Source organism: Gigantopelta aegis, chromosome 3 (genome assembly GCF_016097555.1).
Source record: "Gigantopelta aegis isolate Gae_Host chromosome 3, Gae_host_genome, whole genome shotgun sequence".
Taxonomy (NCBI): domain Eukaryota; kingdom Metazoa; phylum Mollusca; class Gastropoda; order Neomphalida; family Peltospiridae; genus Gigantopelta; species Gigantopelta aegis.
In genome coordinates, this window is record NC_054701.1 from 65,404,129 (window position 1) to 65,545,356 (window position 141,228).

The window sequence follows — 141,228 nt, forward strand, 5'->3', positions numbered from 1 at the left end:
TCAAAAGAGAAAGATCAGGAGCTAACATAGGTTTTGATTTTAGCGAGTCGAGAGTAGCTCGTTAATTAGACATATTTGATGTTGGGGTGTCTCCCTAGGTTGCCCATAGGGCCCTTAGAAAGGGCCTGACCGCTTCTGGTCGTGCCGTTACAACCCAGGGGAGACTCGTGCAATTGTGTATATACCGGTAGGTAAGGCGCCGTGATGTTGTCCCGGGTTTTTTGTTGATCTTGTCGTCTTGAAGGCGTCCTCCTCTTCAGTGTCACCAAGTGTCCAAGTAGTCCACCAGCAGCAAGTATTTAGGATTGGGTTAGGGGAGGCCGGTATTCTTTTGTCCATCTTCCCATAGGTGCATTGCAATTGTGTACTCGGAGCCGGTTTTCTTTTGTCCGGCACCTTATTAGAGTACGTGCTGGGCCATTAATTGTGTGCATTGTTATCATTAGTCAATGCACCCTATGTACTGTTGCGGTTGTGCGTGCAGTCTGTTTGTAAAACCCTAGTTTGGTATTAAGGTTGTTCCTAATGTCCTAAGTCCCTACTCTGGTGTACACCAACGGCTAATCAAGGCCATCCATCCCCCCTATCCTTGGATTATAATGAAATACAAGGGGGGGGGGGGCTAATTATACTAGCCTAGCTATCTAATTTGAAGGGTGTTCCCTTATAGTGTAGGTTTTGGTTAAAAAGCCTAGTGCTTCACATATCTTATTGGTAGCAGAAACAATGGTCTATTAGGAAATGAGGTAGGTAACTGACGCTAAGGAAAGTATATGTAAGCAATTGTACATGTCGTGACTAGTAGGAGGTTTCCCGCTCCCTCTCAAGATCTCCCTAACTAAGGTTTCAAAACTCGTGTGAGATAAGATTACATGGCTGGTTAATATCTAATAGGTTAAACTTACTTTATTTCTATCTGGTTTTCTAATTTTCTTAACTGTATCTTCGTCTGGAACCCTAAATAACTCAACTTATTTTGCTGTAATAGAGCATGAATCTACTAATACATGGTGCAGGTGCAGAAAACAAAGTCGTGAAGGTTATGCATTGCGGTGTTCAGTTAGGGGATTAACCACAGCAAACAAATTCCTAGAAAAGAAAATAATTAATGCATTTATAAGTGTATACAAATTATAACAACTATCTATAATTAAACGGTGATAGGGTATAGTCGTTCGTCAATTAATAATAACCTGTTGACCCCACTACCGTTGGTTCCCCAGGATGGAGTGCATAATCGAAGGTCGAGTGCATAGGGTTGCTGCTCCATCCGAGGAACGTACAGCCGGGGGGGGGGGGGGGGGGGGGGTTGGATAGAGTGAGAGAAAAAAAAATTGTAGCAATAGTCATTCGTCACTAATTTGATTGTTTTGTTAACCATCCCACCGTTGGTCCCCCAGAGTGGAGTGCATAATCGAGATCGAGTGCTTAGGGTCGCTGCTCCATCCAAGGGGCGTACAGGCAGCGTGCTGTTATAAGCAATACATAGTTGGTCCAGGACCCTGCATCTATTCCCCACTCCGCAAGAGGGTCATTAGAGCGGGGTGTCGATTAAAGCGCCTAGGCAATTCTTAATTTGGTTATTGTGTCTTGCGCTACGAAGACTTATTCTAAGTTACTTTAAGGTGTCAAGAGCCCATCGAGGTTGCTACCGTTCCCCCATCCCGCCCGCAATCAACCGAGTTAGACTGCATATTTAAATGTAGGGTCACTGCTCCGTGTCAGTTGAACGCTAGCAGAACGAGGTGTTGGTAGCATCTAAAGTTTAGGTTTGGTAGACTGGACGAAGTGGAATATACCTTTTAAAAGTTCATGTTTATGATGTTTATCTGGATTAAGTAGTGAGTTAGGGGTAATTATAGTGGCAGGGTTGACTTTAGTTAGTGATTCTAACATTATTTTTCAATGATTGTGGTGCAGCATGCAATCCAGAAGGTAATGTTTCATATTTTCTGGAGTGCCTGTCACGGGGATCCTATAATACCCGTAACTGAATGAAACACGATTGTCCAAATATCTCTCCTAACTGTATATCTATTAGATCTCTCTGTAACGGGCAGTTATACCCGCGTGTGGCTCATCTAGGTATGATCAGAGATACGATCTTATATAAAGTATATGTAATAAATCACGCTTAGTTCACTAGAAAACACAACAAAAACACAATACACTCTGGAATCTGTATTAACCTACGCTGACAAATGTACTGCCGCAGTAGTTAATTAACAACAACAAATAATAACAACCCAGAACTGATCACTTAATTAGTTAATCTCTAGGTGTCTAGTTTACACAATATCGTAATCACTTCACCGTGACACAACACCCACACGTGTGATAATTGAGAAACGCTTCCAGGGGAACTTAATTAATAAAGGAATTACAACTCTGTTCCTAACTGGTTAATTTTTAATTAACCCTTAACTACTCACTCAGTAACGTGTGATAATTGAGAAACGATGCCAGGGGAACTTAATTAATAAAGGAATTACAACTTTATTCCTAACTGGTTAATTTTTAATTAACCCTTAACTACTCATTCAGTAACCTTGTAACACAGAATTAACACTGGTACCTATCACAATAAAGACAATAACCTACAGTTTACCTAGGTCCTCTAGGATGACTGGTTAAGCTTTATATATATAGAACTGTGAGCCTACAGTTTACTGCGTCAGATGACCGGCAGCACCGTCTAAGTAATATTTGTATAATACAGTATTAAAATATTTAAAGTCACATCAATCACATCAAGGTTATACACAGAGCAGAAAAATATATTTACCACGCCCGGACTGAACTTATATATTTCGTTCAGTGGACGACGTCCGTTTCCCCTGCAGCCTTCCTATGTTTCTCTCCGATATCTCTAAAACCCTAGCTATTTATCATAAACCGAATATCGCCTGGGGGTACATCGCGGTCCTTCCCCTATCAAGTGATATTTCCACAGCGACCACGCCGGCATATTTTTCTTAGATCGCCAGACTTGCTGACGCCTAGTCCGCCCGCAATACCCCGAACGTACCGAAATAGCGGAGGTATTACGTAACTACTGGCCACATGGCCTCCGCATCTGGTCTGGGTGTGTGTATTAGAAAGAGCTCGACGACCGTCGCGCAGAGGTATTACGTAACAAAGTGCCCACCTGGGCTTAAGTGCATATTGGAACTGCACACGGCCCTCTAAAACAATTAATATCGCCACAGGCGAAAACAAAATTAAGAGCATGTTCCGTCACAGTGCCACACTCACAGTTAGTACTTTTATTAGTTATTATGAAAGAACAGCTATTAAGTTGCATTGATTTTCCTATTCGAAGTTTAGTAATAGTTTTATCAATATGGGAGGTTAAATGTTTAGGTCTTAAAGAGTTAACTATTGGTTTAATATTATAATGCCATGTATTAGGTGTTTGGTCTCAATTTTCTTGCCATTTGTTAATGCAGTGTTTCCTTGCTTTGGACATGAGTTCAGTGATGCCTAGTGGTAGTGCTTTAATGCTGTTAGTGCTGGTCATTGATAGTGCTGTTTTGGATCCATAGTCTGCTACTCCATTGCCAATTATTCCTACGTGAGCTGGGACCCATTCGAAGACTACATTAAGTTTAAGTTTGTTTATTTTATTGAGTACATTATGGATAGCTGCTATTATGTCTGTCCTAGTAGATTTATTTGTTTGAAGTGACTGTATAGAGCTAAGACTGTCAGAGAAAATTACGCTTTTAATATATTTTTTAGATTTAATCCAAATGAGAGCTTCATGGATGTCTGTCAGTTCTGCTGTATATACTGATAAGTTATCTGAAAGCCTTGCATTTTTAACTAGTTTAGAATGTCTGGACAGTTTTTCTTCTACTACCGTTATCTGGATTTTTAGAGCCATCCGTATAAATGTGGATGTGCTCGGGATAATTTTCATTGGCTGCGGCTTCGAACAGGATTTTTTTTAAAGGTGGAAATGGAATAGCATCGGTAGCTTTTTTAATTAGATAAGGTGTGTGGCAATCTACTGACTGACTGACATGGTATAATGCCACTGGTGTGTTATCTATTCCTACTTCTATTTCTATTTTGCTAGCTTTAGTGGCGAAAGCGTCATTAAGGTTACGGTTAGTTTTAAATACCTGCCCTGGTTTAGCTATTGTAGGTGTGAGTTCCTGAACTGGGTGGTCTAGTTTAAGAGAATGAATTTTGAGATGGTAGTTAAGATGTTGAAGGTTACGGCGATATTTCAGTGGCATAATATTGAACTCGTCTTCTAAGCTTTGTCCACTTGTGTTTGATGGAACTTTAGCTATTATTCTAAGGGCTTGATTTTGGATGACATCTAATTTATGTAACAGCTTGGGGGCGGCGCAACTGTAAACTTGGTCTCCATAATCTATTCTGGAGAGTATCCATGCTTTGTAAACCATAAGCATTGCCTCTGTTTGTGCTCCCCAACTGTTCTCTGAGATGGCTTTTAACAAGTTTAGGGTTGTTTTTTTTTAGAGAGGTTGTTTTACTATGCCATTGATATGATCACTGAATGTTAATTTTGAGTCAAAGGTTACTCCAAGGAATTAAAAAAATTTAACTCGTAGGATTATTTTGTCACCTGATTTCAGTTGGTGGTTATCTGGTTTATTGGTTTTATTAAAGAACATATAGACAGTTTTAGTTTCTGAGAGTTTAACGCCCCAGTCCAGGGCCCATTTATTCAGTCTTTTCATATCGGCCTGCATTTTGGTAAATAAAGCTGAGGTTATATTGCCTGTGCGCCAGATGGCGCAGTCATCGGCGAATAATGCTGTGTTTAGTGGAGAAGCCTTCCCTACTTTTTCGTTGGCGTTGAGTGCTTTAATTATCTCATTAATAAAAATGTTAAATAAGGTTGGTGAGAGGACCGAACCTTGTGGAATACAATTTATTATTTCTGTTCTATCCGAGTAGTGGACGTTAACTCTTAACTGGAATTGATCTGTTGTGAATGAAGTTATTAATAAAATTAAACATGTTTGATTCCGTTACTTTGGAGTTTATTTAACAGACCTTGGCGCCATACTGTGTCGAAGGCCTTTTCGATATCTATGAAGATTGCTAAAACTTTATGAGATTTTCTAAACGCATCATTAATACTATTTTGTAATCTAACTATTTGATCTATGGTAGAATGTTTAGTTTGTACATTGCTTTGTACATTAGTTTTTAAGTTATTTTTAAGTAAGAAATTATTGAGTCGTTTATTGATAAGTGCTCTACTAGCATGGGTTTTTTTTCCTAATGCCTGAAAATTATTTTTTAGTTCAATCTCTGGGTGAACGTCGTTCACCAAGTCAATCACCTCGTCCTCATCTGAGCTGATTTCTAGGTATCTTTTACTAGCGCTTTTGGGAGTGTTAGGTTTCCCTACCTCCGAAGATTTAAGAGCCAATTAATAGTTAAGTCGACTGCTCGCAATTTGGGGAAGGTGGGGACAAACTCTACGTCCGGGTGAATGTTGTGGTCAGTACCCGCACCGACGGAGTACGCTTCCACGTTGGTGACCCGTTGTGTGGTAGTCGTGGCCTTAGTCCTGGGTGTGGGTGGAGGGGTGGGGGACCTAGGTGAGTCCGTCACTACAATAATTTCCGGAACCTGCTGGGGTATTTTGGGGCCTAGGCTAACTGTGGGATTAATGGAAATGGCTTCCATTTTTTATTTTTAAGATGTTTATGAAATGACTACAGAGATTTAGGGTGTTGGAGAATTGGAGGCACTCTAAAATAACTATGCAGCCTAACACTAAAAAATTAGTATCCAAAAATGACCGAAAACTACAATAATTTACGTCTATTCTTAAAATATGAACACAAAATTTCAAAATGAAAAAGCTAACAAGAATTAAATTCACTTACCTTGGTCCAAAGTTCAAGAACAGCTCCAAAGTCTATCTGTTTCAAGTCCCAAGTCGAGAGTGCAAATATACAAAGAGCTAGGTATAGCTGGGTAGGGAAGTGAAAAATATTCAGCCAAAACAAAGAAGAAAGAAAGAAAATAATTAAACAAACAAATAAACAAACAAACAAAAAGCTATACACATAAAATAGTACGAACGACAGTGATATATACATATTTTCGTGCTGGGGTGTCGTTAAACATTCTATCATTCATACTCCCCCTCTGTGTATGTGTGTCTGCCTCTGTGTCTGCCTCTCTGCCTCTCTCTCTCTCTCTCTCTCTCTCTCTCTCTCTCTCTCTCTCTCTCTGTAGGATGGTGACATAAAAACATCCCTTGCTGCTAATCGAAAAGAGTAGCCCATGAAGTGGCCACAGCAGGTTTCCTCTCTCTATATCTATGTAGTCCTTAACCATATGTCTGACGCCATATAACCGTAAATAAAATGTGTTGAGTGCATCGTTAAACAAAACATTTCCTTCCTTATTATGTTTAAGATCAGTGTAAGGCACACCAATCCTGACATGAGGAAAATCCAAAGCAGGGGCCTATTTAAAAAAACATCGTAAGTTTACGTCTGCGACTAGCAGTTATGTCAGGCATACATTTACACGTGTTTGGCATCTATTTCACGCAGAAAATTACACCATTACAGAAGATGGAGTATTTTAAGGACAAAAGAGAATAACATACGTGTAGTTTTAACTGTATTTGTTGTACAATAATAATAATAAAACGTGTTGTTTAGTCGTAGATTTACGTTTACGTGCAAAACTAGGCTTACGATGTTTTGTGAAATTGGGCCCATACTTGGAAGCTATATCTGCCTTTTCATTACCCCTGATACCAGTATGGCTGGGTACCCAACACAACATAATTATATGAATGAATTTGGCAATGGATAAAAATACACATTTTCGTATCAGCATCCCAAATAACCGATGTAGCCAACAAAGATTTATTATGTGTTTTGACGCACGGTCAATTAACACCTAAAAATACGTTTTTAGTCACCTTAAAGTTTGTTTTGTTTAACGACACCACTAGAGCACATTGATTTATTAATTATCGACTATTGGATATCAACCATTTGGTACATTTTGACATATAGTCTTAGAGAGGAAACCTGCTACATTTTTTTCATTAGTAGCAAGGGATCTTTTATATGCACCATCCCACAGACAAGATAGCACATATCACGGCCTTTCATATACCAGTCGTGGTGCACTGGCTAGAACGAGAAATAGTCATATGTCCAATAGGTACTGGGTTCGCAGTCTTGTACCGGCTCCCATCCAGAGCCAGTTTTAACGACTCAATGGGTAGGTGTAAGACCACTACGCCACTACCACTACTAACCACTAACAACTAACCCTCTGTCCTGGACAGACAGTCCGAATAGCTGAGTTGTGTGCCCAGGACAGCGTGCTTGAACCTTAATTGGATATAAGCACGAAAATAAGTTGAAATCAAATGTGTGTTCACTGTGTGTGCGAGCACGTGCCTGTATAACTGTATATAACGACAATGCACTGTGAGCGGTCTCGGTGTTGTCGTTGTTAAAGCTATCGGGCGTAACACTGGTAGGTTCTTGGTTCGCAGTCCGGTACAGGCTCCCACCCAGGGCGAGTTTTAACGACTCAATGGGTAGGTGTAAGACCACTACTGTGGTAGCACTACACCGACTTCTCTCTTACGAACAACTAACCCACTCTCCTGGATAGACAGATAGCTGAGGGGTGCGCCGAGGACAGCGTACTTGAACCTTAATTGGATGTGAAGGAATTGCAGTGTGAGATATCCAATAGAGTGAACGTGCACTGCCATCTGACATTCGTTACTACTATTTAATATATATATAACAAATCTGTCATTACACAGCAGGCATAATCGCCGATAATTGACCAGTATAACTACATAAATAACTGTAATTTTGTAACGTAGCATTTATACTACGTAATGTAGCCTACACATCTCTTCATTACTGTTATTGCTGAAAGTTGCGTTGCCTTGGAAACTGTTATTTTATTCTTCTATATCTCTCGATCGATACTATCTGAAGATTTACGAGGGAATTTATGACATTTTCACTGATAAGTGAAGAAGCATGCAGGTACTTTGAAGTGTGCTATTGTTTTCCTTTTTTCATGGCAAAATTTGGTAGATGATCCCTTAATTTGTATACCGATCCTAGCACCTTCTCATCGTGATTTCAGTTAGTGGAGACCAAAGTAAGAGTATCTTCGCAAGCCAATGTAAGCCTACTCTTAGCAGTATATACTATTATGGAATGGTATCTTGGCTTGCGAAGATTTTTTTTTTTTGTTTAACGACACCACTAGAGCAGACTGATTTATTAATCATCGGCTATTGGATGTCAAACGTTTGATACTTTTGACATATTGTCTTAGAAAGAAAACCCGCTACATTTTTTTTCCATTAGCAGCAAGGGATTTACATTATATGCACCATCCCACAGACAGGATAGCATATACCACGGCCTTTGATATACTAGTCGTGGTGCAGTGGCTGGAACGAGAAATAGCACAATGGGCCCACCGACAGGAATCGATCCCAAACCAACCGCGCATCAAGCGAGCGCTTTACCACTGGGCTGCGTTCCGCCCTTGCGAAGATGAAGTAAGAGTGACCAGTTACAATGAGGTTATATTACCAGGGGCGTGCGCAGAAAATTTTGCAGGGGGGGGGGGGGGGGGTCGAGGTGTCAGGTGTGATGATAACATCTCAGTACTTCCATATCCATTCACAGGAATGTAAAAAATCGGGATATGAAAAATGTTTTCGCCTTGAGCGGGGGGGGGGGGGGGTTCAACCCCACCCCCCACCCCACCCCACCCCTGCGCACGCGCCTGATTACCGTGTTTACATTTATTAATTTCTCTTCACAGCATTATCATATGTTTTGATTAAAAGTACTTGGAAAAGTTGATTCTGGGATGGATATTATTACAGAAAATTGCGATGCATGCATGTTTTATCATCCCGCACAAAAATCAAATGCGTTTGTTTTTTTCAGTTCTAAGACTAATTCCTGACGTGACGCGTTAAGTACTAGTATTACATAACCACCGGCTCGCCATAGGGTGTATTAACTGCGATGGAACGAAATGGCTGCGCCCGTTATATATAATAGCCGTCACATTTAACCGTTTATTTAACATTTATTAATTAAATATACCAATATATTTTTTGATATTAAGCAATAATGTGCATTATATATCGTTGAATATGCCTACCAGTCCAAAAGCCTTGCGCGTGCATTCCTTTAAAAGTTTTTTTCTTCTTTTTTTTTCTTGCGAACAGAGGCTCCGTATCATACTATTTAATATTCTGGAATTAATTATGCGAAGACGCGTTTTTCATCATCCATAGGCTGTACTTGAAAATATGACTATGCTCCTTTAATAGAATGCCAAGCGTGCCTGCGCTTTTTTTTCTTCTTCTTCCCCCCCCCCCCCCCCCCCCCCCCCCCATAGGCTGCACTTGCAAATATGATTATGCTCCTTTAATAGAATGCCAAGTGTGCTAGCCCTTGTGGAGGAGGGCGAAGCAGAACGTAGCCCAGTGGTAAAGCGCTCGCTTGGTGCGCGGTCGGTTTGGGATCGATCCCCGTCGGTGGGCCCACTGAGCTATTTCTCGTTTCAGCCAGTGCACCACGACTGGTATATCAAAGGCCGTGGTATGTGCTATCCTGTCTGTGGGATGGTGCTTATAAAAGATCACTTGCTACTAATGGGAAAATGTAACGGGTTTCCTATCCGAGACTATATGTCAAAATGACCAAATGTTTGACATCCAATAGCCAATGATTACTAAATCAATGTGTTCTAGTGGTATCATTAAACAAAACAAACTTCTTGTGGAGGAGGGGAAAAGGGAAAGTCAGACGACATGCGATCCTGGAGCCAATTTCATAAAACATCGACGATCGTGAATTTACGTCTACATGTGTTTGGCATATATTTCACACAGAAAATTACATCATTACAGAAGATGAGAGCATTTTAAGAACGAAAGAAAATGAAATATGTGTACTTCAAAGTATATTTGTTGTACATGTTAATTCTATGAATTGTGGTTTAGTCATAGATTTGCGTTTACGAGCAAAACTATAGGCTCACGATGTTTTGTAAAATTGGTCCCAGAGAATGAGCCGTTCATAATAATCAATAATGTACTGTTAAAAATACGTAGGGCATATTCCATTTCAAATATCAATAATTATAGAATGAATTGATATATAAAACTCAAAATAAGTGCACAATGTGCGTTAATGTTCCCACACAAAGAGCATGAAAAAAACGCACCGATTGTTTTGATCGCGAAGCACGTGGCGTAGCGTGACGTTGCACGTACGAAGGGTGTGATTTGAAATTGAACACTTACTTTGTGTTTACGTTGTGTGCACACTGTTGCAATATTCTTTCTTGTTTGTAACTGAAGCACTAAATCATAACCTTGCTGTCACATTCTTTACGTCTCCAACGCCAGGAACGTCTCAGGGCTGTAGGCATGCTCAAGATGGCACCACCCAGCGAATTGTGGCCCATAAACTTAATGTGTCATATTCACTCATTAGCCGATTGTGTGCCCGATATGGACAAACCAGAAATGTGGATGATCGTCCCCGTTCAGGACGGCCAAGGGCCACAACTTCGGTTCAGGACCGCTTCATTAGGACTAATACACGTTCAAGAATCGAGGTCAGTTAGCCAATCAAATCGCAAGAGAACTCCGTGTTACAACTGGCGTTACAGTGTCTGGTTGGACAATTCGTAATAGACTGTATAGAAGTCGACCCTACGTTACCCCACATCGACTGCGAGACATATTGCTGCTAGACGTCAATGGTGTAGGCCTACACATCGTAGACATTGGGCTAACAGGCGTTGGGCTCGGGTAATGTTTTCAGACGAGTCCAGATTCACACTTGACTTCCATGATCGACGAAAGCATGTCTGGCGACATCCCAATGAACGCTACGCCAACGTCAATGACCGATTTGGAGGAGGGTCCGTTATGGTGTGGGGTGGCATCACCATGACTGCCAGAACCCAGCTGCATGGGCGTACGACCCGGGGGGGGGGGGGGGGCAACCCCCCCCCCCAAATTCGGGCAAAACAGTGGGGAAAATTTCGGGCAGTTTTATCTGGGTAAAATTTCGGGCAAATCAACCCCTCCAGCCCCCCTAAATCAGAGAGTCCCCATACGCCCATGCCCAGCTGCATATTGTTCATGGGAGGGTCACTGGGCAGTACTACCGTGACAACATCCTTGCACCGATTGTTGTGACCTTTGCACGTCAGGCTGGATGCCATTCTGTTTTTCAGGACGACAACGCCCGTGCTCACCGGAGTCTACTGGTCACTGCGTATCTGCAGCAATAGAACATCTCCACACTATCGTGACCAACCCTAAGCCCAGACCTTTAACCCATTGAGCACATGTGGGACATCATCGGACGACGTCTCCGAGAACGTCAACGTCAGCAAACCAACTTGCCTGAATTAGGAGCCGCTCTCCAAGAGGAATGGGGACATGATCCCCCAAAATGTGATTGGACGTTTAATCAGGAGCATGCCACTTCGGATTCCTGCATGCTTGGCGAACAGCGGGGGGTTTTACTCGTAACTAGTACAAATATTGAAAACGTCAAATTAACAAGCACCACCACTGTTGCCTATCTGTGTCTCCTCTGGACCTAAATCACTATCCTAGCTATAATGTTTAATGCCAGTCCCTTGTCACACGAGTGCTTGTGTTTTACCATTAATTAATATTGCAATAAAAATTGAAGACATCTCTGTTATATTGTGTAATATTTAAATACCCCCTACGTACTTTGAACAGTATACAATGTATAATACGCAAGGCCATTTTAACAGTTTCCGATCGTTCTGATCGCTTCACCTATTTTGATTTGTACTGCTGCTTCATTGTACTTACCCGATGCCGTGTTTTGCAAGCATCTTTTTTGCGCTCAGATCAAGTCAACTATCGTACACACATCGTGTTACATATTGCGTACAAAGATAAATTTCATAAATACAACCATAATGGAGACCGCCATCTTTGTTACTCGACAGAAGTGGCTATATACACGGCGGTCGTATTTTTTAGAGGAAAACCCAGAGTAAGGCTACGTGTGCCACCACACCGAATCCAAACTTTCTTGTCGGTGGACCTTGTTGTGCGATCGAACCCCGTCGGTGGATGCTCTGAGTGTTTCCCCGATATCAACCAGTGCCCCACGACTGGTGTATCGAAGTTTTTTTGTTTATGTTGGCCTGTCTGAGAATGCGCATATACAAGATACCTTAATTACTGTTAATGGATTTTTTTTTAACATGTTTCCTCTGAAGACTAAATATACACAAAGAAAAACGTTAAGCACCCCAAGATATAATTAGTACTGAAATGGCCCCATTCGTAAAAACTGCAAATTACGTGACGAATATATCAAGAATGGTGTTCCATCGAAATAATAGGAGAGTACAATGACATCTGCGACGTCGCACAACAGAACGACATGCACGTCCATCATGCCACCCATGCTTTGCTCAAAATGCAGTATCAATACACTGCAATTGTTGACATTTAACGTCACTGTCTTGCATTGTTGAAGTTTAATCGTTGAATATGGCACGTGGACGGTTATTAGAGGCCCAAATATGGCGTATTATTGGTATGCATGCGACCGGCATGACCTTCAAAAGTACAGGACGTCAACTGATGTATCATTACACCGTAATCAGCAGACTGATACGAAAACACGGGCATACCAATGCTGTAAAGGATCTCCCACGGTCAGGGAGACCGCGCATGACGTCACAGCGCGAGGACAGGGCCCTGCTTCGGCTCGTACGTCGTCAACAAATATTGGTGATTTACTGACAATCAAATGTAACAACACCACGTGGAAGCCACATGTATACGTGGGTGAACATTTCGTACCAGGTTCATTTTGTACCTGATATGAATTCGTATCCTACTTATTTCGTGCCCTAGTAATTTCGTACCATAATCAGATTTTTTTTTAAATGCAGGCAGTAGAAGACATCAATGGCGGATCCAGGGGGGCGCACGGTCCGTACGCCCCCCCCCCCCCCATTCGCTGCAGACATTTTAGTTTTTTACGTTATATTTTACTGTCAAGATTGCAGGAAATCCCATCTACGGCATATCTGCGCGCCCCCCCCCCCCCCCCCTTATAGAAAATCCTGGATCCGCCACTGGACATTGATGGCCCAAAGACATGCATGGATGTAGTGGTGGGGTGGGGGCCTCTGCAAAATGAAAGGGTATTTGTAAAATATTAGATATATCTGTTCATTAAAATAGGTTCGTTCAAAGCTGCTGTCCCTTAGGGGGGATTCCTTTTTTTTCTTCATATTTTCTTATAAATAGACTAATTTTTATGTACAAAAGCAAATCTTGTAAAAATGGGCAATTGTATGGTCAAATACTATACGTGGAATTATTGTATTTTAAAAATTCATTTCTATAGTAATATTTGTTCTGCTTTTTTATTGTTGCAGGAGGCGGTCCCGTGATGAACCTGAGTGGTATTGCTGAAGTGGTTTACGATGTTTTGGGGCATTCCAATGTTTCCATAAGTGGGGTTGACGGTGGCCTTGATTCGTCATTGATTCAGGTCATTGATTTAGGCACAAGGTACAATAGCAATAAAAATAATAATGAACTTGTTTATTTCTTTATTTCACTAAATACATTATTTTCAGAGAATAGCACTACACTAACCACATCATCCCAAATCAATACAGCGGTCTCAGAGTCTAACCATACCCCCGCCCCTCACCCCCTCCCAATATAATAAAACCTTTGAACCAAAATTAAATAAATTTTTACGTTTATAATGAAATTGCAAAAGAAGTAATGAAAACTAATAAGATGATAACTATAATCACATGAAAGTGATACAAGCCTATGGAAACGCCTACCCAGCATATGTATTCAAAATAAATTACTAGTAACGCGCTTTGATAACATTAAAAGTAAGTAACAAACATGCATGTACATCTTCGTTCCTATAATAGAAAAAAAAAGAAAAAAAAAAAAATGTTAACTTGCCCTGCAGAGCAGATATGTTATGGTTTAACCCTCTGGGACTATCAAATGAACAATACCGTACATTGCCAGGGGTGACCCCTCTCCTTGTAAACGAACTTTGTCAAACATATGTATGCATCTGTTTCAGTGTGGTGCCCCAGAGTTCAACCGTCACACCCTCCACCTCTTCCACCATGAACCACCCACCAGCAACCGTCATCGTGGAATCAGTTCCCTGTGGGATAGACGATGATGCAGACGATAGGATAACGAAAAGAAGATATAGACAATTGAAACTAGAGTTGCAGAAACAATATTTAATGTTGAAAATTAAAAAAAAGAAAAAAAAGTGAAGAATAGAAACATTATAAATTATCACGAAAACAATGATTCTCTTTAAATGTATGGACGGGTACAGTTTTGCCAGGCGTTAGAAAAATCTGCATATAAGCTAAACAATTCAATGTTTCATTTTACTGTATGGCGGCCACCTGTCTATGACAGCCATGTTGAGGTTCCCCAACGTATTTTACTATGTGTTTTAACTTTGTATGTCAACCACCTGCTCAACGCGGCTACCGGTCACAATTTTCGAACTAAAAGGCGAAAATGAACCTGTTGTCGCGGCCATAAAAATGCATTGTAAAGAAATGGATGCAGCAGTTACCGTGATAAATGTTGAATTGAAAGCCGGTTCTCAGCCGGAATATCAGCGATCATGTTCACTTTAAAAAAAAAACCCCACCAACATAACAATAGCTATAGGATTGCAATATGTAGCAACCGTTATGTATTTATTTGATTGGCTGTTTATTAAGCAGTAGTGATCTGTTGTGTCAGGTCTCGTCATGTCAAAGGTCATAACTGTAAACACAATAGGATGAATACTTTGCAGTATCATTTAGACTCATGTCGGCCACTTTTGTGGTTGCTTCTTTGATATAGAAATTAACATGTTAGATGTTGTTTGGTGTTGTTCGGTGTTCAATGAATTGTTCCAGGTTAGCTTTGATAAGACAAAAAAATCCTTTAATCTTGTGACAAGTGCTGAAGACGGGTAACTGGCGGCAATTAGTAGACCAGTGTAGTTATTGGCGCATGCTCGTATTCGACAATTAACAGGTGTTTTTACCTTGAGATGTAATCGGCGGTAACCATTAAAAGCAGTTGTTGAGAGTCTTGTTACCGAAAACAACGTGTCAGCTCTTGAGGTTATTATTATTAAATATTGTTGCTGTTTATTTCTGACATTTGTTTCTAAAAATGGCACCTAAAATTCGTAAGCCGATCGCGTTAACGCTAGTACAGAGGGTAAGCGTAAATTTGGATGTACACTGTATTTGTTTAGTTTTTGTTAAAGAGTTCTAGCATAACAATAAAATTGTAAATTTTTGTTGACATTTATTCGGACCTGGATATGACGTCCAATTTTGGCCGGCCCCACAAGTGGCCGTCATATTAAAAAACGTATATATATATATATCATATTATTTTACTCTGATTAAGTACCCTGGAAGTGAATGTTGGTGAACTGAAGACGATGTCCTTGTGGATTGGATGCTCCTGCGGCTTCCGTTTCTTCGTCTCCCTCCTCTTCATCATCGTCAGGGTAATCACCAGCTTCATCTGGTGACATCTGGATGTTACGGGCTTTACAAATGTTATGTAGAACCGAGTATGAGAGAATTACTTTGCAAGTCTTGGCAGGTGTTAAGCGGATTTCTCCATGGAAGAAGCCGGTACCGGGCTGTGAACCCTTTACCTACCAGCCTGTAGTCCGATGGCTTAACCACTGCGCCACCGAGGCCGGTGTGTTCTTTCTGACACTCCCTAGGAACCACTTTGCAAAGGTTTAAATGTATATATAAAAACGTATAATATATATATCGTTTGGTGCAAAAATCATGGCTATAGGTTAACAGAAACTGGGAGAAATTTTGACCAAGTGTGATAGGGGTTAAAAAAACAAAACAAACCACTTAATAACAGGTATGACCACCTCTTGAATTGACCACTGCAGTGCATCGCAGGCGCATAGAATTGACTAAAGTGTTGATTTCTGCCTGTGGAATATTGTTCCATTCCTGAATGAGCGCTTGACGAACTTCGTTGATCGTACGGGTGAGTTGGGACGACGCCTCAATTGTCTGTCCAGACTATCCCAGACATGCTCGATGGGGTTGAGATCAGGACTTTTAGCGGGCCAGTCATCAATGAAATCAATGTTATTTGTCCTAAGAAAATTTACAGTGTCTCTAGCTGTATGAGAGGTGGCATTATCATGCTGAAAAATCGAGATGTTGGCGTTGTTATGGCACAGAGGAATGACGTGATGAGCGAGAATGTCATCGCGGTAACGTTGAGCATTTAACTTGCCATCAATGACGACTAGTGGTGAACGATAACCATGGGCAGTGGCTGCCCAGACCATGACAGAACCCCCACCCTTGAAACGATCTCGTTCAAGAACACAACAGTCAGCATAGCGTTCATTTCTCCTACGGTAGACGCGCACCCTGCCATCACCAAAGACGATTACGAACAGTTTGCCCACTGATTCGGTTATTATGAAGCCCAGGTGTGTTAGCAGCAGTAGCAGTGGCAGTTTGGAATCGATTGCGCAAATGCGTGTTCATGATATAGCTGCCTTGACCACGCGTTGTAACACGCGGACGTCCACGACGTGGTGCTTCCTGTCGTTCGAAATCTTACGCGAAGATTTCGTATCGCTCGATTAGAACTCCCAACATGCCTTGCAACGTGTTCTGTCGACTTGCCAGCATCAAGCATGCCAATCGCCCGTTCGCGTAAATTATTGGGTATTCTTGGCATACTAAAAATGCTACAATGTAAAAAACGTATTTTTTTTTACAAATTATGAAGCGTTTTCGTTCACTTGACAACAATGTCAGTAAGACAAGTAAAACAAATTGACCGAATACTACACGGGACATGTCGAACCATGCATGCATGTGCAAATTGAATTTCACGTTGTCGACGATTAACAGTGCAAAAATAATCGATAAAATTCATGAATCCTGATAATACAGCTCAAGGCTAATACTACCTATATAATTTCATTACACAATGAATTCTTTAACACAACAAATGCTATATGTCCAAATCGGAAGTTTCTTTTTTTGTTCAGTATATATATATATATATATATATATATATATATATATATATATATATATATATATATATAAATATATATATTGCACTTTTGTCCTACGCTATTACTCCGAGTTTCACGCCCTTCGACGATCTTCAGATAGCTGACACTGGTGAAAAGATTGCAGGGTTTTTATTTTTGTGTAGGGCGGTTGCGTGGTTTGGGCTTACTGGTGTGACGGCATTTTGAGATGAGCTCAGTCCTTTTGTTGAGATTGTTTTTGTCTTTTGTTTGTAGGATGGCGAGCTTTTCCTCAATGCACAGGTTGCATTGGCCGGAGTTTCGTTTGTACGTGTTCGACTGTTTGATAATTTGCCAGCTTATTTCATAATTTGTTCGCTGTTTTTTTAGTTCCCAGACATGTTTAGATAGCTCGGTTTCTTTCGAGTTTGAACGATTTCGTGTGATTGTTGTATCGTTGTTTGAAATATATATATATATATGCTAAATGACCATATGTTTCACATCCAATAGTCGTGATTAATAAATCAATGTGCTCTAGTGGTGTCGTTAAATAAAATAAACTTTATTTCTTAACACTATAGCCCATATATGTTTTTTTATTCAGTAATTCTCTTCAAATTAAACAAAAACAAAAAAAAACACACGAAAAAACACCCCGCTAGTTATTATTTCCTTTTTTAAAGAATGTAATAGTAAAAGTAAATAAATAAGTAAGTAAGTAAATAAATAAATAACAAATGCAAGATAAAAAAGGGTTACAGGTTGCCCTAGACATACTACGAAGCTGCGTACCCAGATCTCCGAAGCGCATCACAAGGGGACTCGAACCGGTTTTGATGAACACATCAGCCCATCACGCAGACGACACAGCCATGTTCTAGAACAAACTAAAATATGTAATATACTCTTCAAAAGAAGAAACGCAAAACCATATTGTCGTAACATTTGGAGAATTGATTTAATTATTGAATGGTGAGTCCGATAATTACCAAATGTTGGAGGATTGTTCACAATTCACTCTAGTCCATTGTGAGTAAGTGATAGGACACACCACCAAGGTCAAGGTCATCTGGAGTCAATACCGGGTGTGGCATCCGCGTGTGTTGACAACTGCCTGGCACCGCCTGCCCATTGAAGCAACCAGAGTAAGGATGACGTCCCGGGAGATGGTGGCCCACTCGGCCTGCAAGGCTGCTGCCAGCTCGGGCAGGGTCTGGGGCTGTGGTTGTCGCTGTCGGAGGCGTCGGTCCAACTCGTCCCATAGATGCTCAATTGGGTTCAAATCCGGTGATATCAATGGCCAAGGAAGGACATTAATGTTGTTGTTCTGTAGGAAAGCCGTTGTGAGACGTGCTGTGTGAGGCCTGGCGTTGTCATGTTGGAACACTGCGTTGGCGTTGGCCATAACTGGAACGATGTGTGGCCGGAGGATCTGGTCAATGTAGCCCTGTGCATTCAGGTTGCCCTGCACGTGGACCAGGTCAGTTCTGCCAGTGTGTGAGATGGCTGCCCACACCATGACACTACCCCCGCCGAATCTGTCCACTTCCTGCACGCAGTTTGCCGCATAACGTTCACCACGACGCCTATACACGCGACATCTTCCATCATGACGTCGGAGCAGAAATCGGGACTCGTCACTGAACCACACCTGTCTCCATCGCAGTTGAGGCCATTGTCGATGAATCTGGCACCACTGCAGTCGGAGTTGACGGTGTTGTGGTGTTAAGATGACACCTCGAACTGGACGTCTGGCACGAATTCCTACCTCACGTAGGCGGTTCCGTACGGTCTGGTCGGATATCCTGCGCAAACCTGGTATTGCTGCGGCTGTGGAGGTGGCAGTAGTCAATCGTTCCCGAAGGTGGCGTACCCGGATGTAGCGGTCCTGCCCGGGGGTAGTGACCCGTGGTCGACCGGATCTAGGGAGGTCACGTGTTGATCCATGTTGCTGGTAACGGTCCCACATTCTGGAGATGGTGCTTGGGGACACATGGAATGCCCTGGCAACGGCCGTTCTGGATTCGCCTGCGTCTAGTCGGCCGATGGCATTGTTTCTCTGCGGTTCACTGAGACGTGGCATGTCCTGGATTGTCAACTGTCGGCCAGATACAGAGGCCAGGCAAGCGAACACCCTGCACTTTTATACTGTCGGTGTTCATGTTGCACGTGCAGACAACGCACGTGCAGTGGTGACATGGTTTGCACGTGGCTGCGTTTTTGCGAATATTCACATTTTGGAACTTTATTGTACAGTAGCTGCGTTTTATCGAATGTAACCGTGGGAATGTGTTTGGGACATGCAGTGACCTTATATTCACAAAGCATGAGTTATAACCCATTTGTACCCTTTTGCGTTTCTTTTTTTTGAAGAGTATATAACGTATATAACCACCATTCAAAACTGTCACAGTGGGACTTGAGTGTATAAAAGAATTATATTTTCTTCTTCTTTTTTTTTTTTTTTACCACAAATGTACTATTTCTCAATTCAATTAAAAATAATTATTTATAACTAAGTTCTATATAAGTATTTAACAAAAAAAACACAAAAAAAACTAGGGCAACAACAATAAAATTGTTACTGGGACACGTGACACGGGAATTCCCCGGATATCACCCGTTTACACCACTGAGAACGCTACATCCACAGTCGACAAGGGATATATCGGTCTGTGTGTGTACAGGGGCGTGAGTAGAGTGGGGGTTGTTTTATTCATATATATGCATATGTTCCGGGGGCAACCTGGACGGAACACACTAGTACCTTCGCACGGCACGGTCTAGATCCCCCTTGCATAATTTCCTGCACACGCGCCTGGTGGATGTATGTTTGTGTGCGTGCGTGCATTTTAAACTATGTACGGCCATTTGCCGTCTAATTTGTGGATAGTTCGCTATCAGATCGACAAGTAAACAGGCAGAGAGACAGAGAAGGGGATGGGGGGGGGGGGGGAGAGAGAGTTCTTTTACTTCCACTAATAATGTGCTAAAGTATTGCTAAATAACAAATTATTTCCTTTCTTTTTAGCTCTTTAAAGGCACTACCCTGAGTGTTCAGCAACTGTTAAGATGCTGTTGTCCACCAACAACTATACACTATTCATAAAATAAACTGCAGAGTATATGATAAAGATGCATTCAATTTATTCACTAAAAATATTTGATTAAGATATGGTTAATTGTATGACAATTTCAAATAGACTGATGAACAATATACATGTATTCATACTAGTATAATCATTCTCTTTGAAACATTTCTTGGGAGAATAAATAGGCTACTAACGTATGTACACTTTTGAAATGTTATATGAAGGGGTTTTGCAGTCACATTACTTCTGATGTTTGTTCAGATTTTGAGATGTTTTAGTATCAGTTTTATCGAGCTTTCTTTGTGAAAATGTTTAGTTTATGTCGCCATAGGCATGACTGCATGCTCATATATTGCGATACCCATGGAGAGTATAACTTTCACTGCCGGTCCCCCACCCCTCCAACCCCCACCTCCATTCCTCCATGCTCCTCGTCTTGCCGGGAAGATAGGCCCGCACGTAATTATCGTTTTCCCGTCGACAACATATTAGGCTTATGTGTTTCCATGTCTAGTTTTTTACTCGAATGACATATGGGTCTAATCTGTGGAAGCGCCACTGTTGGTTTTGAAGTCAGCGCTCCTATAAGTCTGGCTTGTTCTTTCAACTTCCTCCTTCCTTCCTGGATCTTGTAGTTGAGGAACGTGTTCTCTTCGCACTTGTGTACCAGTTCCACACGGCACTCCTCCAAGTTACATTTATACAAACATCGCTGACCATTACACCTCCAGAACCGGCCATCGTCCGTCAGGACGTCTTGTCCATCATCGTTCATTCCATTTAAATTCTTTTGGAGAATTAATATCTCTTTGTTTTTAGAATCAATGGTACTTTTTAACCTCAATATATCCTGGTATAACTTGGCATTCTCTTTAAGAAGTTGGTCGTATTTACAGTGTAGTCGGTTTTGCTTTTCCAGTTCTGCAATCTTCTCTTCTTGACTGAGTATGACTTTTTCCTTTTCAGAAATTTCCTTCTGAAGAACTTCATTGCATTTTTCCAGTTTCACCACAGACTCGTGATTTCTTTTAACGTCTGAAATAAGAGTCTCGTTCTTCCGGCGGTATCGCTCTTCTCGCTGTCGTAGAACTCTCGTGAGGTTTCCGAACTCTCGTTGAAACTCCTGCGCTATGATTTTCTCATCACCGAGCTCCTTCTGAAGAGTGCTGAGTGATCTTTCGTATTCCTTCTCACTCTGGTCCTGGGCACACTTCAAAAACTGAAGGCGAAATAGCAAGCCTTGGTTTTCAAACACAACTCTGTCTCTAATAAATCGCTTTAGCGCTCTCAGTTCCTCGATACTCAGCTTCTTGGAAAGACGACTGTGTTCTCGGAATAGATCTGCAAAATAAATGGTTTTGGGTCAGATGAGTTGTCCGTTTGAAAAAAACAAAAACATTAATGTAAGTAAAAATTAATGTCAAAATAAAGTATGCTGAAACATCTGTAGGATTTTGTTGGCGAGTGTTTGATCCTTCTATTAACAAAACAAAATACAAAAGATTAGCTGTTTTTTCAACGAAATTAATAAATTACGTCTTTGAAGAATAACATTTTTTTTTCCACAATCAGAGCAGCGACTCCAATTCAAGGTACTGTACAGGTTCAATGATGAGATGAAAGACTTTAACACCTATTTGTCTATCCTCCAAATTACTAACAACTAACAATTACATCTATTCTAGACAGACAGCCTAGATATATCTACTGTGTGCCCCAAAAAGCATGTTTGTGCTTTGAATGGCTTGTCTAGGGTGCCAAATACAATTGCCCTATAAAAAGTAACCGGGGAAAAAAACCAGAAGAAAAAAAGAAAAGAGAAATGAAAAAGCTTAATCTGATTCAGTGGTTATATTTGTAAATAAAGAGAATCGATATCCATGACCACACGCCCAAGATGTCAATACGCCTCTTACTGAAACCGCTAAGTTGTCAGATGGAAAGTAATATTCGATATATGGATGTCTTCAAATATACCTACGAGAAAATCAGTAATAACAGTTTGCCATTTCGAACGTCTTCTATTTCTAGCTCTGTCAGTGCAGAACCGGGCCCGTAGTTGTACGGTGTGGGCTTTTTTTTTGCCATACTCTATATAAATAAAGATAAAAATGTGTCTGGTTGTTCCCCTCCCCCCCCCCCCCCCCCCCCCCCACTTCCCTTCCTCCTACAATAGAGACTGTGGCACCCTTATTTAAAGAGTGTGTCCCCACCAAACTCTAGATATCGTTCCTCCGGGCCTGACTTAGACTTAAGAGTATTGTACGTGTCTCTATACCACTAAGGTTTCAAGCATGTCCACCCCGGATCCGGTCTCTGGATAACCAGTGATCTGACTCGGGACAGAAATATCCGGGCTTGAGAATTACCTTTGAATTATAAGAATTTATGTATATTAGAATTCTAATGGAAAAGAAAACAACATCAGAAGTACAATTGTACATTTTACAGCGAAAAAATAAAAGTATTTATTAACCTTTCAGTCTTTAGTGAAATACCTAAATGACTATAATGTGTAACTCGCATTATTAAAAAATATATTTATATTCTGTTATTTTTAACTTAGCCCAAAAAATATCTTGAAGAGAAATTACCAATGTTAGTTGTATTTGTGCCATATTTGGATTTCTTTTCTTTCACAATTTATTTTATTTTACGTAAAAACAATATAATGTAATTACAGTTGTGAATTGAAATAATTTTATATGTATTGTTCTTTTTGAAACATATTTTTATAATAACGCAAATAATATAGTATTTGACATTTGAAAAAAGTACTATCAACATCTATAATGACAGTATTCTACATTCTGAAAAATTATTATCATCTATAACATTAACATTGGCGTACTTCCAGGAATTAAATATATATTCTACTCTACGGGAAACCAGGTACAAACATATAAAACATAACACACGACAAGCATATATATTATAGAAAGATTCCACAAACCATCTATGCCTGGTAAAGTGGTGCCATTCATGATGATGCTATGCAACTTTGTTGCCGTGTCCGCCAAAACGTTTCCCGAATTTAAAATCCGCAGTCATTATAAATGGTGTTCAAAGTCATGTGACCAAGACTGGCAACTACAAGCAGACGACAGAACTCTCTACTTACGACTATCGATCAACCGATAATGGCTGAAGTACAAATGTCATCATGAAACATGCCAGCAAATAGATTCTACATTTCATCACAGCTGCAACTCTTTTTCTACGGAAACGGGTCGGTTACGACAATAGCTTGACCTTAGAATCATTAGTTTAAGTAAATTTGCTTCGGACTTAAAAATATGTTACTAGTGGAAATATATTTACATTCTTCTTAAATAAATGAACGCAGTTGACACAAACATCTCTGTCTGTATGTCCGACTCTCTCTCTCTCTCTCTCTCTCTCTCTCTCTCTCTCTCTCTCTCTCTCTCTCTCTCTCTCTCTCTCTCTCTCTCATCTCCATCCTACCTCTCTCTCCCCACCACCACCACCCCTCTATGTCCATCAAGTGACAACTAAATCGAGTTAGATGCCCAACAGCCTTTATTCCTCACTCCAGCCAGTGCACTACGACTGATACATCAAAGGCCGTGGCATGTGCTATCCTGTCTATCGAATGGTGCATATAAACGATCCCTTGCTGCTAATCGAAAAAAGTAGCCCATGAAGTGGCGACAGCGGGTTTCCTCCCTCAATATCTGTGTGGTCCTTAATCATGTGTCCGACGCCATATAACCGTAAATAAAATGTGCTGAGTGCGTCGTTAAATAAACCATTTGAAACCCGCTGTCGCCACTTCATGAGCTACTCTTTTCGATTAGCAGCAAGGGATCTTTTATATGCACCATCCCACAGACATGGTAGTACATACCACGGCCTTTGATATACCAGTCGTGATGCACTGGCTGGAACGAGAAATAGCCCAATAGGCCCACCGACGGGGATCGATCCCACACCGACCGCGAATCATGCGAGCGCTGTACCACTGGGCTACGTACCCTCCCCCCCCCCCCCCCCCCCGTAAAGTATAAAGTAACAGCAGCAAAAACCAAATATATCTCCTGGCCCGTGTTAATGTTGACCGACAAAAACTGGTCCGGATGGCTGTATTTCAAGCCCTGAGCACCTTTAAATAATGATTGGGAGAGGGGGCGGGGGGTGCTGATTAAAACGAGCTAGCTCATTTTGTAACCGCTGCGTATCACGTAAACTAACGAAAATAATTTCCTATCAATTCTAGGTAATGGCTGTTAAAAAACATAATCACACTGGCGTACAGGTAGATGAGTTAGTAACGAACGGCAATAGTATGGTTTATTTATATCTTTAAGGACTACGTGTACTGAGTTTTAATAATGCAAAGTTAGTCAGCTATAATACATGTAAGAACACATAAGCGTACGAGACGGGTCAGTGCTGGAGCAAAACCTCAAATTCGGGCAAAAATTATACAAATATTCGAGAAAATATGCTAACCTGAGACCTTTTTACCATGTATTTCCATCAGTCTACACTCAAAATTAGTATTAATCCATGTAAAAATGTGTAGTGATTCGTTTGCAACCCTATATAGCTGTTTGGTAGTAATGCTAATATGAATAAATGTTGTTATGCAGATTCGGGCATTTTCAATTAATTCGTTCAGAAGCCAGCCTGTCCCCCAACTAAAAGGGGAGCCCGTACACCTATGTAGGTACGATATGTGGAGTTGTTAAGAGTGGACAACCTCAAGTGGCGGGTCACAGCCTATATAGAGGGGGAGGGGGAGGGGGGGGAGAGAGAGGGGGGGGGGGGGGGAGAGGAGAGGGCGCACAAGCTATAGTTTTACCTGTATTTATATAAGAGTAAGACACAAAATAATAATAATAATAATAATAATAATAATAATGATAAACAAAAAACAAAAACAAAACAAAACAAAACAAAAACCAAGAAAACCCCAAACCCAACCGAATAGGTTTGTCCTGTGGGGTTGATTCCTTTCTGATATGTTTTTGTGTGTGGCTTGCCTCATATTGTTTGTTTGTGCTATTATTTTGAGTGATGATGGGGGTGGGTGGGGCTGGGCGGGGTGGGCTCGATTTCTATTTCAATGGATAGTTGGATGGGGATTTGCACCACTCAACCGGTGCGGAAGTTATCTTTTATACACCAGATACTGAACACAGTATTGTAAAAGAAAAACAGTACAATGATGGCACGTAGGGTCATCACAGAAAATAGGAATAATTATGGCGATATTTTTTATATTTTGTTTTGGCCGACTGTTGAGGGAATACTAGTATATGGGGACATAATTTAGGAATGAATTACAAAGCCCAGGTGTTTTTTTATTTTATGATTTATTTTTTGGTAATACATGTGTGAAACCAATAACTATATAATTATATTTGCAATCAGTGGCGGATCCAGAAAATCCATTTAGGGTGCCCCCCAATGACATGAGGCGGAATGCCAAGGGAAGTTTGGGGGAGGTTTGGAGGGGATCGTAAAAAAATGACAATTAATATATAATAAAATTTTAACTGTCGCAAAATTTAGGGGAGGGGCGGGCCCCTGCCCCCCCCCCTACCCCCAGATCCGCCTCTGGCAATGCTCAAGTTATCCCTGCGCTCAAGAAAAACAGGCTTTGTAAACTCGGCCCAATATGTTTTACCACTGGACGCCCTCAAACATCTCGTGATCATTCATGTCAACTTCAATTTCTCGCTTCAGCCAGTGAACCACGACTGGTACATCAAAGGCCGTGATATGTGCTATCCTGTCTATGAGATGGTGCATATAAAAGATCTCTTGCTGCTAATCGAAAAAGAGTAGCCCATGAAGTGGAGACAGCGGGTTTCCGCTCTAACTATCTGTGTGGTCCTTAACCATATAACCGTAAATAAAATGTGCTGAGTGCGTCGTTAAATAAAAAAAATTCCTTCCTTCCTTCAACTTCATTTTCATGCTACATCATCTATTAGTAATTAAAATTCAAGGCCGCTTCCATGGGCTGTCTGTCACTCACTCTGGGTTCTAATCGGTACTGGACTCCAAATATCGGCACCTGTATGTTCCATATATGTATTCAATGGCTTTTAGCGCTGAACCATCGACGCTGGAATTATGATCTACAGTAGAATCCTGGAAAACCTAAGTCTTGCTCGTAGCTTTATAATGCTACAGTGTATTCAGTAACCGTAATTAATATACCAAAGTACAAACGAGATTTATAATTGAACAGATTTCGTACGTAGCAAGGATGCATTAATGTTGACGTTTCGGCAAAACTGAAAATCATTATGCCCACCATTATCGACTGGATCCCCAACTGCGAGAAACGCTAATCTTCTACTGCAGTAATAATTCCAGTTGTCATAACAACGGGATGAGCATTTTATTTTAGGTTTAACCAAGTGAAACTTGACGAAGCTTCGGAAAACCATCTGCGGTCAAAGAGTTACTGTGAATAACACGCGTTGTCATTGTCATAGCAACGTATTTTCTGCCTGTTTTAGTGTTTTCCTTAATGTTTTTGACAATCCTCTTAGCCAAGACAAATAGTACATTGAGGGAGTGGTGACAGCTAAACCCAATTTTTTTTTTAGAAAATTTGCCCTTTTAATCTAGCTTGGGATATTATATTAGGCCAAAAAAAAAAAATTTTTGTTTCAGGTTTCATCTCTGGAAAAAATAGGGTAGGTAGGTAGGTAAGAACTTTTTTCTTTTTCTTTTTTTTTAAACCGTGTTTTTGACATACTGCATATTATTATTATAACCTGTCTGCAAAAATCGCGGTAGATGTTGGGGTTTTTTTTTTTTTTTTTTTTTTTTGGTGGTCAAATTTTTTTAGGGTCGCAGCGTAAAATTAGGGTCGGTCAGGAAACCGGAAACACCTTCTCTTTTTTTTACGCCTTACTATGCCCTGACTTTTTGTTTTCATTTTTATATATACCGTTAAAAATAAGTAGGGAATATTCCTTTTCAAATATCAATGATTATAGAATGAAATGAGATATAAAACTCAAGTGCACAATGTGCGTTAATAATAATAATATTCCCACTCAAGAGCATGAAAAAAATAATAATAACCCACGTCGATTGGCTATAATCTTTAATGCAAATCTCTGGTCACATAAGCGCTTGTGTTTTACCATTAATTAATATTGCAATAAAAAAAAAAAAAAAAAAAAAAATACATATCTATTATATTGTGTTATATTTGATAATCCTATACTTATTTTGAACATTAGGCCTATATTATTTCAAACAAAACACACGTGTAATCTTCAGTAGTCACCTCAGTTTTACTTTCTCTAGCGTGGGGTAAAAGAAAGGAAATGGATTTTAGTTTGACACCTAAGAAAGGTTTACTCCACGGCTACTGGGTTGGTAATAGGGGAGAGCGGGGTAAAGCGCACCGGTCGGGCAAAGCAACCCACTTAATGTATTCACAATTGATCGTTAGGTGGCACTGCCGGAACAATCCAACCAATGAGCAGTGACGTTGTCCACCTTCCGACGTCAAGTTACCGTCATTAAAGCATTAACTATAGGTGAGAGCTTTGAAAATCTAAAATAGTGATTATCCATGTATGATTTGTTTGCGTTACAATAGCCATTTAAGGCATGAATGTACAAAGCATGTTGAAATTGATCATATCCAGTAATTAGCAGTTCTATTACATATATTTTGGTGGGTTTCAATGCGAGACGGACTTTTCAATTTTCTAATTTCAGCACATTTCATAATATGTCTTCCATTGAGGCAAAGCGCGCCATCCCTATTGGGGCAAAGAGCGCTGGGGACGGCGCTCTTTGCACCACTTATGGTAGTACTAAACCAAATAACTTCCGGTTGGGTCAAAGTTCGAGGTGCACCGTGAACACCACATGCCCTGTGATTGGCTTTAAATGTGAGTGGTGGTTGCAAAAAAAAAAAATTCATCTGGGCTAAAAATGTATGCAATTTTATTTCATCTAGTACAATTGTGTCAAGTAGCCTTGTACTTGGAACATGTATGGGGTACCTGTAAAAAAAAAAGTACTCGAATTTTGTGCGGAATTAGGGTAGTCATAGACGCTACCCGTTATCTCAGAAATGAGCAGCTTGACCCCCATTTTTTCTGATTCACTTTAAGGGTGAGGGATGGTAGTATTAATATCCGTGGCGTTTATGTCGATTTATACGCTGCAGGTAGGAGTTTTAGCCACATATGTTGCTATCGTCGTCTATGGGAAATGTATCAGGCTCTGAGAATGGCGAGACAACAGAACGTCCCGCTAGATCTGATACGCCAGGCCCAACTGCTACCCCAGACGTCATTGATGTAGTAAATACGAAAGCCATTATTCGAGCTCTCTCACCTCTTACTGTCAGACAACAGAAAAGGAACCGGAAACGTAAGGCTGAGACCTCGGTGATAGTAACCTCATCTCCATACAAGAAACTGCTAAAAGATAAAGAAAGAGTTGCTCCTGCCCGTCCAACAGAAGGCCCTGGGGGAATCCTCGGGAGATCGAAGAAAGCCCAAAGCTTCGACAACAAGCAAAATGAATTATTCAAAGAAGAAACAATCTGTCCTGGGATCCACACCCTGTGTCTGTCGTTGTTTGTACTGCGATGGTTATATGTGGACCCACCAAATGAAGATTGGATGCAATGCATGCAAACGCTGGTATCACGTTAAGTGTGGCGATGAAGAAAGTGATAGATCCAACATGCGATTTATGTAGATAAATTAGTTTGTCTTTCAAAGAAGCTCAAGGAGTACAGTTTAGTATTTTAAGTGTTTCACATATTCTTGCAAGTTCTAGTTTATTGTTTACTTTTCAGGTTGATAGAATTTGAACAAAATTGACAAGCGTGGTCTATTTACATCATTTCTGGTAGTTCACAACATTCATTTTCTCAACAGTATGTTTCCACAGACTTTGGTATACTCTGTTTTAATGGGCTATTTAGATTTCGTTTTGAAGCAAACTTGGCATTGTATTAGTTGTTTTAATTGTTGATGTTCTTGTTCTCAATTTTGAATAAAATTTAAAGCGAATATTTTGAAAGTTCACTCATAAATCCGATAAATGTGCATTTACATACTGTACATTGTGGAGTTGTAGATACAGAGGTTGCTAGTAGGGATTAATACAATAGGAACATATTTTATTTCCATGCAATTTCAACAATATAACAGCGTAGATTAGTGAAATTTTTTAAATTATCACAAACATGGGGTAAAGTGGCCACCCGGTGCAATATGCCCCGGTAGTAGGGGCAAAGTGACCCACTTTTTCAAAACCTTTTTAAAAAAATTCCACATTACCTATATCACATTAACTGGGAATCTTCTGACTGAAATATAGACCTAATACTGTTACTTCATGTAAACAATAAAAACACTTTCTGATGTTTGTGTAGTTAATGTAATCGCGCAATCTTGTTAAGGGGCGCGCGCACTACCCCGCTCTCCCCTACCAGGCGTGTGTACAGGAATTTTAGCAGATAGGGTCTAGACTGCACGGCGAGCGAAGTTTATGGGGGGGGGGGGGGGGGGGGGGGAGGGTTCGAATCATGTTCAGCCGGAAAATATATTGGAAAAAAAAACAAGAGAGAAAATTTGCTCTAAATAAAGAAAACAAAACAGCTGTAGGCACCGAGGCTACTCTTACCAAAAACATAAGAATACCTTTCGTATGCATTTTACCACAGACAGCACATACCATAACGTTTACTATACCAGAGAAATATTCCAGTGCTTCCACTAAGGCAGAGCGATCTCCATGACACCATGACACTCCACTCTATCAGAAACGAAAACCTCTTTCGGTGTATATAATAGGAACAATGCCATTATGTCCTCAAACAATTACACTTTGCGTTTTTTGTATTTGACGTATATAGTCATCAAGCCCATTGCTACTAAAACGAAACTGGGTTAACTATATAGCTAGATTCATTCTTATTTCATTTCAACTTATTTTCGTGCTTATATCCAATTAAAGTTCAAGCACGCTGTCCCGGGCACACACATCAGCTATCTGGGCTGTCTATACAGGACACATGGTTACTGGTCAGTGGTTAGTGAGAGAGAAGAGGGTGTAGTAGTCTTACACCTATCCATTTAAGTCATTAAAACTCGCTTTGTGTGGGAGCCGGTATCGGGCTGCGAACCCAGTACCTACCAGCCTTATGCCCGATGGCTTAACCACGACACCACCGAGGTCGGTGCTAGATTCATACTTTACCGCCGACTCGTGTTGGCGAGTAGTCGACTCGTCCAGTTCTGCTTCTGTTCAAACCTAAACCTCATTTTTTCAGTGATGTCAGTGTGGTTTTAACACAGTTCTTAGTAAATTTTCGTTCAACGCTTTTTAGTCAACAAAGAAAGAAATGTTTTATTTAACGACGCACTCAACACATTTTATTTACGGTTATATGGCGTCAGACATATGGTTAAGGACCACACAGATCTTGAGAGGAAACCCGCTGTCGCCACTATATGGACTACTCTTTCCGATTAGCAGCAAGGGATCTTTTATTTGCGCTTTCCACAGGCAGGATAGCACAAACCATGGCCTTTGTTGAACCAGTTATGGATCACTGGTCGGTGCAAGTGGTTTACACCTACCCATTGAGCCTTGTGGAGCACTCACTCAGGGTTTGGAGTCGGGATCTGGATTAAAAATCCCATGCCTCGACTGGGATCCGAACCCAGTACCTACCAGCCTGTAGACCGATGGCCTACCACGACGCCACCGAGGCCGGTTTTTAGTCAACAATGCATGGACCTAATCGCATGAGGTCGGCAATCAAGTATAAATTGATCTTTACATTTGATGACTTTTGCCTTACTGGGCCTGTAGTGGTCACATGGAATCGAAACAAAAATAGATTAAATTAATAGTTTAGGAAGGAAATGTTTTATTTAACGACGCACTCAACACATTTTATTAACGGTTCTATGGCGTCAGACATATGGTTAAGGATCACACAGATATAGAGGAAACCTACTGTCGCCACTTCATGGGCTACTCTTTTCGATTAGCAGCAAGGGATGTTTTATATGCACCATCCCACAGACAGGATAGTACATACCACGGCTTTTGTTACACCAGTTGTGAAGCACTGGCTGGAACGAGAAATAGCCCAATGAGGCCACCGACGGGGATCGATCCTAAACCGACCGCACATCAAGCGAACGCTTTACCACTGAGCTACGTCCGTCCCGCCCCTTTACGGAGACGACGTATGAATAAAAAAAATAAAAAAAATGTTTTATTTAACGACGCACTCAACACATTTTATTTACGGTTATATGGCGTCAGACATATGGTTAAGGACCACACAGATTTTGAGAGGAAACCCGCTGTCGCCACTTCATGGGCTACTCTTACGTATGAATAAAGAAAGAAAGAAAGAAGTGTTTTATTTAACGACGCACTCAACACATTTTATTTACGGTTATATGGCGTCAGACATATGGTTAAGGACCACACAGATTCTTTTAGAGGAAACCCGCTGTCGCCACATAGGCTACTCGTTACGACAGGCAACAAGGGATCTTTTATTTGCGCTTTCCACAGGCAGGATAGCACAAACCATGGCCTTTGTTGAACCAGTTATGGATCACTGGTCGGTGCAAGTGGTTTACACCTACCCATTGAGCCTTGCGGAGCACTCACTCAGGGTTTGGAGTCGGTATCTCGATTAAAAATCCCATGCCTCGACTGGGATCCGAACACAGTTCCTACCAGCCTGTAGACCGATGGCCTGCCACGACGCCACCGAGGCTTACGTATGAATAAAGTCAAGAACCTGGTTTTTTCTTAATTTTTAAAACTAATTGTCAAAATATTTTTGAAGAAGCAACGTCATCAATACTGACCTTAATGGCTTGCAAAGCCACACGTTTAGTGAATTTTTAAAGTACTCTTTAGAAGGCAGCAGTAAAGAGCAGCAGCAACTAGTTGTAACGGAGTTGATAAAAAAAACACCAAGACAGACGTTAGGTGGGTCAACATTATAAAATTAGGAGTTCCTCCTACATTAGGGGCGGGACGTAGCCCAGTGGTAAAGCGCTCGCTTGATGCGCGGTTGGTCTGGGATCGATCCCCGTCGGTGGGCCCATTGGGCTATTTTGGGCCCATTGGGCTATTTATCGTCACAGCCAGTGCACCACGACTGATATATCAAAGGTCGTGGTAGGTGCTCTCCTGCTTGTGGGATGGTTCATACAAAAGATCCCTATGCTATCGGATTATTTTTACAGAATCAAAGACATCGTAAAGACAATCAAGTAAGTGAGCGAATGGTGATGCAAAAACACTAGAAAACCCGTCCGATTCGCATAAACGTAGCCATAGTCAACGTTTGTACTGAAACGCAAAAACGCAATGCTTAGAAAAAAACGTGCATCATGAAGTTCTGTATCTTTGCACGCCGAACCCTCCGTTAGTGGGGCATAAAAGGCCTCATCAGCAGTGATTCAAAAAGACCGCATAACGGCACTGTAGGTAACGCAATAATACCAAGATTGACGTCAGCTCAACGCTATAATGCCATTGGGAGATTGCAAGCAGGCGCAACTCAACAAGCTGTGGCAAGGCACATTGGCGTCTCCAGACAGACCATCTCTGCTTTATGGGCACGGTACAACACCACTCAAGTGTTATTGGCAGGCCAAGGTCAGGTCGTCCCAGAGTAACCACCGCCGCTCAAGATCGATACATCCGGGTGCGTCATCTTCGAAATCGAACCACAACAGCAACAACCACAGCGACACAAATCCCTGGACTAAGCAGAATTTCTGACCAGACAGTTCGTAATCGGCTGAGGGAGGCAGGAATTTTGACCCCACATCACTTAGCGAAGTGTCTGCAGTGGTGCCAGCAGAGGGCGAGATGGACACGTGCCAGGTGGAGGACTGTTTTGTTCTCAGACGAGTCTCGTTTTTATCCTGTCTATAGATGTCGAGGGGAACGTTATGCTCCAAACTGCGTGCAACAAGTCGACCGTTTTGGTGGTGGCAGTATCATGGTGTGGGCAGAAATCCATTATGGTGGTAGGACGGCTCTTGTGCATGTGGCAGGTGCACTGACGGGCATCAGATATATAGACGAGATCCTGTAGCATCACGTCATTCCGCACATGAACGTCAATGGTGGAATGTTTCAGCATGACAATGCCAGACCACATGTTGCACGTGTCAGTTAGGAGTTTCTGCAGCGCCACAACGTTCTGCCCGTTCGCCAGATTTAAACCCAATAGAACATCTATGGGATGCACTAGATCAGCGTGTGCGCTGGAGGAATCCACCACCCCAGACACTTCCACAACTTCTTACAGCACTGCAGCATGAGTCGCAGAACAGTCCACAACGTGTTGTGCAACGTTTGATTGCTTCCATGCGTCGCCGTTGTCAAGCGGTCATCAGGGCTTGTGGTGGTCATAACCGATACTGACATTTTGCCCACCCCTACGTCACGTCTGTGTACATGTTTCAGGTGGATTCCCAGAGATACCGTTTCGGACATGTACAGGGTAATCCCCTTCCCATGGCGTCTTGATCTTTGGTTGCTTGTATCATGTCTACCAGGTTTTTAAAAAGTTTTTATTTTTATTATTAAACTGAAAATCAATGTCATGTTTCTTGTTTTGAAGAGTATATACGGGTCCATGGGTTTGGACAGGCAAACTGCAAGTCGATATTTCTGGTAATTGTTGCATTTTTCAATGAATTTCAACGATTACATAAAAAAAAACCCAACAAAAACAAAATCCACCCACACAACCCCCCACCCCCTCCCCTTCCCACGAAACCAGAAACACAGCATACTTCCAAAAGGTAAAGAATCTGTGTGGTCCATACCTATTTGGACTGGAGAGAGGTTGTTGATGGCCTGTGACCCAGGAAGGAACAGGGGACCCGTTTCCCCTAAAAATATTCAAATGCCCCTTTTCCATTTTACTACTTTTTTCTCTCATTGGGATGTCCTTTTGATGAGTTGTCCAGCCAGTGCACCATGACTGGTATATCAAATGCTGTGGTATATGTTATCCTGCTTGAGGGATGGTTCATATAAAAGATCCCTTGCTGCTAATCCAAAAGAGTAGGCCATGAAGTGGCGACAGCAGGTTTCGTCTCACGGGAGTGAGAATTGGTGAACTGTAAAAAAAAAAGGAAATCTAGAGGGGTCCCGGAAATTCTTGAAATCCTAGGTTAAAATCTGTGCCATCTGACACATTTTGGTTGAAAGGACGATTAAAATGCGAGGAAATGCTATGTTCCATGAGAGGAAAACAGCTGATGCGAGGAGAATTCCCACCTCTGGTTTCAATATCCGAGTGGTCCTCAACCATATGTCCGACACCATATAACCGTAAATAAAATGTGTTGAGTGTGTGTTAAATAAAACATTTCCTTTCCTTTTGATGAGCTGGTTCATGTGCCCTTTTCCCCATAGTCCAATGGTAAACGCTCATCTGGTGCACGGTGGATCCCCATATGTGGGCCCATTGGATTATTTCTCATTCCAACCAGTGCTTCGCAAATGGTGTAACAAAGGCTGTGTCATGTATTATGCTATTTGTTGGATGAATTCCACATATTTATAAACGATCCCTTGCTGCTATTCGGGTGGTGGAAGTAGGTTTCATACCTTAATTATCTACATGGTTCTTAAGCATATGTCCGATGCCATATAACCATAGTTAAAATGTGTTGAGTGCATCTTTAAATAAAACATTTCTTCTTTTTACCCCCATTATTCACCTCTCCGCAAAATATTACTTAGATCTGCCCCTGAAACCATTTGACACAACTGCAAGTTAAAACATGCCTGTCCCTTGAATCTACCTGGACTGATGGTGCTTACATGTTCACAAGTGTGTTACTATGATACAGGAACATTTTAAGTTCTGTTGGGAGTATGGTCGGGTGTGTGTGTGTGTGTGTGTGTGTGTGTGTGTGTGTGTGTGTGTGTGTGTGTGTGAGTGAGTGAGTGTGTGTGTGTGTATGTTACAGAACTACATAATATATATTCAAATAACTACGATGAAGACATTTAGAGATGTCAGTATGTTATTTATATTAATTAATGGACCATACCATTTCCAAATTCCTTTGGACCGGTCTGAAATATCAATTTTCATTTCAAGTGGGTTAGTTGTTAGTTGTTAGGGAGAGAGAAGAGGGTGCATTGATTCCACATATTAGAACAGCCAAGGTATGCAGCTTGACTTGCATTGTCTATGAAGTAAAAGATAATGCAGTACAAAGAGACTAAAGGTAGAATTGCACATGCTTTAGTAAATTAGTCTGGAGTGGCAGTCCTCCCCAGCAATGCAAGATGGATGAAATAAAACTTTGTGCTGATGCAAGAGGGATACAATCCCCAGTAAACGATTTCCTCGGGAGTGGCTATCCTAGAGATGAGGCACTAGATAGAGATCCATGGAATCATCCACTATTTGCCAAATTTCCATTCGACTCTGCATTGTGCAGAGATATGGCCCTGGTCATGTATTATGGTTATGTCATTCAGATTAGCTTGGATGTTCCATCAAATGCTTAAAGGGACATACCCTAGTTTTTAAACACTAATGCGTATTTTTTAAATTATTATAGCTGTTTTTGATAACTGAAATCATACTTTACTTACATTTTATGGTTTAGATTATCAATTTCCATACATTCGAAGTGTTTTTGGTCATCCTGGTGTTTTTAATATCACAAATGCATTTGTCATATTTTTAAAAACGCACGTGCGTCTGAGTAGTAACAGTTATGGAGTCGAGGTTTAGTCTATTTTTAGAGGGTTTTTCACCATTTCAAAGTCACTGACTCATGTTTCACTAAATTGTAACTTTATCCAAATATGTTACAGGTTTTTAGATTAACTACAGTTAGTGTTAATTTTCACGCGTTGAAACTAGGGTATGTCCCTTTAAAACCTGTATCAGAAAAAGACGACTTAACTTATGCAGTTTGATGGTAATTAATAAAGATTTTTTATTATTATTTACACTGAACGTTTTTCCCCTAAATTGATGGTTGCCCAACAGACTATCTTTGTAAAATCTTAGTCCGCCTTAGCCAATAAAGGTCGCCATGGGCAACCGGACGACTGCTAATTTTTAACCCTGCTGATTGGTTCATGTGCATATGGAATTTTGGCACATTTTAAACTTCAGCACATTAAGTAAAACAAACACCCCAAAACCAATTCATCAAAATATTTTTTTTATAACTAGCTGTATGATACTAGATTTGTATCCATTATATACCATTTATGTAACTCATTATTTAACAACGTATACCCAACTCACTTTCACTTGCTTTGGCTAGTTAGATACGTTTTAAAACAACTCGTAAGACAAATGGTATCTAATGGCCCCTCATGTAGTACTCTCTCTCTCTCTCTCTCTCTCTCTCTCTCTCTCTCTCTCTCTCTCTCTCTCTCTCTCTCTATATATATATATATATATTATTATATATACACACACACACATATATACATACATATACACACACACACACACACACACACACACAGATATATATATATATATATATACAGACACAATATATAGCAAAATACTAATAACAAGTTGGATGGGATGACCAAGTAGCTGCTGTAGCCTGTTTACACAGACAAAAGAACAATAATCTTCAAGTTCTCCAACTGTCAAAAGTTTACTAAGACTGAGTAATACAATGTATTATAAGACTAAGTAATAAAGACTTTGGAAAGTCTGATGCTTCATAAGAAAATTATTATGTCCAAGTACATCTATGCTACATGTATATATATATATATATATATATATATATATATATATATATATATATATATATATATATATATATATATATAGGGTGTATACTACCAAATCAAATCCCATAGACGACAATAGTAACATATGCGGCTAAAACTCCTACCTGCAACGTATCAACCGACATAAACACCACGGATATAAATACTACCACCCCTTACACTTAAAGTGAATCAGAAAAAAATGGGGGTCAAGCTGCTTGTTTCTGAGATAACGGGTAGCGTCTATGACTACCCTAGTTTCGCACAAAATTTGAGTACTTTTTTTTACAGGTACCCCATACATGTTTCAAGCACAAGGCTACTTGACACATTGGTACTAGATGAAATAAAATTGCACATTTATTTTACCCAGATGAAACTATTATTTTTTACAACCAACACACTCACATTTATAACCAATCACAGGACTTGTGGTGTTCACTTCTCTATCAAAAGTTGGGTGCACCTCGAACTTTGACCCAGCCGGAAGTTATTTGGTATAGTACTACCTATACTGATAACATACATTTTTCAAAAAGTGTCCAGCTATGTGTCTTTATGACAACCAGGATCTGGTGTATTCTGACATAAACTGACAACCTCACTGAAAGTGTTGTTTCTACAGTGCAACCTAATATAATGTACACCTCAAAAATCATATATATTGCATATAGTTTTGTAAAAATGCAATATGTCATATTAAACAACAAAATGTTTTAAAATAAAACTCCTGAAGATATTTACTTTCAGTTGGGTGTGTGTACTCAGGTATATATGTAGAGACAACAAAGATAGTCAGAGTACCTCTACCCCTTTAAAGAATGCCATTAAAACACATGCACTTGATTGACCCCTAGATTATGAAGACCTTAACAAGCACATCAAAGAAATCTCAGTATTAAAAAAATACACTGTCTGAGGAAGGAAACACAAACATGACTGTACCAGTATGAAGTAATGATTTAATGTCCTGAACATTAGTGTTGGGAGGAAATCCTGTATGCTGGGTGTGGGTGTCTTCAAGTTACCCGGTGTGGGAATTTCAAATCCATCGGCCATGCTGATTTTCATAATGAACCATCAAAACCATTGGCAGCCACCAATATTCCTGACTATATTTTATTTATAGCCTACTGTAGTTGGAGGTTTTAATAGTTGTGATATCTGGAATAATCATGCAGCTTTAACACATTTATTTTTGATTAATTACTGAAAAAAAACTATTTTTAAATGACAAAATTACCCGAACATCTATTTTCTTGCATTATTTTCTAATCCGGATGAATACAATATGTACATTAGATGTATTCCTACAATCTGTAATCCAGCATTTTATTTAGCTAGTAACATTAGGTAATACAGCTTTAACAATAAAATAAATTATCAACTTAATCCAAGGCAGATAATCAAATCTGAAAAAATTGGTTCTGAATCTAGTATAAACTCAAAATGCTTTTCATGAGAGCTAACTAAGTGATTATTAAGAAACAAAAATGATCTGGAGATCTAAGTATATGTTTAACAACCTTATTGTTATGTACAAATAAGAACAGAAGGCACAATAGTGACAACAAATTGAATTATGTTTTTGGTAAAGTTTTTCTTCAAATTTACTTAAAATTGTGCATAAAACTACAAATTTGTCTAAAATATAACTTAGCACCCTATAAATATGTCAAAATGACAATAAAAATCAACTTCTTTACAAATTTGAGTTTTCAGAATTTCATACATAAAAAATTAACAATGTTAATGGAAACTAAAGACATTAACCCACTATTGGCACATGCTATTTTTAATATAAAAATAAATTGCTATTAAAATCTTAGTTCAGGTTGCCTATATATAATACCATATTTAAGAGCAGTTGTATATGGCAAGTCAAATACCATGTAAAAAGAAATTATTGAAATCTTTACAGTATGAATTATAGGCCAAAACCAACTTTTCTTCAGTGCTAACTTTGATTCAAACTCCATTCAGAGCCATGTACAGAGATTATTGTCAAGGTCAAGGTCATTGTGAACTTGCATGATCGAGTGATGGCTAATTAATCAACCAGTATAGTTTAATTAAATAAAATGACAAAATCATAATATTTTTTATTATGCACTGAATATGTGCTATAGGGTGTATACTACCAAATCAAATCCCATAGACGACAATAGTAACATATGCGGCTAAAACTCCTACCTGCAACGTATCAACCGACATAAACACCACGGATATAAATACTACCACCCCTTACACTTAAAGTGAATCAGAAAAAAATGGGGGTCAAGCTGCTCGTTTCTGAGATAACGGGTAGCGTCTATGACTACCCTAGTTTCGCACAAAATTTGAGTACTTTTTTTTACAGGTACCCCATACATGTTTCAAGCACAAGGCTACTTGACACATTGGTACTAGATGAAATAAAATTGCACATTTATTTTACCCAGATGAAACTATTATTTTTTACAACCAACACACTCACATTTATAACCAATCACAGGACTTGTGGTGTTCACTTCTCTATCAAAAGTTGGGTGCACCTCGAACTTTGACCCAGCCGGAAGTTATTTGGTATAGTACTACCTGTAGCCTGTTTACACAGACAAAAGAACAATAATCTTCAAGTTCTCCAACTGTCAAAAGTTTACTAAGACTGAGTAATACAATGTATTATAAGACTAAGTAATAAAGACTTTGGAAAGTCTGATGCTTCATAAGAAAATTATTATGTCCAAGTACATCTATGCTACATGTATATATATATATATATATATATATATATATATATATATATATATATATATATATATATATCAATATGATACATTCCATGTTTAATACAGTAAATATAATGTCCCGATTGTTAGAGATTTTATCTACAATTTGATAAATAATGAAAGATGTAGGTACATGAATCTCGTAGTGTATCAAGTTTCTGATAAGCAATCTTGTTATGAAGGAGAATCTCAGAATAAATCTCCAGGCCTACAAGACCAATGTCTCATTATTTTCCATGAATGAAAAGGTATGAGGACATTCCCTTACTTAAAATACACCAATAAATAACAATATATGTTTTAAATGCAAGTTATGTTTTATAAAAAATGTTTAAACAAACATCCATTACTTTGGTAAAACACCCTCCCCAATTTTTTTTTTTTAAAAACAACAACAAAAAAACTGTTCTATTTGATTTCAGTACAAAATTATCTAATAAAAAAGACAAAAGACAAAATTAAAGTTTTGCTTCTGGTGGTTCTGTTTGTGGTTTGTACACCTCTCTCACACGATACGTAAACTTGTGAGCCTCGTCGAAGACCGGCTGTGTCTTAGACTTGACCCTGTCCATCCACGCACTGACCAGTGGGCTGGCCATGAACAGTCTGTCCTCATGTACCCCGTAGAGCTGCATCCACTCGCAGACACCCAGCAGGTCGGCCATGGAGATATCAGCACCGCATAGAAACGGCTGACTCTTGAGGTAGTACTTCTCCAGGTCATGGATGACCTTGCTGCAGCCTTTTCGAAAATTCTCTACTTTCCCCCAGCTGATGGGTTTTCCTGTTGCTTGTGGTATGATGAACTACAATGTGAAAAAAAAAAAAAAAAAAAGCATTCTGAGGACCACACAGATTTTGAGAGGAATCCCGCTGTCGCCACTACATGGGCTACTCTTTCCGATTAGCAGCAAGGGATCTTTTATTTGCACTTCCCACAGGCAGGATCGATTGAGTTAGATGCTGGTTTCGACAGTCTACTTTAGATCAATTAAATTCTTCTTCCTCGCTGAGAAAAAAACACGAGTACTCACTGGAGATGAATTATCTTATGAGTGGTTGCCAAATGTATTATAAAGAGTGAAAGCGAGTAAGATACTTTTGAAAACCACGAGTTATAAGATAAATCGTCTCCCAATGGGCACAAGTGTATTATTCTATTTCTTATACACCCATAACAAGTCATTTTTAATATAGTTTAATGGGAAAACACTAAACAGAAAGCCTCAACATTGGGTTGAAAGTGTACATGTTAATGATGTCAAGGCCGAAAATGACATACTAAAATGACATCATCCGTTTATGGTTACTTGGGTCATGACTTCAGAACAGTCAATCACAAGTCTCAGAAGTGATCTACAACATATGTTGAAGATGATATTAATCTACAACGGGTCATCCCTTACACAGGTGTGTAAGAAAATATAGTGTTGATTAATGCTGAGTGATAATAAAGGCCTTTGCTTGTTTGCTAATTCAAAACTGTTTGACTGTAACAAGAAATATATATACAGTGGGTTCCACCTAATTGCATACTGGATAATGGAATATTTCTCCTAACTGCAATATTTGTTGAAACACTGAACCATTTTCTATAAATTGTATGCAAAACGAGCTGTTTAATTGAATAGTCTCTGATCAGAATCCGCGTATTTGCAAAACAAAATAGCAGAAAAGCAATTTAAAACATGTTCAAATTCAACAAAATAAATTAATCATGTCTTTATGTCACGCCAAAAGAAGTTGTAGTTTAAAATAAATTACGTTACAAGCTCTGTAATCACAAATCTGTAATCCATTAAAAACGATATTGTAAGCCTGTCTTACAAACTGTAGTCATCGATGAAACTTGAGTGTTGAATAATTGTTGAGGCCATTAAAACATTTTCTGGTATCGGTTCTTATTGTTGTTTATTTTATTTAATAGATACACAATTCTTTTATTTAATGAAAAGTAAGATACTTTCACCACATAAAAGTGTAAGATTTAAGTATCTAGAGGGTAATCTAGCGAAATATGCGATCAATGTTACAGTGTTTACACCACTTCATTCCGGTGCAACGAATACCAGTTTAGTATTAAATGGAACGAAGTGGTGTGGTATCAACTGCGGAAACCAGTTACAATCTTCCGCATAAACAACTAGATTGGATAATTAAATAATAGTCTGTGTGCACAGTCTATGCAATTATATGGAACCCACAGTATACGTGTACATCCTAACCAAATGTGAATCCTACCAGATTTTGAAACAGCATGGCTGCATTGAGTCGTGTGTTAAAATGCTGCCAGTTCATGTATTCGTCAACCCGAGCCTGAAGCTGCAGATCTGACCGAGGATACCAGTGGTCAGCCACGTTATACTTGACAGCCAGGTACTTCATGATAGCCACACTGCAAGTCAACGTAACACAAAAGCTTTAACATTCATCAAGGTATGCATTAGAGCAGTACACTAACAATACAAGTTTGTTTTTTCATCTCTGAAATATGACTTAACAACTGTTATAATGATACTGAAATGTTACTCATTACATAAAGATCAAACTTTTCGAAGTTTAACTTCAAGAATATAAAACAAAGACAGTTCTTTTTTTTCATTTTCATTATAAAATGCCCTCCCCCCCCCCCCCCCACCTCCCTTCTAAGATCAGGTTTGGAGAATGGTGTCAAAATATGCCATCCATATAGTAATATAGTAATAGCAGACATGATGAGGCTTACTGAACTGAAGACTCTTTAACAGAAAACTCAGAACAAGAACATGGATATACTAGTAGATAAGTTTGATTGTTGGTTAGTAGCAATGAACAGCTGGATGTGATGGATAGATGAATAGAAGGACATATAGATGGGATAGGATGGATGAATCTAGAGGAGATGGAATGGAATTGAAGGATGGATGGCTAAATGAATGCTTAATAGATGGATGGATGGATGGATATATGGATGGATATATGGATGGATGGATGGACGGATGGACGGACGGATGAATGTACGGACGGACGGATGGATGGATGGGTAGATGAATGGATGGATGGATGGATGGGTAGATGAATGGATGGATGGATGGGAAGATGAATGCATGGATGAATGGATGGACGGATGGGAGGGACAGATGGATGGATGGATGGATGGATGGATGGATGGGTAGATGAATGCATGGATGGATGGACAGACGGATGGATGGATGGAGGGATGGATGGATGGAGGGACGGATGGATGGAGAGATAAATGAACATATGTACGTATTGAAATATGAAGATGGCAGCCCACTGGGCATGTATTTTAAACAAATACGAGATCAACTATATGCTTTACCTTTCTGTTAGAACAAATCCATTGTCATCAATAACTGGAACCAGTTTAAAGGGGTTGATCTTGGCAAAGTCTTCCGCATGGTGCTCCCCTGCAAGACAGGTAAATAACAGCCCTAGTTATACATTGACCTGTTTTATAAGCAGATGGCCTGGAACAGATCTATTATACAGCTCAGGGCTTTAGATTAACAGCTGCTGGAGAGTTGTCAATATTAAAGGAAGGGACAATTAAGGCATTTGGCCTAGTATGAATTTTCAACGATATATAATGCACATTATTGCTTAATATCAATAAGTATAATCGTATAGTTAATTAATAAAAAGGTTAAATGTGACGGCTATTATATATAACAGGCGCAGCCATTTTGTACCATCCCAGTGAGTACACCCTCTGGCGAGCTGGTGGTTACGTAATACCTAACATGTCATGTCAGGAATTAGTCTTCAAACTGCAGAAACAAAACATACCTGATTTTTGCGGATGCATCGCAATGTTCTGTAATAATAGCCATCCAAGTAAGCCAGCATCAAGTATATATTATTTTTCAATACAGAATAAACCACCATTGTCAAAGTATTGAAATAAATGTATTATGTTTTGTACATAAATTAACCCAAGTACTGAAATAGTAATCGGAGAGTTTTCTTGATTAATTTGTCTTTTCTTTCCGTGGCCTATACCTGTGGTTCTTGATTGGCAAGTGTATATTTAGACGGCCCCAGACACCGTCTAGATACACTGAAAAGACGTGTCTCTTTTATTAACATCACAGGGTATTGTGTGATACCGCGCGGACACCCCAGAAATCTTAATGGACATTATCAGCTGTCCTACTATATTACTGTAAGTAATTCTGTAAAACCCTTGATTAAGTAGACTTTCCCATCTAAAATCACAAAACTGACCAATTATGTAGTCCCAAAGAAAAGAAAATTATCACTTGGGTATAGTGAGTGGTAGTTTTTGCTCGAATGTACCCTACCAATAGGCCTAATAATATGCATTTTTTCTTTGGATTTTTTAAAAGAGAAAACTACTATAACTCCATTTCGTTCTATTGATGAAAATTGAAATATATTTAGTTAAATAGTTTATTATACTATCAAGTCATTGATGTTGTTTTACAGGTTGATGAAAGCGAAGTGCCTTGTAGTAAAGCTGTACCACCGGACGTCACAAAAACAAAACAAAATGGCTGCCCCCAGTTAGCAGGAATAATCATGGTTTTTTTATCAACTCTAAAAGTATGCATTTTTCAGTTGTTAAAGTGTCAGTATGTATTGGTGGTCCAGGTATGCATCTTTCCAACACATGAGGCTCTTGTTTGAGTTTACTCTCCATTTAAGAAATGAATTTCAAGTTATTTTAATGTAATTAAAAACAACATTTCAGTGGTTTTAAGTTATTTATTTCTAAGCAGATAGTTTTCTAAATTGGAAACAAAAATAGTTGTTGTTTTTTTATTTCCAGAACAGATTTACTTTTCTTGTTATGTCAAACAAAACTGAAATTATTTAAAAAAAAAAAAATTGTAGGAGGATGGGACGGACTATCCAATTAACCAAGCCTCGACTGATCAAATTAGAAAATAAGGGTGGAAAAAAGGTACGATTGTTTTCTCCTTTATACAGTAGCTGTAATTCTATTATTGCATACAGAAACCATATCCATTGGTTTATAATATATTAAAACGTTTATAAATGAAGAGACCAGACTAGACAGATTGGTACTAAACTATGTCACCTATACTGACTTCGCCGAGATCTCCTAAGACAAAAACACATGTAATTTCTTGCAATCTGCCATTTTACTGTTTTATGGAATACTCTTCAAGAGGGGTGGAAGCCTCTCAAGTATGTGACATAATCAATGTGACATCATCACGATTACATTATATCATAATCAACGCATGTCATGACGTGTAGATTACATCACATCCTTCCATCTCACCGTTCAATAATTACGTAACGCTCCAAAGTTCGAACCACATTGTTAACTATGATAAATTACTCACCTACCTTTACCCCACATTTTGTCCAGACAGAAATCTTGAAAAAACTATTATAATGACACAGATCTCGTATACTAAATTCACCTAATGTCACCTAATGCTATATCGACTTCAGAGAGATCTCTTGGAGAAAAAGCCTGTAATTTTTCGCCGACTGCCATTTTGCTTCTTTTTTTTTTTAATGGAATACTTTTCAAGAGGGGTGGAAGCCTCTGAAAATGACACAGTTAATATGATGTCATGATAATTGCTTTATACCTTAACACGATGGAACGAGTCATACATGTGTGTACGCTATAATAATCAAAAACGAGTTAGTGAAATTAATGGTTTTAGAGGGTTGTAAAGTTTTGTATTTAGATACTTACTTGTCTGAACTTTATTGTTAATCAAAATGTTCTAGAACTATGAAGAAAACTTCTCAAAAGAACGACAAGCAGACGACAACAAATCAGATGTTGATTGCGAGAACCGTGCACGAGAAACCAAACTGAAGAGTTCCAAGGGTTTCCCCAGGGCCGTTAGGCGTAGCAGCCCGACACGCCTTGGTCCGTAAAGTAAGCGCTTTAACAGCGTGGAAGCGCCTTAAATCAATTGCCGCTACGCCTTGAATTGAAGTGCTTTAGAAAAACTATTTTCGCAAGTACGAGCGTGGCAGTCGACTACCTCTTGCAAACAACTTGTGTACCAGTATATCAAGCACACCTAATTACTATGACAGGTAAAACACTTTCTAAATACCTAACAATGGACCAGTCGTCTGCTCACAACTGGTGTTTAGTAATTTTACCACATCTACTGTGACCGCTAATCCGTCAGGAAGGCGCTTACGCGTAACGGGATCCCCGTGCAGAACAATCAAGCTTCAAGGCCGATCAAAGAAGATGCCCAATGACAGAATCAACTGTACCATTTAACTGAATAAACGATAGGTGAAGCACGTTTTAAAAGTACAGTTAAGTTGGCAATCAATCATTTCTATCCTAACACCCCCTTCCCAAAACTCCTACACACTGAAAACATCCAAGGCTCGTGCTGTCGGTAGCCAGATTAGCCATTGGCTAGCCTAATTAAAAATTATTTTTAAAAAAATGGCTAATAAAATTTGCAAGTGGCTAAAATTTTGGCTAAACCATTTTCTATCTTCTGATGTGAACAAACGGTTACATAATCTATCCGACAGCTAATAATACCAAATATTCAATTAGCGTAATAGCGATCTCGCGACCGGTAACGAGAAAATCCAGAATACAGCGTAGGCGTTATGTTTGTTTATTTTAATAATCACTGTTATTAATTTTAATGGCATGCATTCGACATGTATGACAGCAATGTGACGGTAATTCAATGTCTGGAAGATCTGTAACTTGTTATTCTAACTTTGTAAAGTCTTTGAACCAAAGTAATAAAAACAAACCGACAATGCGTGTCATTTGAATACACATGCCAGATCAGGGCCAAAAGACATGTCGGCTATCCCCAAGAGCCGATTTCAGCCAGATCGAGCGAAAACAAAACGTTCGCTACACTGATTTGTGCGCTTCACGTTAAACCAAATGGACACGACGGACACCAATCAAATAGTTCGCGAACGTTAGGAAGAACGTTCGTTGGCTGAACCGAGGAAAGCTCTCGACGCGAATATACGTCACGCTTCAGAGTCAGCTGACACCCACGTGTCAAGAGGCTTCGTTACGGACACTGAACAATACGATTACACAGAAGTAAATCTTGATGTAAATTTGTAGAAAAACAATAGTTGTTTACATCAATGAATACCTAACGGCAGTTTAATTTCTTTCCTTTGTCTTTGTTAATTTTGTACCTATGGTCGAGAGATCGCGATCGCGGGAAATGAACATGCAATATTTATACAAATTGCAGTTAAACGTACACTGAATTAGCTTACAATAATCATATTTGTTTGATAATGTTATTTATATATTTGTACGACATTTAATAAGTTAGCTGGATTTTAAAAAGACCGTAAATTTTAATTTTATTAACAGTTGTTGGGTTTTTTGGGGGTTTTTTTTGTAATAAATGGAATATACTATGAAGTCGGTATTCTTAGCCTAGGTATTTTACAAGCAGAAATCACAAGAAGCATTTAACACGACGCTGAAATCAACAGCAACAACATGGCACAAATTATAAAATTGTTGGGGGGTGGGGAATTGATGGGTTACCGTTACTTTAAAAAAAAAAAGCAGGAATGAAAGCAAACACTTAACTCTTTTCAACCCACTACCCCATTTATTTTGGCTTGATTTGTATTATACTGATGCTAAAAATGTAAGCGCCTTAAAAAAATCCTGGGGAAAGGCCTGGGAAGCATAATACAGTTAGGGACGTTGACGATACACACACACACACACACACACATGTACACATATAAAATGATACAGCGTATTTAATTTGAATGCTGGTCAACCAATCTAATTAAAATTAGCCAGTTAGAGCTCATGTCCACCAATCAAAACCTTACTTGCAGAATCCTGCCAGTGATTTAAAACTAACAACACTGCGTAGTCCCCAATGTCCAGGTAACATTTCGTCTGTAAATAATAATTTAAATATTGACCAATCACACTTCGCCTTTTATAACGTTATTTGGGGGCATACAAATTCTAAAAATATCGGGCGAGTCTATTTTAGTGGCCGCAGTACAGCGAACCATACCAATACGTATGGGGTGGGTTATCAGTCTTCAAATATACATTAAAAATTATTTATTTATTTATAAAAAAAAACACACACACCTAAATCAGTCTTCAGTTTTACATTACAAATTATTTATTTTATAAAATAAAACATGTTTCAAGGCATTCGTAATTCACACGAAACATGTCGTATACCCTCAGGATAATTCGGAATGTTTTCAAATTATTTTTAAATCACTGGCAGGATTCTGCAAGTAAGGTTTTGATTGGTGGACATGAGCTCCAACTGGCTGGTGTTAGATCCACATGTAATAGTGGAGCTAATTTTAATTAGATTGCTGGTCAACTTGCCCCAAAACCAACTCGCCCCAGTGTTTGGTCAACTCGCCCCAGTGTTTGACAACTCGCCCCAAACTTCACTGTCCTTAAATAATTGTGACGAAATTAAAAATGGACGTCTACAACTTTGGTATCATTTTATTTATTAATAATACAGTGAAACTCTGCTATAACGATCACTTATTAAATGGTTTTTTATTGGGGAGATCCTAATATTGGATAAATAATAATCTAGACTATTACAATGAACTGTCAAGCCTATTTTATTTTTAATGATATTTCGGAGTTTGTCCCTTAGTTCCTTAAACTAAAAATAATCAGGCAAGGCTTTTGGACTCCCGACTGGTGTGCATATTCAATAATATTTAATGCACATTATTGCCTGAAATATTGGTATATTAAATGATATGAGTTGACTAAACAGTGTGGGGCGAATTGACCAAACGCTGAGGCGAGTTGACCAAACGCGGGGGCGAGATGGCTTTGGGGCGAGTTGACCTGCTCCCTTTAATTTGATCTCACTTGCGCTCGCCGTTAGGTTTTACCTAGTTAATATTATATTGTCCTAACCTTTCCTTAAAGCAACAGGTTTTGCTTCGAATGGAATGCTGTTCAGTTTTAAAAACATATAAACAGCTCTTGAAGGCTGGGACATTAAATCAAAATAAAACTTCAACGCCATGTTTATGAACTTTGCTCCCCGACTGAATTCGGATATCCCCGTAAACAAACCCGAAGGCCGGCGAAGGTTTTTAAATAGAGTTCGAGCGACTTACTCGGATCTTCCCCTTTCTTGTGTATTTCCCTTTGGTTGCAACCGTTCTTGCTCGCTTACTAGTGACACCCAATAGCCGATGTGTATTTTTGTGCTGGGGTGTCGTTAAACATTCATTCATTCATGCTCGCTTACTGTTGTTGTTGTTTTTTGTTTATTTGTTTGTTTGTTTTGTTTTTGTTTTTGTCATTTTTATTTAAAATTCTTTCTTTATTTATCTATTGTTTCGGATCCTTCGAAAATATTCAAATTGTTTAAAATACTTCATCTTGAAGGCCTTCTTCATACACAAACAAGGTTTGTTTTCTACACTGTGACGACGATTATTACTATAATGTTGTAGCCCGAATACTCCACCGTTCGAAAGCTAGACGGTGACTAGACGAACATTTGGACGGTTATAATAACTCTCCGTACTGTCCCGGTTAAACACGTAGGTGCTGACGGATTTCTTCCTGTAGTGCGTGTATTAGTGATTAATAATATAACATGTCAAATATTTGAACACTAGCTTGGGCAAACTTTAGAAAAATAAGAAATCTTGCAATTAAAGAAGTACGTAAATCTAAGACCGATTATTTTAACACACTTAAATTGATGACAAAATTAATAACTCTGATGATACTGGATCAAAACACTGGTGGAAGCTTGTTAATACGTATTTAAAAAATCGTGGTTCTAGTAATTCAGTGATACCCTTGTTTGTTGATGGCACTGTCATTGAAGACCCCAAAAGAGGTAGCTATTGCATTCAATGAGAGGTTTTTTGTATCCACCTTAGATTCTCCACCAGTAGAGCTTCCAATACTAGTTAGTATGGTTAATGATTCACTTACGGATATTGTACTAGAGCAAACTGAAGTGGAGGATATCCTAAATGCACTTGACGTATCCAAATCATTTGGTCCTGACCTTATTAGTAATAGATTATTAGCCAAAGAACTCTCCTATCCCCTTACACGACTGTTTAATTTATCATTGTACCACTCCTTTTTCCCCATCTGTATGGAAACTTGCAAATGTAAATCCTATTCATAAAAAGGTACCGGTAGTATTCACGAACTTTCAAATTATAGACCAATCTCATTAACAAGTAATATTTCTAAACTTTTTGAAAAATGCATTTTTAAACACGTTTAACTTCTTTAGAAGTAACAACATTATAACAAAATTTCAATCTGGGTTTATTCCAGGTGATTCAACCGTAAACCAGCTTCTAGATTTGTATCATTTTATTTGTCAATCTATGGATGAAGGAAAGGAAGTTAGAGCAGTATTCTGTGATATAAGTAAAGCATTTGATAGAATTTGGCACACGGGTTTAATTCACAAATTGGAAAATGTTGGTATAAAAGAAAAATTATAAGCATGGTTTGAAAATTATCTATTCCATCGGGAACAGCGTGTAGTATTGCATAACCAGTTTTCTCATATCAAGACTGTCCCTGCAGGTGTCCTTCAGGGTTCCGTCCTCGGTCCTATTCTGTTTTTGATATATATAAATGATACTGTAATACACGACTGTTTGCTGATGATACTTCGCTGTATATAACTGTTGAAAATCCTAATGCACAGATTTAGAATATTAATAGATGGTCAAACAAATGCTTAATAAAATTTAGTTCTAATACAACTGAAACAACGACTTTCAGTCGTAAAAATGTAAACTGATAATCCTAGGTTATTCTTAGACAATGTTCAGATATCTGAGGTTGAGGTTCATAAACACTTGGATCTAACGTTTCAAAAATATGGAGAATGGGGCTGTCATATAAAAGATATTTTGGATAAGGCCAGTAAAATTATAAATTGTCTTCGTTCATTCAAATTTAGATTATCTAGAAGGGCATTAGAAAAAATATATAATTTATTCTTCCTATATTTGACTATGCAAACATCATCTGGGACAACTGTACCCTCTACCAGGCACAATCTGATTAAAATTAGCTCTACTGGTCTCGCCAGTAGATCTAACAGCATTGCATGGACTCCCATGTCCAGGTGACATTTCATCTTTAAATAACAATTTAAATATCGACCAATTACACTTCGCCTTTTATAACGTTATTCGGGAGCATACAAATTCTAAAAATATCCGTCGAGACTATTTATGTAATAGGCGAACTTGTTGGTCGATTTCAACATTGAAAAAACAGGGGGGAAAGTGCAGTAATAAACTGGATTGTATACTAGCATAAACAGATTTTATGGCTATACCATCATGTTTTTTTTCCGTCTTGAAACGAATTTTATATAAAATTTTATATTGAAATTAGTTTCCGGCATACTTCGTAATTCACCCGAATCATTTCGTATACACTCGACATAATCCCGAATGTTTTCAAATTCTTTTCAAATCACTGGCATGATTTTGCAAGTAAGGTTTTGATTGGTCGAATGAAAGGTCAACTGGACATGAGCTCCAACGGGCTGCTGTTAGATCCACATGTAATAGTGGAGCTAATTTTAATTAGATTGTACCAGGCAAACACCCTCGGACATCTCCAATTAGATGCTGTCCGTACAATTTGTGGTGCTGTTAGAGGAACATCTCACCAATTGTTATATAGAGAAATCGGTTTCATACCTTTACTAGAAAGGATGAAATGTCACAAACAGATTCTACATAGCTAGCCGACTCCGTTTGGATACCAGTGGTTTGAATTGTCACAAATATGTACGGCATGTGACAGATACTCCTTCTTGTATTTATGGGCATCCAGTTGAAGATGCTGAATTTTTTTTTGAATTTTTTTGTTCAACATACGCTGCAACTCGCAATATCCATTTACTGAACTATTATAGTCTCAAGTGTCATACTTCACTATCTGAAGATTCTAATTTAAAGTTACATTCTCTGGCATGTATATTTGTTAAATGTAGGGTAGGCATTTGCCTGTTGGCCAATCGCAAATTTGATCTGAAAATAAAAATATTGTTTAAACCAAATATCGAAAATAATCAATGTAATGGTTAAACATAGAGTTATAGGGAATCATTCCTATCCGGTGGTAGGCAGCAATTTCGTGTTTTTGCTATACAGATATCTCTGACGGCAGAGAGTGATCATAAGCGTCCAAATGTCCGTCTAGCTCTCGAACGGCAGACTACTCGCATGCTAGGCCCTACTCAGGCTACTATTTTGTTACGGCATGCAGAAAAAGAAAAAAAACCCCACTGAACCACTCGAAGTATGTTAGAAAATCCAATCGAATGCAATCATTTTGTTAAAAATGTTGTTATTGGTCTTTTTGTTATCCAATCATTAAAGAAATAACTTATGATTTTTAAAATGGCGGGGATCTTGAAACGAATGTCGACGAAGTGAGATGACAAACGCGTGGTTTAGTCCACGATATGGCAATTCAATGGTAAAATACAATCAGAAAAACAACACTGACAGTTCATTTTTTGATATGTAATTCTACTCGATCGTCTTAGATTTTAATATTGTTAACTAAATCAAATCTTAAAAATAAGTGCCCAGCTGCGATTGCGTGCTTTGATATGACTGGAAAATTAAAGCTGCATTCTCGAGTGTAATTTTGTATTGTGTAACCTTTTAAAATATATCATCTTAATTGATGTTCTTAAAGTGACATGCCATGCTTCAATATGGATTAAACGATGGTGCACGAATCGTCTGTCATGAACCATAGGCGTATTATCAATGTCCCTAATTCCGTTATGCTTGAAATTCCGTGAGGTGTAAATTTTCGTGCAGTCATCAGTTGTTATTGTCTGCATGTAGTTCATTTGTAAAGTTTTTCTTACAAATTCAGAAACATTTCTTTCAATTATAAAATGTTGACAGATTATCCCTAAAAGTAATAAAACGTAATTTAAATAGCCTATTGTCCGAGCCAAATTGTTAACATATTCGAAAAATTACTCTCCTACATTAAATTTCCTCCAAAGTTTGTCCAGACACAAATCTTGAAAAAACCCATTACAATGACATTAAAAAAAAAATACCCATTTTACCCTCTGGCAGAAACCCTGCCATCCATCCCATTTAAATTTTAATGTTTTGTTACTCTCCCTTCCCCCAATAATTACGTAACACAATTTTATATGATCAGTTAATTTGATAAAAGGACAGATTTTGTATGTGATGGCATGGCAACATTGCAACTGAATGTGTGATTAATTATTTAATTTTCTGTCATGTTCACACTGGACTGCAATTTTTTTTTTTTTTTTTTTTTTGCACAATCTTTTTAAAAGCTTCCTGACATTGATGTATAGTATTGTGATATAATACTTTATGGCAATTTTTAAATTTTATTTTATGAATATTTTTGTCAGAATTTATTCAGCATACATGTAAATTAGTATTGTAAATTATATGTAAGGGATTTATTTTATGTTTTTTTATTTAGATTCTGTGATGTCTTGTGAAAATGGTGTCAGAGGCTGGAGACAACTGAACTATCTCAAGAAATCAAAACTAGTGATGGTGTCAAAAGTATAAAGCACTTTTTTTTCTTAAAAATTGTTTTCAAAGCAATTGTATAAGGATAAAGTTACTAATTTTCATTTGTCACTGCATTGAACTCGAATTGGTGTTCATTACACACTATGTGGTGGTGATAACATTCAGAATCTGCCATAACCTGATCATAATATGGAATCCTTTAGATCCCTAAGGATTCACAGTCCTTTATTTAAGAAAACCAATCTGTTTATCAGGCTCTATAAGTCTGAAACATTTCAATATTACAGATACATTTTTACATATGCATGAAAACAATTGTGTAACTGCAAGACAAATAAATGTAATGTAACTCATTTTAGAAATGTATCATTCCCAGAATTAAAAAAAAAGAACTTTTAATCACCCAAGAATTTAAAAAGTTGAACTTATCATTTTAACTATGATATGAAAAGAAAAAGCATTGTCATTTTACAACTCAATAAAAACAAAATCTTAATTTTTAATTTTTTTATTTATTAAAGCTTGTGATTGAGTAATTACTATATTACCTATGGCTATATTACATGCCACTTAACTTGAAGAAGCATCGTAATTTTAAAATACTACAGATTTCGTACCGTAGTCTACGTGTAGGTTTTGTGCATTGATTCCAGGAAACTACATGTACTAAGAGAAAACTTGTGGATGGAGACGGTGCTGAGCCTTCGAAATCTTCCAACGACTTTTTACAGCAGCAGGTAAGTTAATATTAGCATTGTAGTTGTACTTACTCTCACCACCTTCATTTAATAACCTGAACAATTTCCACAGATCCTAAACCACCACCGTCTTATTGATTCTGAAAAATATATTATCGAGTGACTTCACGTTAAAAACTAGAATCCTAGATCACAGTATCCTATGGATCATAGGGAACAGTTGGTTTAGTTATCACTAGAATCTCAGATCACAGTATCCTATAGATTGTAGGGAACAGTTGGTTTAGTATCACTAGAATCCCATATCACAATATCCTATGGATCGTAGGGAACAGTTTGTTTAGTATCACTAGAACCCCAGATCACAGTATCCTATGGATCGTAGGGAACAGTTTGTGTAGTATCACTAGAATCCCATATCACAGTATCCTATGGATCGTAGGGAACAGTTTGTTTAGTATCACTAAAATCCCAGATCACAGTATCCTATGGATCTTAGGGAACAGTTTGTTTAGTATCACTAAAATCCCAGATCACAGTATCCTATTGATCTTAGGGAACAGTTTGTTTAGTATCACTAAAATCCCAGATCACAGTATCCTATTGATCTTAGGGAACAGTTTGTTTAGTATCACTAAAATCCCAGATCACAGTATCCTATGGATCTTAGGGAACAGTTTGTTTAGTATCACTAAAATCCCACATCACAGTATCCTATGGATCTTAGGGAACAGTTTGTTTAGTATCACTAAAATCCCAGATCACAGTATCCTATGGATCTTAGGGAACAGTTTGTGTAGTATCACAGTATCCTATAGATCATAGGGAACAGTTTGTTTAGTATCACTAGAATCCCAGATCACAGTATCCTATGGATCCTAGGGAACAGTTTGTTTAGTATCACTAGAATCCCAGATCACAGTATCCTATGGATCCTAGGGAACAGTTTCTTTAGTATCACTAGAATCCCAGATCACAGTATCCTATGGATCCTGGGGAACAGTTTGTTTTGTATCACGTCACAATTAACTCTGTAAGTTTAAGAGATCGTTAAAAAGTTCTAAACATTATATAGTAGCTGCTAATCAATTTTCAATCCATCAATTAACGGTTTCAAAATATTCCCTCGATAGTTGAATTCATAACTGTAGTGCATGACTGAAGATGAAGAGATTTTCTAGGCCTTTTGTATGTCATAATGTCCTGAATTAGTAAATTATTTACGAAATAATAGCCTATTATTACAACTTTGTATTTAATATTATGGTATTATGATTTTCTCAGAAATGGTAAAATTAACAATGTGGGTCCTAACAATGAAGAGAAAATGAGGAACAGCTGGCGACATGCTCAATCTCAGATCTGTACATCAATTGGTTACCGAGACTAATGTTTAAAACATTCAGCTGCCAATAAAGAAAGCATTATTATAATGTTTGTAATGTTACTAATGATGGTGTTTTACTGGTGACTTTTCCTTCACTTTGCAGGTTAGCAGCACATCTCAGAAAAGATTGGAAAACAATGGGAGGTTACTACTCAAGAAAGTAGGCTGATTTTTGCTGTTTCAATAACATAAAGTCCAGAGAATAGAAAATTACATTTGTGTACATGCCATAGCTAGATATAGTTTATTGCACATTGAGACACTAGCTGTTTATACATATAAAATAATTAAACAACCTTGTGCTCAGTAGTGCCTCTGTCTATAGTTCCAATAGATTGTACGTACACAATTACACATAGTGCAGTTTTAGATATACCAATGCCACATCAGACCTCCAAGTTTAGTCGACTCATTATTGTTACTCATTACTAACAGAATACCGCTGAAACTGATACTTACCCATCAGGCCCTAATCTAGAATTGAAAAAGTAGAAGTGACTTCTCCCTTCCCAGAAGAAAGGGGAGAAGTTTAATAAAAATAAGCAAAGTGAACATTTATCGATACATTTCGTAATGTTTCGCCAGTTTCCGTGTTCAATTGGAAAAATTCTGTATTTTATACTCTGTTGTCATTGTAATATTTCGATATAAAATTTAAACAAAATAGTTGTGTGTTTCATTAAAAATGTGATATTATTAAGTAGTTGATAATGTGCCGTTATGTTAAAATTAAAGTACCCGGTATTATTAGTATTTTATGGTATTACTGAAATGAATGTGGCCGAGAATTAACAATGCTTGACTGGTCACAGCACACAGTGTGTATCTGAAGAATGTCAACATTAGACTACGACATGTATTTTAGTCTCTTCACAACAGAAACTGGCATGAGTATTAACATTTGTTGGTTGATTTTGATAATAAATCAAACAATGTAAAATATTATTTTATCAAATCAATCGGGGCCTTCCCATTCACCTATGCAGGACAAAAAGCTTGAACCTAATTTGGATGACACTCAGATTTGGATTAATTAACTGGGATTACAAAATTAATACTTGCTAGTCTTAGTAGGTTGTTATTGTTTTGTTTTGTTTTGTTTTTTGTTTTTTTGGGTTGGGTGGGGTATTGTTAATGCAACAGTTTTTTATTAGTTTATATCCTTTACCAGAGATCAGTGAAAATTGAGTGGGTTTATTTTTTTATACAGGGCCAGACTGTCTACATCCGAGATAAGACTGACGCTTGGAAGGTTGGCATCATCCATCGTGTTGAGGGAGAGGAGATCCATGTTAAATGTGGAGCTAATGAGGTTTGTTGCTGTTCTCTGCTTTTGGAAGCTGGGAACGTGGCTCACTGGTAAAGGTTCCACCTGTGTGCAATTAAATATGGGATCAGTGGACTGACATGTTGAATTTCCCATTACATCCAAGTACTCCACACCTGGTACATAGAGACTAATATATGAGTGGCCATTCGATACCATTTATCTGACGAGTTGTTTTAAAGTGTATCTGATGAGCGAAAGCGAGTTTGATACTTTTTTAAATAAGTTGTGAAATAAATGATATCTAACGGATACGAATGTATTATTCTATTTCTTACATATCCTCAAAAAACTGATTTTAAGCAAATTTTATGATCTTTTTAGACTAAAAGTTATTTATAGCCATTGCACTTGTAGCTGACTTACGCGTCACAGACACATGAATGTCAGGTTAACTATACGTCACAGTCTAATCGCTTTCCATCATTTAGTTTTTGATTGGATGTATGGCATGGTGACCTGGTCATCACCTAGGAGCAGCCAGTCATATGTCACGTACATGTGTTACCATGTGTAACCGAAAATAACACATGGTGTTCTCACCAACGGGTGTGTAAGAAATGATATTATAGACCGTGATAGAACTATCTTATGTTTATAAAAGTAGATATCAGAGATATTTTGATGTTGACTGGAAAAAGTAACCAGTAGGTATTATTTCTTGTTATCTAGATCAGGTATCATAGCTGGTACATGATATATTAAAGGCTGTGGTAGAGCTACATGTGTTTTATGTTAGTAAATGTAGATATCCGAGATATCTTGATGTTAACTGGAAGGAGTAGCCAGTTGGTTTCATTTCTAATTATCTAGATCAAGTAGTGTACCATGTGGTGATCACCTGATAGTTGCTGATTAGTTAATAGGTCGGCAAATCATTAAACAAACATTCCTTTCTATCTATACAGGGAACCAGCATCGTGTACTCTTATAGTTATAACAACCTCATGGAACCTTAAGAAAACATTCAACTGAGCCATGTTCAGGAGGCAGACTGGTTTTTGTGCCTAATATTAGATGAATGTGAACTGATAGATGACAATGGTACCAGTCAAGTAGTTCTTGAGCCATAGGCCTCCTGAACATGACAATGTTTAATGTTCATTTTCTCTATTTATGTGTTAAATCTTGGTGAATTCATTTGATGTTACCGGCCTCGGTGGCGTCATGGTTAGGCCATCGGTCTACAGGCTGGTAGGTACTGGGTTCGGATCCCAGTCGAGGCACGGGATTTTTATCCAGATACCGACTCCAAACCCTGGTTGAGTGCTCCGCAAGGCTAAATGAGTAGATGTAAACCACTTGCACTGACCAGTGATCCATAATTGGTTCAACAAAGGTCATGGTTTGTGCTATCCTGCCTGTGGGAAGCGCAAATAAAAGATCCCTTGCTGCCTGTCGCAGGGCACAATATTTCACGCGAACCGCCGTTCTGTTCGCGTGTCGGTTACGCAAAGTTAAATTTACGCGAACCGCAAACTGGTTACGTCATGACCTGTAAACGTTCAGAAATTAAAACTTGCAAACTTCACAATTACAGGACGTTTATTCACGCAGACATACTACTAGTAGTTCGACAAATGTTTTAGGCTGAATTTTAGATACTTGATGTGCAGAAAATCAGTAAACAACGTTATATTTCAACAGTTGTAATTTGCAATCGGTCTAATTTAAATGTTCAGTATAGAGTCGAGCCAAAAGTTTTAAAGAAATGTGCTCAGACCGCTGGGGAGGGCTAAATTATCTGCTGCACTTTTATCTCTAAAGGAATATATGTAGACATAATATTGGATTGCCTATAATTTTACACATGATAAAAACAGTTTTAACGTAAACAGGAATCCAAAAGTGTCACAAAACTTGAAAAATACTAACATCGCATAATTAGCTTTAAAAAAACAAAAACATTTGGAACATCACTGTAGTATAGAAGTACCATCGATAAAGTGAAAGTAGCATAGCCACCGCAAAACGCAAAAAGGAATAGGTCGAGGCTGTCTGTAATTGTTCTATAAAATATCCTCTTAAAATTGACTTGAAAAAAAGATTACCCCCCCTCCCCCCCCAAAAAAGGCTCCGAACAGGCTCAGATTGCATCTACAGGCGTCCTGATTTTCAAACTTTTCACAAGGGGAGGCCCCCCGAATATCCCCGCTCAGGCATGCCTTTAGCGTGCGTAATGCTAACAAAATTTCTGGCTACGCCCCTGAATTTGGTTTCAGTACTGGGGCTCATATTCAGTTCTTTTATAATATTGTTAACTTTAGCAAGCATTAAACACATTCTTTTTTTTGGCAAAATGTTTTCTTTTGTATTTCTTTTAACTTTATGTTTCAGCTAAAAACTATATATTTAAAATATAATTTCAACGTAATTTTGAGGTAACCGATCAGGTAACCCACGGGTTACGCAAATATAATTCACGTAACTGAACAATTGGTTACCTAGGTAAAAACCACGTGAATCGACTTCCGGTTCCCTCAGATTTCGAAATATTGTCCCCTGCTGTCATAAAAGAGTTGCCTATGTGGCGACAACGGGTTTCCTCTAAAAAAAAACAGTGTCAGAATGACCATATGTTTGACGTCCAATAGCCGATGATAAGATAAAAAATCAATGTGCTCTAGTAGCGTCGTTAAATAAAACAAACTTTACTTTACTTTTTTTCATTTGGATTTTGTCATATTCATCACCTTGCTTCATTACAGAAAATAAAGTGCTCACCAGACCATGTTCGACTGTACTGCGGTGCTCGTCTTCTCGATGTGTCAAACCTAACTCAGCTTTCTTTTATGAATGAAGCCACAGGTACGTACAAATTCCAATTCACCATTATTTCTAATTTGTTTGATTTTAATAAAAATAATTCAGTGATTTTACTGATTGTAAAAATTCATCATACTATCAACCAAACAGTCACGATAGAACCAAACATAGTTCTACCTAAAGAACATACATGATTAAAAAATATTAACTCTGTATGGAATTGTGTATTTGAAACTAAAAGATGAAAAAGTAATTCTCATCATTTACAAATGTACTGTTTATTTGGGGTGATTGGATATAATGCCTGTACCAGGAAACCAAAAAATGGAATACCAATCAGCAGTTGTGTACAGGAATGTAAATATTTCCTTCTTATCTGGCAATTAACAGCTGCTAGTGTTAAGTAAGTTGTCATCGGGGTTTCTATCCTGGCTTTATGGAGTTACTGTCAACACCGAGTACTTGCAGTGCAGGGCTTCTAGGTTATGGTAGCCCCACCCCCATGGCTAGTGATATTCAATGTTGGGCTAGTAAATAATTACTATCACCATACCAGACGGATAGAGAAAAAAAAGTTTGTCAGATGCTGCATTTAAGTCTTGTTTTGTAAATATGAATATCCTGGCCCCTCCCCTCTTTAGGTGACAGATATGATTATTACTATTAGTAAAATTGTATTTACTTAAAGTAAAATAGGGCCAGTGAATTTTTAATCATGGCTAGTAATGTTTAAAATTGCTGATCCCGTAGCTAGTGGAATTTTATAAAATTCTAGGAGCCCTGAATCCACTGCAGTATGTTTGTTCTTTGTAGTGTTGTCTTGTTTACATGAGAGGTATGACCAGGATGTCTTCTACACTAATGCCGGATCAACGATCATTGCCGCAAATCCTTTCAGGGAGGTTGAAGATTTGTACAGTTTGGAGAAAATCGAAGAATATTACCTTGCAAACAAGGTTAGGTTAAGTCAGTACAATGATGGGGAAAAAACTGCAAATGTTTTATAGTGCTGCAACGATAAACCGGTATACCGGTATACCGCGATAATTGATCAGCTCGATACGAACCGCGGTACAGTTTTGCTTACCGCAATTTTTTTTCCTTGTAACTTATTTGATTTGAAATAGGCAAACAAACAAACAAAAACCACATCATTTTATTAATTGGTGATGACAGGAAATGTAACAATCACGTCAAGCGTAGTCGGCTTACTTATTGGCATACGAAGTGATAGGTCGGTTATACTTGGTTCTAACTTCTAAACAAAACGTGTCAAAAGTCCAGTGAAAATAACCAGTTAACGATAATTACAAATAAATGTTTTGTTACTTACACATTATCATTCGTTGTTCATTTACGTTGGAATACGGCTACGGCTACGGCTACGGCTACGGCTATCATCTTCAAAGAAATAAACCAACAAATGAGAATCACACTTCGCTGTTTTTCACTGAACTCGGAATACTTCGGCCGATCGTTCAAAATACCTCGGCTAATAACCTCGGCTCTGGTTCGGTCGATCTGGCGAAACATTGTGACTCAATACGTACATTTCCGTGTTAAGCGAGCAGCAACGGAAAAGCCCGATAGTAAGGATTTCCGAATGTGACAATTTATGAATAGTTTGACCATTCACAGTCTGGAGCTCCACGCGGTAAGACGTGTTTGTTTCGCTTGTGCACACTGCACGTGCTTTCGTGTGCTCGACTTGGGGGGTCCCTCATTTCGTTGTTTTTGTCAGCGAAATGAAGTTTTCTACTGGAATGTATGCGGCCATTGGAACTGATTGAACGCTGGAACGCTTCTCATTTCGACAGCCTGCACCACCAGGTTGGATTCTTTTTTAGCGAGATTCCTTGCTTCCACGTCATTTCTCCGTCTGACTGTCGACAGGTTTTTTTCGTGACTCGTATGACGGCCATTCTGCAGAACGCCACGGTTGTTCGCGTTTAGTCTCTACATGTCCGAGCCTGTCCTAGCAGCACTGGAAGATTGACCGCCCCACTATAAGAAGAAATAGGAATTGGGGTCGGCCCCTACTACTCTTTTTCTAGACTTTACCTTGCTTTATAGTGATACCATCTCATATCCTCCGGAGTCGGGCCCGTCCGCACCACTATACCAACCCATGACGACTGGACTATACCCTAGTCTGATACTCTCTCTCGTTCAGACAGATCCGGCTTCTCAAGATCTGTATTTCAGCACAGCAGTACACCTTCAACGTCTATCGACTGTCAATCTAGGGGTTTTCTTGACGGGATGCAACCTATCTCGTCCCTTTAAGCTGTGCACCCAAACGGCCTTAACGAGGCCACTCGCGTGGACATATCGATCGGACTTTAAACTTTTAGATCTGCGTTCAAAATTTTATGTCGAAATTACTTTTTTTTTTTTTTAAATATTATTAAATAGTCCAATCCTATCTTCTTTCTCTTATTTAATTTTGGACTTTCCTTCTAAAATGCTCCAAATTATATAAATATTCGGCCGAGCAGTCAATTCATTTTTATTTTTGGATTGTAACCTTCTTTTTTTTCTTTTTTTATTCTATTAACTTTTTTACTAATTGCTATTTTCAAAATTCTGCCCATTTTCATCCCCCACCCCCCTCCATCCCGAGTCAGGCCACCGATCTTATCGGAGGTCGGACTCGGGATGGGCGTGTTCGAAACCCTAGTGGTATATGGACACGTTAAATTAGTTATCATCATCATCATCATCATCATCAATAGTTTGACACCGTCACGCCAGTGTTCTAGTAGACTAGTATTGTGTTAAAAAATAAAAATATGGCCTAAAACATTTAGCCTGACAGCTGAAACTAATAAAGATCATTAAAAAGTTATGCCTTCTATTTTCATTAAAAAAAAACCAACCCATAAATAATATCAATTATATTGCAATACATATTGCAATACAGTTTCTTATATCGCAATATATCGCAATATATCGCAATACGGTTTTGACCGTATTGTTGCACCCCTAATGTTTTAAGTTTATTATTCTTCAAAGTTGGGAAGTAGTTTATTTGAAGTCAGTGCCTATATTTGGTACGTGCTATCAAGCCTCACATTTCACATCAACAGTGCCGATGTAAACGCTGAAGTAAAATCAGTTGATGTGAGCATTTTGTTTTGTTGGTGCATATTATTCATATTATCAGAGAAGTGGTATCAATTAAACGTATTTAATGCCATGTTGTCTTTAGCTGTAACAAACTACTTTTGAGTCAGCATTTGTTTTTGCCAATTCAGTTGTCTGAATTGCAAGGGCTGTATATACCCTATAATAATAATATAATCACTGAACAGTAATAGAAATAAGCAGTAGTCCACTCAACAAATACATCTAGAAATCTACTTGTCCGCCATCATTTTCACTTGTCCAAATATATGGTTTGTTTTATTTTTGATTGCTCAGAATGAAACTGCATTTTTACTTGTCCAAATATATGGTTTGTTTTATTCATGTACACGGTTGATATTTTTGATTGCTCAGAATGAAACTGCATTTTTACTTGTCCACTGGACAACCACTGAGGTGCATTTTGTTTGTCTGCACAGATTTTTACTTATTAGGACAAATGGACAAGTGCTTATTTCCAGCGCTGCTGAACATTTTTGTTGTGGAAAGTAACGGGTGTAGACATTGTTCTTAGAGGTGACAAGTGCATTGTATAAAGGCTAATAAAGAAAGAAAGAAAGAAATGTTTTATTTAATGACATACTCAACACATTTTATTTACAGTTATATGGCATCAGGCATATGGTTAAGAACCACACACATATTGAGAGAGAAAACCTGCTGTCGCCACTTCATGGGCTACTCTTTTTCGATTAGCAGTAAGGGATCTTTTATATGCACCATTACACAGACAGGGTAGTACATACCACAGCCTTTGATATACCAGTCGTGGTGCTCTGGCTGGATTGAGAAATAGTCCAGTGTGCCCACAAACGGGAAACAATCCCACACCGACCGCGCATCGAGCTGGTGCCTTACCACTGGGCTACATCCCACCCCCTGTATAAAGGGTAATAAGTTAATTTCAGCTTTTTCTTTTACAGACTTTATCCCCCCATATCTACAAGATTTCCAGTGAAGCATACAATCTGGTGGTTTCCAAGCAGGGTAGCAAAGTCAACCAGTGTATTGTGGTTAGCGGGGAAAGCGGAGCTGGAAAGGTATGTTACCACTGTAAGCTGAAAGGTGCAAATGTTAAATGTATCTTAAAATGTTACAGTGGTTATTAGTTCCCTACTGGTCCAACTATAAAGTTCATCTTCGTCCTTCTGTCTGTCTGTCTGTCCATCTGTCTATCCCACATATAGTTTTCCGGATGTTTTTTTTAGAAAGCCTTGAGATATTGACCTGAAAATTTTTGTATAGCTTTATCATATACTATTACAGATCAAGTTTGACTTTCATGGCGATTTATCCATATTTTGACAGAGTTATGGCCCTTGAACTTAGAAGATGTGAAAATTAGTTTTTCGGATGTTTTTTTTTAGAAAGCCTGGAGATATTGACCTGAATTTTTGTGTATAGCTTTATCATGTACTGTTACAGTTCAAGTTTGACTTTCATGGCGATTTAACCATTTTCACAGAAGTATGGCCCTTGAATTTAGGAGATAAGAAAAACATTTCAGTTCGGTAGGGGACATGTATTGCTTTAGCAATACTCTTATAATGCTTGTTTAATCAATGAGAAATCATTAGATTTTATTTTGTTCTTTTTTAATATTGCTTAGTAGGCCTATTAGCTGTTCTGCCTTCATAGCGTCAGGAGCGTCAAACCTGGGGCAGCATGGGTCACCCCAATATTTGACAAGAAACAAAGAAAACCATTTAACATGTAAAGTGAAAGTAAAACAAATAGCTCTGATCACATATTCATATATTTCAATAATTTTAATGGGGCGGGAGGGGGGGGGGGGGGGGGGACACCCCCTCCTTCTCTACAGCAACAGTGGGACACCTCCTCTCGCATCCACACCCTCACCCACCACCTCCCCAATGTCGAATTCTGTCTGACAACTTTGAGAGTGTATTATAGGAAATACTACAACCTTTATTAATAGTTTCCCAAGGCAGTTCTTCAGAATATTTAAACTTAATTTGAAATGTGCTTGAAAATACATTGAAGTGAAATATTTATTTCTGTCTTCGGTAATGTGGTTGATCAACAATCTGGTTATTACCAAAGATTATGTTTGTTAGAATTTTATAAAAAAATCTACTAGCCATTGGATCAGTGATTTAAAAAAATTATTAGCCATGATTAAAAATTCCCTGCCCTACTTTAAATAAATAAAAGTTTACTAATAGTAATAATCAGATATGTCACCTAAACAGGAAGATGGAGCATAAAAACCCTTAGATCGGGGGTGGGACGAGGGGGCAGGATAAACATATTTACAAAATAAGACTTAAATGCAGCATTTGACAAGGGTTTCTTTCCACTAGCCATCGGGCTAGTTATAGTAGTTATTTACTAGCCCGACGCTGAATGTCACTTGCAGTGTGAGTGGCGATACCATAATCTAGAAGCCTTGGTTAACATTACATGATTTACAATTCATTTATTTATTTATGTACGTTACCTTTGTTTTGTTTTTTTAATTTTTAGACAGTATCAGCAAAACATCTTCTGAAATTTATTACAGCTGTTGCCAACCCAGGATCTACAAATAGGTATATGATCTGTTTAACTAATTTTTCATATTTTTTATTACCTACGCGGTCACTCATAACGGAAAATAATTTTTCATATTTTCTCAGTGGGAAATATTCGGCAGTGGTTTAATGTACACTACTATTGGACAGTTTGATGCTTATAAACAAATCACCGTGTCGGTAATAAATATGACGTCATCATCATTTGGCGAAACACACAAAATGACATCACATAGTTTAAAGCGTTTGCATTGTGTCTTTCTGGTTTCAGTGTTAAACTTGTAATAAAATGGTAGTTTAATGCAATTAATTAGAGATTTTTTATTACAGAATATATAGCTCTTTGGTTTTTGAAAATTATCTGTGAACTGTGATTCAAATACAAAGTTATAGCAATACCCAGAACAGTGTAAAGTGGTTTACATCGTTTCTATATACATGGACGTGTAGCCGATGTATATTGAAAATAAAGGCATTTAGAAAAACACATAGCTGGGGTAATAAATAGAATAACAAACTCGGTACCAGTTATTATCAGCTTGTGACAAGTAAAAATTATTTCACTCAGGACTTAAATTTGATAATAACTGGTAACTCACTTACTATGCTCTATTTAGGATATACATTTAGATTCTCTCAAAATCGATTCTTCAGTAGACCCCATGCCCACCCACCCCATTTAATATGTGCTTTAACCAGAGCTTCACAACTGGAATAATATTGTAAAAGAATAGATCTTAGCTTTCATCGTTGTGAAAAATAACCTAATAGAACCTTTTATATTTGAATGTATCACATGCAGAGTTACTAATTGCTTATAACTAAATTATTTGATCTGTAACTTACTTTAATATTTTTGTTTATATAATTGAGTGAAAATAATATATTATGTACTAATATCTTTCTGCTTTAAGGAAACTATCTGAATGCAGCAGCAGTCATGGTCGACATATTCATGAGAAGATTCTGCAGTCCAGTCCAATCCTGGAGGCATTTGGAAATGCAGCCACGTCAAGAAATGACAATAGTTCACGCTTTGGCAAGTTTATCGAGTTACAGTTTCACAGGTGTGCAGTATGGCTTTTTAATATAGCAATTGTGACAATACATCTTGGTTGCTTTTTATTAGTTTACTCACAAAACATGTTTATGTTTGTTTTCCCAAACTCTTTTTCTCTTTCTCCATTTTGTTGTCTTATTCCGATGGCATCAGCCTATTATTAATAGTGTTAAGGATGAGATGTATCTTGGTAGTAGAGTGTTTGCCGTATGTGCAATACTTGCTGTGTGTCTCTCCCCCCTCCCCCTCTGCCCGCCACAACAGGTACATCTAAAGCTGGTATATACTGTCCTGTCTTTGGGGAAAGTGCATATAAAATATTGCTTGCTGATTTTTTGCTAGGAAATTAAAGGAGCCATATAAAGAGCAACCGAATATAGCCTCATTAAACATGCCATAAGTGAGCTTTTTGACAACTTTATTCAATGTTAGTTCTCATTTGGTGAGTAACAGCTTAAACTGTATCTAAATAATAGCCAAATTTATTACTTATGGTGGTTCTGAAAATGATCCGTGCCTGGTGGGTTTGCTGAAAATCAAGACAAATTATTTTATTTTGTTCAATGTATGGATGTTTTTAATTATCATTTCCCACCACATTCAGATAATATTTAGAAAGAATCTTTAAAAATGTACAATTTCAGAAATGGTGTGGTCAAAGGGGCAGCAATTCAGACCTATCTCCTGGAGAAGACAAGAGTTGTCCATCCTTGTCAGACTGAATGCAACTTTCATATTTTCTATCAGGTATATCGGTTAATGTTGAAGAGATTGAATGTAGCTTTATAATCTTTTCCTCCTAGAACTCTCTTAGAGCCATGTACAATTGGAATGTATTCAATTATTTGGTTATTGTTTACCTTTCTGAACAAGGTTCACCAAAGTAATACGTAAAGTTTATATTTTTATAACTGACAAAACAACAATTTCAGTACTTTTGGTAATGAGGAGTGAGGTTCACTGAATGTTTAACAACACCCCAGCACATTGTTTAGTCAGTGCCTATTACCATGGTAATTATTAACACACCTATAGGTTAGTTACTTCGAAAGTCCTTAAAAAGTCAAGTAACTCTTTAGCCTGCTGTAGAATAACTATCTATAATTGAATTACCAAATACAGATGAGTAAAATGTATTAAAAATTGCAATTAAATGAGGATTTAATTTTTTTTTTTATTATCATAATGTTTTAGCTGACTGAAAGATTATCACAATCTGATGGTACCACAGAGCCAGACTGGCTGGTTGAAATGAGAAAACAACTTGAAGGTCACACATTCAGTATTTTACCTCATGGACAAGGTAAAGATGTTTTATTTATGACTGTCATAGTAGTGATTCAAGTAATAATGTTTATTATTCATTGTTTAGGGCGGGACGTATCTCAGTGGCAAAGTGCTTGCTTGATGCGCGGTCAGTTTGGGATCGATCCCTGTTGGTGGGCCCATTGGGCTATTTCTCTTTCCAGCCAGTGCACCACAACAGGTATATCAAAGGCTGTGGTTTGTGCAATCCTGTCTGTGGGATGGTGCATATAAAAGATCCCTTGCTACTAATGAAAAAATGTAGCGGGTTTCCTCTCTAAGACTATATGTGAAAATTACCAAATGTTTGACATCCAATAACCAATGAATAATAAATCAATGTGCTCTAGTACTATCCCTAGAATAGTGCCTTTTAAAGTTTTAATTTACAAGTGCTTACAAGGGCCCCTTTGTATCTTTTGTTGTTGTTGTTGTTGTTGTAGGCTATATCTGCCCTACCTAGGCAGATCCGTCCCTAGAATAGTGCCTTTTAAAGTTTTAATTTACAAGTGCTTACAAGGGCCCCTTTGTATCTTTTGTTGTTGTTGTTGTTGTTGTAGACTATATCTGCCCTACCTAGGCAGATCCGTCCCTAGAATAGTGCCCTTTTAAAAAGTCAAATTACAATGAAATATATTATAGTCATACTTATATATGAAACAAAATTGATTCTATGGCTTTTTCCCGGGTCTCCCTCCCCGTTCTCCCGCCCCCGGTCAACGCTAAGATTTACGATTTAGTGATTGAGATCTAAGTGTAACAGGTTTGAACTGTTCTAAATAATAATTTTTGGGTTATAAAACTCCAAAATGGGTAATTTTGATGTCAAGATGCCAAGGGGAAGAAACCCACATTCTTGGGTTATAATACTATGCAAAATAATGCTTAAAATAGTTTTAAAATTATTGTTTAAAAATGGCTAATTTTGCAATTCAAATGCCAAGAAAAGGCGTTTAAAGCCATCCAATTTTTTTAATTTCCCTGAAATAGCATCAGATTTGCTTCTTTTCAAAGATATTGTTCATATCGGAAATATATACTTGAAACACATTTTGCAGTACTAGTGAATGGCATCTTACACCATATCAGTGTTCTTTCTGCTAGCTTGCTGATTATACCTTTAGATTTCACAATAAAGATCATTATTGTGACATTTGTTGTTTACAACAGAGGCCAAGCTGAACCGAAATATCTCCGATACCCTGACAGCCATGACTGACATTGGACTGACAGCTGAACATCAAGTCTGTGTGTTTGAGGTAATCCTCTTCGTTTGTACTATTACTGCATCACCTTTACTTTCATTCACTATGTGTCCACTTCTCCTAAAAAGTTACATCTTTCACATTCAGGCTTCACATAGGGTTCTGAATTATACTACGGCTAACATTACAAAAGAAATCTGGGTTATCTAACCTGAATGACTTGTAAAAACTGCCCTGACTCACTTTGTTTAATCATAATTTCTTTTCTGTTTTCCTTTTTATTTAATATAATATCAAAAAGTAATTAAGGAAAAAAACTTAATGCTGATCAACCAAGGTATGAAAAATTATGGTAGTAGAATACAAACTGTTTTAAGAATGGTAGTTTTAACTTTCTGTTCATTTTATAACAGGTCAAAGGAAAAGTCACAAATATTGATGTGTAATTTCAAAATATGGTTTGGGAAAAAAAAACCCACACTGGCAGTTGTTCAGTTTGCTATCCAGACGTTCAGTTCTTTTTTTCTTTTTTGCACCCACCATTCAGTTTAAATACTATCATTGACAGACTTTGGGTTATGCAAAAACAAATTCAGTTAACCCATTTAATTTTTGCTTAACCCAATATTACCATGTAAATGGGTTATGCAAAACTGGACTTGCGCAAGCAAAATGGGAATAAAATGAAGCCTGTTGTTGCATGTATGTTTCTTACCCATCAGGTCTTGTGTGCTATTATCTTTCTGGGAAACATCGACTTTCGGCCATTTGAAGAAGATACCAGCTCACTGAAAGATGATACAGGTAAGCTGCTCAAGTTCATAAAAAAGAAAAGAAAAGATTATAATTTAAAAAAAGAAGAAAGTATATATGTATATACATACACTGTATATATATATATATATATATATATATGTATGTGTGTGTGTGTGTGTGTATGTGTGTGTGTATGTGTGTATGTGTGTATGTATACATATACATATACATATACATATACATATACATATACATATATATACACCTTGCGTAAGCTTACAGTATTTTGTAAAAAATAAATGTCTACATTATTGACATAAGAACCGGTACTTTTTTATTGGGGGAGGGATGGGAATTTGCAAAAATATATTCTCACAAACTCATTTTCATTAAATTGTGAAAATAAAAGTATTTTACAGTAAGCAGCCTTCTACTTTGGAAAATAGCATACACCTTTAACTCTGCTTCCTGTACTGTCTCCCATAATAGGAATCCAGCTTAGGCTGATTAATTATCTTCTATTGCACTTTAGGCAAGCACTCTACCACCTGCCACACCCTGCTCCCCTCTTAAGTTGCCCTAACAATGTCACATTGTCATTTACAATGTTTTGCATTGCACAGCAAAATCACAGAGTTGCAAGAGTTTAGTGAATTAGGTGCCTACTTAGCCTGGCTTGGTAGAATGATTATGATCCTCTGAAATTTCTGTGTTTAAGGGGAGTGTAGGGAGCATTCAACTGAGATGAGATAGGTCAAATTGAAACCCATCAGCGAACAGACCAAATGTGTTTTACTTTGTACCACCTGAGGCTCCATAAATTGGAATACTGCTAATGCATTAAAAAGAAGAAAAAAAATTGCTCCTAAGAATAAACTACCGTATGTGGCAGCAGGTTTTTTTGTTTTTTTTCATTGTCTAGTACAGATGTCTGTCTCCATTATCATACTTGTATATTAAATACATGACAACTGCTAATTAAACATTGTGGTAAAGTGTCGTTCAACTTTCCTTTGAAGCAATTTTTAGTTACCAGTAATGCACATCAAATGTTATTTGAAAATGACGTCAACAATAGCTGTTTACGTCAACTTAGATCAAAACCACAGTAAGTTGACTAGGGCTAGCTCTAGGTGAGCAAAATATTTCGCCAAATTTTCTATTAAACTTAAAAAATTGCAGAAATTGTCAGTTATTAAAAAAAAAAAATCAATTTTTTACGTGAAATTATTTCGTCAAATTAAAATAAATTTGCCAACTACTTTAAAAATTCGCAATTGGCGAATATGACGAGTGCCAGAGCTAGCCCTGGAACTTGAGTAACTAATCATTAATTAACACCAACATTTCTTGGAGATAGTAGTAAAAGAGTTCATCTGGATTTGTTTCCATCCAGGAGAGAAATCCAATCCATCTACTTGCCAGGTTTCAGTACGACCATCTGTATCAGAAAATTCATGTTTACAATTTTCAGGTATTCATGCATGCACTTTCCTTTTCATTGTCTTCTGTTTCATTTTTCTGAAGTTCCGTTCTTGGATTCTGTTTTTTTTTAATTATTATTATTTAGGTCAAAAGTTTGTCATTTGTTTGATGTTGTTATTTAACCAGTAGATCTTAGACCATTCTATACTAGTTAGCTAGACATCGTTTGTCAAACTGTGATTCTTTTAATTAACAAAATAGAATCTGGACTGTTTTACATAAAAGTTTTAAACATTCTGGGTCAAATTTACAAAGCCTGTTTGTGTCATACATGGGTGTAACTACTTCCATTTACAATGCTTATAAACACCTGTGTATAAGAAAAACAGGTTTAGTCAATTTGGCCATCTGTGTCTCTTTAACATTGTTTTGTGTTTAGTTTTATTTAAACTATTTAGATATTGTTGTTTATCCATTATTTGCCTTTGCTTCCACGTTGTCTTTTACTAGAATCGGTTTCAAAAACATATTTAGTCTTTAAAAATAATGCTGTATGCATGATTCTGTAGTAAAAATATAGCTTCATACAAGTAAAACAGGCAAGACATTTTAAACTTTAGTGCCTTAGTATTAAAATTAATTCTGGTAACTTTACTGTTCGAAATGAGGTGTGATGTACATATGGTGTTGACTACACTATTACCCAAAAACTTGATATGCATGTTATACTTTTTTGTGTTTAGAAGTCTATGCAGTGGCATAGGAAGGTGCCAAAAAGTGTGTGTGTGTGCGGGGGTGGGGGGGGGTGGGGTGATGTACACTTTTATATTTACACACTTTTACACTATTATAAAGCAAATATAAAGCAAAATATCTGAAAAAGTGGGGGGCACATGCCCCCCTTGCCCCACCACTTCCTACGCCAGTGCTGTGTTATATAAAACAAGAAAAATACTTTTGGTAATTATCTATTCTACATTGCTCACTGTTAATCAGAGATGATCATTAAAAAAAATTCAGCGTTTCTGAAAAACTGTTATGGCCATGTTGTTTGATGAAAAGCTTTGCAGCTCCGTACTTTTCAGGATCCTTCAACATTCTCCAAATTGTTAGTCCAGTGTTACTGCCATCCCTCATTAATATTAATGATTATTATCGCATATTAAATATTCCTGACAATGCAGTTTTAAAGGCACTGACCCTAGTTACTGAGTAAAATATATTATTTTAATTATTGATTTTGGCAAATGTAGCATATGAAGTTTCATCGCAAAACACGATAAATGCCACTATACACACCCAGTCCTAAATTTTTTTATTTCAAACCACCATAAACACTACGCCAGTTTCTCTGCACTCTGCAATATATCCTCAGACAGTCGTATTGCATTTTGCTGAAAACTGAATTTGAACATGTATTTGTCTCCGTGTGGACAGCCCCTGCACGTGCTGTAACCTCACTGTGGTGCAGGGGTGTAACATTCTCTTTGAGAATGGCCAATACAGCACAAAATTGAAATTTTGAGTAAAAGTCAGTATCTATCTTTGATATTTGTATTTTTCCACAGTTCTTTACACTGTTTTTATTTGACACTTCAATTTTTATATTGATGTTGATCATCACATTGTTTTTCCATTACCTTAGTTTGACACCCAATAGCCGATGTATTTTCGTGCTGGGGTGTCGTTAAACATTCATTCATTCATTCATTCATTCCTGTGTGGACAGTGTCTAAGTGGTATTCGCACAGTTGTTTTTAATATGGTGTTTAACATATTTTGCAATGAAACTCTTCATATACTTCTTGTTTTTCTGATGGTTTTGTAGCAGATCAAAATGAATTTTATTCACAATAAAAAAAAGTAACACATGTATGTAATTTGAAATGTACAGTTACTTCGTACGCCATCGAGGAATCTTGTCGGTTGTTGGGGATCTCCTCCGATCAGCTGGAGCAAGCCCTGCTCAACCGCAGCATCACGTCGGGCAGCAGGAAGGAGAGCATCTTCGTGAAACCAGTGTCCATAGTGGAGGCGAAGAGTCGCAGAGACTGTCTGGCTATGCTGCTGTATTCAAGGTAAGGTCACGGACTCGGCGAATAACTTGGTATTGCATCATATCTTTTTAGACAGCAGGCATCAGAATAATTCAAGAACGGTTGTTCAGGTTGCTAGGGATTCCCACAATTGAAGAAAGTTGAGAATGGTTTTTCGTTCTCCAAAAACTCGTATTAAATCAAAACTACATGACTTCAGTTTTGATCATTAGTATTATTATAGACACACATACAGTACCAGTACAGTGAGAACAGTGACGTGAATTAATTCTACGCAGGGATTTTATAGTAATAATATTGGAAATATAAATGTGTCATGACCCATGGGTTACCAGGTCTATATTTTGTGGTAACTTGTACATGGGTTACCAGAGACAGTGTGTGTTTTGATGCCTGGATAGGAAGGAATGAAGAAATGTTTTATTTAACGACGCACTATGCATACTTTAATTACAGTTATATGGCATCAGACATCTTGTTAAGTACCACAGATATTGAGAGAGGAAGCTCTCTTACACCACAAAATGGGCTACTGTTTTCGATTAGTTGCAAGGGATCTTTTATATGCACCATCCCACAGACAGGATAATACATGTACGTTTTTTTACACCATTTGTGGGAAAAATGGTCCAGTGAGCCCATCAGCAGGAATTTATTCTGGACCAACCATGCATCAGGAGAGAGCTTTACCACTGGGTTACGTGCAAACCCTAGTTAGGCAGGTTATAATGATAGCTACACAAAACCAGATATTTTGATGTCTTGGCGCCGTTTTATGAAATAATCATAGCTACATGTATGGTTAATTGTAGTGACTTAAGGTGAGTTTTACGGCTGGCACATGTAAACTTTATAGCCCATCCATAAGAGATATTTCTCATATTTTCGTGTGAAGGTCATATGGCTTAGAATGTTATTGCGATTTGACATTCTGTCCCAGATTAGGCTTCTGGCTATCCAAAGGCAGGACCTGCGACAGACATGCTCGGAACCTTTGTGGTATATGAGCATGTTAAAATATATTGGCTCGGCTATTTTACACCTACTTTAGTGGCTTACAACTGCCTCGTACTGATTTAAAGTTTTCACTGTAATTTACAACGACAGTAAGCTGCGCTGTGTAGTGGAACTGGCTGGGAATCATTTAAAAAAAAAAAAATTATTTACAACGAAAGTAATACTAAGATTGATTCTTGGAACTAGATCCAGGTGAATGTCACTAATCAACATTTTGAACAATTATTCCCTGCACCTGCAAGGAATTTACAAAAACTATTTTTTTTAAAATCTAACTGTCTCCATTTCTAGTTTTAATGATAAAGTAATATTAGGAAGATTGAGGTACATTCACTTTCGGTCTTCACCCTGAGCAAAATCAAGGTGAGCTGAAGATCAGTCTCTGAAAATTGTGCTAAGCGAGCAATCACATGAAGTTTCAAATGAATTTTATTATAAATGTTATTTCAAGATGAGCAATTTGCCACTTGCCTACAACTGTCACGGCAAGTGGAGGAGAGTGAGAGTGACCACTTGCCTTTTCTGGCAAACACTGACTTTAGTAATTTTATATATATTTTTAATCTATAACATTACTACTAATTAAAGTGAATGTTTATTAGCCAGTATTGAGATTAAAAACTGGTGTTTATTTCTGCCATTATTCACCTTTCAGTTTGTTTGATTGGCTGCTGAAGTTTATCAACCTGCAGATCCAAGCTGATAAGTTTGAGAATGTTATAGGTAATGAACGAGCATGTCCTCATTTAAATTACAATAAATATTTCTTTTCAACATCACCTGTCCTCAAACAAGTGCACTCCCATCCCCCCTATGGCTAGTAGCCTGGTCCAAACATCCCAAAAGCCGATGGGATGGCCTAAATTCTTCTACTGTATGCTCCCTCTAGTTCCGGTCACGTGACTAACTTCCTCTTCGCTGTTGGGTTCAGATGTCTTTTCTTTGGCTCTGCTTATTGGAGTCATTGGTTGACAATATTACCTTTTTCTTTTCTTTCTTTCTTTTTTTCTTTTTCTTTTTTTTAAATTTTAAAATGTGACCTTGATGTCTTAGATTTTAGTTAAGTTGTTTGTATTTCTGAATTACAATGATTAATAACTTTACGTTGTAGATAGGTAGGCCTATGGTTAGAAGGTGTGAAATGTTGATGTGTTTACATTAAAAATTTTTTTAATAATTAAACATAAATTAACTTGCATGCATGTTTATTTATATCTTTGCAGGCTTGTTGGACATATATGGTTTTGAAACATTTGAGACCAACAGCTTAGAACAGTTGTGCATAAATTATGCTAATGAGAAACTTCAACAGCATTATATTGGCCATTTTCTAAGAGATTTACAGGTGGGTTATATATTGCTGTACTAACAGTATTTCAAGGCGAAGAGCTTTATAAATTATACATGGAAAAGAATTTGGTCAGAAAATTTGTAGCCAAATAAAAATTTGAATTGACCAATTAAATAACTAAAATGGTTGCAGAGCTACCAATAGGTAGACATTTTCGAGTTTCGAGCTTTTTGGTGAATTATTTAAAAAAAAAACATTTGCGCTAATTTCTAGTTTAATTTACATTGGCGATTTGGCAAACGACATCTTAAACCCGGGTTAAATAGTAGTTGCTAATAAAAATTTTAATTAATTTGCAACAGTCACTAATAAAAAAAAAAAAAAAAAATGTTCCCTGTATTTGTTTACAAAGACTTTGTCTTACACTCGTGTAACTACATATTATTTACAATGTTGAATGACCTGTGTTTAAAAACAAAAAACAGGTTGCATAAATTTGACCCTGATTTTAACTAAGCTATAATCATCTATGTAGTTATTATCAACTTACAGAAAGAATATGAAGAAGAATGTATTCCCTGGTTACACATTGCGTACCGTGACAACCAGCCGTGTCTGAACATCTTGGAGGGAGGAGGCAGTGTATTTGGAATACTCAATGAGGTGAGGCTGTCGTAGATTTGGTGTAGTTGGAATACAGCACCCCAGAAACATGTTTTAGTCCCCTACCGGTCCAACCGGAGGGGACTATAGGTTTCATCTCCATCCTGTCTGTCTGTCTGTATGTCCGTCCGTCTGTCCCACATATGTTTTCTGGATGTTTTTTGCAGAAGGCTTTGAGATATTACCTGAAATTTTGTGTATAACTTTATCATGTACTGTTACAGGTCAAGTGTGACTTTCGTAGAGATTTACCCATTTTTGATGGAGTTATGGCCCTTGAACTTAGGCAGTGTGAAAATTGGTTTTCCAGACTTCTTTTAAAGAAGGCCTTGAGGTATTGAACTGAAATTTTGTATATAGCTTTATCATATACTGATACAGACGAAGTTTAACGTTCATGGCAATTAAACCCATTATTAACAGAGTTATGGCCCTTGAACTTAGGAGATATGAAAAGAAAAATTCCGGACTTGTTTTGCAATACCTGAAAATATTGTATTGAAATTTTGTATATAGCTTTATCATGTACTGTTACTGATCAAGTTTAACTTTCATGGTGACTTGCCCACTTTTCACACATGTTTAGCCCTTGAATTTAGGAGATACGAAAAATTGTTGGCTCAGGTAGGGGACGTGTATTACTTTAGCAGTACTCTCAAAATGCTTGTTTAACTAAATTTCATCTAGTACACAATGACTACCATTTAAATAGGATATTAATTATTTCTAGTATTCATAGGCTGTAGAGTTCTTTGTAATATTTGTCGCCTGACAAATCTAAAGTTTACATAATAATTCAGCAAATTCAGAGTGACGGTTTTGGCATGGTGAATCGTTCATGGGATGTTTTGTCATCGAATCACAATACAACTAGGTCAGTATATCTGTTTTTGTACCAGCTTCGCATTAACAACATCGGAGATTGATTTCAGAAGGGTCACCCCTCTCACTTTGAGATAACAAGTTGTCTCTTTTTTCTGTTTCAATTTCATTAAAGCACTTGACATTTTCAAGTCTGATTAAGCATAGAGTTTTTTCTGTTTTGAAAATCACTTGGATGCTTTAGATTATTACAATGAAATAACCTTCCATTAACTCTTTTGGGGGTGGTGTGTGTCAAGAAGTCCCTTTTTGGAATTTTTGTTTTCACTTCCAACCACCACCCTGGTATCATTGATCCACCCTTGAAAATCACTGTAAACAATATTAGTTTAATTAATATTAGAGGCATAACAAGCCTTGAAATAAAAATATTTGGTGTACCTGACACAATGTCCTGCACCAATCAATTTGTGCCTGACATAAAAGAAATTGTACCTGTCACAAAACATTGTAAATACAAATGAAATAAATTATGTTTTATGTTGTTTAATAATTGATATATAAACCAATGCAGCAGTTACGGCAATAGTCACCAAATGATGGCATTTATTATTGTTATGTACTTACTAGTCTATGATGCATTAATATATGTCCTCTGATAAAGCTGTATCCTAACCGGCCGCGAGCGACGTGAGCTATAATTTTAGAAATGGATTTCAATTGTCATATCCTAAACGCACGCATGTCATCAGTGTCATGTTTGTGGTAATATTCTATATTTTTGGTTGCTGAGTGATCTTTAGCATTTCATACACGCAGATTTGTGGACCCTTTGATCCACGCGTCTGAAAAATTGTGATTATACTGCATTTCTTTTGGAAATGTTTTGCAGAGCGAGCACGTCATAAGTGTAACCTCGCCTTGGTGTTTTCTTCAAACTGTAGCCACAAAGAGGCATTTGTTTTAACTAAATCCTCCTTTTGCCATTTTAATTCAGTGCTAGATTTTAAGATACTATTCTGCGGGATATTCGTTTGGGAATTTTTGGGGCACGATTTTTGGGCCGCGGATACTGGGAACAGGGACACTTGATTTGTCATTATTGGTACCTGTCTGTTCTTTTACAGCAAAGAAATTTTGTTAGAAAGTTATTTTGTTCAACATCCTTTAATTGTTAACCACGAGGCAATTTGAATTGCAAACTTTAAACAAAAACGCCACAGGAAGTATACGCTAAGTACGAAAGGTCAATTACTAATATGCGTAACATCACTTTTTACAATGTAAGTTCCCACAAAATCGAGACTATGAAAAATCCTACTAAACAGATACGCGGACTGGAGATGAACTTCGTGTTGGACCAATCTAATTAAAATTAGCTCCACTATTACATGTGGATCTAACACCAGCCAGTTGGAGCTCATGTCCACCAATCAAAACCTTACTTGCAGAATCATACCAGTGATTTAAAAATAATTTGAAAACATTCCGAATTATCCTGAGGGTCTATGACATGTTTCGTGTGAATTTACGAATGCCTTAAAACATGTTTTATTTTATAAAATAAATAATTTGTAATGTAAAACTGAAGACTGATTTAGTTTTTTTTTTTTTATAAATAAATAAATAATTTTTAATGTAAAACTGATGACTGATAACCTATCCCGTACGTATTGGTATGGTTCGCTGTACTGTGACCACTAAAATAGACTCGCCCGATATTTTTAGAATTTGTATACTCCCAAATAACATTATAAAAGGCGAAGTGTGATTGGTCAATATTTAAATTATTATTTACTGACGAAATGTTACCTGGACATTGGAGACTACGCAGTGTTGTTAGCAATCCGATTAAAATTAGTTCTACTGGTCTAAATAAGGCATTCGTAATTCACATGAAACATATCGTATACCCTCAGGATAATTCGGAATATTTTCAAATCACTGGCATGATTCTGCAAGTAAGGTTTTGATTGGTGGACATGAGCTCCAACTGGCTGGTGTTAGATCCACATGTAATAGTGGAGCTAATTTTAATTAGATTGGTGTTGGACTGTCAAGTGCCCTGCGAACTGGTTCAAATCCCACTGGTACACATTTGTGTTTTTTCATTCGTAATCAATATTTTTTTTAATCGGTGCATTAAGTATTCGGTGTATTCGACTCCAAAACAGCCGGCTTTTACTACAACGCGAGCTTCGGACATGATGACCAGCACAATCGACATTGTTACTGACAAGTTACAAATTTGTACCGGACAATGACCGTGACCGGCCGCTTATTTCAAGGCTTGCATAAGGCATAACTGAGAGTGGTTTTGTTTGTTTTTAGGAGGTGTACCTGAGCAGGAAGTCTAATCCTAGAGCTCTTGCCGACCGCCTGCTGAAACTCAGTCAGGGTGAACAATGTGCTCTGAAGCGACCGAAGACGTCCATCAAGAAACCTGGCTTCATCATCCAGCACTATGCCGGGGAGGTCCGCTACTGCCTCGAATGCATGGTCACCAAGAACAAGGTTTTTTTTTAATCTTACATCCATTCTGTTTTTAATATATTCATCAGATCAAAACACACATGGTCACCAAGAATACGGTTCTCTTCCTCTCGCATCCATTATATTCTTAATATGTTCTTCAGAACAATACACACATAGTCACCAAGAATACGGTTCTCTTGCTCTCACATCCATTATATTCTTCATATGTTCTTTGGAATAAAACATACATGGTCACCCAAAACGAGATTCTCTTGCTCTCTCATCCATTCTATTAATTTGTTTTTCAGAACAAAACACATATGGACCTTGGTTGTCAAACATAAAATTCTTCAACTGTTGTACCCATCATAATTTTTTTATTTATGGTTTGTGATGTAACACAAAAATAAAATTATCTTATTTATTGTTATTTTAAAAATGTTCATGGAGGCCAACATGTCTGGTCATCAAAAGTATTATTCTCTTACTGTTGCATAGATCTTACGGTTACCAATTTTAATTATTCTTTGGGATGTAACATATTTGTAATAGGTTCTTTCACTATTGTATCAGTTAATAGTCCCCTACTGGTCCAACCGAAAGGGGACTATAGGTTTCATTTCTGTCTGTCTGTCTGTCTGTCCATCTCTCCCATATATATTTTTCCGAATGTTTTTTTCCCACAATGCCTTGAGATATTGAGCTCAAATTTTGTATTAGCTATATTGTGTACTGTTACAAATCAAGTTTGATTTTCGTAGCAATTTATTGGGGGAGGGGGGGGGGGGGGGGGGGTCATAGAGTTATCGCCTTTGAATTTAAGAGTTATGAAAATTAGTTTTTTGGATTTTTTGTGTGCAATGTATTAAAGGAAACACGTCACGTAAACCATATTTGGCACCAACCATGTACAATTAATTATAAATTGAATCACCTAAAAACATTTTTTAGAAAAAATTAATTACTTAAAATATCTCCATAAAAGAACCCCAGATACGAGCTCTTAGCGGAAATTGCCGATCATTAATGAGCAGGGCAATCACGAGGTCCGTGACGTCAGAGACGCGTCGCTTGATCTGAAGCCTTACACTTAAAAGCATTAGTCCGTACCACTCATAAAGAATCTAAGACTTGCACAGCTTACCAAAACAATGAATGTTCGTTCGCAAAACGTTTTGCCGTATCAATATGAGCTGTTAGTAAATGAAGAAAGACACACATTTACTTACAACAGTGATACTGAAGAAAAAACGGATAGCGAGTCGGAGGGTGGAGAAACTGATGGTGCCAGACCAGACCGGTCGACCAATTTACAGCCCGGAGCCCGAAAGTAACCCGGAGACAAAACCAAAACTCGGATGCTAATGCCGAGGTGTATACTGTTCATATTTAGCATAAAGATACACCTCGATATGATGTATTTAAATATGTAAAATATATAAATGTAGGACACACATTTTTTGGGTTGTTTTTTTTAGAAAATATCGCATTTTTTATGTTCGGGCTGTACATAATGAAATCTGTATGCACAGTGTAAACAAACGCTCTAATTTACGACAAGGCGCTTCACTTTCATTAACCTGGCTTGTAAAACAACATAAATGACTTGAGAGTATAATCAACTTTTAAACTAAATATATTTCTATTTGCATCAATAGAACGAAATGGGGTTATAGTATTTTTCTCTCATAAAAAAAGTAGCATATTATTAGGCCTATTGGTAGGGTGCGTTAGAGTAAAAACGACCACTCACGATACCCAAGTGATAATTTTCTTTTCTTTGGTACTACGTAATTGGTCAGTTTTGTAATTTTAGATGGGAAAGTCTACTTAATCAAGGGTTTTACAGCATTCTTTACAGTAATGAAGCAGGGCGGCTGATAATGTCTATTAACATTGTACTATAGTCGCGACAGGTTACGCCACAATACCCTGTGATCTTAAAAAAACTGGCACGTATTTTGTACGTATGTCTAGACCGTGGTAATCACTTACCTGGTCGATACCCTGCAATATACACCTGCCAATCAGGAATCACATGTGCAGGCCACGGAAAGAAAGGACCAATTAACTAAAACAACACTCCGATTCTCAAGTCAGCCCGTGGATGAAACATAATAGTTATTTCGACACCGACAGTAGTGGTTTATTTTGTATTGAACTTTGTGTTGCTTTGGGGCTTCGGGCGATGAGGAACGTTTTTGTGACCGAAGATTAAAAACATTATTTAAAATTATTATTGTTTTCTACACGTTTTTTAAAACATATTTAAATACATCGTACTGAGATGTATCCTCATGCCAAATCCCATGTTTGTATATGCCATATTTAATTACTTATTGACGTTTCCTTCTTCGGACGGTGAATACAGATTTTGTTATGTAGGCCTACAGCCCTAACATGAAAAATCTTTTTTTTTCCAAAAAAATTAATAAATAAAACATTCTACATTTTTGTTTTAACATATATAAATACATCATGCTGAGGTGTATCTTTGTGCCAAATATGTACAATGTACACCTCGGCATTCGCAACCGAGTACTGTTTTTGTCTCCGGGTAACGTTCGGGCTCCGGGCTGTAAATAGGCTGACACCAAAGTACTATGCGGTGTTGGTGTCCAATCTTTTCTTTTGCGATAAAATACACGCGTCTTTCTTCGGATACAATCCTTTGGAAAACCATAAAAAGACAATCCCGATCGTTTAAACTGTTTATTTTTACACCCAAAGGCCGCGCTGTACGGCACTCTTGGACTGAAAAGATCGTAAGCCCCTTACTCCATATATAAACAGTTAACAACAATGGAAGAGTACAGCGGCTCTGACGTCACTTCCCTTTTTTTCCGAACGCTCACGAAGAAATATGCATAAATCGTACTTTGATACTGATTAGCGTAATTTCTTCATTTTAAGTTAACTACACGTATTTTATTGTTATAAAGTTATTTGTATATTATTTTTATATCATTTTTCTTTTAAAATGAGCTATAATATGGTCTCGTGTCATGTTTCCTTTAAGATATTGAGATAAAATTTTATATACCTTTATCATGTATTATTTTAGATCATCATCAGGTTTAACTTCCATGGCAATTTGCCCATTTTGTCACAGAATTCAGATGATTTTTTTTTTATGAAATTGTGTTGGGCCCAGTAGGGGACATGTATTGCTTTAGCAGTACTCTCAAAATGCTTGTTAATGCATAGTCTAAATGGCCCTGCAGACTGGTTGGACCTGCAGGTTTTTGTTTTGTTTCTAATACTCATGTAACAATAAAACACTTTTTTTTCTTCTTCTTCTTTTACTTTGTTTATTAGGACAACATTCCTGTTGAACTGGTCAGCTTGCTTCATCTAAGTGAGAGGCCATTTGTTCAAAATCTTCTGCAGAAGAAATCGGATACACACTCTCCGGGAAAGAAGAAGAAAGCTGTATTGGAAAAGTTCATGGTTAGTAAATAACATTTAATTACATTCAGTGGTTGGGACTGACTAGCACAATATTATGATGCTGTAATAAAGTCCGGAGTGGGTCATAGCCCCATGGCGCTTGCATGATGTGTGGTCAGTCTAGGGGGCGAGACATAGCCCAGTGGTAAAGCACTCGCTTGATATGCGGTCGGTTTGGGATTAATCCCCGTCAGTGAGCCCATTGGGCTATTTCTTGCTCCAGCCAGTGCACCACAACTGGTACACCAAAAGCTGTAGTATGTGCTATCCTGTCTATTGGATGGTGCATATAAAAGATCCCTTGCTGCTAATAGAAAAGAGTAGCCCATGAAGTGGCGACAGCGGGTTTCCTTCCTCAATATCTGTGTGGTCCTTAACCATATGTCCGACGCCATATAACCGTAAATAAAATGTGTTGAGTGCGTCATTAAATAAATAAATTATTTCCTTCCTTCCTGGTCAGTCTAGGATTGATTCACGTTGGTGGGCCCAATAGGGTATTTCTTTTTCCCTTCAGTACTCCACAACTGGTATAATAAAGACTGGTATGTACTATCCTGTCTGCATTTATAATATGTTTGGTTGCTAATTGAAAAGAGTATCCTTTGCTGTGGCTACAATAGGATCCCTCTCAAGTATCTGCCGTTCTTGACTGTATATCCAAAGCCATATAACCATGATTAAAATGTACTAAGAGTGTTGTTAAATAAAACCTTTCTTTCTTTCTGTAATAAAGCTACGAATCACACATTTGGAAAAAAGAAATGGCATGTTAACTGAACCATTCAGAAATGTCCAGGTAGAACTCTGCATTGGTTGTTAAAAACCAGTTACACAACAGTATAAAATATTTTTTATAATACTGTCTTCCTCAGAGTTCTTTGGATAGTTTAATGACGTCACTCAATTCGTCCAATGTTCACTACATCCGGTGCATCAAGCCGAACCGGATGAGCCAGGCGAGTCACTTTGACAGGGCGTATGTGATGAAACAGTTGGAGGCTGGCGGGATCGTGGAGACTGTTAAAATTTGTCAGCAAGGATATGCTGCACGGTAAGGTATACCGGGAACATTCTGTTCAGTATCGGCTCGTGATTCACTACGCAAGTTTCAGAGGTCGCTACACAATTTTAAAACATTAAAATCAGTAGTTGCTAATAAAGTTTCAATTGACTGAAAATATCGCTAATCAAGATTTTGAAAACAAAATATTCCCTGGTATATCCAGGGTGAGGAAATAGCAGAAATGTGGTGATATGGTGTGCATTTGTGACAAGTTTAACCCTTATTCTGCTTTACTCTTCTGACAGAAACTTTTTCCCTTTCTACAAGGAATATGTTTTAGTAGATTTGGCAGAATAAGAGTTAAGAAGTGGGTTGGGTTTTTTGGGTTTATGTTTTTTTTTTTTACATAAATATTAAACTGTTTGTGTTAAAATGAGCCTCAGGCTAAAGGACAGAACTAAACCTCTTTATAAAATACCTTCAATTACAAAATAATTTCTAAAAATGTATTTATCATTTGATTTATGTACATTTTTTATTTTTTTTATGTTTTGAGATGAATGATGATTATATTTTGTTCATTAGTACAGAAATGAATAAACATGTTGCAAAATTGTGCTTTTTACGTAGACACAGTGTTGAAAGGTATTGGGCCAGCTGGATCAGAATTATACAGTATGCTATGACCAGACTAACTGATTAAAGTTACAGTCTCTGGTTACCATATTATAACATCATGTACAAATATGAAATACAAGCTCAAATGCACTTTTAAAAAACTCGTGTGTGTTCGCTATGAATGGAGATCGTCAAAAGTATACGCTTGATTCGTCGCCTGTGCCACCATAGCTCGGCAAAGCACAAACGACAGCCTGTTGTCAGTTTCAGTTAACACATGCGTTTGCCGATTTCAAATTGTAGAGTTCGTCTCAAAAAATTAAAAGAGAAATCTTACGCTGTACCAAGAACGTTCGGTTGAGGATACGGTACTAGAGTCTTTCGTTAAAACCGGTTTGATCTTGACAACATATTATCGACAATCGTACCTTCCTATTTCAGAATTAAAATTTGATAAAGTGTTAGTAGAACTTTCAAAGTTTAGCTTGTATACTAGTAACACATTAATCATCACTAAAGTAGACCATGAACGTTTTCACTTCTTAATTTTACGTGTTAAAATCAACAAATTCAAATAAATATTCTTAGTTTGGAAAGGGTAAAGTATGGAGGGGGGTGTTTAACGACATCAAAGTTTAGAGTATATTGATTTAATAATCATCCGATGCCATACAACCATAAATAAAATGTGTTGAATGCATCGTTAAATAAAACATATCCTATCCTTCCTTCCATCTGCTGTTGGATGTCTGACATTTGGTAATTTGACATATAATCTTAGAGAGGAATCGGGTGCAGGGGGAGGGTATTGGAGGTCGAAACCCTTACTTGCCCAAGCTTAAAAAAAAATTGAATGTATTTTCTGGGGGAGCATGGCCCCATATAAACTTAGCTCAACACAGTCTATAACCCCAACCCCGCTGAAATCCCTGCATACGCAAGGGATCGTTTATATGTACCATCCCATAGACAGGATATCACATACCATGGTCTTTTATATACCAGCGGATGGGGATTGATCCTAGACTGACCGCGCATTTCCAAAAAACACCTTTTTAGGTCCAAGTAATGAATAAAAATAACATATAGTCTTGAAAAATGTTACGTAAATCGAACACAGTACCCTCTTCCTCTACCCCTAGAGTGTTACGTAATTAGTAACACCCCCTTACATGTAACGCATATGCCAACAGCTGGCCACTGTCATAATTTCAAGGCAAATCCCACCAACCCCTGGAAAGACCTTATACCATACCTCTATGGATATAATATGTTTTGGAGATATGAGACGACCCCTCAATCAAGACAGTTAAATTTGTTCAAAAATTCCAAAATCTCACGTGATCTCTTGTTGGGGAATTCCACACTTGTGATAAACTAATGAAAACCGAGATCGGTAGGAGCCCGTCAAAAGTGTCCCACTTTCGAAATACTGGCTTTGTTTTTGACCTGGATAAGCTAGAGTAGTGAAACCAATGCGGAGTGCAGTGTCAAATATGCACCAAACATAATAGGATTTTCTGTTCTATATGCTTAAATAATAAAAAATATTCCAGATACTGCCGCTTTAAATGTTTTAAAAATATTTTACTTCTTTTTCAGTTTTAATAGTTAAAAAATTAAATATTTCAGAATGTTTTTACCGAAATGGTTGCTGTTAGTAAAACATTTTTTTTTTTTCAAATGGCCTTAAATTTGCTCTTCTGTTGTAAGTCTAAATAAATATTATTTGGTAGAATTAATATTAAATATATATTAAGAATAAAAATAGTACGTCAACCTCTGGTGAACATCCAGTTTTGTATTATTCTAAACATACATGTATATAATGTGATATTACCAGTACACACAAGGGTAATAACATCTCAACTGATATAATGGCTATTGTAGTTACTATGTTTGGTCTTGATTTCCAAAGGGAATGTCAGTGTTTTTGTCACTGAAAGCAATATGTGCAAATAAAGAGAGTATTGCTGTAGAACATTTATAATTTATACATTCTCTTTAAATAGTTCTCAAACAAAGCAAACACACAATGGCATTGTTGGTTTCTGTCAGTAATAATTAATTCATCCGTATTAAGTTTATGGAATATAACTAATAAACAGAATTTTAGTTGTCAATAATTGATGTTGGGACATTGAGGAAAATATAGTTGTGATATAGGTTGTGTAGACGTAAACAAAGACTCATTTGTTTTCAAATCAATATCCTGTCATGTGAGACTATATCTTTTATCTCCGTCCTTCTGTCTATCCGTCCATCCGTCTGTCCCAAATATAGTTTTCTGGATGTTTTTTTCACAGTGCCTTGATGTATTGAGCTGAAATTTTGTGTATATCTTTATAATAAACTGTTACAGATCAAGTTTGACTATCACTGTGACTAACCCTTTTTTGGCCGAATTATGCTCCTTTTTTACAATACCTGAAGATATTGAGATGGAATTTTGTATATAGATTTATCATGTACTACTACAGATCACATTTAACTTTCATGGCGATTTACCTATTTTCCACAGAGTTGTGGCCCTTGAATTTAGGAGATATGAAAATCTGTTGTTGGGCCCGGTATTGTGTTAGCAGTACTCTCAGAATGCTTGTTATTTCAGAATATCCTACGAGGAATTTCACCAGCGGTATGGCTTTCTCATTTCGTTTACTGGTGCTCATCAGACCGGAGACGATCGGGTGTTCGAATTCCTAGAGCAGCAGCACTGCCGACAGCTAAACATGCCGGTGTCGCCACGACAGTCGAACACTCCCAAGAGAAAACTGCGGAGGAGGACAGGTTGGTTTCTGTGTTTTCGTAACAGTGTGAGGCAGAATTCAGCTCAGTTGGTTGAGAGCCAGCTTAAGGTGCTTGTGTCGCAGGATCGAATCACCTCGATGGATCCATTCAATTGATTTGTTTTTTTCTGTCTTTCCAACCACTGGTCAAAGGCTCTGGTATGTGCTTTCCTGTCTGGGAAAGTGCATATAAAATATCCCTTGCTGCATTAGGAAAAATGTGATGATTACTTAATCAATGTGCTCTATTGGTGTCGTTAAACAAAACAAACTTCTTTTAACAGTGTTGTAGAATCTCTCTTTGAAAAAAATAAGTCAACGAAAAGTAAAAGTTTGTTTTGTTTAACGACACCACTAGAGCACATTGATTTATTAATCATGGCTATTGGATGTCAAACATTTAGCAATTTTAACATATAGTCTTAGAGAGGAAACCTGCTGTATTTTTCCATTATTAGCAAGGGATCTTTTATGTGCACCATCTCACACAGGATAGCACATACCACAGCCTTTGATATACCAGTCGTGGTGCACTGGCTGGAATGAGAAATAGTCCAATGGGCCCACCGACGGGGATTGATCCAACACTGAGCGCTTTATGTCTGGGTTATGTCTTGTCACCACAAGTCAACAAGTACATTATAAAAACAAGACAGGTATTTATCACACTCAGTGTGAAAGTGCATTCACATGCACACATGCATGTACACGCCTGTTATTATTTATAGTATATGTTTGTCACTGTAGTATAAAATGGCAATTGAAAAGTACAAAAAGATACTAAAAACAACACAAATGGGATGGGTTTATTATGTATAAAATATTTACAATTCAAAAGACATGTATCTACATTTAAGTGTTAAAATTTGTTACATTTTTATAACCATTTAAATTCTTTTCCTTCCAAATCTAATCTATATCCAGAAGAAACATTTTCGTTACAAAAATCTGACATTTATTGTGTTGTGCTGTAAACTTTTTGTAAGAAAAATACAAAATTGTAACTTGTAGTATTAACCATGTTTGTTATTATGTGTTATTAGAAACTTGGAAAGACCTGTCTAATTTTTATTTTAATTTTTTGTAAAACTAGGGATTCATGCTTTGTCTTTAAGGTATTACGGAGTGCGACCACCTTCGTAAATACAGTGCTGCCATTCTTCAAGCCATGTTCAAGTCGGACAGTCCGGACAATGATCACTTGGTGAACCAGTTTGGGAGGACGAAAGTCTTCTTACGTCGGGAACAGGTACAGGGAGACCAGTTTTGCCATGCATGACTTATTTTACAACATGAAGCCAGACATCCCATTCCTGCAATATTCATACAGACAAAATGTCATGAAAACCCATTTTGTATCTTTGGTAACTCATAGCAACTTGTATATACCACATTTTGTGTTCTACATAAAGCTTGGTGTCTATTGTATAATATATTATTTTTCTCCTTAATAACGCATTAACGCATACTGTGAAATAACTTGTTTGTTTGTGATGGTCTTCATTTTCGTTTAAACCGTGGACTAGTGCTGTCCACAAATTTAGGAACACAGAAATAAAATATATGTTTACATTTAATACAAGTTTATGATACTACCTGTTCAATCCATGAAATTATAGTCCGTCCGACAGCGAACGCCTTTTTTTATACTATGGAATTTACTACAAGTTATTTATTTCTGAGTCGATACATTTATAAATTGCATACAAAAATAGTTCTAAATTTCTTGTTACGTGATGCCAAACTGAAGTAATTTACAAAATACATTTGTATAGAATGATGGGACGGACTATAAGTAGACATTGAAATGTGCTTTATAGCAAAACCATTAAAATTTTAGTAGACGGAAATAAATGATTTATCAGTACTTGAATCTCTACTCTTTCCATACTGACACGGCTGTAAATGAAACCTTTTCAGTTGGAAAAGCTGGAATCGAAAAGGACAGCAATTCTTTCACAGCAAGTTACGTTGATTCAGAGATGTTGGAGAAAGTATGTTTCACGGAAGAGGAGACGCAATTGGGCTGCTCGGGTTATTCAGAAACGTTGGAGAAGATTTGTTCTACTGAAGAAAAAACGTGATTGGGCTGCGCACATTATTCAGAGAAGTTGGAAAAGATACGTTCTTCGAAAGAGAAAACTCGACTGGGCTGCATGCGTCATTCAGAGAAGTTGGAGACGATTTACTTTACGGAAGAGAAGACAAGAGTGGGCTGCGTTTGTGATTCATCAGTACTGGAGAAGATTCGTCTTGTCGATGAAGAGAAGGAAGGATCGGGCCGCATGTGTTATTCAAAGAGGTGAAATTACAAACTTATATTTCAATTAAAACAGCAGTCTCGGCTCTCCCCCCCCCCCCCCCCACACACACACACACATAGCATCATTTAGTAATACAAACACAACAGTTTAATTAAATCGTAAGTTACATGGTATGGTAAGGGTTGGGGTCCTGATATCGCTACCTTACTGTCATGTTATAAGCCAGTGATTGTACATAAAATATAACATGCAACACCATTTTAACTGTTCTCATAGTTGCTCCTCTTGATTTGTACTTTTTACCACCTTTGTACTTGCCCAATGCCACATTTCGCAAGGAGCTTTTGGTACTTGGGTCCAGTCAATTACCATGTAATCCACCACATCTCATCTGAACCTTTTTTTTGCTATGTACGGGTTACATCTAGTAAACATATAATGTGAATAATATGAATACATGTATATTAAAGTGTTAATAAACATGGATATATAAAAACCAAATTCTGTGCAGACTTCTCCAAGAAAACTAAATTGAGAGGAGTAATTAGTTGTAGTAATGTTTTAGAAGAAAAATAATTTACTTGCTATTAAAGTGGAGATAAAAATGACTCCTTGAACCTTCTCTCAGGGGAGTGAATTGAAGCGACAGATTTCTCCTCTTAAATGGCTAGGACTCGGAACTCTATTAACGTGCCTCTATACCTCAGAAGTTTCAGACACGTCTGTCCCAGGTCTGATCTCTGGCATGACCAGTGACCCGACCTGGGACAGATCTTAAATGGCAAGGTCTGGTTTAACAGTGAAGGGACTACGGTCTCACTACACAGATCACTTCCGAGAGAGTTCATTCATCACGGTCCACTATAGTTCCTAATTGTGACACAAGTTATGGTTCACATATTCACTTCTAGGAAATGGTGAAGAATTAAAACAATATGTATGTTTAATGGTAAGCCTTCTGGCTGTATTTTGCCCGTGTTATTTTGTATTATTCTGCATTGACCTTTTGGGACATGGGTGTATAGCGCAAGAGACAGCCGGAGTGAATCAGTTAATGAACCACCTGTTCGGACCGGTACTACATCCAGATGCGGTCATGCAAAAAACTGAGACGGAAATGTTCTTAATTTTGGAGTGAAAATAAATGCTTATATAATGTATGTTTGCAATGGTGTTATGTTGTTAGTGCCAATGAGAGCCTGTTCTATTGGCAATCTTCATTTGAAGTTGAGCAATTTAACATGGGTTTCAATGGCAGATGACATATGTGTAGTGAGACCTAACTGAGATTACTTTACATTTAATATTTTGGGGTGGTGGGATATATAGAAAAATGGCCTCCAGCTACCTCCACCTCTACTCTTGAAATGTGATCAATTTTACAAGTGCTTCCAAGTTACTATAATGTACGATTCGAAGACAAGCTAAGTTGAACCTGTACCATGTGAATTAAATTTTCTTTCTAGCTTTCCGCAAGCATCGACTGAGACAGCAGCTGAATATCAAGTTAAAACAATTACTGGATGACAGTCAGAGACAACAGATGAAGGAAAACTTGGCACCAACACCTACAACATCTGTAGCAGCATCCAGTTCATTGTCATTGCCAACGTCAAAGATATCGGACACTTCGATATCAAAGGCGTCTAGTAGTCACATTATTTTGAAGCCAGTATCTGCCCGTGATGGTTATAGAGACACAGAACCCACCTTGAAAAGACTAAAACTGGCTTGTGGAGCCTACTCTCGTCTCGAACATGTTTACGTTGGGGATGGAATTGTCACCAGAAGGAAAATTCCAAAGGTCAGTAGGGAAGACAGTGGCTATTGTTTGTTTATGCTCATATACAAATCAAAATAAGAATTGTTTGTAATTTTTTTGTGGGAATTTATCTATGTATAACAGTCACAAATTGTATAAAATCATGTAGCGTAGCGAAGTGATTTAATACTAAATTTGTGACTTTGATAAATTCACAAAAAATTACAAACAATTTTTATAATTACAAACAACACTTCAATTTAGTTAAAAACACACAAAAATCAGTTTCTAACATCCTTTCCATGACCTGTTTTACGAAATGACATCCTGTATGAAAAGTTAAGCTTTATTTACATTGAAATCGATTGTAACTGTCTCACCAGAGAAATTTTAAAAGCCCATTAGAAACGATGGCTACCGTGTAAATAACAAATGCACAAAATGCAATTTTGTTTGTCATCTGCTAACCATAACATCGCTAGTGGGAAACCATGGCATTTTGGTATTGGTGAGGATCCGCGTTTTGGTACAAACTTTAAAATATTCTTAAAAAGGAAAAGATAACTCAGGAGAAATGTTGCTGAGTCGAAAACATCCATTGAATCACAAAAAAAAGAAAAGAGTTTCAATCCGTGGGTGTTCAACGTCGTGAAATGCTTCAATTATTGGAAATGCTGTCATTTTCCACAAATAATAGTAAATAACGGCGATCATGCTTGATTTATTATATGTACACGTCTTGCGTGCAGTATTAGTTGTAACCGAAGGCACTCTTATATTTACATCCAACTTTGCACGTAACTTACGTTTCCGTCGTTTCACGAATAGCTCTTCAGTCATAGATTTATGTTTGTGTGTAAAACTAGACTTAGGATGTTTTGTGAATATGGGTCCTGGTATATAACAGTTATATGCAGTTGGATGTGTCAAGACTTAAGCCAGCCAGGACTCTTATCAATGAAGTTGCAGTGTTAACACAGAGGGTTCGGATGCAGGCACAGCCTTTTGGTCTTGCTAGATAAATTTAGTGTTCTTTCTTTCTTTTTCTCTCTCGGTTTCGTTTTGTAGGGGAGGAGTGGGTAACCTATACCCAAGTGCTGAATTACGAGTGTAATAAATGTACACATGTATGTGTCTGTGAGATGCCACGAGGTAAACAACAATATGGTATGTACGTGTTTATAAATAGCATGAATGTGATTGTGTCATGTGACTTACGAATGATTACGTGCAGTAGAAAATTAATTAATAGTTGTCATGTTTTAAATGAGGTATTTACGTATTGATAATTCAATGTATTTTGTAGTACCAGCTGAAATTCCACACTCGGCCCAGTGTATTGGAGAACGCTCACCTCGTGCCATACAAATTTATGCAAAGAAGTCTCACCGACTGTCTACCAGACAAAAGAAAATGATTGAGACAGACAAAAGAAAATGATTGAGACAGATGCTCCAATGTGTTTATTACAGAAGACAAGAAACCAACTTGAAATTCCTGTCTTGAAGGACCTGTCTGAGATATGGCAAAGAAAGAAGCCCATTCCACCAACAGTAATCGTTTCTTTTGATATTGAAGTGAAGGCTGTGAAGTGGTTGATTTGAAATAAATGTAAACAGAATTGTGAAGAGAGAGAGAGAGAGACCAGTGTGTCCACGTCTCCTTTATTTCAAAGAATGTCCTTTATTTCATGATTCTGCTAGATCTCCTTTATTTCCTTCTTTATTTTTGACAAATCTCCATTTTTGGAAAAAAGCAGATTGCATGTCTGCATTTTTATTGGCTTATTTCCTCACAATTAAGAGTGTAATTGTAATTGTAATTGGACAGATTTCTTCAGGGCAAACCTTGAAATGTTGACTCTAGATGCTATCAGAATGCATCTCAGGTCACATGTTTTTTTTGGGGGGTTTTCAAAAATTTTGACATGATATGCCCCCGCTCTTGAACTCATATCCCCCCCCCCCCCCCCCCCCCCCCCCCCCATGGCCACGTTGCGCCCGCAAATAAACCCAAATGCTTTATCTCATTTATTTTCAATTTAAGTCTGTGGACACACTGAAGAGAGAAGAATCGAGCTTGTGACTTGGTTATTGTATGACTTGCTTCAGTATCGCATCTTCGGGGTTGTGAAGGCAAGCTGGTAAATGGTTCAAGCCATGAGCTGTTGTAACATTTGACTAGCAACATGTTAAGTACCTTACCGGTCTAACTGGAGGGGACTATATGTTTTATCTCTGTCTGTCTGTCCATCTGTCCCACATAAAGTTTTCCAGATAGTTTTTTTTTCCTCTTGCCATTACAAAATAAAAAGGCGAGATTTAGATATTATTTTTCTGATGATGACACTTGTTTTGTTAAACTCTCACATTTCGATTACTTGCTCATAAACAGTAAGTCCTAGGTCAATGAAACTTGGTTTATAGTTGCATCTGAGTGATTATCTCAGTGCACCGACAAGTTTATAGTAGGTGAGACATTTAATTGTGCAGAATTCTTGTTGCAGTAAAATATTAGAGTAAAATAACATTGTTGTGAGAAGTTTGTTAGTTTTGTTTAACGACACCACTAGAGCACATTGATTAATTAATCATCGGCTGTTGGATGTCAAACATTTGGCAATTATGACAGGAAAGCACATACTACGACCTTTGACCAGTTGTGGTGCACTGGTTGGAATGGGGGTGGGACGTAGCCCAGTGTTAAAGCGTTCACTTAATGCACGGTCGGTCGAGGATCGGTCCCCGTTGGTGTACCTATTGGGGCTATTTCTCGTTCCCGCCAGTACTCCACAACTGGTGTAACAAAGGCTGTGGTATGTACTATCCTGTCTGTGGGATGGTGCATATAAAAGATCCCTTGCTGCTAATTGAAAAGAGTAGCCCATGAAGTGGCCACAGTGGGTTTCTTCTCAATATCTGTGTGGTCCTTAACCATATGTTCGACGCCATATAACCATAAATAAAATGTGTTGAGTGCATCGTTAAATAAAACATTTTTTTTTTTTTTTCTTTGGTTGGAACGAGATAAAACCCAATCAGTTGAACGAATCCATTGAGGTGGTTTGATCCGGCAACGCCAGCACCTCAGAAAAGTACTCAACCGACTGAGCTAAATCCCACCCCTTGTGAGAAGTGCTTACGTGTGTACATTCCTACCTACATTTGTACTTTAGATCAAACAGTCTCCTCCTTTAAGCCATATAATGTTTTGACTTACACAACATGTGTATGTGTGTTTGTTTGTTTATTTGTTTGTTAATAATGTGTTTGTTTGTTGTGTTTGTTAATGATATACTCCTACTCAATCTTTGTGATAATTCAAGTCAAAATAGTTTGACAAACATATCTTTTATTTTTAATTATTGAATTGTGCATAACCTTTACAAAAGGTTGAAAAGAAGACATTTGTTTTTTGTTTATGTTACATAGAGCATGCTTGTTTTGTTTCAAATATATACGTTACCACTGATCAGTTATTCAAATGTTACTCAGAATGCTGTAACCAAGAACTCTTTAATTGTGATTTAACATTTTGGGACATTCATGTATAGTTTTTTATATTTTATTTTTTTGAAATCTTACTTTGGTATGTGAATTTATATGAAATGCATAATAATATGATGGAAGCTGGTGCAAATATTAAATTCATATTTCAAGTGTGTTAATAATTCTTTGAAACAATTCTTTGTACAAAAATTGTATATAATACAAATACAGTAGTGGTAGTAATATATAACAGTAAAACCCACAGTAAACTGGAATTCCCGTTTTTTTAATGTTAGTACAGAACAGAACCTTTCTAAACTGGATACCTCTTAAAACCAGACATTTTACTTAGTCTCATGCGTGTCCAGTTCTAAATTCTAACTACATGTATAAGTGCCTCTACTAGCTGGTTATGGGTTTGAAATGTTTCAAAATTGGACGCAGCATTTCATCTGCTTTGACAAATTTCAAACAGCAGTTCTGTTACTATCATCTATCTAAAAATTAGAAAAAATATATATGTGCATTAATTTCCAAAATTTTAGGGTATATAATTAACACTCCATAGGCCTACCCACAGGCAAAAACTGTGCTGTATATGTTAACTGTAAGTCAAAGAACTTGTAAAGGTGTTTTTTCCTGACATACAAAATCTTTAGATTTTCCCGTCCAGTATTTGAATACGTTTTTTAAATATGAACATGGGACTGACTAATCCTTGTACATTGGTTCGTAAATACCAGTATATAGCAAACAAAACTTGTTTTAAAAAACAACAATAAAGCATTGTTAATAGGGAGCTTGAAATTGTTTAGTTCTTATTAATTTACAAATGAGTAAATGGTGTTTGAGTAAATATAACTGTTGAAATAAATTACTTTTTGATATCAAAATGTATGTTTTGTTTTAAATTAATACTAGCTTTGGAATGGCGCTCATATTAGAATGGTTGATTGCAACAAGACAAACCTTAGGATTTCCTTGGATCCTATGCAATTAGCTATTTTCCTACAAGGCACTCGTATGGTGTGGCGTTGCCTTTGCTATCTGAGGTGTATGTGTACAGGGATGTTTGCTTGTTTCTTTTTGTTGGGCTGGAGTAGGCAGCTGCAGCCTGCGTCTCACAAGTGTAATTACTAGATTGACACTGTTTGGTACATGATCATAACCCTGTACATTCATAGGCGTCGAAATGGGCGAACTCAGAAACTGGAGGAGCTTGATTTGATTGAAACAAAATTCCCTACTCCCACTGTACACAATAATATAGCTCATTAGCTGGGGCGTTGCCAGAAAGGAAAAAACGCCTATGAAAACCCAGACCTGTAAAATAAATATCAGAGTCATGGGGAAAATAAAATAAATCTGGGGAAATTCCAAACGAGGCAAGTGCCACGTCTGCTTCATGCTGGCTACGCCATTGATAAGTGTCCATATTTGTAGAAGTTGTTTTAATACAATTGTTTACGCGCACGTGCGTGCGTGTGTGTGTGTGTGTATGTATTATAATATACAAGGCCGTTTTAACAGTTTTTAGTCGTTCTAACTGTTTTTTCTCTTGATTTGTACTGCCTACCGCCTTCTTTGTACTGGTTCGATGCAGCATTTTGCAAGGATTTTTTTGCGCTTAGGTCCAGTCAACTACCGCACATACACACACAGTGCCGGGTTTATAAGGGGGCAAAGCGGGCAGTTGTCCCGGGCCCCCCTGCCAGAGGGGTCCCCCAGACTAAGGACTTCCTTTATTAAAAAAATGTAATTATAAAATTGGATCATTTTTTTTATTTGTCATGTAATTTAATTTCTATGTTGAGGGGCCCCCGAACCTGAAATGCCGCCCCCTCCCGCCAAGGTCTAAATCCGGACGTGTACACATGCTAAATTCAATGACAGTGGAGACCTCCATCTTTGTTACTTAACATTGAAGTGGTTATGGGCTGGCTATCTACAAGGCGGTCATATTTTTTTTTCGGGGAAAAGTCCAGTGTAAGACTACTACACCCCATCTAAACGTTCCCGTGATAAGCAAGGGTTACATCTATGATGACATCATTTTCATCATGACAACTGCCAGTTGCAGAAATGCAATTGTTACCCATATGATTTAAAAATATCTTGGTACATCCCTCTAGAACACCAAGTAATCCAGGCAAAATAGTGAAAGACCCACCACAAATTTCAACTGTGTGTGTGTGTAGTGCAAAATAACATATCCAAAATGTAGAACAAGATAATTAGTGGAACAATTATAAATTCAACGTTGAAAATACGCTTTTTTAAATAAGTTAGGGGATACTAACATTTTAATTGTATGCTTCTGTATTCAACTGGTAACTTAATTAAACATTATGAGAATAACTTTAACAGCTATCTAACACTTTAAAGATGTTGCAATATTAAGGTCAATATAAAATGCAATGGTATCAACGTATTGTAAACCGTTTTAATTAATATGCAGTGTCTTAAAGTTACATTCTCTGGTTACCATATTATAACATCATGTACAAATGTGAAATACAAGCTCAAATGCACTTTTAAAAAAGTCGTGCGTGTTCGCTGTGAACGGATATCGTCAAAAGTATACGCTTGATTCGTCGCCTGTGCCGCCATAGCTCGGCAAAGCACAAACGACAGCCTGTTGTCAGTTTCAGTTAACATGTGCATTTGCAGATTTCAAATTGTAGGGTTCGTCTCAAAAAATTAAAAGAGAAAACTTGCGCTGTACGAAGAACGTTAGGTTGAGGATATGGTACTAGTCTTTCGTTAAAACCGGTTTGATCTTGACAACGTATTATCGACAGTCGTACCTTCCTATTTCAGAATTTATTTTTTATTAAATGTTAGTAGAACTTTCAAAGTTTAGTTTGTATACTAGTAACACATTAATCATGTATATATTTTTAAAATAAAATATACTAAAGTAGATAATGAACGTTTTCACTTCTTAATTTTACGTGTTAAAATCAACAAATTCAAATAAATATTCTTTCGTTTGGAAAGGGTAAAGTTAGGGGGGTGGGGGGGGGGGGTTTAACGACATCAAAGTTAGAGCATATTGATTTAATAATCATCTGACCCCATACAACCGTAAATAAAATGTGTTGAGTGCGTCGTTAAATAAAACATATCCTATCCTTCCTTCCATCTGCTGTTGGATGTCTAACATTTGGTAATTTTGACATATAATCTTAGAGAGGAATCAGGTGCATGTGCAGGGGGAAGGTATTGGAGGTCGAAACCTTTACTTGCCCAAGCTTAAAAAAATTTGAAATGTATTTTCTGGGGGAGCATGGCCCCATATAAACTTCGCTCAACACAGTCTATAACCCCAACCCCGCTGAAATCCCTGCACACGCGCCTTGGAAACCCGCTACATTTTTTTTAGCAAGGGATCGTTTATATGTTCCATCCCACAGACAGGATATCACATACCATGGTCTTTTATATACCCGCCAATGGGGATCGATCCTAGACTGACCGCGTATTTCCAAAAACTCCCCCACCTTTTCAGGTCTAAGTAATGAATAAAAATAACATAGTCTTGAAAAATGTTATGTAAATGGAACACAGTACCCACTTCCTCTACCCCTAGAGCGTTACGTAATTAGTAACACCCCTTTACATGTAACGCGTATGCCAACAGCTGGCCACTGTCAAAATTTCAAGGCAAATCCCCCACCCACCGACCCCCGGAAAGGCGTTGTACCATACCTCTATGGATATAAATATGTTTTAGAGATATGAGACGACCCCTCAGTCAAGACAGTTCAATTTGTTCAAAAATTGCGAAATCTCGTGATCTCTTTTTGGGGAATTCTATACTTGTGATAAGCCAATGAAAACCGAGATCGGTAGGGGCCCGTCAAAAGTATCCCACTTTCGAAATACTGGTTTTGTTTTTGACCTGGATAATCTAGCGTAGTGAAACCAATGCGGAGTGCGGCGTCATATATGCAAATTTTGACAGTTGTCAGCTGTTGACATACACGTTACATGTAAGGGGGTGTTACTAATTACGTAACGCTCTAGGAGTAGAGGAAAAGGGTACTGTGTTCGATTTACGTAACATTTTTCAAGACTATATATTATTTGTATTCATTACTTAGACCTAAATAGATGTTTTTTTGGAAATGCGCGGTCAGTCTCGGATCGATCCCCATCGGCGGGTATATAAAAGACCATGGTATGTGATATCCTGTCTGTGGGATGGTACCTATAAACGATAAATGTTAGACATCCAACAGCAGATGGAAGGAAGGATAGGATATGTTTTATTTAACGACGCACTCAACACATTTCATTTACGGTTGTATGGGGTCGGATGATTATTAAATCAATATGCTCTAACTTTGATGTCGTTAACCCCCCACCCCCCTAACTTTACCCATCCAAACGAAAGAATATTTATTTGAATTTGTTGATTTTTACACGTAAAATTAAGAAGTGAAAACATTCATTGTCTACTTTAGTATGTTTTATTTAAAAATATATATACATGATTAATGTGTTACTAGTATACAAACTAAACTTTGAAAGTTCTACTAACACTTTATAAAATATTAATTCTGAAATAGGAAGGTACGACTGTCGATAATACGTTGTCAAGATCAAACCGGTTTTAACGAAAGACTCTAGTACCGTATCCTCAACCTAACGTTCTTCGTACAGCGCAAGATTTCTCTTTTAATTTTTTGAGACGAACCCTACAATTTGAAATCGGCAAACGCACGTGTTAAATGAAACTGACAACAGGCTGTCGTTTGTGCTTTGCCGAGCTATGGCGGCACAGGCGACGAATCAAGCGTATACTTTTGACGATATCCGTTCACAGCGAACACACACGACTTTTTTAAAAGTGCATTTGAGCTTGTATTTCACATTTGTACATGATGTTATAATATGGTAACCAGAGAATGTAACTTAATCAAACGTATATTTTCATACTAAACAGGCTTGTATGTTATGCTTTTAAATGTGTGTGGCTCTTGCTTTAGTTGACTTTGATAACGAAAATGCCGCATCTCATTTGTTTTAATTACATATGCAAATAGAAGACATTACCATTAACATAATGACCCATGAAAACACATCATATTTTCATAAATAATGGGATATCTAGAAAATAGATGTATACATCTGGTTATTCAGTATAGACCATGGCTATATGAATCCAACTACACGTACTTGTTTCAGGTCTGGGACAACAAGCTGACTCACAACATAAACAATGTGGATCATATATTACAAAGCACGAATACATAAACCAATACTGTAACGTTTTAATGTGAGTCAGTATATACATAAAATGATAACGATGAATTATCAACAAACATATTAAATATGAATAATAGTAAAGCACGTAACATTTATTCTGGTAATGTGACACATTAATGACAGTGCTAATACAAAGAAATCTATAAATCTCTTTGGTACATCGTTGATTTTTATTACTGATGTTATTGCATTGGATTGTTATTCTGCATCTTATACTTTATTTAGTAAACTTTGTTTTGCCAAGCAACAAATATTGGTTATTGTCAAGTTCTCTAAAATATGTAGGTGTATTATAACTTAATGTGACCATGACACTGAGGAATCTCTCCCAACCTAAGTTCATATTATTAGCTTTACTAAATTGTTAGTGAAAAAGACTAATTACCTTGTGACCCCCTAGATTCCTCCTATATGTACTAGATTAGTTAACATGTCTTTAAAGATGCATTGTAAAAACACTTGACACATTTTGTGCCTGAAGTGGCAAGTCATTTGATTTTAGATACTTTGAGAGTACTGAACAAATGTTGCCAGCTGATATTTCCATTATCCTATAAATATCAAGATATTTTCATTACATTACAACATTATGACAGGTTGGTTCCAAGTCTGTGTCAAATAAAACGGAGAAACATAGCTGTAACAGTTACTTTTATGTTATATTCTATGGAACCAAGATAAATTGAATTCCCATCCCATAAGTGTTTAAACAAAATGCCATAAAATCTTGAGTTTTTATTGTATTAGCCACTTCTGCGTTTATGCTAATTTTATGAAAATTTGACTGTTTAAAACATTGTAAACTAATCATATATCAATCTCGTCATATAGAAAACATAGGAATAGCCACAAATATCGTGAATGTATTCCAGTTAGAAGCCAATATATTGCATTTCCTATTTCAGTAGGTTCATGGTGGCCATCTTGAATTTCATTATGTTCTTTCATAGAACCAGCTTAAAAGGTATCTCAAGTCAACGAAACAGAGATTTATGTATTTATAAATAACAACGTCACCTACATTGCTAGAAGCTGAAATAATAACGTTTTGTAGAATTTCGTTACAGTTTGTTGGTTATATTGGCAGCCATGTTGAATTTGTTTTATATATAAGTATATATTTGAACTAAAATACTTCAAAGGTAACATATATCAATTCGTAGACATATAAAACAGGAATAACTATTAATATTGTGAATATGTATTCAATTAAACAATCTAATTAAAATTAGCTCCACTGGTTAATTACTATTACCTGTGGATCTAACAGCACCCAGTTGGAGCTCATGTCCAGTTGACCTTTCATACGACCAATCAATATCTTACTTGCAAAATCATGCCAGTGATTTGAAAAGAATTTGAAAACATTCGGGATTATGCCGAAATGATTCGGGTGAATTACGAAGTATGCCGGAAACTAGTTTCAATATAAAATGTTATATAAAATTCGTTTCAAGACGAAAAATAAAACTGTGATGGTATAGCCATAAAATCTGTTTATACTAGTATACAATCCAGAGTTTATTATTGCACTTTTCCCCCTGTTTTTTAATGTTGAAATAGACCAACAAGTCTGCCTATTGCATAAATAGTCTCGCCCGATATTTTTAGAATTTGTACACTCCTAATAACACTATAAAAGGCAAAGTGTAATAGACCTCTTTCTCATTCCACTGCGCATGTGCCCGTTGCGGAGTTACTCGAGGACGCAAACCGCGAGATTTCGCGAGATCTCGCCAAAATAGACCTATCTGCAAATTGGGGGCAAAAGCAATGGGACGCCACGACCATTGTTCAATTATTAACTGTTCCAATCGCATATGTCCGGGAAATTCGTTATCCTTCCATCGATATCCAGCCAATGGATATCGGAAACGTTTGTGGGTAATCGTTTCACGTAGAAAACGATTTTAATGTTACTCTAAGTACGAGGGTTTGTTCGGTACATTTTGTAGGAGGGAACCCAGTGAACGCATAAGGGACCAAAACCTTACCGGTTCTGTACAGGACGTTCCTACACAGGGCGGTCTAGTATTCTCTACTTAGATATGGTAGTAAACAGTAAATAAAATAAATAAATATATATTTTGTATATACAGAAAATATATGTATATTTCGGACAATACTCAACAGAATATATATATATATATATATATATATATATATATATATATATATGAACTTTTAATGTTATTATTACTCAGTGTGTTTCAAATTTAATTATAAGTATTGTCTGTTATTACTTTTACGTTCATCTAGGTATGAACAAAAAAATCATCGGCAAACTTATGTGAGAACGGCTTCGCCGATTCACACAATTTACGGATGATTTATTTTGTTCGTACACCGATGAACGTAAAAGAAATAACAGACACTCCTTAAATAATAATAATAATAATAATGATATATGAATATATATAGAGTGATGACGGCTGTGTACAGGACGTTCCTACACAGGTCCGTCTAGTATTTTATATACTTAGATATGGTGGAAAACACATTAACAGTAAAGAAAATAAATATATTTTGTATAATACCCAATGCGTTCATGTTGACACTGTATAAAAATGTGTGTATGGGTAAACAGAACGGCGCCTACCTTCAACCCCCCCCCCCCAATCCCCCCCCCCTCTCTCTCTCTCTCTCTCTCTCTCTCTCTCTCTCTCTCTCTCTCTCTCTCTCTCTCTCTCTCTCTCTCTCTCTCTCTCTCTCTCTCTCTCTCTCTCTCTCAAATATATATATCGATCGATGCCATAACCTGTCGATGCCATAACCTACGGAATCTGTCAACTGTTTTGTTTATACTTTTTACGAGATAGTCTTTTAATCTGGCGTTATCAAAACCCTCGGGTACGAGTCGCAGAGACTTTGTCCAAGTTGTTGCACTGCTTTTTAAAGGGACATTCCCGAGTTTGCTGCAATGTTTAAGATGTTATCGACTAACAGAGACTTTTTAACGATTGTAATTACATATCAAATATATCTTTCTGCATAAAATATCAGTGGCTGTATATTAAACGTGTTTCTGATCGTTCTAATATTTGTACTATGTTAAATTTCATCTTATTTCCTAAAATATTGTTTTTTCTTATGTACGAAGTTATTTGAAGACAAAATCCAGTCTGGGCTTCTTACAAATATTAAGACGATCAGAAACACATTGAATATACAGACACTGGTATTCTAAACAAGAAAATATATTTAATATGTAAATTTAATCGTAGAAATATTTTATTAGCCGGAAACATCTTACAATGCAGCAAAGTCAGGAATGTCCCTTTAATTTGAACCATTCCGCTGTAAATTTCAGCGGACCGTTTTCTACGGCCATTATACCATCTAATTCGAAATATGTACATGTTAGTTGCCAAAGTTTAAAAGTCTCCTACGAAGCTACTCAAGTCACCCATAACAACCTGTCTGTCACGCCCCCCAATTTGTAAATAGACTAGTTTCAGTCTATTTTGTCAAGGGACGTTACTCTTCGCGCGCATGCGCAATAGGAATGCGAAATACCTCTATTGGTCGATATTTAAATTGTTATTTATAGATGAAATGTCACCTGGACATGGGAGTCCACGCAATGCTGTTAGATCTACTGGTAGACCAGTAGAGTTAATTTTAATCAGATTGTTAATTAAAAGCCTAGATGTTAAATTTCATGTTTGTAAATAATGGAAATATCAGCTATTAACATATTATGTCTTTAAATCAGCATCCTCAAATAATGTAAGATCAAATGAGTTGCCAAAATGTCATGGGAAGTTCCTTTTTACAAAATATGGACTCATCTAATATTGATGACGTCAGTGTTTACACTACCCTAACTATAATGTCAAATTACTACCTGTTCCACTGAACATATTTTTCCACATTTTTAATATGTTATTCCTAACTAAATTCTGAACAAACAGTATTAATTTCATTACTTTTGCAATTTGTGATGTGTATACCATATATTTTGGCATAGATTGCCTGGACTAAATTGGGACGTAACACTGCAACGTCACACGATGACGTCGTCGATTGGCGCACTACAACCTTACAGGCTGTCAACCAAAATGAGTTGAGTGATATAAATTAAGATCGAGTATGGGTAATAAATAGGATATTAAACTCGCTACCATTTCGTGTTATGTTTATGTCCCAAGTGAAATAATTTTCATTGTCACTCGCTTAAGCTGGTGACAACTGAACATTATTTCACTAGGAACATAAACATGGTACGAAATGGATGCTCGTTTAATATCCTATAATTATGACACTTGCAGCAGCTTGAGAAGAGGTTGCACTCTCCAAAAAACCCTCTTGATCTGACACTGGTGTATGGATGAAGTTCATGAACTTCTTATTTAAAACTATTCAATTGAAAGTATACATTAAGAATGGCGCATCTGCAACTGTTGAACGTAAACACTGTTCCATTAGAAATTCTATTAACTGCACCTTACTATAACTAATGCATCTCAATTTGAGTTCACCCATACAGATGCGTTTTAAGTGAATTAAATGAGTTTCGCTGCGCACTGCATTGCTTTTTCATTATGCTACTGGATTAGGAGCCAATTCATTGCAAACATTAAAGTATCTTCATGTGTAATAAGTGGTTAGACGACCTGATGAAAGTTCGGATCAGAACGGAAGCAGGGTATTTGAGAGTTTTTACGTTCATATCATGCCGAGCGTTTTTGTCCAATGGACCAATCGTGTTAGAGTTAACGCACTGGAAAGTACTAACATTTATTGAGTTCTTGACCACAAAACCCAGACTGAATGAATCATGGCGGTTAGACATGTCAGAAAAGATGTCGATTTTCTTCGAGTATTCAAGGAGACAGTGACCCTGTCAGGGAAGAGGTGAATACAATTAAAGAAATTAGCCTCCGAGTGATGCTCCTTTTCGTATGACTTTGTCTGAACCAATCGGAAAAGCTGTTTGACCTTGGACTCAAGTTTATACAGTTGTTAGTTTTAGCTGGTTATTATGACCACGGGCCTTCAGGTTTAATACAAGGGGACTTACATTTTGCTAAATAAAATGTTTTTTTGGTTTCATTTTCAATGAAGATTACACACTTGACATTTTAGCTAATAAGAATATGCATATCTGAAAAATGCACGATACGTATCTTTGTCACTGATGCATTTGGATATTGGGAAAATGTGATGAATTATTCGAAGACACTGATATATGCGATATCGGCAGGCAGGATAAATGGGGCAACCATGCGAATAGGTTACAGATACTTTACGATGAAGAAGTGATCATGTTGTCTGGGGGTTTACTTCCACCAGATGAAGACTTACAGCGTAATATTTTCTTCAAATTAAAGCGTCTGTTGGAATAACGCTTTTCATGCATATAATCCCAAAGTAGCCAAAGGCCAACCTGTAGTACTCAATCTCCAAGGATCAACATTTACATGCAGCTCTGTGGTAGAGCCCATCTTGGGTGTTTTGATAATAAATTTGACTTTTATTACTATGTAAGACTTTTCATTGGGAATTCTTGCGGCCGGAACATCGTTTTACTATTAGAAAAAAAAAGAAGAAAAAAAGAAGAAGTCATGAATGAATATCTTCAACTGCATGATTGGTGATGATCATATGCTCTCTCTCTCTCTCTCTCTCTCTCTCTCTCTCTCTCTCTCTCTCTCTCTCTCTCTCTCTCCCCTCTCTCTCTCTCTCCTCCCCCTCTCTCTATCCCTCCCCTCTCCCCTCTCTCTCTCTCTCTCTCTCTCTCTCTCTCCTCCTCTCTCTCTCTCTCTCTCTCTCTCTCTCTCTCTCTCTCTCTCTCTCTCTATATATATATATATATACATACATATACATATATATACATATATATCTGCATGTGTGTGTGTTTTTGTGTGTGTGTGTGTGTGTGTGTGTGTGTGTGTGTGTGTGTGTGTGTGTCTAGTATTTAGGATAGCAAGCATGATCAAGTGATCCAGATCGGGGATAAAAGACAAATTAAATAGAAGAATTATGCGTTACAGGAAAAAAACGTAAATTGGATGATATACATGGAATTGCAGCTTTAACTAATTTCCCCACATAATTATATCTTCTGGGTGTATGGCTGATGAACAGAAATGTATTGATTGTTCAGGCACTACTAGAAAAAGAGAACAAATTGATATTTATTAGACTAATTCTAAGAATTGTCCAGTTAGAAATTGAAATCGATTCTATTTTTAGAACAAATAACACGTCAAGAACGGTATTGTACGGTACTATTTAGTTACGAAATCTCAACTAATTTTCTAAGATTATATCTTCTGGAGTGTACACGTTGATGAACGAAAATTGTATTTGTTTTTTTATGATCTAAGAATAGTGATAAAACTAAATCAATATCCATTAGGTCAGGTCTTGAAATCAACGCTACTGATAGAAGAAATAACACCATACGGGATTTTTTTTACGACACAGTAGTACTTGGTAACAAAATTTTAACTGTTCTTCCCAACTAGCAGCTTCAGGGTGTATGGGATAATGAAAGAAAATTGTAATTTTCTTCCTTTCTGGTCACAGGATCGGAAGAGGGCACACGGAATCAATATCTGTTAAACTAGTTCTTAGAATGTTTCTTTTTGGCGATTGAAATCGATACTCTTCTATTCAGATGGCTTCGCTACTCGATTAAAAAAGGAAAGTTAAAAAGAAAAATGAGTTGCAGTAGTTTGGCTTAACTCCGCACACCCTACATGACATGTTCCTTTATAATCATAGGTTTTCGAATATTGTAGAAGTAGTGTGTGTTTAACGATACCCTCTCGCATTGTTTAATCAGTGGTTATTCGGTGAAACATTAATATTGTGACACTTGATCTTTAAAAAAAAAGAAATAATTAAAGGCACTTATCCTAGTTATTAGGCAGTGAACAAATATTTTCGCTCATTACAACCCCCCCCCCCCCCCCCCCCCCAGTTATATAACACATTGCTTACAACTACTTGCTTAAATGGTCAATTATAGCAAATACAACGTGTTTCTGGTTGTCTTAATGTGAGAAGTATTAAATTCAAAATGCATTTTACGTTGAACAGAAAATATATGTCCTGTATATCTGAAAATTACTTGAAAAGAATGGTTGTTTAACGGCAGATTAGAGCACATTGATTATTAATCATCGGCTATTGGATGTCAAACATTCAGTAACAGCGATATAATTATAGTCTTAGTCTTCGTACCATAGCCATTTCGTACCATAGCCATTTCGTACCTACTTTATACCATTCCATTCCAATATTTATTTACATGCTCATATACCACGAAGGTTTCAAGCATGTCTTCCTGGGCATAATCTCTGGCCTTTGCCAGTGACTAAGTCCAGGACAGAAAAGGGGGGGGGGGGGGGGAATGAGTTTGAAGTGGGCGGAATTTGGAATACGTATTTAGTTGTGTCCAGCGACTGCGCGGACCGACTAGTAGACTCCGAAAATGGGCCGTGTTCTGACTGGCTGAATTTCGATTCCTTCGGGTCTAACTAGAAAAACCTATGTCTACGGAGAATAACTGCACCTATCATCATGTCCGGACTAAACATTTAAACCCAAAAATAAGTTTGACTGCTCGGCCGAAAAGGTTTTAAGGTGATTTGAGCAATTGAACGGGCGCCAAAGTAAATTGCGTTGGACTATTTATAAAAAAATAAACATAAGAATTTTGAAGCTCGATCGAAAACGTTTAAAGTCCAACTAGGCCCAAAAAGGAGGTTACCTGTCCTAGGTAAGGTTGTTCTACTTCGGGGAGCTTGGAGTGTCTCGGAGTGACGGCAGCTGTTCCTTGATTTGCTGGAGATTCTTGACCACCAGGGAATAGTCGGGGCCGCAGACCGCTTTGAGCATCCTGTGGATCGATCTGTTGTCGAGTTTCCAAAACAGGATGCACTGCCTGTAGGTCTGGTCCCTTCGGTGCGTGACGACTATTCCCTTGGTTCCACCGAAGATATTAGAGTGGAGCTCATAACTGCTGCCATCATCTATTGGTTTCCAGTTGGCGTTAAGATATCCTCCCCGAAGTAGGTGTGGTTCGAGCGTGTCCCCCTGCATGTACTGATGGAGGTGACGGCGAAGTCCACTGATGGCAATGGTCCATTCGTCGTCAGCAGGGGGAGCGGCTTCCGGCGGCGGCTTTGTCTTGGCTGGCTGAGTGGTCGGCGATGTCGCCTTCCTTTTCGTCGCCGGAACAACAAGTCTATGTGGCGACTCGACGGGAGCGGTCGTTTTTGACCGCTGCACCGGAGTCGTCGTCTTTGGGGTGGAGGTGGAAGTCGGTGGTGGCACACTCGTCCGTTTGAACATCTGGATGTCCTGGGTGGTGTACGGCCGTTCCGGGGGTGCAGGGTCCGCTAGCGGTTGCTTCCTCTCCGGAGGACTCGGTGGGGGCGGTGTCACAGAAGGGAGCTCCACTGGCGGTTGAGCCGCCAGCTTTGTCACCCCCTGGGCCGTCCCTAGCACCGGTTTCTTCCTTCTTCTTCCTCTTCCAGTCCCCCCTTTCCTCTTCTGTGGAGGCGGGTCACTGTATACCAAAGTCACGGTCGCCCGTGACCCGGTATACGTGACCCGAAACTCCAACATGGAGCCGAAGCTGGCAATCAGTCCCCTCAGGTGGGGGGGGGGGGGGGGGCAGCTCGAGAGCGCAGGTAGACACGTCCACCTTCATTGAGAGACAGCCGGAGAAAAAAAGCTACTTTTTACCATCTCGTACCATAATGTTTGGTCATTTCGTACCTACTTTTTACCATCTCGTACCATAATGTTTGGTCATTTCGTACCACAGTGGTTTCGTACTCGGTATCTTATTTTTGTCATGGTATGCCACTTCTTGTTTTTGTAAGTAGATTGTGGATTGTACGATTTTTATCACGGCATGCGGTTGTCATTAAAATTCAAAGCGACATTGTATTAAATATATTTCTTACTCTTCCATATGTACGTCTTTGTGGGTAATTAAGGTTTTTCTGAGATCAGCTTGTCGTAGAAGATCTTTATATGTTATTCTAACACAAAGTGCTCGTTGGTAATTAATATAACGATGAACGGAAACGTTTGAAGATAAACGTAATATATCATCTTTTTCTTGTTATTTGTTTGTTTGTTTCTTTTTTTCTTAAGGGTTGGGTTTCAATATAGCTGCATTGGCGTAATGTTTATTTTTTTTAATCAGTAATTCGACATTTTACTATCTATCAGTCAACTAAGCTGCACAATAAATGATTGAGGGACGAAATGACTTTGGTACGAAATGACCAAGGTACGAAATGACCAAACAGACATGGTACGAAATAACCATGGTACGAAATGACTGTGGTACGAAATGAACAAATAACATGCAATGACCAGGGTACGAAATGACTTTGGTACGAAATGGTAAAATTGGGTACGAAATGACTATGGTACGACATGACTATGGTACGAATTGACTGGTTACCGTTGGAATACAGCACCCTAGAAACATGGTTTTTAACTGAATTCCATCTTATGCACAAAAGTTGTTTTTTGTTTGTTTTTATTTTAATGACAACACTAGAGCACATTGATTAATTAATCATTGGATATTGGATGTCAAACATTTAGTAATTTTTACATACAATCCTAGAGAGGAAACCCGCTACATTTTTTTCATTAATAGCAAGGGATCTTTTATATGCACGATCCCACAGACAGGATAATAAATACCACGGCCTTTGATATACCAGTCGTGGTGTACTGGCTGGAACGACAAATAATGGGCCCACCGACAGAGATCGACGTTAAACTGACCGCGCATAAAGCGAGCGCTTTACCAATGGGCTACGTCTCGCTCTGATCTGAAGGAAGGAAGGAAATGTTTTATTTAACGACGCACTCAACACATTTTATTTACGGTTATATGGCGTCAGACATATGGTTAAGGACCACACAGATATTGAGAAAGGAAACCCGCTGTTGCCACTTCATGGGCTACTCTTTTCGATTATCAGCAAGGGATCTTTTATATGCACCATCCCAAAGATAGAATAGCACATACCACGGCCTTTGATGTACCAATCGTGATGCACTGGCTGGAGCGAGAAATAGCCCAACGGGCCCACCGACTGGGATCGATCCCAAACCGACCGCGCATCAAGTGGACACTGTCGCCCCGATCTGAAAGAAAGGCCAATGACTTGAAAATAATGGCTGTTTAACAACACACAAGCGCATTGTTTAATCAGTGGTTATCCAGTGTGACTCATTGTATGCGACACTTGATCCAAGGAATGGTAGAATTAAAGAGATGTTTAACGAGCCACATGCACTACTTCTAATCCATTTACAAGTATGTCAGAATGGGGATAGAGTGCACTTAGTTTTAAAAACTGTCAATTTCCGACAACTGGACGGTCGACAAGACTGGTACCGAGTCCAAAAATACAGACATTTCCCTAAATTAGTTTGACCCTTTTTGAGTTTACTCTTAACATTAAAATTAGATAGTAATAACGAGTACAGACGCTACGAGAAGAAGCCTGAGCTAAATACTTTGTATTTACGAAACTTAGTCTAGAAAACTAAAATAAATCCACTTGCACTGCAGGCTATTCCTTCCTATTCGTGATTGGTCTAATAATGTTCTGTAGAAAGGATTTTACATAATTATCATGATTGCATGCCGGACTTTAAATCATTCAGTCTGGTCTAGGCAATAATCATTTGAAACCGATCAAAGGGCGTGGTATGTGCTTTCATGTCTGTGGGAAAGTGCATGTATAAGATCCCTTGATGCGTTAGGAAAAATGTAGCGGGTTTCCTGTGATGACTACGAGTTTCCAAATGTTTGACATCGAATAGACTAGAATTATTTAATCAATGTGCTCTAGTGGTGTCGTTAAACAAAACAAACTTTAACTTTGAAATACTGGGGCCCATTTCACTAAACATCGTAAGTTTACGTCTGCTACTAGCAGTTACACAGGTGTCACATATAATTTGCACTCCCCAGTCAACATTATACGTAGAATAAGCACTCCCCAGTGCATATTCTTTGCTTGAACATAACTTGATGAAAACAAACCGGGGAAGTAATTGTTATATATGCGTTTAAAGAGTGTTCCATGATGCATCGTTTGGTGCAAAAATCATGGCCATAGGTTAACAGAAACTGGGAGAAATTTTGACCAAGTGTGTTAGGGGTTAAAAAAAAAAAAACCCCACTTAATAACGGGTATGACCACCTCTTGAATTGACCACTGCAGTGCATCGCAGGCGCATAGAATTCACTAAAGTGTTGATTTCTGCCTGTGGAATATTGTTCCATTCCTGAATGAGCGCTTGACAAAGTTCGTTGACGTTAGCGGGTGGGTTGGGACGACGCCTCAATCGTCTGTCCAGACTATCCCAGACATGCTCGATGGGGTTGAGATCAGGACTTTTAGCGGGCCAGTCATCAATGAAATCAATGTTATTTGTCCTAAGAAAATTTACAGTGTCTCTAGCTGTATGAGAGGTGGCATTATCATGCTGAAAAATCGAGATGTTGGCGTTGTTATGGAACAGAGGAATGACGTGATGAGCGAGAATGTCATCGCGGTAACGTTGAGCATTTAAATTGCCATCAATGATGACTAGTGGTGAACGATAACCATGGCCAATGGCTGCCCAGACCATGACACAACCCCCACCCCCGAAACGATCTCGTTCAAGAACACAACAGCCAGCATCGCCGTATCCAACGAGTGTGTACACGTGCCCAATTAAGACGATTTAGACGATGACGTTGCGTTAAAACGCATCCGACGTAAGGACGTCGTGCATGTAAACCGTTCTCCCGCAGACGATTACGAACAGTTTGCCCACTGATTCGGTTATTATGAAGCCCAGGTGTGTTAGCAGCAGTAGCAGTGGCAGTTTGGAATCGATTGCGCAAATGCGTGTTCATGATATAGCGGTCTTGACCACGCGTTGTAACACGCGGACGTCCACGTCGTGGCAAGTCGTTGGTGCTTCCTGTCATTCGAAATCTTACGCGAAGATTTCGTATCGCTCGACTAGAACTCCCAACATGCCTTGCAACGTCTTCTGTCGATATGCCAGCATCAAGCATGTCAATCGCCTTTTCGCGTAAAGTATTGGGTATTCTTGGCATACTAAAAATGCTACAATGTAAAAAACGTTAATTTTTTTACAAATTTTGAAGCGTTTTCGTTCACTTGACAACAATGTCAGTAAGATAAGTAAAACAAACTGACCGAATACTACACGGGACATGTCGAACCATGCATGCACGTGCAAATTGAATGTCACGTTGTCGACGATTAACAGTGCAAAAATAATCGATAAAATTCATGAATCCTGATAATACAGCTCAAGGATAATACTACCTATATAATTTCATTACACAATGAATTCTTTAACACAACAAATACTATATGTACAAATCGGAAGTTTCTTTTTTTGTTCAGTATATATATATATATATATATATATATATATATATATATATATACACACACACACACACACACACACACACACACACACACTCCACTCCCCCATTACATGTAGGCTATAATCAATGTTTTAATGTATTCATTATTCAACATAGTAGTGGAGAGTACATATATGTATAATTATAACCAGGGGAATGCAAATAATTCAAGGGAAGTGCGTATTGTACGTATAATAGTAACTGCTGAAGTTCTAATTATACGTATAATAATGACTGGGGAGTGCATATTCTTGGGGAGTGCAAATTAAATGCTACACCGGTCATGCGTTTGCACGTGTTTGGCATCAATTTCACACTGAAAATGACATTATTACGGAAGCTGGAGTATTTTAAAGACAAAAGAAAATGGAATATGTGTTCTTCTAACTATATTTGTTGAACTATAATAGTAATAAGAATTGTGCATTAATCGTAGATTTACAATTACGTGCAAAAAAACACACGAAAGAAATGTTTTATTTAACGACGCACTCAACACATTTTATTTACGGTTATATGGCGTCAGACATATGGTTAAGGACCACCCGCTGTCGCCACTACATGGGCTACTCTTCCGATTAGCAGCAAGGGATCGTTTATTTGCGCTTCCCACAGGCAGGATAGCACAAATCATGGCCTTTGTTGAACCAGTTATGGATCACTGGTCGGTGCAAGTGGTTTACACCTACTCATTGAGCCTTGCGGAGCACTCACTCAAGGTTTGGAGTCGGTATCTGGATTAAAAATTCCATGCCTCGACTGGGATCCGAACCCAGTACCTACCAGCCTGTAGACCAATGGCCTAACCACTACGCCACCAAGGCCGGTAATTACGTGCAAAGCTAGGCTTACGATGTTTTGTGAAATTGGGCCCTGGCCCCCGTTCCACGAAGCGATCTTAGAGCCAAGATCATCGTACAGGTACTTAGCGATCTTAGCGCCAAGATCATCGTACAGGTACTTATGTTCTTAAGATAATCTTAGTGCTTCAATGGCTTCGTGGAACAGGGCTCAGATCTGTAATCTACATAAGAGGTGAATTTGTTGTGACAATTACTGCGACTAAAACTGTTATTTTTTTTAATAACCAAGCTCTAAGAAATTATCAGGTTATAGTCTGGCCAGACCGACTAGAAATAATAATTGTCTAGGCTAGTGCTGAATCGCATCTCTGACCCAGGATCGAAGTATAACTGTCCATTTAATTCTGGAGACTGTTGATCCGTTCGATTCACCGACCAGTTAGCGGAGAGGTTATTTATACCCGCGAGTATATAGACCTACGTCCGGATTACTCTAAAAGTCATTACACACCGAGCCGATAAATCTAGTGTCCATTAAACTTGTCTAGCGTAATATTAGCAAAGCAGACAACTCGTGTAAAGTAGCGGACTTGATTTATGTTGAATTAATGTGATTCCTAATTCATGCATTATGACCTTAGTTTGGTGTGTGTGGTATTTTCTGGCAAGAGCGCGGTCTTTGAGCTTCTGTTTCAAGCATTCCAGTCTGGAGCTCCACGCGGTAAGACGTGTTTGTTTCGCTTGTGCACACTGCACGTGCTTACGTGTGCTCGACTTGGGGGTCCTTCATTTCGTTGTTTTTGTCAGCGAAATGAAGTTTTCTACTAGGATGTATGCGGCCATTGGAACTGATTGAACGCTGGAACGCTTCTCGTTTCGACAGCCTGCACCTCCACGTCATTTCTCCGTCTGACTGTCGACTTGTTTTTTTCGTGACTCGTATTACGGCCATTCTGCAGAACGCCACGGTTGTTCGCGTTTAGTCTCTACATGTCCAAGCCTGTCCTAGCAACACTGGAAGATTTACCGCCCCACTCTAAGAAGAAATAGGAAGCAGGGTCGGCCCCTACTACTCTTTTTCTAGACTTTACCTTGCTATATAGTGATACCATCTCGTATCTTCCGGAGTCTGGCCCGTCCGCACCACTATACCAACCCATGACGACTGGACTATACCCTAGTCTGATGCTCTCTCTCGTTCAGACGGATCCGGCTTCTCAAGATCTGTATTTCAGCACAGCACTACACCTTCAACGTCTATCGAATGTCAATCTAGAGGTTTTCTTGACGGGATGCAACCCATCTCGTCCCTTTAAGCTGTGCACCCAAACGGCCTTAACGAGGCCACTCGCGTGGACATTTCGATCGGACTTTAAACTTTTAGATCTGCGTTCAAAATTTTATGTCGAAATTACTTCTTTTTAAAAATATTATTAAATAGTCCGATCCTCTCTTGTTTCTCTTATTTAATTTTGGACTGTCCTTCTAAAATACTCCAAATTATATAAATATTCGGCCGAGCAGTAAATTTTTTATTTTTTTGGCTTGTAACCTTTTTTTCATTATTTTTTATTTATTCTATTAACTTTTTTACTAATTGCTATTTTCAAAATTCTGCCCATTTTCAACCCCCCCCCCCCCCCCTCCCCTCCATCCCGAGTCAGGCCACCGATCTTATCGGAGGTCGGACTCGGGATGGGCGTGTTCGAAACCCTAGTGGTATATGGGCACGTTAAACTAGTTATCATCATCATCATCATCATCATCATCATCATCATCATCATCTGTTTCAAGGCTGTTCTATTTTGGCTAACTGTTTGGTGTGTTTAACGACACCACTGGAGCACATTGGTTAATTAATCATCGGCTAATTGATGGCGAACATTTGGAAATTCTGACACTTAGTCATCAGAGGAAACCCGCTAAATTTTTTCTTAATGCAGCAAGGGATCTTGTATATGCACCATCCCACAGACAGGATAGCGCATACCACGGCCTTTGATATATCAGTCGTAGTGCACTGGCTGGAACGAGAAATAGTTCAATAGACCCACCGACGGGGATCTGTCCCAAACCGACCGTGCATTAAGCCAGCGCTTTACCACTGGGCTACCAGTGGCGGATCCAGAATTTTTTTTAGGGGGGCCCCAATAACACGAGGCAGAATGATAAGGGAACTTTGGGGAAGGTTTGGAGGGGGATGAAAATTAATATATAATAAAAGTATAACTGTCGCAAAATTTAGAGGGGCCCGGGCCCCTATTCCCCCCCCCCCCCCCCCCACCTCCGATCCGCCTCTGGCTACATCCCGCCCCCTTGGCTAATAGAAACAGAATACCAGCGACCATTAGAGCCTCAAGTCGAAGACCGGTTGTAGTAGATCGATACCTGTTATGGCCAGTTGTGGACTAATTAGTCTCGAGTACCTACTGGAGATAAGAGATACATTAGGACGTTCTGCTGGGCGATCGAATGTACAATTCACAACTTGTAGCTTAAAGCAATCAAATAATGGAACTGAACAACATTAAAGTCAAATAGCTGGTTGTTTATTAATTACCCCAACTGAACACACCAGACTGGAAAGAAAAACAAATGTAATGCTAATCTAAGGTACAATACTAATACTAGTAGTAGTAGTAGTAGTAGTAATGGTGGTGTTGGTGGTAGTAGTATAGTAGTAGTAGTAGTAGTAGTAGTAGTAGTAGTAGTAGTAGTAGTAGTAGTAGTAGTAGTAGTAGTAGTAGTAGTAGTAGTAGTAGTTGTTGTTGTTGAAATTGTAATTGTAGTTGTAGTTGTAGTAGTAGTAGTAGTAGTTGTTGAAATTGTAATTATAGTTGTAGTAGTAGTAATAATAGTAGTCTGATTAAGTTTGTTAAAAACTGCTCAGCACTTACGAAGATTGGTTTATCTTATAACTACGCAAATGTACATAATGAATTTTAAAAAACCAACACAAAATACAAAGAATAACATTATAATATTTATAGTAAGTAAATAGTAAATATATATACATACACACATGCATACAAACATACAAACATACATACATACATACATACATACATACATACATACATACACACATACATAAAACAAATCCCCACAATAACAATAATCTCGAGCATACGGTAGATAGTATTCTGGTAACGGTTTAAATAGTATTGTACATAAATTATATTAAATATTGTGCTTATATCCAAGTTAAGAGCGATGTCCTAGTCACATACACTTCACTAGACTGTATTAGAGTCAGTACCGAGACACGAACCCAGGACATATCAGTATCATAACCAATAGCTTACACACTGCGCCATCTTGGCCGGTTGTGTTTATACTCTTTTATTGGAGACATTTGTTAATGTAAAAACAATTTTGAGATCTCGCAATGCAGTGCAAAAAGACTTGCAAAGACGATCATTGAAAGACTATCATCGTCTTTGCAAGTCTTTTTTACACTGCGTTGCGAGATCGCAAACTTGCGAGGGTTTACACAATTAGACCCAGATATCGGACATGTACATGCACAGCAATTAAGTTAGTTATAATCCTATCCTTAGATCTTTTACACATTAGATAGATGCACATGCAATAGCAAATTTGTTTAAAAAAATATATATTTGTGTTGTTCATCCCAAGGGGAATTTTATAAAAGAAGGTTTCGGAACAGACTGAGGTCTGTACAATATCAGTGTCCTGGCCGAGACAACCACATTGGGGCAGGAGGTGAGATGGGGCCAAAACAGAGAAGAGATGATTGGCTTCATATCATGTTGAATTGATTGTCAGGACTGGTGAGAATGGGGGTCAGCCAGGGTCGCTGTCTCGGGGCCAAATACACGCCAAGGGATCTTGGATGTAGACGTTATGCTTTCGTTGTTGTTCTAAGGGACGGGGACGTAGCTCAATGATAAAACGCCCGCTTGATTTGCGGTCGGTTTGGGATTAATCCCCGTCGTTGGGGCCATTGGGCTATTTCTCGTTGCAGCCAATGCACCACGACTGGTATATCAAAGGTCGTGGTATGTGTTGTTCTGTCCGTGGGATGGTGCATATACAGGATCCCTTGCTACTAATGGAAAAATGTAGCGAGTTTCCTCTCTAAGACTATATGTCAAAATTACAAAATGTTTGACATCCAATAGCTGATGATTAACAAATCAATGTGTTCTAGTGGTGTCGTTAAACAAAACAAACTTCATTGGTGTTCTGTGGAGGGATGCATATCAGTGTTAGAACGGTTGCCTGAGATACATAATTTTCTGGATTCTTGTATTTTTTCTGTGTTTGTTTGTTTCGTTTATTATTATTATGGGGTTTTTTTTTGGGTTTTTTTTGCAATATCACGTTTGGCGACGCGCATTTCGAATTGCTCACAGATTGTCAGTAAATAATAAACACCAAATACCTGTAACTTAAAAATGTGCTCAACTTGAAACAAGAATCTCAGGACCTTCTCATATGGAATGTTGTTTTTGTTGTGGGGGGGGGGGGGGGTTGGGGGGGGGGGGGGGGGGGGGGGTTGGGGGGTTGGGTGGGTGGGTGGGTGGGGGTACTCGCCCGTTGGTTAGAACACCATATACTGTTTATGATATCACACGGTAATAACACACGTGTATTGTGGTTTTCAAGACATGCGATAGGCTGCTCCTAGATGATGATCTGGTTGTGTATTGTGGTTTTCAAGACATGCGATAGGCTGCTCCTAGATGATGATCTGGTTGCCACAGCCATACCATTCAATGAAATAAGCACGATCGAAATTAATTGCTCTGTGACGTCTAAGTTGACATGAAGCTGACTGCTTTTTGACACATTAGTTAACTGCAAGCGCCGTAAATTAGTTTTAATTGAAAAAGACATTTCAATTATTTTCAAACTTATTTTTGAGGATATGCAAGAAACAGAATATAACATTCGTGTCCGGTAGGTACCATTTATCTTACAAGTCGCTTAAAAATGTTTTGAAACAACTCGATGTGAGATGAATGTTAACTAACAGCCACGCGTGTAGTAATATTCTCTGCATATGTTTTTTTTTACAAAGAGGGCGGGACGTAGCCCAGTAGTAAAGCGCTCGCTTGATGCGCGGTCGGTTTACGGTCGATCCCCGTCGGTGGGCCCATTGGGCTATTTCTCGTTCTAGCCAGTGCACCACGACTGGTATATCAAAGGCCGTGGTGTGTGCTATCTTGTCTGTGGGATGGTGCATATAAAAAAATCCCTTGCTACTAATAGAAAAAAATGTAGCGAGTTTCCTCTCTAAGACTATATGTCAAAATTACCAAATGTTTGACATCCAATAGCCGATGATTAATAAATCAATGTGCTGAAATAGTGTCGTTAAACAAAACAAACTATTATTACAAAGAACATAAACTGTTCTGGATGTCGCCCTTATTATATCGGTCTTGAGCCAACGTCATTTCGCGTCGTCCCGTATACAGAGTGTATGGTTTTACCATGACGCTAAAATATCAGATTCAATTAGAGTCTCGAGTCTAGACTTTAAAAGGTTTATAAACACGGGGCCTGGTCACCTTTCGATGAAAATAATCATTGGGTTAGATCTACCAATGGAGACTTCCAACATGTGCTGACAGATAAGATTTGCGTCAGGTGGTGGAATACTGCTCTCTCTCTCTCTCTCTCTCTCTCTCTCTCTCTCTCTCTCTCTCTCTCTCTCTCTCTCTCTCTCTCTCTCTCTCTCTCTCTCTCTCTCTCTCCACCAATAGAGTATATTGATTAATTAATCATTGGCTAATGAACGCCAACACTCGTAGTCATCAGAGGAAACCCGCTACATTTTTCCTAACCCAGCAAAGGATCTTTTATATGTACTTTCCAACAGATCGGAAAGCACATACCACGGCCTATGACCAGTTGTGGTGCACTGACTGGAATTAGAATTTAGAATATGGATACAAGTCAAATCTAGTTCACTATTCGTTTCCTTTTTTTTCATATTCTTTTGTATTTTCTTCATCTGGTTATCCGCGACTGTTTAAATGTAGTTTAAATATACAGTTATGTAATATAGTCGCCATGTACGCCATAATATGTATATAAAAGAGGGTCTCGTAAGTTGTCAAACTTGTGCCCGATTCTTTTGTTCTTTGTACAATAAAATGTTTTCAATCAATCTAGTTTGGACATTTTTCGCTTAGTCTGGACTCAAATCTAAGAATTGGAGTCCTGAACTTAGGCTAAATTGCAATCTAAGCATGGACTTAATCTAAGATTATTTCTCGCTCCAGCCAGTGCACCACGACTGGTACATCAAAGGCCGTGGTATGTGTTATCCTGTCTATGGGATGGTGCATATGAAAGATCCATTGCTACTAATGGAGAAATGTAGCGGGTTTCCTCTCTAAGACTATATGTCAATATTACCAAATGTCTGACATCCAATAGCCGATGATTAATAAATGAATGTGCTCTAGTGGTGTCATTAAACAAAACAAACTTTTAATCTCAGATTAATCTGGACTTAAATTAAATATCACAGTTTGAAGCTAAATCTCAGTATATGACCAGCGTTTAGTGTATAATTTGAGACTTAGTCCAAGATCTATTAAGAATTTTACACGTTTGGATTTAGTCATGGAAGTAACTGGTTCAGCTACAGATTAAATTACTAAATAAAACAGAAGCCGATATCGTCTTGAAGTATTTAATACGTTTGACAAACATTTCTTTAAGTGCATGATGTTAAATTATACAATATTCAGTATGTGAATAACAACAGAATATTCACTGAACAATACAATGTGAAGAACAATATTGAATATTATTCATTGTATTTCAGAGCAACATATGAAGTTAACAACAATAATGTAACGTGTTTTAAAGTCGTTTGTAAACATAATATTTAAATAACTCTCAACCCACTGTTTCCGCTACTGTTTAAAATTAAAAAGGTCTCGTTTATATTTGCAAACAGAACTGTACATACCATGTACTTTAATATATCGGGATATCAAAACCAAAACAGTCTACCGAAAGATATCGATCGTTTAATCTTTTGAACGTCTGATGGACGTTTTGCCACCGAGAAAGTTAAGTGTCGACATATATTGTTAAAAATAGTAGGGAATATTTGAAGGAAATGTTTTATTTAACGACGCACTCAACACATTTTATTTACGGTTATATGGCGTCAGGGAATATTTGAATTCCAATATGAATATGTAAGGAATGAAAGTACCCTAAACTATCACTGAACGTTGAATCTCTGGTGCATGCCGCAATCAATCCATGCATGTTAAGAGAACCGCTATGATTTTTTTTGGTTTCATTGTATTATTGAATTAAACTTGAATTTCACAAGTTATCCCCTTGTTGCCTTTCTGAATCTGGTTTGAGCATTTCTCTATATTCTGGCAAAACTATTTGATTGTAATAATGTGTGACAGCATTACTTCTGCTTTGCAACACAATTCTATTAATAATAAGGTTACACACGGTTCGTATTGTACTGATTCTCTAAAGAGGCATTGCCGAAATTTATTCTTATTTTGCATAAAATAAACTTTCTACTCTGAGAAGTATTATGTAGAAAAGCTAGGCACGATTCTACAAGCTTCAAATGACGAGATCCCTAAACAAATTGCACAAAGTAGTTTTTTTTAGTCTTAAACATTTATTGGTTCCGAACATATAATTAAAAAGTATGACAACATGTTAAAATTGAACCATTACAACGAAATCCTAACTGACATTATTCTTATATATAAAAATAAAACGTATTCTATAGCGAGTTGAAGGAAGCAAGAATTATACAGATGAACTTATAAAATAACTACAAAGATGTCTCCTATGAGAAAGTGAAACGAAAATCTATGTATCGAGGCAATATATAATGTAACGAACACATTCTGAGTGTCCTCTATAACCAGGTTCTCAATATATTAAGATGCATCTTATCTCTAGTTCAACGGCACCTACTGCTGCAGAAAAAAAAAACACCTGCCCAATTTTTAGATGAATTGGGAGTCATCTAGGGTATGAACTTTCTGATCTGAATTTCCAGTATTAATAATAGCTGACGACCGAAGGCTCGCTTGGGGCGCCATTTATTCTTGTGCCGTCTGTGGGCTGGTGGCTTATTATTTTGTTTTCGTTCTTAAACCTAATTATGTTTCAAGCACGCTGTCCTTGTGTATGTGGGTAGCCTTCATTGTTCTACTGTCGCAGAGCTTTATGCTCACTCTTATTTGGGGCCAATAATGGGACGCGCGAAGCCTGCATCTATCAGCCTTAAACCCACCATCAAGACTGAAACATATTTGTTTCTGTCTTATATATTTTTAGAAAACATATGTTTGGGTGGGGGTTTTTCATCAGGATTCATCTTCGTCCAGGAATCCGAGTTTTACACCCAACCATCGACACTTCGCCCTGACTTCTTCCTGCATGAGGTTGAAGCACATGGCGATCACAGACAGACCAAACACGAGATACAGACAGCAGAAGATGAGCTTCTCCTGACTCGACCACGAGTTCAAGCCCGACCCCGGGACGTAGTCGCCGAATCCTATGGTGCTGAGTGTTATAAAGCAGAAGTACGACCCTATTAAATAGTCCCAGTCCTTCTCCCACCACGAGAATATCACTGCGCCTCCGAAGATGTATGACGACACGATGATAAAACTGACGATGATAGGCACTCTGACAGGCTCCTCCTTCGCCGGTTTCTCCTCCTCTGCTGTCTCATCCGCCACGACTATCGTGACGTCATTGTCTCCGTCCACCGGTTTGGCGCGAAGAGGGTGAATCTCTTCTGCTAGGCCGTCTCGACTGTAACGCACGTCTGTCGTTCTCTTGGTCCGCGTTTTAGACCTCGACTGCGGAGGGCAGCACAACCACATGAGAAATTGGCAGAGTCTTTTGTAGAAACACCGGAAACAGTTTCCCAGGAAGCTGCCCATGTTTGCCAGACACAGCAAAGTCAATGGAATTCCTATTAGTGCATAAAATATCGTAACCAGTCTTCCGTATGGCGTCTTCGGCGCTATGTGACCGTAACCTACAAAAGTAAAATTAATACATTAAATTATTAACAAACAGCAACATGCATGGATGATATGCTCGTATTGTTCAAAAGAAAGAATGAATTATTGAAGTCCAAACCTCGCCTCGTGTGGTTTCAATATCAACGTATACTTTTAACTGTCTGGTACAACAAACACATGCATCGCTTTAAACAAAACAAAACAATGCATTATTAAACAGTGGATAAGGCGACTTCCGTTTTGATCGTTAAAGGGACTGCCCTGAAATTATTTTGCCATTGCCAGGACGTTGCCCACTAACAGACACGTTTTAATGATTACAGTTACATATTAAATACATTTTGTGTGCATAAAATATCAGTCACTGACCTACGAAATTGAAAGACGAAATCCAGTTTAGGCTACATACAAACATTTAGGACAAGAAACACGATAAATAGACACTATTCTATTTAGTACGGTATATATTTTTAGTCGTTAAATCATGTTCAGAGTGGCAGCAAACTCAGAACAGTCTCTTTAATGGAAGAAAGGAATTGTTTTATTTAACGACGCACTCAACACATTTAATTTACGGTGTGAAACATATGGTTAAAGACCACACAGATATATATATATATATATATATATATATATATATATATATATATATATATATATATACTGAACAAAAAAAGAAACTTCCGATTTGTACATATAGTATTTGTTGTGTTAAAGAATTCATTGTGTAATGAAATTATATAGGTAGTATTAGCCTTGAGCTGTATTATCAGGATTCATGAATTTTATCGATTATTTTTGCACTGTTAATCGTCTACAACGTGAAATTCAATTTGCACGTGCATGCATGGTTCGACATGTCCCGTGTAATATTCGGTCAATTTGTTTTACTTGTCTTACTGACACTGTTGTCAAGTGAACGAAAACGCTTTACAAGTTGTAAAAAAAATTAACGTTTTTTACATTGTAGCATTTTTAGTATGCAAAGAATACCCAATAATTTACGCGAACGGGCGATTGGCATGCTTGTTGCTGGCATGTCGACAGAAGACGTTGCATGGCATGTTGGGAGTTCTAGTCGAGCGATACGAAATCTTCGCGTAAGATTTCGAACGACAGGAAGCACCAACGACTTGCCACGTCATGGACGTCCGCGTGTTACAACGCGTGGTCAAGACTGCTATATCATGAACACGCATTTGCGCAATCGATTCCAAACTGCCACTGGTACTTCTGCAAACACACCTGGGCTTCATAATAACCGAATCAGTGGGCAAACTGTTCGTAATCGTCTGCGGGAGAACGGCTTACATGCACGACGTCCTTACGTTGGATGCGTTTAAAAGCAACGTCATTGTCTAAATCGTCTTAATTGGGCACGTGTACACACTCGTTGGATACGGCGACGCTGGAATACCGTTCTTTTTTCGGATGAATCCAGATTTTCTTTACAACGTGGTGATGGCAGGGTGCGTGCCGTAGGAGAAATGAACGCTATGCTGACTGTTGTGTTCTTGAACGAGATCGTTTCGGGGGTGGGGGTTGTGTCATGGTCTGGGCAGCCATTGCCCATGGTTATCGTTCACCACTAGTCGTCATTGATGGCAATTTAAATGCTCAACGTTACCGCGATGACATTCTCGCTCATCACGTCATTCCTTTGTTCCATAATAACGCCAACATCTCGATTTTTCAGCATGATAATGCCACCTCTCATACAGCTAGAGACACTGTAAATTTTCTTAGGACAAATAACATTGATTTCCTTGATGACTGGCCCGCTAAAAGTCCTGATCTCAACCCCATCGAGCATATCTGGGATAGTCTGGACAGGCGATTGAGGCGTCGTCCCAACCCACCCGTTAACGTCAACGAACTTCGTCAAGCGCTCATACAGGAATGGAACAATATTCCACAGGCAGAAATCAACACTTTAGTCAATTCTATGTGCCTGCAATGCACTGCAGTGGTCAATTCAAGAGGTGGTCATACCCGATATTAAGTGGGTGGTTTTTTTTCTATGGCCATGATTTTTACACCAAACGATGCATCATGAAACACTCTATAAACGCATATATAACAATTATTCCCCCGGTTTGTTTTTATCAAGTTATGTTCAAGCAAAGTTAGCGGAAGTTTCTTATTTTGTTCAGTATATATATATATATATATATATATATATATATATATATATATATATATATATATATATATATATATAGAGAGAGAGAGAGAGAGAGAGAGAGAGAGAGAGAGAGAGAGAGAGAGAGAGAGAGAGGCCGCTTCATGGGTTACTATTTTTCGATGAGCAGCAAGGGATCTTTTATATACACCATCACACAGACAGGATAGTACATACCACGGCCTTTGTTACACCAGATGTGGAGCCACTGACCGGGATCGATTCTAAACCGACCGCGCATCAAGCCCCGTCCCGCCCCCTTTAATAGAGGCGAGGCTATATAGCTTTCAGACTTAGATTAGCGAGGGGGCGGGACATAGCCCAGTGGTAAAGCGCTCACTTGATGGTCGATCGGTTTGGGATCGATCCCATTGGGCTATTTTCGTTCCAGCCAGTGCACCACGACTGGCATATCAAGAGCCGTGTTATATGCTATCCTGTCTGTGGGATGGTGTATATAAAAGATCCCTTGCTACTAATAATAAAAAACAAATATAGCGGGTTTCCTTTCTAAGACTACAGGTCAAAACTACCAAATGTTTGACATCCAACAGCCGATAATTAATAAATCAATGTGGTCTAGTGGTGTTAAACAAAACAAACTTTTAGATTAGCGACTGAGTGTTAAAGATAAACAAATCTCGTGTCGAGGAAATAAACAAATGGTTAGATTTAAAAAAAAAAAAAAAAAAAAAAATATATATATATTTTAATCATGTCAACCATTTGATTATTCGACATTCAACCTTATCAATTTTTCTATTAATAGCAAAGGATCTTTTATATGCATTTTCCCCACAGACAGGACAGCACATACCACTGAGTTTGATATACCAGTCATGGGGCACTGGTCGCAGCTGTGGAGGACAGACGTTAAAGCTGCAATCTCGCCTCCCCATTCTATGATGCCTTTCTCTAATCAGAACTATATACAGAGAACTTAATTAAGCACCAGTCCCACCTCACCCCCGTCCTATGTTCTTATTAAAATAAAAGTTATCTGAAAGATAATTCTTTGTGGCGGTGCAAGAAGGATGAAATCTCCAGTAACTGAGTTTCTCCTCTGGAGTGGCTGTCCTATAGACGAGGCACTGGATAGTTGTTTTTGTTTGTTTTTGTTTTAACAACACCACTAGAGCACATTAATTTATTAATCATCGGCTATTGGATGTCAAACATTTGGTGATTCTGACATACAGTCTTAGAAAGGAAACCCGCTACATTTTTCCATTAGTAGCAAGGGATCTTTTATATGCACCATCCCACAGACAGGATAACACATACCTCTGCCTACCAGTCGTGGAAGCACTGGATAGAGATTCATGGAATAAACCACTATTTTGGCAAATGCCCATTCGACTCTATGTTGTGCAGAGATACGGCCTTGATCACGTATTACAGTGTTGTTGTCAAATTTACTGAGTAACAAAGAGACAAATAATGATAGCAATATTCAAGAAGTTTGATCATTAGGCAACAGCTGCCACTCCCAGTGCAATGCTGCCCCTACGGCTGCTAGAATATCCCCTGATTTAATCTTAAAGGGACTGTCCTGAGTTTACAGCCATTGTAAGATGTTTGCGATAACAGAGCCTTGTTGGCGACTACTATTTCATACTAAATAAAAAAAAATTGTTTAGTATACCAGTGTCTGTATATCGAATGTGTTTGTGGTCGTATACTAATGTTTGTAGCACTCCGTTTTTACTTTAACTCGTGATATATAATTTTTCGTACGTACGAAATTATTTTGAGGTAAAATCCGGTCTGGGCTAATACAAGCATTAGGACAACAACAAACACCTTGTAAATACAGACACTGGTATTTTAAATAAGAAAATATTTTTAATTTGTATGTTACATCATTGAAAAGACTCTGTTGGTCTTTAACATTTTACAATGGTTGTAAACTTAGGACTGTTCCTTTAAGGCCTTTCTAAGGATCAATCAAATATACCTCGCTTGTTTATATAAAAAAGTAAATTCCTCTGAATATAGTTATAATAAAATCATACATAATATATTGTCTGTAGGCCTATACAATTCATAAGTCTTGCCGCCTTTTATAACATTTAACACTCAGTAGCTTGGATATTGGATTTGAGGTGCAAAAAACATGATCAGAAATATACTTTTTGATATCATTCAGGTGTGAATACCATTAAAACTGCACTTGAATGTTATCTAGATTGTAAATAAGATCTAAAGGAAATTGAACAATGTTACGTCACGAGATGAAAAAAGAAATACAAAAGCACTGCACCATAAAGTGGATGGTGTTTTTGTGTGTGTGTGTGTGTGTGTGTGTGTGTGTGTGTGTGTGTGTGTGTGTGTGTGTGTGTGTGTGTGTGTGATAATTGGAGGATTACTGAAACCATTAGTTCGTGCATCAAAGACGAGCGGGATTTATCAATACTTGACAAACCAACTCGCCCCAGTGTTTGGACAACTCGCCCCAAACTTTACTGTCCGTAAATAATTGTGACACAATTAAAAATGGACGTCTACAACTTTGATGTCATTTTATTTATTAATATTATTGTGAAACTCCGCTATTACGACCACTTATTAAATGGTTTTATATATGGGAGATCTTAATATCGGATAAATCATAATCTATTACAATGAACTGTCAAGTCTATTTGAACGACGTTTGTGAATTTGTCCCTTATTTCCAGGAAATGCTTTTGGACTCCCGACTGGTGTGCATATTCAACGATATTTAATGCACATTATTGCTTAAAATATTGGTATATTAATTAAGAAAATGGTAATGATATGAGTTGATTAAACAGTGTGGGGCGAGTTGATCAACCGCGTTGGGGGCGAGTTGGTTTTGGGTCGAGCTGACCTGCTCCCTCTGTCACAACGCGGCTTATGGTTATGACCAAAGTATATTGTGCAAGCGTCTACATCGTGTCCATTTTACTTGTAAATTAAAACATGTGAGATGTTTCTTTAATGTAGAAACGATTATAAAAATCAGTTTATGTAATGGAAAAGAAACATCTGAATGATGATGATGATGATGATGATGATGATGATGATGATGATGATGGTGGTGATGATGATGATGAAAAAGACTTCTTTTTTTTCAAATGTTTTTTAATCTTGCTTATATCTAATATCTTTACAGGGAGTAATAAGTGTCACTTAGCACATAATGGAGGCCATTTTGAATTATGACGTCACGAGAGCCACCTATTGGTAAGATTTTTGGGTCTTGATAATTATTTAAATCTACACGCTGATGTGAGTCTTTGGTAAAATATATGCACTTTTGTCCAGCCCGTCCCCAAAAAGTTGCTAACAGACCTCACTATTAACCAGGTTTGAAGCTCGCTGTTCTGCACTTGCAAACCTGCTGAAATGAAATCGCATGTGACACACTGTTACAACAAAATCGCATCGTTTTAACGTACCTTTACCCCCCTGCGATATCATTTATGAAACGACTCTAATTAAATATCTTCCGAAATGGACAGGTTTCAATGACCCAATTGTTGAATCTAACTAGCGGCCATGCTACACTCATTGATGCAAAGATTGGCTCAAATATCGAGCACTAACTGGAGGGAAACCCCGATGATTGCTTCTTCGCGCAAAATCGCTGTCTGTAGCCTTAAACTCTAATCAATCGAACGTGAACGACAAAAATAATAGACCAAAATTATAGCACGAAGAAGGAAACACAGCTGAAAATTATAACGAAAGAAATGCAAATTTTGTGCAATCATTCCGAAATAGGAGGGACGTAATTTAAAAAGCATGACAGTGTGCATGCTATGGAATCGTTGCACTTGGATAGCTCTGGAATGAAACTCGTAGATTTAGACGCAGGAAATTAACTGTCTGAAATCGTATTAACATGCACGGAAAGCATTGCATTTTAAACCATTTATTCCTCGGTCGTCTCATAATTTTCTATTAGGAAGAACTTTTGGAATTGTTTTTTCTTGTTTTAGATTCCAATGCTCAACATATATTTCGCAGCACGCAAAGGCCATCAATGAAGGATTCCATCGGTTAAATATGTCACTAATTACAATACCAAGAGCGATCTTTGAACAGCCTGGGAAGTGGACAGAATCTAAAATAAACACAGTTCAAAATTATAAGGAATAGCAGATGTTTGGCACCGATGGTCATACTAAAGACAAACACCTGTTACTGTTGAGATATGATGTTGGACAACAATAGAAGTTAATCGATAGGCTGTGCTATCTCAGAATGTCAAAGGCAGAGGCGGATCTAAGGGGGGGGGGGGCAGGGGCCTGGCCCCCCTAAATTTGCGACATTTATATATTTTATTATATATTAATTTTCTCTTTTTTACGATCCCCGTCCAAACCTCCCCCAAAGTTCCCTTGGCATTTTGCCTCATGCCATTGGGGCCCCCCTAAATGGATTTTCTGGATCCGCCACTGAAAGGGAGTCCTGAGTTTACAACCAATGCAAAATGTTTCCGACCAGTAGAGCCTTTTCGATGACGTAACATACAATTTAAATACATTTTCTTATTTAAAATATCAGTGTCTGTATTTACAAGGTGTTTGTTGTTGCCCTAATGCTTGTAGTAGCCCAGACCGGATTTTACCTCCTGATAATTTCGTACGTACGAAAAAAATATATATAACGAATTAAAGTAAAAACTGAGTACTACAAACATTAGTATACGACCGCAAACACATTCGATATACACACACTGGTATTCTAAACAAGAAAATGTATTTGGTATGAAACAATACTCGCCAACAAGGCTCTGTTATTGCAAACATCTTACAATGGCTGCAAACTCAGGACAGTTCCTTCAAGGGAAACAATATTTCTTTGTCGGTCTTGTACCGTGATAGGTTTTTCGATAGGTTAATGATTTGTTTTCCCTAGCTCAGTCGGTAGAGAGCTCGTCCGAGGTCCTTCAGTCGAAGGATCAAATCCCCTCGTTGGCCCATATATTTGTTTTATCTTCCGTACCAACCAGTGATATATCATACGTCATGGTATGTGCTTTACTGTCTGTCTGTGGGATAGTGAATATAAAAGAGCCTTGCTGCTAATTGAAAAATGTAGCGGTTACTGGTAGTAATAGTAAACTAATTAATATCAGTACTGGACTAACTGTAACTGACAGGATATCTGCTGGAGCATGAGAGAGAGAGAGAGAGAGAGAAAAAAAAAACCGCTGTCGTTAAGTAGGGTATACTTTTCAATTATCAGCGATATTTGTTCTTTAACTAACAAGACAATACATTCCATAGTCGTTGATAAACTGGGTAAAAAAAGGAAATGATCCAGAGAGTCCACTAATGGGAATCAATCCTACGATGCACCGCATGCCAGGATAAAAGACTCATCCACGGGCCACACATCATATCACGTTCCAGAGTTACAGGTTTAACCCCGTAAATCATTTGCGATAAACTTTTTATGAGATGGAATGATAAATAATACTCCATAATCTGTTTTATCAGAGTCTTGATTAACGTTCACGGAATACCATCTGAAACTCTTTGTGTTCGTAATTCAATAAATTTCCTCCCTCTAAAGAAGAGCACGGACCTCCTACAGACAGCACGCGTACATGAAATGTCGGAAAATAAACACGTGGCGTGGCATACCACGTTGTCTGGATTTATGCCCTTAATATAGCTCGTGTTTGTTTGAATGAAATGTTTTCGTGTCCTATCTGGCCTAATCGCTGCGATAGCAACGAAATACGTCCACTGCTCATCACGTATAGGTATTTATATGTCTTGTAAACATAACCTCTCCCTTATTTTATAAAAAAATTATTAAGATCAGTATAATATCTAGAAGGATAACCGTGATATACTACAATTACACTTTAAAAGTAAGAAAACATTACCAATGTTTGAAGCCGGAGATTACACTGCCTATCTTAAATTCTCATCAAAGCTATCGAATTCCGAGACGGTATTTACAAAACAACAAACGGGAGTCTCACTCAGATATAAACATAATCATGTACTGACATGTAGTATTTACAATACGTCATATAAATCAAATGAAAAACATAGATGTCTAATAGTTTATACATAAAAGACAAATTTGAATCAAAGGCTGTCAATAAACATCTACAGAACGAAAATAGACAGTACTTTTACACTCCAAAAAAATGAATCTAGGGCCAATAGACGTTTTCGCCAGTTTTTACTAGTGCTATATTGTGTTTCAAAGGGATGTTTTTTTTCCGCAGATTTCTAAACGTTTGAGTAAATTTCGATCAGTGATGCTCACAAAATAGTGCAAGCGGTGGGGTTTTTTCTATGCACTTATGGACACTTGACCGAAATGCGTTTTTAAAGAAAAATTCCAAAAAATATCTACAGGCCGTTAATTATTTTAATTGAGTATAATTATATTTGAGGTAGGGGAACATTCCATTCAGGAATCTCAGAGAGATCATGTGGCAATTACTAATGTGAAACATGTAATGCAGAGGGGGATCTAAGGGGGGGGGGGGGGCAGTTATAATATTATATATTATTAAAAAAAATTTACGATACCCACCAAACCTCCGCCTCATGTCATTGCCCCCCCAACCCCCCACCCCCAATGGATTTTCTGGATCCGCCACTGTAATGGTCGCCGCTAGTTAAACAACGTGCTGGGATGTCGACAACTATTGTCTTCCTTTTTCCAGCAAAAAAATAAAAAAATAAAAAAATAAAATAACGACACCACTAAAGCACATTGATTTATAAATCATCGGCTATTCGATGTCAGACAATGGTGATTTTGACATATATAGTCAGAGAGGAAACCCGCTACATTTTCCCATTAGTAGTAGGGGATCTTTTATATGCACCATTCGACAGACAGGATAGCACATACCACGGCCTTTTATATACCAGTCGCGTGGTGCACTGGCTGGAACGAGTCCAGCAAATAAAACCACAATGAATTAATACTATCCTAAACAACATCCGTGCATCAGTCCAGCCGCATTCGTTTTATACTATGAGTAACTTTCAACTAATATTGCAAGAAATCCGTACAAGCTGGCTAAAATGAGGAATGTTCCTTTAAAATTACTAAACCTAGTTTTTGAGATACGTTAGCTTTTCTGTTTCACAAAACAAAGTAATTTTACCAACTGAAATACCAGTAAACAAAAACTATTTTACAGTGTCTAACAGCCAGGATCAGTGCCTTTAAATACTCACACCAGGCGTGACAGCATCTAATGCTCAGGGTAACAATCATATCACATTGTTTAAATACTCATACCAGGCGTGACAGCGCCCAATGCTCAGGGTAACAATCATATCACATTGTTTAATTACTGCCACCATGAAAACCTATGCGATATTAGGAATTACATTAGACATCATTTCACTAGGTGTTTTACACCATAACTCGAAACAGCGTTTGACAGTTGATCCTGTTTTTTTAAAAAGCTTCAAGCATTCTTCAGTGTTATAATCCCGTCTAAACAACGTCTGTACCCGGATGACTTAGTTTGGTATATCACTGACATTCTGTGTATAGTAAAAACCGATTACCCTTAATCCCCAGCCATATAGCTTAATTGAAAAAGCAAGAAAAAAAAAGCAAGCAGACGTCATTCTGGCGCGTAGCTATAGAGAAACAAAGCACCAACAAGAAGACTGAAAACTGGCAGTTGACTAGTGTTTTTTATTCTTTTGTTCAATGAAAAGAATGTCCGAATTCCGAGTCGGTATTCTATAGATATCAGCTGGAGCGCATCTATAGAGAAGGACAACAAAGCAATAACAAGGCGACTGCAAAATGATAACTTATAAGTCGTCTCAGTTTTTTTTTCTTTTTTCTTTCCTTTTCTTTTCCTGTATAGAATGTCCGACTCCTGACTCTATTCAGAATTCTACCGACCCATCGTAATGACGTGCAATTTTTCTAGCAGATTTACGAAGTGAATCAAACCATTGTGATAGATAATGATGCCATATCTACAACATATCTGGGTTTCCATCTATTATGACGCATGATTTACTGGGGAGCACAGACACAGTTCTGCGGAGACGAAGCAGGAAGAGGTCATCCCGTCTCGTCTGCCGTGCGAAAAGCTGCAGGGCAATGAATCTTTTATGTCTGGTTGTAAGAGCCGTTTCTGGAATCATCAGACGGGTGTACGTGTATCTATTTTCGTTTAAATGTCTACTGGAAGGTATCGTATCATCCAGGGCTGGTATTAAAGGCGCATAGACTATTTTTGACAATAGCCACAATGATGCCTTTCAAGATGGGCTAACAGAACAGAGACTGAAACGTCATTTTACTGTTAGTCTCTCTCTCTCTCTCTCTCTCTCTCTCTCTCTCTCTCTCTCTCTCTCTCTCTCTCTCTCTCTCTCTCTCTCTCTCTCATCCCCCCTCTCTCTCGTTTATTTTGAAGGGTAGGAGTGAAAAACAAATAACGCATGTACAAAACTGTACACAATTTCAGCTTGATATTCGTGTCATACACAAATGCAACATGTGTCTTTAAAAACATTGTTTTATATATACATGCAATACAAAGCTGCACTTTCCTAACAAATACTGTCAGTTTGCAGTAAGTCCAAGCAGAAGCTTAAGTTTTAGCCTTGTTTCATTTATACTCGACTTCATTTTCTATGACAATGTGTCTATGCGAGATGTAGTTCTGTGACAGAAAGTCCACCCAAGGGGTGGTTGACTCGATCGACCTCACGGAACATGTTGTTTTTCGTTTTTCTCCTTCCAACCAGAACACCACGACTGGAATAAACCAAAAGGCCGAGGTATGTGCTCTACTGACTTTGGGGAAAACGTGCATATATATATATATATATATAAAAGATCCTTAGTTATTATTCCTTTTGTGTAGCCTATGTGGCGTCAGAGGGTTTCCTCTCTCACTCTTTCTAGACCTCGAGTCGAAATAACTTCCACATAGATGTAGTCTAAAATAACCTTTGTTTTGGTCAGGGTGCGGGATTTAACTCAGTCGGCTGAGTGCTCGCTTGAGGTGCTCGCGGTCGCAAGATCGAACCACCTCGGTGGATCCATTCGGCTGATTGGATTTTTTTCTCGTTCCAACCAGTGCACCACAACTGGACAAAGGCCATGGTATGTATTTTTCTGTTTGTGGGAAAGTGCATATAAAAGATCCCTTGCTGCATTAGAAAAAATGTAGCAGGTTTCCTCTGATGAATACGAGTCAGAATTACTAAATGTTTGACATCCAATAGCCGATGATTAATTAATCAATGTGCTCTAGTGGTGTCGTTAAACAAAACAAACAAACTTGTTTTGGTCAGCTGCTTAGCTGCAACTTTCGTCATCATTATAACCAAAAGCACGGTTAAACAGGGCTGAGTTCAGCCAGACCGAGCTAAAACAAACCAGACGTTAAGACTGGTTTATAATATTCACGTTAGACTAAAATTACCTAATCGAGGACTAATCAAATATTTTGTGAGTGTTAGCGTCGTTCCTTGTGGCTGTATCCGGGGCTAGTCAGTGCTTATCCAGCATGAAATGTCGGTAGGGCGAAAACCGTACTTGCACATGGCGACGCGTATTGAGCAATAGCGAAACTCGCAATGAAAACAAAATGGGATGATCAGTTTTAAAGCGGCAGACTCTAAGAATAAGTAAAATAGTATTTTTAATATTTAACATTAATATATATATTATATATATATATATATATATATATATATATATATATATATATATATATATATATATATATATATATATATATATATCGTTTGGCGGGACTCCATAAGACTGGAACACCCCTGCAGAATTCGCATGTAAGAGATTACATTCCATACGAAAACAAAAGTTGTAAAATATATACAGTGTAATTCTGAAGTTGTCTTCTGCATCATATTACCAAACTGCTTGGGGGAAATGTTCGTGTTCATTAGTATATAAAATATATGATAGGATGTGAAACAGTGATTGCAATAGTAGCATATGTGGCTAAAACTGCTGAACGCAGCGTTTGAATCAACATATACACCACGGATATAAATACTATACCCCTCACCCTTAAAGTAAATTTAAAACAATTGCGGGTGAAGCTGCTCATGTCAGATATAACGGGAAGTGTCTTTGACTATCCTAGATCCACACAAAAATTATTATTCTGTGTGTTTGGGGGTTTTAAAAACAATATTTAATAACGTTTGTTTTAACGCTGTGGATTGACCAACAGGCGATGCCTACATTTAGGTCTCTCCCTGTATTTAGTAGGACCCCCGCACGTTTCAAGCACAATAGCAGCTGGTACACTGACACTAGTTGAAATCAAACCCTGTCATATTTATCACCAATGGCAGGACCAGTAGCGTTAACTGTAGATTCAAAAGTTGGGTGTATCTTGAACTTTGATACATACTGAGATACCATTTTGTGTACCTTAAAGGCATATTGTCACAGACCACTGACCTATTTAATGGTCTAACAAAGTATTACCTGAACAAAAATAATTTGATTTGTCCCTAAATGTACTTCATTCAACCATCTTCATAACCACCATACTCCATTTATTAATGATATTTTGTAAAAATAATTGGAGTATGGCAATGGTCCATAATTCAAAAAGTAAAATTGCCGAGAGGGTTGACATGGATTTCACTCCATCATGGTTCAGTTAATGTGATGCAATAGCTAGATTTGGTTTCCAACAATTAATATAATTTTTAGTTATTATCAATTTTTAGAGAAATAAGGTCCTTTTAAACGCTTAAATATTGAAAATGTACTCGAAACTTGAAAGCTAAGCGCAGTGCTAGATGGTGTAAATGTTTTAGTAATAATAATTTAGTCATTTGTTTAGTAATTTACTAATTGCCCTAGTAAACTTAGAATATTTGAGTATATGTACAGTACATTTGAATAAATTTATTACATTTTAGTAAATTTAATCTTTGGTAGTAAATTTTAGTATATTTTCCTAATAAATTTCCTAGTAATTTCTTAATAAATATAATGCATATTCGATATTCAATTTGTCAAAAGTGGACTGAACGTTCCCATGCCACCTGGTTAATTAACGAGATATCTGCTATAACTGAATGTACACATGCACTAACAATTTGGCTAGTCGGATCATTTGAATACACGCAACCGCGAGAAGGCGAGTTTCATACTGCATGTTTATAGTCACCACATGCCCTGTGTGGTACAAGTTTAGCCGCAGAATGACGTCATATGTGGTAGTAATATCACAAAGAATTTTACATTCTGCAGTTAAAGTGTCATAAAAAAATTCATATAGGCAGCATGATGCAATCTCATTACTTACAAAACGTGCATGTTATGGTATACAGAGTGTGGTAATATACAAAACTTTCAATCCCTGTCCAGTCCTAACTTCAAACTACTTTCAGACGGGCTTGGTACATAGGACGGGGATGGGGGTGGGGGTGGGGGGGTGGCTGTGGGGGGGGGGGGGGGGGGGGGAGGTGGTGGGGGGAGTGTTTGAGCAAAACCTCAAATTAGGGCAAAAATTATAGCGATATTAGCTAAATTAGTTGTAATCCATGTAAAATGCGTAGTGATTCGTTTGCAACCCTATGTAGCTGTTTGGTAGTACTGCTAAAATTAATAAATTGATTCGGGCATTTTCGTTTAATTCTGGCAAAAATAGCATACCCCCACCCCCACAAAAATGGGAACCCGTACGCCTATGCCTGTTGAGTAACAGCCTTGAGAGAGAGAGAGAGAGAGAGAGAGAGAGAGAGAGAGAGAGAGAGAGAGAGAGAGGAGAGAGAGAGAGAGAGAGAGAGAGAGAGAGAGAGAGACAGACTCAGACAGGCAGACAAGCAGACAGACAGAAGCAAAAGATGAGGGTTTTTTTGTGTTTGTTTGGTTTGTGTTTTGTTGTTGTTATTTTTGGGGATACATTTCCATTTATGGAACTGCAGTAAATATCTTTAAAAAGAAAAAGAAAAAGGAATCGATTTGTACAAATCAATAATCACACTGAAATACTAACTTCAACTTAAAACTCTTGAATGTATATGTTCGTGTAGCATACAAACAGTACTTAAAGCGGCATTTATGCAACAACACTAATGAACCGCAGTTAGTTTGCTTATATCGAAAATCGGCAACGTTTGTCCAATTCGGTTTGCTGAATGCGGTAATTTTAAAATAAAGATTTCTCCACGATCAGTCTTCTGGGATAACAAATAACAGACAGTAATGAATTAAGATTACACACTTCTGGAACCTAGAAAAGACGTATTGACAAGGAACTTGTCCCACGGGCCAACGGACCGACGACTTGTTGGTTATCTTGTCACTGGGTTCCACGCAGTCGCATGATTGGTCAGCATTTAACGAGAATGGAGCACAACTGCAATTGTGATCTTCTGATGATGCCGAGGGCAGAAACCAGACTGATCTAATTTTACAAAATATCTTGTCACTGCGTTTTCTTTGGAGATGCATGATTAGTTAGTATTTAACGAGAATGGAGCAAGAACTGTAAAAAAAATGTCTTATCTTCTGGTGCTGTGCCAAGGGCAGAAACCAGATTGATAAAATTTTTATAAAATATCTTTGTCACTAGGTTTTCTTTCGCGTTGCATGATTAGTTGGTATTTAACGAGAATGAAGAACGGGAACTATGCAAATGTCTATCTTCTGGTGATGTGCCAAGGGCAGAAACCAGATTGATCAAACATATTAGAAGCGCTTGTCGCAAACACCCAGAAACCAATTCTCATTTGCGGCCCAGTAGGCGTACTTTTGGAGTCCGCGACAAGCTGTTTGGATAGAGCAGACGCCCTATACAGAGGGTGCATGATAAATAATTTTCCTCTCCTAATTCGTGCTGTGCACTTGATTAACCGCTGGAGACGTGGAAAATAGGAGTTGATTGATTGCTCTGCGTTCTGTCCTCGCTGCATCAAGACTTTTAGATGGTGTATAGAAAAAAAAAAATACGGTGGAAACTTGAAAGCATTGATGGCCAGTGCAGTGCTGTCCTAGAGGCAAACGCTATAGGAAGTAATATGACTGCGTTAAATACTCTGTCAAAACCTTTCACACAGACCATAGCTAGAATATGACAGAAACCAAATGGCTTAGAGTAATTATAAATCGAATCCCACCATTACAAATGAAAGGAATATATAATGGCATCTAAGTACATTAATGTTATTCAGTCAGCTGCTGTTAGGTGTGGGGCATGGGATAATAAATGTGTGACGCTCTAAATAATGAGAAGAAACCCGCTACCGCCATTATGATTAGCAGTAAGAATAGTTATTATGCACTGCAATCAATCAACCAATCCTTTTATTCAATGTATTTTTGGCCTGCGGTCCATATTACAATCTGCGTTTTACAAAGATATTTCAATGTATTAAAAATACACACACCGTCATTGTCACGCACATGAATGCACGCACACAGAGGCACAGTACATGTCAGGTTTCTTTGATAATCCAGTCATAATGCACGGGATGGAGGAAGTGAGATCCATCCTAATGAAAACGTTCACACAGAACATAACAAGAAGAGGACAAAGTACATAACGTACTTATATATAAAGCAAATACTTAAATATAACTTATAGTTATATTGTATAGTTATACTACTCAAGCAATCATCTCTACTCTTACAATACTGTATTGAAACCGGCCTCGGTGCTGTCATGGTTAAGCCATAGGACAAATGGCTGGCAGGTACTGGGTTCACAGCCCTGTACCAGCTCCCACCCAGAGCGAGTTTTAACGACTCAATGGGTAGGTGTAATACCACTACACCCTCTTTCTCTCATTAACTACTAACCACTAACAACTGACCCACTGTCCTGGACAGACAGCCCAGATAGCCGAGGCGTGTGCTTGAATCTTAATTGAATATAAGCACGAAAACAAGTTAAGAATAGAATAAAACTGTCTTGAAAGCTCATCGAATAAGGCGCAAATTCCAATTGTCCGCAATGATAATCCGTATCCATGTATGTGTATGTAATTACGGATAAGTGAAATTTGCGCTGTTTAGGCCTATTTGCGCTCTTTAGGCCTATTCTAACCCCCAACACCCCTCCGAAAAAAACCCAACCCCAAGAACAACAAAAATAACCAAAAACAAAACCACAAAAAAAGCCCCTCAAAGAACAAAACACAACAAACAAACAATAGAAAACAATAACAAATGAACTAAGTTTTAACGAAAGGTAGTTCTGCAAATGTTTCTAGAGGACTAGCAGGTGGCCGCTTAACACAGGTTGACTGTATGTAACTGGTTGACTTGCCAGAATCCATTTGATAAAAATACCCAGTTATCCGAGAAAACCATTTTTGAAGATCAAACGATTTAATACGTGAAATGGCCACTAACATCGTCTTCTAATTCAGTAACCACTAACAACTAACGACTAATTCTAGCCCTGGATGGACAACCCTAGCTGAGTTTTGTGTCAGTGATAGCTTGGACTGTTAAGTGAATACGAGCATAATAATTGAGATAAAATGAAAGTGTAATCAAATGGGATGTAGACAAATAAGTGAACATACCATTATGACATGAAAGTCATGCATCTAGATCAAACCTTACATACCCGTTGGCGAGAACACCATGTGTTATTTTTGATAGCACATAGTTGTTTACACACGTACGTGTGTTAACAATTTCAAGACATGCGACTGGCTGTTCATAGGTGATGGTCAGGTCACCAATGTCATACGTCCAATAAAAAACAGGACGGTGGAAATCGATTACACTGTGACGTATAGTTAACCTGGCAATAACGTGTAAGGCAGCTACAAGTGTAAAGGGTTGTAAATAGCTTTTTGTCGATAAAGATGTTAAAATTTTCTTAAAACCTGGTTTTTGAGGATATGTAAGAAATATAATAATACGTTCGTGTCCGTTAGATACCATTTATCTCACAACTCGTAGTTAAAAACCCCCATATCAAACTCGCTTTCGCTCGTGAGATACATTTTAAAACAACTCGTTGTGAGATAAATGGTATCTAACGGACACTCATGTATTATTCTCTCTATGTCTTGTTATCAGATGTCACCTATAGCAGAGTTGAAAATTAATATGAAAACCATGGTCGCCAGCAGGGCCAGTTAAAGAAAAATCTTACTGGTCCTTCTCAAATTGAACTAGCCCTCCAATTATGATATTGAAATTTAACTTCACAGCCAAAATAAAAACTGGAATGTTCTTTGTTGAATAGTAACCATGTACACACGGTATGTAGTCCGTTTGCGTCAATTATGTCAGTTTCAGTGCGTTTCTTTTTTAACTGCCAGACCCTAGTCGCCCAACGGACTACCTTTGTAAAATTATTAGTCGCCTTTGGTCAATAACGGTCGCCACGGGCGACCTGGAGACTGCTAATTTTCAACCCTGCTATAGTCCGTCCTATCCTCCTACAAAAGTGAGGGTTTTTGGGTAAATAATTTCAGTTTGGTTTGACGTAAAAAGAAAAGTAAAGTTTTTTTTGGAAATAACACAAATATACTACTTTTGTGCGCAATTTAGAAAACAATCGGTTCAGAAATAAATAACATGTAGTAAATTCCATAGTATGAAAAAATGCGTCCTCCGTGGGACGGACTATAATGTATATTGTTGTATTTCCGAGATACACGTAGATCACTAGATAACTGCACATCTATATGCATAGGGCAATTACTTATCAAATGTCACTAATGTATGTTACTGTATTTCCGAGATACACGTAGATCACAAGATAACTGTACATCTATATGCATGTGGCAATTATTTATTATTATTTATTATGCTATCATGTTTGACGTGTGGCACAGATAACATAACTGCACTCTGACGTTTTAACATAACAAAAGATTACGCTGTTGAAACAGCTTCCAAACTCTCCTAAGCCCAGTTTCTCCTTGACAGGTCAACTAGGATGCGTGGTTCAAATTCGGTTTGAGAGAAGATAAACTGATATATTTTTTAAGTTAACAGTCTAGTTTTGATCTTCTCTTAAAGGCATACTGCCACAGATTTAAGGACGTTATTTCTCTAAAAATGGATAATAAATAAAAATTACATTAATTGTTGGAAACCAAATCTAGCTATTGCATCACCTTAACTGAACCATGATGGATTAAAATCCATGTCAACCCTCTCGGCAATTTTAGTTTTTGAATTATGGACCATTGCCATAATTCAATTATTTTTTTTTACAAAATATCATTAATAAATGGAGTATGGTGGTTATGAACATGGTTGAATAAAGTACATTTAAGGACAAATCAAATTAGTTTTGTTCAGGTAATACTTTGTTAGACCATTAAATAGGTCAGTGGTCTGTGACAATGTGCCTTTAAAGGAACTATCCTCAGTTTTCGACAAATGTTAAGATGACCAGCAGGAAGGAAGGAAGAATGTTTTGTTATTTAACGACGCACTCAACACATTTTAATTTCGGTTATATGGTGTCAGACATATGGTTTAGGACCATACAGATATTGAGAGGGGAAACCCGCTGTCGCCACTTCATGGGCTACTGTTTTCGATTAGCAGCAAGGGATATTTTATATGCACTATTCCACAGACAGGACAGTACATACCACGGCCTTTGTTACACCAGTTGTGGAGCATTGGCTGGAACGAGAAGTAGCCCAATGGGCCCACCGACGGGAATCGATCCTAGATTCGACCAACAGAGAATAATTAAATTTCCGTTACATTCATAACAACATAACATCATCCCACTGGTCCAGACGTAGCAACGGGAGTTTGTTCATTTCTCGATGAACGTAAAAGTTACGTCGTCAGGGAACGTCATATGTGATGACGTCATTTTATATGGGCAAGTTGTCTTATTGAGCGTTATTGTTTATAGACAAAA

At 37.9% G+C, this 141,228-nt stretch overlaps 4 protein-coding genes across 5 annotated transcripts in view; 1 reads left to right on the forward strand and 3 right to left on the reverse strand.

The window, feature by feature from the left end:
• Positions 1-20,696: 20,696 nt before the first annotated feature.
• On the reverse strand, positions 20,697-21,605 carry LOC121368785 (the record flags this gene model as incomplete). Its single annotated transcript, XM_041493533.1, has 1 exon — positions 20,697-21,605. A coding segment is annotated over one exon (900 nt), but the record flags the coding sequence as incomplete, so codon positions are not given.
• An 18,053-nt stretch (positions 21,606-39,658) lies between these two features.
• On the reverse strand, positions 39,659-48,856 carry LOC121391808 (glutathione S-transferase theta-1-like). Its single transcript, XM_041523304.1, has 4 exons — positions 48,713-48,856; positions 43,130-43,217; positions 42,049-42,202; positions 39,659-40,613 (listed from the first exon to the last, which is right to left on the reverse strand). Exons 1-4 carry the CDS (start codon positions 48,822-48,824, stop codon positions 40,266-40,268), a joined length of 702 nt encoding a protein of 233 aa, XP_041379238.1. The 5' UTR covers positions 48,825-48,856; the 3' UTR covers positions 39,659-40,265.
• Positions 48,857-52,188: 3,332 nt separating this feature from the next.
• LOC121368440 (unconventional myosin-XIX-like) lies at positions 52,189-94,063 on the forward strand. 2 transcript variants are annotated; one of them, XM_041493172.1, is made up of 27 exons: positions 52,189-52,288; positions 53,300-53,385; positions 54,009-54,092; positions 55,544-55,600; positions 56,651-56,752; positions 59,476-59,575; positions 60,347-60,489; positions 63,604-63,720; positions 65,168-65,232; positions 66,129-66,281; positions 66,919-67,021; positions 67,469-67,577; positions 68,750-68,838; positions 69,507-69,588; positions 70,937-71,014; positions 72,860-73,043; positions 74,695-74,762; positions 75,263-75,384; positions 75,883-75,993; positions 79,147-79,329; positions 82,609-82,740; positions 83,616-83,794; positions 86,976-87,154; positions 88,269-88,402; positions 89,074-89,455; positions 90,884-91,221; positions 92,486-94,063. In XM_041493172.1, the coding sequence occupies exons 2-27, from the start codon at positions 53,308-53,310 to the stop codon at positions 92,594-92,596; spliced, it is 3,483 nt and encodes a 1,160-aa protein (XP_041349106.1). In that variant the 5' UTR covers positions 52,189-52,288; positions 53,300-53,307; the 3' UTR covers positions 92,597-94,063. The 2 variants fall into 2 exon arrangements, with proteins under 2 accessions (XP_041349106.1, XP_041349107.1); XM_041493173.1 differs by lacking the exon at positions 70,937-71,014.
• A 25,797-nt stretch (positions 94,064-119,860) lies between these two features.
• LOC121368442 (potassium channel subfamily K member 4-like) overlaps positions 119,861-141,228 on the reverse strand; it is a 29,923-nt gene continuing 8,555 nt past the window's right edge. The window contains exon 2 of the mRNA XM_041493174.1: positions 119,861-122,229. Within this exon, the coding sequence (XP_041349108.1) occupies positions 121,544-122,229 (686 nt within the window). The 3' untranslated portion in view covers positions 119,861-121,543. The remainder of the gene's footprint in view (positions 122,230-141,228) is intronic.

What these genes read in the sequence shown, in the direction of transcription:
- LOC121391808 (XM_041523304.1), bottom strand. Translation starts at nt 48,824, where the DNA reads ATGGCGTTGAAGTTTTATTTTGATTTAATGTCCCAGCCTTCAAGAGCT. An exon ending in ACCTGTTGCTTTAAGGAAAG is followed by an intron (nt 43,218 to 48,712) that starts GTTAGGACAATA and finishes CCTGTCTTGCAG; the next exon opens with GGGAGCACCATGCGGAAGAC. An exon ending in GGATTTGTTCTAACAGAAAG is followed by an intron (nt 42,203 to 43,129) that starts GTAAAGCATATA and finishes GTTGACTTGCAG; the next exon opens with TGTGGCTATCATGAAGTACC.
- LOC121368440 (XM_041493172.1), top strand. Translation starts at nt 53,308, where the DNA reads ATGTCTTGTGAAAATGGTGTCAGAGGCTGGAGACAACTGAACTATCTC. An exon ending in GGAGGTTACTACTCAAGAAA is followed by an intron (nt 55,601 to 56,650) that starts GTAGGCTGATTT and finishes TTTTTTATACAG; the next exon opens with GGCCAGACTGTCTACATCCG. An exon ending in CCAGAAGGAAAATTCCAAAG is followed by an intron (nt 91,222 to 92,485) that starts GTCAGTAGGGAA and finishes TGTATTTTGTAG; the next exon opens with TACCAGCTGAAATTCCACAC.